The sequence below is a fragment of the Gadus morhua genome, chromosome 16, assembly GCF_902167405.1.
Source record: "Gadus morhua chromosome 16, gadMor3.0, whole genome shotgun sequence".
Classification (NCBI taxonomy): Eukaryota; Metazoa; Chordata; class Actinopteri; order Gadiformes; family Gadidae; genus Gadus; species Gadus morhua.
The window spans coordinates 9827721-9970563 of NC_044063.1; the positions used below are offsets into that span (position 1 = coordinate 9827721).

A 142843-nucleotide genomic window follows, 5' to 3' on the forward strand; every position below is an offset into this window, starting at 1 on the left:
GAACCACAGTTACCGCATATCATATGTTATATCATATACGTTTTCTTTGCCGAAATTTATTTGAGGACTCAGTATTTCTGAAGTTGTGGAAGAAAACCCCTTATTCCATGTGTGAATTAGGCCATATTATTTGGCAATAAACTGAGCCATTTGCAGTTTGAAATTCATGTGCATCTGTCTCATCGGAGACTGCAGGCGCGCTGTCAAAATATCAACTCGTCCGATTCAAATGCGCTCATGGCTCTTAAAGGGGATGGAAGCTGGCACTCTCATTGGTTTGTTGGACGTTACGCCCAAACCACACCTACGGGTAACTAGGCTGCTTCAGACCAACCCTTTTGACACTTGCGCCGCGACGCAGTGGTCATTTATCCGCCTGTAAAATAGCGATAGCGCCGTAGAACCGCCCACAAAGCTACTTGCGCTTTACGCTTCCCACTTGCGTTTCAGACCGTTAAAATAGGGCCCATAGTGTTACCCATGCAGGGACAATTTTTTTACTATTTCAAGTGGATGAAACCTACTTTATTGATTCCCCCTTAATCTCCCTCTCTCACAAACCCATTAACAACGGACCGTCTTTGAATATAAGGAATGCCGGAAATACCCAGAAACTCGAATACCCAGTCTTAACCTCATTGATTGCAAATGTACACTTTTTGTAGATGCTTTTTTGTGCGCGCAATACGTCCCCACCAATTTACACCTATAGTAAGTAATTTAAAGGGGACATATTATACCACCAGGCATGAGTGTGATTAGCCATTACAAGCTGTTTAGTGTTAGTTGTCAGTTTTGACAATCGTTTCAAAGTCTTCCAAAACTTTCCAGGAACAGAAAATACTTTCCAGGCGAATATTATGGGTGCCGTTGGCAAAACATTTTACCATGTCCAATAAGGTCAGGATTGGCCGGATACCAGGTTTGAGATAATTTTATAAAAAGGGGTGGGGGGGGGGGGGGGGGGGGCGTGGCCGATTAGGTATGACCTCGATTTTAAGCAAACCTTGTCGTCACACTGGGAAAAAAAGGCCTCCTCATTTCCGGTTTACATGGATCTATTCAATTTGAAAACTCTCAGTTGTTCGGAGTGGTTGAATTTATCGCTTTACTCATTCAATTTCAATTTCAAATCGTACTACTATAAAAATGACTGCTAAACAAAGTCTGCAATCCTTGGTCTCTGAAAGTAGGAGCGCACTGAATTTTTGGTAGTCGTTTCATATTAATACCCCAAAAACTTTAGGAGCAGATAATTACACAAAATTGGGAGGTCGAAAAATAAAAATGTAGGCACATGATAACAATAGAGTGGCTTTCTTTGGAAACACACTAATGATATTTGATGGCAATAATATTTTATCTTTTTATTAGTAGGCTAACCTAAGTTTTTTTAAGATTTTTAATCAAGTTCTTTTGTCTTTAACCCGTAGATCAAAGTGATGGCAGCATTGAATTCATAGAATAAAAAACCCACCAGATGTGTTCCACATGTTTGGAGAGCTTTCCCTCTCGCATCAGCCTGCTTCGTCATCATACAAGTCAAATAGATCATTATGCATGTGTATGTTACTATAACCAGCGGTATTCCTTGAATTACACCAATGAAAATCAAGCCAAAGTAGATATTGACCGTTGCGTCATCACAAAGTAGTTTGTTCATAGATGGATTGTTGCAGAAGATATCCCAATTTTTTTTCATTTTTAACTTTTTAACTATTTAAAGTGGATGAATCTTATTCTATTGAATACCTCTCACTCTTCCTCTCTCACAAACCCATTGACAACGGACCGTCTTTGAATATAAGTAGGGATGTCCGATATTGGCTTTTTTGCCGATATCCGATATGCGATATTGTCCAACTCTAAATTTTCGATTCCGATATCAGCCGATACCGATGTCGATATTTGGGTTATTTTTCCTCAAACCTAATTTAGGTAACATTACATATCTCCTGTTGTGGAATTAACACAACATGCTTAATGTTATTGTGATGCCCCACTGGATGCATTATTGAATGCAACAAGGCTTTCTAAATGTTAACATTGTCTGTGCAAAATAAGAAAAATACTTCAACTTAATTTAAGGGAAAAGTGCCATGTTTATTTTTATTTTTTTAATGGTCTCAGACAAGAGTTTGGATTACACTCTCCCTGAGATAATCTTGACAATGCCCACAACAAATAGGGCAAACTTGACACAAATGATAAAACATTGTACCTGAACAACTATGTGCAACACAGCAGTATGTTTCTTTAACTAAAACTCAATAACCTAATTGAATAAATGCACAAATATGAGTCAATTACAATGTGCACTGTACTGCACAATTTTGAAAACATTTATATGAGCTATAAAAAAAGAAAAAAAAAAAAAAAAAAATCGGTTTTAAGGCAAAAAAAATCCGATACCGATATTGACAGATATTACATTTTTATGCTAATATCGGGCTGATAATATCGGTGGGCCGATAATATCGGACATCTCTAAATATAAGGAATGCCGGTAATACCCAGAAACTCGAATACCCGGTCTTAATCTCATTGATTGCAAATGTACACGTTTTGTAGATGCTTTTTTGTGCTTGCAATATACACCAATTAACACATATAGAAAGTCATTTAAAGGGGACACATTATACCACCAGGCGTGAATGTTATCAGCCATTACAAGCCGTTATGAAAATGTGCAGCTTCTGACATCACAGGTGGGCGTGTCCACCTAGATGCATAACGATAGACCGATCTATCCAGCACACAGGTTGACACGCCCACCTTTGATGTCAGAGGCTGCACAAATTCAAAATGGCTTGTAATTGCTAATTACACTCACACCTGGTGGTATAATATGTCACTTTTAACCTGTATTATATACAGTCTAAGTGTGTTACACCAACACTGGAGCTCGACTGGCGGGATACACTTTGTAAAGAGGAATGTCTAAGTGCTGGCTTGAGACCAATGGGGGAGTCGGGGAGAACACAGGGTTGTCCAGTCAGAGTTCCAAGGTTTATAGGCTTTATTTCACAAAAGTGCGAGCAAGACTTAATGGATGCGTGAAGGTAGGTAGGTAGGTAGGTAGGTAGGAGGATAATGTGTGCTGGTAGGTAGATAGGATGATAGTGTGTGTAGCTAAGGGGTGATGGGGTAGTTAATAATACACAGAATAATCACATATGTAAGGGTCCCAAAAAAAAAAGCAGGGTAAATGTAGCCAGCCGGTATATTTAATGATTCCATCGTCAGCTCCAATGTCCAGTTACCAGGGGTATCATTTATTTTCATTATTGTATTTTCCTTGTTGTCAAGGAATTACATTTTCCTGGAGAGAAGTCACAATATCTTATTTAACACTTCAAACAGCTCAATATTCATTGCTAACCTCTTGATATCTTACCTGTTACACTAGATAGTACTTCAGTCATCAACAGTTATTGATATCGTGCATGTTCAGTATATTTATGTTCTGCCCATGCAGTGCTCCAGGACAGATGTTTTATAATCATATAAATAAGGGAGACCCAAGAGAGAAATACAAAACAAACAGACCAGGGTGGGGGGCTGAACTCAAATCAGAGGCTACCAATAGGATAGAGCTACAGCTATGAAGCTGCATTTACAGATGGTCAGACTGGTTCAATTCCAAACACAGAGGTTCTGGGCTCCATCCCTAATGTCCGCAGCCTACCTGTAGACATCCTTCTGTAAAATGGTGAACATCTGCCAGCTCCTTAATGACAAGCATCTAAATTCATTGTTAATGGATTTGGATAAAGGCATCTGCTAAATGGCTCAATAATAAATAGATGGAACTTTTACAGAAATGATCCAAATTTGTAAATGGGTTGACCTGTTAGACAGTGTTAGATTTCAGCTTATTTCTGAACTGTTCGTATAGACTCTGCGTTGTGTATTTTCCGTAATTTTTGAAGTCGAAATCAAAGCAACTTGACAGGTTGGATAAGAGGGTTGAACAAATGGTTTATTCGAGGATGTAATACGGCGCGATACAGACTTAGGTTGAATAATCTATAGTGGACGCGGTTGAGGAGCAGTTTTGAGACGTGTTCCTTGGCTGTCGAACCCTCTTCTCACCGAAACCAAAGGGTTGAGGCGAAGTGTTATATTAAAGAAAACATGAAGAACAAGAGAACAGAAGCACTCTCACCCTTGATATATGGCCCTGGCTATGTCCCAGACAACCAGGTGGGTTCATCCTTGTTGAGACATAACAAATGGCGGAATGTTGGAAATAACACCTTGTATCAGTGTGAGAGGCACTGGCCTGTTCCTAGACTAGAAATGTGAACACAGATAGACACTAAAATACACCAACATTCTACAACAGGGTAGACTTTGACATGATCTGTGTACCTAACCATGGGAGAGTAACCATGTGTTACAGCCAGTATGTCCTATCCCAGTCTTCCTGTCAGGGTCTTACTCTATGTAGTTTGTTGCTGTTGTCCAGATGGATCTCTGTGTTGTTTTTCTTTATATGATTCAGTGGAGTGGGGATGTGTTAAGCACTTTTACTCCAAAGAGATTACGATTATTAATTTTATTTATTGAAGAATTGAATGTTAATAATCAGATCGGTTTAGGACTCTCGCCTCAAGGCTGCTATAGGAAGGCTGTAGACACTTTTATTCTGTACCCAGAAACTTTCGGCTGGCCTTGAGGTCAAATGTATTAACTAGCCTACTACTCTTCCCCCAACTCTTAAAACTCATTTTTACAGATATACTTGCTTTAATATGCTCTATGTTTGAGTCTCAGTTTATTGTTCAGAATTCCAAAAAGTGTTGATACATGATATTTTGAAGTTAAATATTTGTCACAAACTAACCCATTCGTTTTTTTGACTTGTTTTCTTTAGTTAACCTTAATGCATAAAGACAAACCCAAAAATATTGTTCAGGGGAGAAACATGCAGAAATTAAATGTTTGAGTAAAAATGATGAAGGTCAAGTTTATGGGCCATTTAAAGCAGCAGTATTGTGATTGATAGAATAATGTGGCAGATTGTTTTTGTTGGATTGAGCATTATGCACCAATCCAACAAAAACAATTGGTGCCTGGGGTTCTCTTAAGTATACTTGTGATTGATTGAACAATGCTAATTTGCATAGTCATATGTATAAATCTGCAATAAATCAGCAACATTCCATTTTCAAGAGAAATCAAAAAATACCATAAGGTCGGGCATTTTTTGGTAATTTGGGATTGCGGCCAGTTTTTACAATCGTTTCAAGGTCTTCCAAAACTTTCCAGGAACAGAAAATACTTTCCAGGCAAGCAATATGGGTCCCGTAGGCAATAAAATGTACCATGTCAAATCAGAACAGGATTGGCCAGATACCAGGTTTGAGATTTTTTCCTAAAACGGGGAGGGGCGAAGCCGCTTAGGTTTGACTGGGATTTTTAGCAACCATTGTCGTCAAAAAAACTCCCCATTTCCGGTTTACGTGGATCTATTCAATTTGACAACTCTCAGTTGTTCAGCTTTGAAGTGGTTGATTTTAGCGCTTTTGACTCATTCAATTTCAATATCAAATGATACTATTATAAAAATGGCTCATAAAAAGTCTGCAATTCTTGGTCTCTGAAAGTAGGAGCGCACTGACTTTTTCGTAGTGGTTTCATATTAATACCCCAAAAACTGTGAGCAGATAATTGTGCAAAATAAGGTGGAAAAATATAAATATATAGGCACATGATATAGTGTGGCTTTCCTTGCAAACACACTAATGATATTTGATAGCAATAATATTTTATCTTGTTATTTGTAGGCTAACCTTACTCGTTTAAAAAATGTAATCATGCTTTTCTGAAGTTCTTTTGTCTTTAACCCATATATAAGTGGATTGAGTACTGGGGGAAATATAATAATTGATACACCCATAGCTCTTCTCAGGTATGGGGACGCACTCTCAAATCTGTGAGAGATCAAAGTGATTGCAGCATTGAATTCAAAGAATAAAAAAACCACCAGATGTGTTCCACATGTTTGGAGAGCTTTCCCTCTCGCATCAGCCTGCTTCGTCATCATGCATGTCAACAAGATCTGGATGTATGTGTATGTTACTATAACCAGCGGTATACCTTGAGTTACGCAAATTAAAAACAAGCCATAGTAGTTATTGACCTTTGTGTCATCACAGAGTAGCTTGTTCATAGATGGATTGTTGCAGAAAATATCCACAATATGAGTCCTGCAAATTCGGAACCTGGCAACTAAAGAAAACAACAATATGTTAGACAAAATCTCTGCGAACCAAATGGCAATAATGAGTCTCATTATAGTTTTCGGAATCATTATAGAGTTGTACCTAAGGGGCAAGCATATGGCTATGTATCTGTCATAGGCCATTGCTGTTAGAAACAAGAGGTTCCCTGAACCGTAGAAGTGAAGGAGAAAAGCCTGAAAGAAGCACCCAGGGTAGGAAATAGAGCGGTTCTTTGTCAAAATGCTGGTTACAAGCTGTGGTAGAAAAGCAGTGGCTCCAATCATGTCCATTAATGGTAGGTTTAAAAGCAGGAGGAACATGGGCTTATGCAAACTCTTTGTGAAGACAATCGTTGCAAACACCAGTGTATTGCAGAGCAAAATGGTCATATATGTCAGAGTTCCTAAGACAAAAACTGGGTATTCTTGGCCAGGCGGTAGGTCTAACGACTGTAGTGTTAGTTGCATGGCCCAGTTACTTAGCGGATCACTTGTGTTCATCATTAGGTTGCTTTAGTTTCCAAGAACGGGCTCTTTCTAGAAGAAATACAAGAAAAAAAAGTTAATCAGTTATAGCAGTATGAGGAGTAATAATGAAGTGATATAACTAGGGCTGTTAAAATTAGCTAGATAATAACACATGAACGCTATCTTATTTTAATTTGCTTAATAAAAATGTACGCATTTACACACATTCTTTTATTTGATTTTTTTGTGATTTATCAAGGTTTGGCCCACAGAAAGTGAATATTTGTATCAGATTTCTTATTTTCTTTTTAGTTCCACTTACTTTACATTCAATTACACTTGCAGTAGATGACATTTAACAATTCCCAAATCTGTGGTGCTTCTTATTTTAATTTAACTACACTTGTAGTAACTGTTGGTTTACAATTGCACTGAGTAACTGCCGGTTTACATTTCCCAAATCTGTGGTGTTCCGTAAGTTTCATATACAACCTACACTGAGTGAGTCAATAAATCTCCCTCAAAATCACTTGGTCTAGTAGTTGCTTTTTCAGTACATTTGGTATGAATGATAATGTCATTCCATTTTATAATCTCATTCATCTTCAATTGGAATCGATTTAAAATATAATTAAGACAATAAGTGAGTGAATTAAACGTGAGTTAACTCACCAATAGCCTACTATGCGATAAATCGCGATAAAAACTCTTATTCGTTTGACAGCCCTAAATATAACACAACAGGATATCATCTAACTATAAAAGAAGGAGTCTGTCCATCCCCCGATTTCTCGACAACCATTCACCCGATCGATTTCACGCTTGACGGGTGTTTTGCGGAGACCCAAATGAAGTGAAGTGTTGAGTGTGAAGATGTTTGGATGAGCGGTTAACAAGAAAGCTACAAGATTCAATACCAGATGCCAAATAATTGACCTGTTCTCACACTGCAACTTAAATAGTGGTAGTTATTTAACAGGCAAAAGAATAGTAACACCATTAGAAAACGCCTAAAGAATCAGTGTGACACACATTGCTGAATACTCTCTCTCCTTCCAAAAGCATCTTACCTTTACGAGATGCAGCATTGCGGCTGCAGTGCTGATTGGAAGCTGTTTTATTGGCCTTTAACAAAGGAACGCCCATTGATATTGTGACAAAGTGTTGCCTTAGGCCAGTAAATTGTGTCTTGGGGTCAGTTGGGTGGGTTTTAGGGCTAGGTGATTTGGTGTAAGTCCAGTTAATTGGGGCATAGGGCAAGTTCATTGAAGTTTATAGCTGGTTAATTAATACAAAAAAAAATTCATCACAAGGTATATCAATCACAAAATAAAAATAGCTGTGTTTACTTAATGTTTGATTTCATGCACACACACACACACACACACACACACACACACACACACACACACACACACACACACACACACACACACACACACACACACACACATATTTGCACACAAACATTAGACATTAGTCTTCCTTTTAGAAGTATTACTTTTGTCTTACTTGTTTTGATTACGTGATATATTTTTCATGAACAATAAATTACGCTGTAACGCCAGTACATTATCCAAAAATGTTCCAACATTTATCAAACCATACGTTTTATTCATTTATTTTTTTAATAGAACAAACCTCAGCTAACTTTATATTGCATGGCAGTTGGCATGCAGTTATATTAATGGCAACCAAAGTGTACCTGTCGACTGATTTTATCATAACGTTTGACAATGCTCTAAACTCATTTTTTTACTATTTAAAGTGGAAGAATCTTATTTTATTGATTCCCTCTCACTCTCCCTCTCTCACAAACCCATTGATAACGGACAGTCTTTAAATATAAGGAATGCCGGAAATACCCAGAAACTCGAATACCCGGTCTTAATCTCATTGATTGCAAATGTACACGTTTTGTAGATGCTTTTTTGTGCGTGCAATACGTCCCCACCAATTTACACATATAGGAAGTAATTTAAAGGGGACATATTGTACCACCAGGCGTGAGTGTGATTAGCCATTACAAGCCGTTTTGAAAATGTGCTGCTTCTGACATCACAGGTGGGCGTGTCCACCTAGATGCATGACGGATAGATGAGCAAGGTTTGCTACAGTCCACTGGGTAGGCTGGTAGACTGATCTATCTAGCACACATCTAGATGGACACGCCAACCTGTGATGTCAGAAGCTGCACATTTTCAAAACGGCTTGTAATGGCTTATCACACTCACACCTGGTGGTATAATATGTCACCTTTAGCCTGTATTATATACAGTCTGAGTGTGTTACACCAACACTGGAGCTTGACTGCGGGATACACTTTGTGAAGAGGAATGTCTAAGTGCTGGCTTGAGACCAATGGGGCTGACGGTGAGAACACAGGGTTCTCCAGTCAGAGTTCCAAAGTTTATAGGCTTTATTTCCGAAAGGTGCGAGCAAGACTTAATGGATGTGTGTAGGTAGGTAGGTAGGTAGGTAGGACGATAATTTGTGAAGGTAGGTAGGTAGGATTATAGTGTTTGTAGCTAAAGTGTGATGGGTAGGTAGTTAACAATAATCAGAATTATTACAAATGTAAGGGTCACAAAAACAAAATACGGGTAAATGTTGCCAGCCGGTATATTTAATGATTCCATCGTCAGCTCCAATGTCCAGTGACCAGGGGTATCATTTATTTTCATTATTGTATGTTCCTTGTTGTCAAGGAATTACATTTACCTGGAGAGAAGACACAATATCTTAGTTAACACGTCAAAAAGCTCAATATTCATTGCTAAACTCTTGGTATCTTACCTGTTACACTGGATAGTACTTGTGTCATCAACTGTAATTGATACCATACATGACCTGTACATTATGTTCGGCCTATGCAGTGCTCCAGAACAGTTATCTTATAATCATGTGAGAACCAGGGAGACCCAAGAGAGAAATACAAAACAGACAGACCAGGGTGGGGGGCTGAACTCAAGTCAGAGGCTACCAATAGGATAGAGCTACGAAGCTGTATTTACAGATGGTCAGACATGGTTCAATTCCCTACACAGAGGTTCTGGGCTCCATCCCTAATGTCTGCAGCCTACCTGTAGACATCCTTCTGTAAGATGGTGATCCCCTGCCTGCTCCTTAATGACATGTATCTGAATTCATTGTTAATGGATTTGGATAAAGGCATCTGCTAAATGGCTCAATAGTAAATAGATGGATCTTTGACCGAAATTATCCAAACTAGCAAATGGGTTGACCAGTTAGACAGGGTAGACTTTGACATGATCTGTGTGCTAACCGTGGGACTGGAACCATGTGTTACAGCCATGTGTCTCTATCCCAGTCTTCATGTCAGGGTTTTACTCTACGTAGTTTGTTGCTGTTGTCCAGATGGATCTCTGTGTGGTTTTCTTCATATGATTCAGTGGATGTGGGGATGTGTAAAGCGCTTTAATCCAAAGAGATTACGATTATTAATTGTATTCATTGAATAATTGAATGTTAATAATCAGATCGGTTTAGGACTCTCACTCAATGCTGCTTACAGTAAGGCTGTAGACACATTTATTCTGTACCCAGAAACTTTCGACTGGCCATGAGGTCAAATGCATCAACTACTACTCTTCCCCCAACTCTTAAAACTAATTTTTACAGATAAACTTGCTATATTAAATACTTGCTCTATGTTTATGTCACCATTCATTGTTAAAAAAAAGTGTATATCTAAAATATTTTCAAGTTGAATGGTTCTGATTTGTCACAAACTACCCCATTCTTTTTTTTGACTGGCGTTCTTAAGTTAACCTTAATGCATAAAGACAAACCCAAATACATTGTTCAGGGGAGAAACATGCAGAAATTAAATGTTTGAGTAAAGTTGATGAAGGTCAAGTTTATGGGCCATTTTAAGCGGTATTGTGATTGATTGAATAATGTGGCTAATTGTTTTTGTTTGATTGAGCTTTATGCACCACGTTATAGATCCCTGGGAAGCGGACTTGTGATTTATGGAAAAATGATAAACTGAATAATTTTATTTTTTTATAAATCAGCAATAAATCAGCAATAACCGATTTTTAAGATAATCAAAAAAATACCATAAATTTGGGCATTCTTGGTAATTTGAGTTTTGGTCAGTATTTACAATTGTTTCATAGTCTTCCAAAACTTTCCAGGAACAGAAAATACTTTCCAGGCAAGTATTATGGGTCACGTCGTAAATTTTTTTACCATGACAAATACGGCCAGGATTGTCAGTTTACCAGGTTTGAAACAACTCTCAGTTGTTCAGCTTTGAGTGGTTGATTTTAGCGCTTTTTAATCATTCAATTTCAATATCAAATATTACTATTTTAAAGATGACTATTATAAAAAGTCTGCAATTCAGGGTTTCTGAAAGTAGGAGCGCACTGACTTTTTCGCAGTGGTTTCATATTAATACCCCAAAATCTGTAGGAGCAGATAATTACGCAAAATTAGGTAGAAAAAAAATATGTAGGCACATGATAACAATAGTGAGGCTTTCTTTGCAAACACACTAATGATATTTTATCGCAATAGTATTTTATCTTGTCATTTGTAGGCTAACCTCACTCTTTTAAAAATTGTAATCATGCTTTTCTGAAGTTCTTTAGTCTTTAACCCATATATAAGTGGATTTAGTACTGGGGGAAATATAATAATTGATACACCCATAGCTCTTCTCAGGTATGGGGACACACTCTCAAATCTGTGAGAGATCAAAGTGATGGCAGCATTGAATTCAAAGAATAAAAAAACCACCAAATGTGTCCCACATGTTTGGAGAGCTTTCCCTCTTGCATCAGCCTGCTTCGTCATCATACAAGTCAACAAGATCTGAATGTATGTGTATATTATTATAACCAGCGGTATTCCTTGAATTACGCCAATGAAAATCAAGCCAAAGTAGTTATTGACCTTTGTGTCATCACAAAGTAGTTTGTTCATAGATGGATTGTTGCAGAAAATATCCACAATATGAGTCCTGCATATTCTGAACCTGGCAACTAAAGAAAACAATACCATGTTAAATAAAATCTCTGCGAACCAAATGGCAATAATGAGTCTCATTATTGTTTTTGGATTCATGATGGAGTTGTACCTAAGGGGCAAGCATATGGCGACATACCTGTCATAGGCCATCACTGTTAAAAACAAGAGGTTCCCTGCACCGTAGAAGTGAATGAGAAAAGCCTGAAAGAAGCACCCACGGTAGGAAATAGAGCGGTTCTTGGTCAAAATGCTGGTTACAAGCTGTGGTAGAAAAGCAGTGGCACCAATCATGTCCATTATCGGTAGGTTTAACAGCAGCAGGAACATGGGCTTATGCAAACTCTTTGTGAAGACAATCGTTGCAAACACCAGTGTATTGCAGAGCAAAATGGTAATATATGTCAGAGTTCCTAAGACAAAAACTGGGTATTCTTGGCCAGGCGGTAGGTCTAATGACTGTAGTGTTAGTTGCATAGCCCAGTTACTCAGCGGATCACTTGCGTTCATCGTTAGGTTGCTTTAGTTTCCAAAGAACGGGCTCTTCCTAGAAGAAATACAAGAAAAAAAGGTTAATCAGTCATAGCAGTATGAGGAGTAATAATAAAGTAATGTATCTAGGGCTGTCAAAATTAGCTAGATAATAACCCATGAACGCTTTCTTAATACGCATTAACAAACATTCTTTTTTTTCTTTTGTTTGTGATTTATCAAGGTTTTAGAAAGTGAATATTAATTTCAGAATTCTTTTTTGTTTTTAGTTCCACTTACTTTACATTAAATTACATTTGCAGTAGGTGACATTTAACAATTCCCAAATCTGTGGTGCTACTTATTTTAATTTAACTACATTTATAGCCACTGTTGGTTTACAATTGTTCTAAGTAACTGCCTGTTGACATTTCCCAAATCTGTGGTGTTCCGTAAGTTTCATATTCAACCTACACTGAGTGAGTCAATAAAACTCCCTCAAGATCACTTGGTCTAGTATTCGCTTATTCAGTACATTTGGTATGAATGATAATGTCATTCCATTTTACAATCTCACTTAACTTCAATTGGAAGTGATTTAAAATATAATTTGAAAAATACGATTATTCATGAGTTAACTCAGCAATTCTATGCGATAAATCGCAAAAAAAAAATCTTAATCGTTTGACAGCCCTAAATATAACACAGCATGATATCATCTAACTATAACAGAAGGAGTCCGTCCATCCCCCGATTTCTTGACAACCATTGACCCGATCGATTTTACACTTGACGGGTGTTTTGCTGAGGCCCCAATGAACTGAAGGGGTGGGTGTGAAGATGTTTGGATGAGCGGTAAACAAGAAATCTGCAAGATGCAATACCAGAAGCCAAGCAATCGACCTGTTCCGAACACTGCAACTTAAATAGTGGTAGTTATTTAACAGGCAAAAGTACAGTGACACCATTAAAAAACTCCCCAAGACTCAGTGTGACACACATTGCTGAATACTTGCTCTCCTTCCACAAGCATCTTACCTTTACTGAGATGCAGCATTGCGGCTGCAGGGCTGATTTGAAGCTATTTTATTGGCCTTTAACAAAAGGAACGCCCATTGATATTGTGTTCAAGTGTTGCCTTAGGGCCAGTAAATTGTGTCTTGGGGCCAGTTGGATGGGTTTTAGGGCTAGATAATTTGGTGTAAGGTCCAGTTGTGTGGGGCTTAGGGCAAGTTCATTGAGGTTTATAGCTGGTTAATTAACACAAAATGTGTTTTATCATTCAACACAAGGTATATTAATCACAAAATAAAAATAGTTGTGTTTACTCAATGTTTGATTTCATTGCACAAACACACACATACTTAAACGCACCAACTAGAAATTAGTCTTCCTTTAAGAAGTATTACTTTTATGTTGCTTGTTTTGATTATGCGATACATTTTTCCTGAAACACAAAGTACGCAGTGCCAATACATTATCCAAAATGTTGCCAATATTTATCAAACCATAAGTTTTATTCATTTATTTTTTTAATAGAACAAACCTCAGCTTATATTGTAAGGTCAATCTACCTTGCTGGGACATGCTCCTATGAAAAGTTTCTCATGCCAGACCCAAGCTACTGAAATGTTTTTCACACATAGACTTTTTATGCATGGTAGTAGGCATGCAGGTATATTAATGGCAACCAAAGTGTACCTGTCGATTGATTTTATCATAACGTTTGATGACGCTATAAACTCATAGTGTTACCCGTACAGGGACACATTTTTTACTATTTAAAGTGGATGAATCTTATTTTATTGAATACCTCTCACTCTTCCTCTCTCACAAACCCATTGACAACGGACCGTCTTTGAATATAAGGAATGCCGGTAATACCCAGAAACTCGAATACCCGGTCATAATCAAATTGATTGCAAATGTACACGTTTCGTAGATGCTTTTTTGTGCTTGCAATACGTCCCCACCAATTAACACATATGGAAAGTCATTTAGAGGGGATACATTATACCACCAGGCGTGAGTGTCATTAGCAATTACAAGCCGTTTTGAAAATGTGCAGCTTCTGACATCACAGGTGGGCGTGTCCACCTAGATGCATGACAGTAGACTGATCTATCCAGCACACATCGAGGTGGAAATGCCCACCTTTGATGTCAGAGGCTGCACATCAAAGGTGTGCTGCCTCTGACATCAAGCTAGATGTCAGAGGCTGCACTTGTATTGGCTTGTAATGGCTAATTACACTCACACCTGGTGGTTTAATTTGTCACCTTTAACCTGGATTATATACAGTCTAAGTGTGTTACACCAACACTGGAGCTCGCCTGGCGGGATACACTTTGTAAAGAGGAGTGTCTAAGTGCTGGCTTAAGACGAATTGGGAGTCGGGGAGAACGCAGCGTTGTCCAGTCAGAGTTCCAAGGTTTATAGGCTTTATTTCCCAAAAGTGCGAGCAAGACTTAATGGATGCGTGTAGGTAGGTAGATAGGATGATAGTGTGTGTAGCTAAGGTGTGATGGGTAGGTGGTTAATAATAAGCAGAATAATCACATATGTAAGGGTCCCAAAAACAAAAGCAGGGTAAATGTAGCCAGCCGGTATATTTAATGATTCCATCGTCAGCTCCAGTGTCCAGTTACCAGGGCTATCATTTATTTTCATCATTGTATTTTCCTTGTTGTCAAGGAATTACATTTTCCTGGAGAGAAGTCACAATATCTTATTTAACACTTCAAACAGCTCAATATTCATTGCTAACCTCTTGATATCTTACCTGTTACACTAGATAGTACTTCGGTCATCAACAGTTATTGATATCGTGCATGTTCAGTGTATTTATGTTCTGCCCATGCAGTGCTCCAGGACAGATATTTTATGATCATATAAACAAGGGAGACCCAAGAGAGAAATACAAAACAAACAGACCAGGGTGGGGGGCTGAACTCAAGTCAGAGGCTACCAATAGGATAGAGCTACAGCTATGAAGCTGCATTTACAGTTGGTCAGACTGGTTCAATTCCCAACACAGAGGTTCTGGGCTCCATCCCTAATGTCCGCAGCCTACCTGTAGACATCCTTCTGTAAAATGGTGAACATCTGCCTGCTCCTTAATGACAAGCATCTAAATTCATTGTTAATGGATTTGGATAAAGGCATCTGCTAAATGGCTCAATAGTAAACAGATGGAACTTTTACAGAAATGATCCAAATTAGTAAATGGGTTGACCTGTCCATCTGAGACGCCACGTCAGTGATGACGCTCACGCTTACGCATGTTCGTGAGCGTCATCACAGACGAGGCGTCTCCTTATCACCAGGACCATGAACAGGCCTTCATAGCGACCCTTGTCATCACACTGGTAAAAAAAAGGCCTCCACATTTCCGGTTTACATGGATCTATTTAATTTGACAACTCTCAGTTGTTGAGCTTTGGAGTGGTTGATTTTAGCGCTATTGACTTATTCAATTTTAAAATCAAATAATACCATAATATAAAATACATAAAGATCGCCATTAAAAAAAGTCTGCAATCCTTGGTCTCTGAAAGTAGGAGCGCACTGACTTATTGCGAGTGGTTTCATAGTAATACCCCAAAAACTTTAGGAGCAGATATGTACGCAAAATTGGGAGGTTAAAAAAGAAAAATATAGGCACATGATAACAAAAGTGTGGCTTTCTTTGCAAACACACTATTATCTATCTTATCTTATCAATTGTAGGCTAACCTCACTTTTTTAAACATTTTATCATGCTTTTCCTGAAGTTCTTTTTGTCTTTAACCCGTATATAAGTGTGATTCAGTACTGGGGGAAATATATAATTGATACACCCACAGCTCTCCTCAGGTATGGGGACACACTCTGAATCTGTGAGAAGATTCAAAGTGATGGCAGCATTGATTCAAAGAATAAAAAAACCACCCAGATGTGTTCCACATGTTTGGAGAGCTTTCCCTCTCGCATCAGCCTGCTTCGTCATCATACAAGTCAACAAGATCTGGATGTATGTGTATGTTACTATAACCAGCGGTATTCCTTGAATTACGCCAGTGAAAAACAAGCCAAAGTAGTTATTGAACTTTGTGTCATCACAGATTAGTTTTTGCATAGCTGGATTGTTGCAGAAAATATCGACAATATGAGTCCTGCAAATTCGGAACCTGGCAACTAAAGAAAATAACACTATGTAAAACAAAATCTCTGCTAACCAAATGGCAATAATGAGTCTCATTAAAGTTTTGGGATTCATGATAGACATGTACCTAAGGGGCAAGCATATGGCGACATACCTGTCATAGGCCATCACTGTTAGAAACAAGAAGTTCCCTGCACCGTAGAAATGAATGACAAAAGCCTGAAATAAGCACCCAGGGTAGGAAATAGAGCGGTTCTTGGTCAAAATGCTGGTTACAAGCTGTGGTAGAAAAGCAGTTGCACCAATCATGTCCATTATCGGTAGGTTTAACAGCAGCAGGAACATGGGCTTATGCAAACTCTTTGTGAAAACAATCGTTGCAAACACCAGTGTATTGCAGAGCAAAATGGTCATATATGTCAGAGTTCCTAAGACAAAAACTGGGTATTCCTGGCCAGGCGGTAGGTCTAATGACTGTAGTGTTAGTTGCATAGCCCAGTTACTCAGCGGTTCACTTGTGTTCATCGTTAGGTTGCTTTTGTTTCCAAAGAACGGGCTCTTTCTAGAAGAAATACAAGAAAAAAAGGTTAATCAGTTATAGCAGTATGAGGACGGGAGTAATAATAAAGTAATATCTAGGGCTGTTAAAATTAGCTAGATAACACACACTCTTAATTGAATTTGATTAATAAAAATTAACGCATTAACACACAATTTTTTTCTTTTCTTTCTTTGTGATTTATCAAGGTTTTGCCCACTGAAAGTGAATATTTGTATCAGAATTTTTTTATTTTTTGGTTCCACTTACTTTACATTAAATTACACTTGCAGTGGATGACATTTAACAATTCCCAAATCTGTGGTGCTTCTTATTTTAATTTAACTACACTGAGTGAGTCAATAAATCTCCCTCAAGATCACTTGGTCTAGTAGTTGCTTATTCAGTAAATTTGGTATGAATAATAATATCATTCCATTTCATAATCTCATTTAACTTCAATTGGAATGGATTTAAATTATAAAAAAAAAATGAAACGCTACAAAAACAATAGGGATCAAACCTGTTGGCTTGGACCCCTAATTAAAAAAATATGATCATTCGTGAGTTAACTCACCAATACTATGTGATAAATCGCGATAACAATTCTAAATCGTTTGACATCCCCAAATATACACAGCATGATATCATCTAACTAAAAAAGAAGGAGTCTGTCCATCCCCCGATTTCTCGACAACCATTGACCCGATCGATTTCACACTTGACGGGTGTTTTGCTGAGGCCCCAATGAACTGAAGGGGTGAGTGTGAAGATGTTTGGATGAGGGGCAAACAAGAAAGCTGCAAGATGCAATATCAGACGCCAAGCAATCGACCTGTTCTGAACACTGCTACTTAAATAGTGGTAGTTATTAAACAGGCAAAAGAACATTGACACCATTAGAAAACTCCTCAAGACTCCTGTGTGACACCACATTGCTGAATACTTGCTCTCCTTCCACATGCATCTTACCTTTACTGAGATGCAGCATTGCGGCTGCAGGGCTGATTGGAAGCTATTTTATTGGCCTTTAACAAAAGGAACGCCCATTGATATTGCGACAAAGTGTTGCCTTAGGGCCAGTAAATTGTGTCTTGGGGCCAGTTGGATGGGTGTTAGGGCTAGGTAATTTGGTGTAAGGTCAAGTTGTGTGGGGCTTAGGGCAAGTTCATTGAGGTTTATATCTGCTTAATTAATACAAAATGTGTTTTATCATTCAACACAAGGTAGATTAATCACAAAATAAAAATAGTTGTGTTTACTTAATGTTTGATTTCATTGCACAAATACCCACATACTTGCACGCACAAACTAGAAATTTGTCTTCCTTTTAGAAGTTTTACTTTTATGTTACTTGTTTTGATTATGTGATACATTTTTCCTGAAAAATAAATTGTCCAGTGCCAATACATTATCCAGAATATTTCCAATATTTATCAAACCATAAGTTTTATTCATTTTTTTTTTTTAATAGAACAAACCTCAGCTTATGTTGTAAGGTCCATCTACCTTACTGGGACATGCTCCTATGAAAAGTTGCTCATGCCAGACCCAAGCTACTGAAATGTTTTTCACAAAAATACTTTTTGTTGAATGGCAGTAGGCATGCAGGTATATTAATGGCAACCAAGTGAACCTGTCGACTGATTTTATCATAACGTTTGGCAACGCTATAAACTCATATATGGACACATTTTTCCTATTTAAAGTAGATGAATCTTATTTTATTGATTACCTCTCACTCTCCCTCTCTCACAAACCCAATGACAACGGACCGTCTTTGAATATAAGGAATGCCGGTAATACCCCAAAACTCGAATACCCGGTCTTAGGCCCCGTTTACACGAGGACGCTTGGTAAAAACGACAAAATATTTTATCGGAAGTGCCTTTCGTTTAGACGGGGACGGCGTTTTTGGGCATTAAACGCATAAATCTGAAACCACCCTCCAGAGTGGAAAAGTTGAAAACGCTCCGCCGTAGCGTTTCCGTCTAAACTGCCAAGACGCAAAACACTGCTCAGATCTGCTCACGTCGCGTACGCGTTTACGTCACATACATGTGCCAGTACAAGGAAATAAACAAACTGTCAGATTATTTCCATGCATCGGCTCTTCAAGCTGCTCCGGCAGCTCTAACAAGCGTACAGGAGTATTTCCACGAAATGTACAGGATATGTACAGATAGTATTACGAACAGAGAAGGACCTTTTGGTTTTTTGTGGCACGGATAAGAGAAGAAGGAAGATTCTACACATGCGCTCAGACATGGCGGTGTTTGTGTGATAGTGTATCACAGCACCACCTAGCCGCCTGGCATGCTTACCCAATTGAATTCCACACACTTTTGCATCAACGTATGCACACAGATTTCCTCCCAAAAACACTTGTCTATAAACGCGGATAAAAAGTGAAGACGCGACGCCACTTTTGCGTCTTCTGTTCAGACCGTCATCGTGTAAACGTAGCCTTCATCTCATTGATTGCAAATGTACACCTTTTGTGGATGCTTTTTTGTGCTTCCAATACGTCCCCACCAATTAACACATATAGAGAGTCATTTAAAGGGGACACATTATACCACCAGGCATGAGCGTTATTAGCCATTACAAGCCGTTTGAAATTGTGCAGCTTCTGACATCACAGGTGGGCGTGTCCACCTAGATGCATGACGGTAGACTGATATAGCCAGCACACATCTAGGTGGACACGCCCACATTTGATGTCAGAGGCTGCACACATACAAAATGGCTTGTAATGGCTAATTACACTTACACCTGGTGGTATAATCTGTCACCTTAAACCTGTATTATATACAGTCTAAGTGTGTTACACCAACACTGGAGCTCGACTGGCGGGATACACTTTGTAAAGAGGAATGTCTAAGTGCTGGCTTGAGACCAATGGGGGTGTCGGGGAGAACACAGGGTTGTCCAGTCAGAGTTCCAAGGTTTATAGGCTTTATTTCCCAAAAGTGTGAGCAGGACTGTATGGATGTGTGTAGGTAGGTAGGTAGGGGGATAATGTGGGGAGGTAGGTAGATAGGATGATAGTGTGTGTAGATAAGGTGGTGATGGTAGGGAGTTAATAATAAACAGAATAATTACATATGCAAGGATCCCAAAACAAAAGCAGGGTAAATGTAGCCAGCCGGTGTATTTAATGATTCCATCGTCAGCTCCAGTGTCCAGTTACCAGGGGTATCATTTATTTTCATTATTGTATTTTCCTTGTTGTCAAGGAATTACATTTTCCTGGAGAGAAGTCACAATATCTTAGTTAACACTTCAAACAGCTCAATATTCATTGCTAACCTCTTGCTATCTTACCTGTTACACTAGATAGTACTTCTGTCATCAACAGTTATTGATACCGTGCATGTTCAGTGTATTTATGTTCTGCCCATGCAGTGCTCCAGGACAGATATTTTATAATCATATAAACAAAGGGAGACCCAAGAGAGAAATACAAAACAAACAGACCAGGGTGTGGGGCTGAACTCAAGTCAGAGGCTACCAATAGGATAGAGCTACAGCTATGAAGCTGCATATACAGATGGTCAGACTGGTTCAATTCCCAACACAGAGGTTCTGGGCTCCATCCCTAATGTCCGCAGCCTACCTGTAGACATCCTTCTGTAAGATGGTGAACACCTGCCTGCTCCTTAATGACATGCATCTAAATTCATTGTTAATGGATTTGGATAAAGGCATCTGCTAAATGGCTCAATAGTAAATCGATGGATCTTTTACAGAAATGATCCAAATTAGTAATTGGGTTGACCTGTCCATCTGTGACGCCACGTCAGTGATGACGCTCACGCTTACGCATGTTCGTGAGAGTCATTACTGACGAGGCGTCTCCCTGCCACCAGGACCATGAACAGGCCTTTATAGCGACCCTTGTCGTCACACTGGTAAAAAAAAAGGCCTCCACATTTCCGGTTTACATGGATCTATTAAATTCGACAACTCTCAGTTGATGAGCTTTGGAGTGGTTGATTTTAGCGCTATTGACTAATAAAATTTTAATATCAAATAATACTATCCTATAAAATACATAAAGATCGCTATTAAAAATAGTCTGCAATCCTTGGTCTCTGAAAGTGGGAGCGCACTGACTTTTTGCTAGTGGTTTCATATTAATTCCCCAAAAACTATAGGAGCAGATATGTACGCAAAATTTGGAGGTCGAAAAAGAAAAATATAGGAACATGATAGCAAAAGTGTGGCTTTCCTTGCAAACACACTATTGATATTTGATGGATATAATAATTTATCTTATAATTTGTGAGCTAACCTCACTTTTTTAAACATTTTAATTATGCTTTTCTGAAGTTCTTTTGTCTTCAACCCATATATAAGTGGATTGAGTACTGGGGGAAATATAATAATTGATACACCCACAGCTCTTCTTAGGTATGGGGACGCATTCTCAAATCTGTGAGAGATCAAAGTGATGGCAGCATTGAATTCAAAGAATAAAAAAACCACCAGATGTGTTCCACATGTTTGGAGAGCTTTCCCTCTCGCATCAGCCTGCTTCGTCATCATACAAGTCAACAAGATCTGAATGTATGTGTATGTTACTATAACCAGCGGCATTCCTTGAATTACGGCAAGGAAAAACAAGCCAAAGTAGTTATTGAACTTTGTGTCATCACAGAGCAGTTTTGTCATTGCTGGATTGTTGCAGAAAATATCCACAATATGAGTCCTGCATATTCTGAACCTGGCAACTAAGGAAAAAAACACCATGTAAAACAAAATATCTGCGAACCAAATGCCAATAATGAGTCTCATTATAGTTTTCGGAATCATGATAGAGTTGTACCTAAGGGGCAAGCATATGGCGACATACCTGTCATAGGCCATCACTGTTAGAAACAAGAGGTTCCCTGTGCCGTAGAAGTGAATGAGAAAAGCCTGAAAGATGCACCCAGGGTAGGAAATAGAGCGGTTCTTTGTCAAAATACTGGTTACAAGCTGTGGTAGAAAAGCAGTGGCTCCAATCATGTCCATTAATGGTAGGTTTAAAAGCAGGAGGAACATGGGCTTATGCAAACTCTTTGTGAAGACAATCGTTGCAAACACCAGTGTATTGCAGAGCAAAATGGTCATATATGTCAGAGTTCCTAAGACAAAAACTGGGTATTCTTGGCCAGGCGGTAGGTCTAACGACTGTAGTGTTAGTTTGCATGGCCCAGTTACTTAGCGGATCACTTGTGTTCATCATTAGGTTGCTTTAGTTTCCAAGAACGGGCTCTTTCTAGAAGAAATACAAGAAAAAAAAGTTAATCAGTTATAGCAGTATGAGGAGTAATAATGAAGTGATATAACTAGGGCTGTTAAAATTAGCTAGATAACACACACTCTTAATTTAATTTGATTAATAAAAATTAACGCATTAACACACAATTTTTTTCTTTTCTTTCTTTGTGATTTATCAAGGTTTTGCCCACTGAAAGTGAATATTTGTATCAGAATTTTTTTTTTTTTTTGGTTCCACTTACTTTACATTCAATTACACTTGCAGGAGATGACATTTAACAATTCCCAAATCTGTGGTGCTTCTTATTTTAATTTAACTACACTGAGTGAGCCAATAAATCTCCCTCAAGATCAGTTGGTCTAGTAGTTGCTTATTTAGTACATTTTGTATTGATGATAATATAATTCCATTTCATAATCTAATTTAACTTCAATTGTAATGGATTTAAAATATAGGCCTAATTAAAAAAATATGATCATTCATGCGTTAACTCAACAATACTATGTGATAAATCGCGATAACAATTCTAAATCGTTTGACATCCCTAAATATAACACAGCATGATATCATCTAACTATAACAGAAGGAGTCTGTCCATCCCCCGATTTCTCGACAACCATTGACCCGATCGATTTCACACTTGACGGGTGTTTTGCTGAGGCCCCAATGAACTGAAGGAGTGAGTGTGAAGATGTTTGGATGAGCGGTAAACAAGAAAGCTGCAAGATGCAATAATAGCCGCGGGAACGTATTCTCAGCAGGGGGTGCTGGAAAAAAAACCTCAGCCTGCACTAGACCCGCAACTCGCTACATTGATAAAAAAGATATATAGCAGCGCAGCTCAATTACACCAGTGCATGCGCGCACAGTCGAAAATCGATCGTTGTGTTCACACCATGGTTCACATCCAGCTGCTCACAGAACAAGTTTAGCGTACCACCGCTTCCCTCACACTTTTTCATCTTAACAGCAGCGAGGATGACTCGCTTTGCCACGGGTCGAAACAGTGCGGGGGGACCACAGCCAGAGCGAACACAGCGGGGCAGAGGAGTGTCAGGAATAGTCTTCGGTGTACACATCAGAACGGCCTATTTGCACTACTGTTTAGTGGCAATGCAGTGTTTTATTCTATGCCTTTTTATTTTCGTATATTATTTCAATGAATACAATTTATTTATTTATAAAAACAAGATCTGGTCTTCAAATCTTTTTTCCAAATATAGGTCGTCTTACAATGGGGTTTGGGTTTATATTCGGACCAATTCGGTACAGCGGGCGCTCACATGACGTTAAGCATTTCCTGGTGCATAATGTGACGCTTCAGAACCTAAAATCCCGTTTCTCCCCGTTGACACACACGACAACACATAACCGGCGTTTTCAGAAATCTCCACTTTGGCCGGAGTTTTTAGAAATGATCGTTTTCTGTGATAAGACAGGCCCTCAGGCAGGGGGTGCTGCAGCACCCCCAGCACCCCTACTTCCCGCGGTACTCTACCAGACGCCATAAAATCGACCTGTTCCGAACACTGCAACTTAAATAGTGGTAGTTATTTAACAGGCAAAAGAACAGTGACACCATTAGAAAACTCCTCAAGACTCTGTGTGACACACATTGCTGAATACTTGCTCTCCTTGACACAGCATCTTACCTTTACTGAGATGCAGCATTGCGGCTGCAGGGCTGATTGGAAGCTATTTTATTGGCCTTTAACAAAAGGAACGCCCATTGATATTGCGACAAAGTGTTGCCTTGGGGCCAGTAAATTGTGTCTTGGGGCCAGTTGGATGGGTTTTAGGGCTAGGTAATTTGGTGTAAGGTCCAGTTGTGTGGGGCTTAGGGCAAGTTCATTGAGGTTTATAGCTGCTTAATTAATACAAAATGTGTTTTATCATTCAACACAAGGTAGATTAATCACAAAATAAAAATTGTTGTGTTTACTTAATGTTTGATTTCATTGCACAAATACCCACAGACTTGCACGTACAAACTAGAAATAGTCTTCCTTTCAGAAGTTTTACTATTATGTTACTTGTTTTGATTATGTGATGCATTTTTCCTGAAAAATAAATTGCGCAGTGCCAATGCATTATCCAAATTGTTTCCAATATTAATCAAACCATAAGTTTTATTCATTAATTTTTTTAATAGAACAAACCTCAGCTTATGTTGTAAGGTCCATCTACCTTACTGGGACATGCTCCTATGAAAAGTTGCTCATGCCAGACCCAAGCTACTGAAAAAATTTTCACACAAAGACTTTTTGTTGCATGGCAGTAGGCATGCAGGTATATTAATGGCAACCAAAGTGAACCTGTCGACTGATTTTATCATAACGTTTGACAACGCTATAAACTCATTTACAGGGACACATTTTTCCTATTTAAAGTAGATGAATCTTATTTTATTGATTACTTCTCACTCTCCTACTCTCACAAACCCATTGTCAACGGACCGTTTTTGAATATAAGGAATGCCGGTAGTACCCAGAAACTCGAATACCCGGTCTTAATCTCATTGATTGCAAATGTACACCTTTTGTGGATGCTTTTTTGTGCTTGCAATACGTCCCCACCAATTAACACATATAGAAAGTAATTTAAAGGGGACACATTATACCACCAGGCGTGAGTGTTATTAGCCATTACAAGCCGTTTTGAAATTGTGCAGCTTCTGACATCACAGGTGGGCGTGTCCACCTAGATGCATGACGGTGGAGTGATCTATCCAGCACACATCTAGGTGGAAATACCCACCTTTGATGTCAGAGGCTGCACATCAAAGGTGTGCAGCCTCTGACATTAAACTAGATGTCAGAGGCTGCACTTGTAATGGCTTGTAATGGCTAATTACACTCACACCTGGTGGTATAATGTGTCACCTTTAGCCTGTATTATATACAGTCTAAGTGTGTTACACCAACACTGGAGCTCGACTGGCGGGATACACTGTAAAGAGGAATGTCTAAGTGCTGGCTTGAGACCAATGGGGGTGTCGGGGACAACACAGGGTTGTCCAGTCAGAGTTCCAAGGTTTATAGGCTTTATTTCCCAAAAGTGCGAGCAGGACTGTATGGATGCGTGTAGGTAGGTAGGTAGGGGGATAATGTGTGGAGGTAGGTAGATAGGATGATAGTGTGTGTAGATAAGGTGTGATGGGTAGGGAGTTAATAATAAACAGAAAAAATACATATGCAAGTGTCCCAAAAACAAAAGCAGGGTAAATGTAGCCAGCCGGTATATTTAATGATTCCATCGTCAGCTCCAATGTCCAGTTACCAGGGGTATCATTTATTTTCATTATTGTATTTTCCTTGTTGTCAAGGAATTACATTTTGCTGGAGAGAAGTAACAATATCCTATTTAACACTTCAAACAGCTCAATATTCATTGCTAACCTCTTGATACCTTACCTGTTACACTAGATAGTACTTCTGTCATCAACAGTTATTGATACCGCGCATGTTCAGTGTATTTATGTTCTGCCCATGCAGTGCTCCAGGGCAGATAATTTATAATCATATAAACAAAGGGAGACCCAAGAGAGAAATACAAAACAAACAGACCAGGGTGGGGGGCTGAACTCAAGTCAGAGGCCACCAATAGGATAGAGCTACAGCTATGAAGCTGCATTTACAGATGGTCAGACTGGTTCAATTCCCAACACAGAGGTTCTGGGCTCCATAATGTCCGCAGCCTACCTGTAGACATCCTTCTGTAAGATGGCGAACTCCTGCCTGCTCCTTAATAACATGTTTCTAAATTCATTGTAAATGGATTTGGATAAAGGCATCTGCTAAATGGCTCAATAGTAAATAGATGGATCTTTGACTGAAATTATCCAAATTAGTAAATGGGTTGACCTGTCCATCTGTGACGCCACGTCAGTGATGACGCTCACGCTTATGCATGTTCGTGAGCGTCATCACTGACGAGGCGTCTCCTTATCACCAGGACTATGAACAGGCCTTCATAGCGACCCTTTTCGTGACACTGGTAAAAAAAGGCCTCCACATTTCCAGGTTAGGTTGATCTATGCAATTTCACAACTCTCAGTTGTTCAGCTTTGGAGTGGTTGATTTTAGCGCTTTTGACTCAATAAATTGTAATCTCAAATAATACTATTATAAAAATGACCATTAAAAAAAGTCCTTGGCCTCTGAAAGTAGGAGCGCACTGTCTATTTGGTAGTGGTTTCATATATTACCCAAAAAACTTTAGGAACAGATAATTACACAGAAAGTTGGAGGTCGAAAAAGACAAATATAGGCACTCGGTAATAATAGTGTGGCTTTCTTTGCAAACACACTAATAATATTTGATTGCAATGATATTTTATCTTGTCATTTGTATGCTAATTGATAACCTCACTTTTTTAAACATTTTAATCATGCTTTCCTGAAGTTCTTTTGTCTTTAACCCATATATAAGTGGATTGAGTACTGGGGGAAATATAATAATTGAAACACCCATAGCTCTTCTCAGGTAGGGGGACACACTCTCAAATCTGTGAGAGATCAAAGTGATGGCAGCATTGAATTCAAAGAATAAAAAAACCACCAGATGTGTTCCACATGTTTGGAGAGCTTTCCCTCTCGCATCAGCCTGCTTCGTCGTCATGCATGTCAACAAGATCTGGATGTATGTGTATATTATTATAACCAGCGGTATACCTTGAGTTACGCCAATTAAAAACAAGGCATAGTAGCTATTGACCTTTGTGTCATCACAGAGTAGCTTGTTCATAGATGGATTGTTGCAGAAAATATCCACAATATGAGTCCTGCAAATTCTGAACCTGGCAACTAAGGAAAAAACCTTAATGTAAAACAAAATCTCTGCGAACCAAATGGCAATAATGAGTCTCATTATAGTTTTCGGAATCATGATAGAGTTGTACCTAAGGGGCAAGCATATGGCGATATACCTGTCATAGGCCATCACTGTTAGAAACAAGAGGTTCCCTGTACCGTAGAAGTGAAGGAGAAAAGCCTGAAAGAAGCACCCAAGGTAGGAAATAGAGCGGTTCTTTGTCAAAATGCTGGTTACAAGCTGTGGTAGAAAAGCAGTGGCTCCAATCATGTCCAGTATTGGTAGGTTTAACAGCAGCAGGAACATGGGCTTATGCAAACTCTTTGTGAAGACAATCGTCGCAAACACCAGTGTATTGCAGAACAAAATAGTCATATAAGTCAGAGTTCCTAAGACAAAAACTGGGTATTCTTGGCCAGGCGGTAGGTCTAATGACTGTAGTGTTAGTTGCATAGCCCAGTTACTCAGCGGATCACTTGTGTTCATCGTTAGATTTCTTTAGTTTCCAAAGAACGGGCTCTTTCTAGAAGAAATACAAGAAAAAAATGTTAATCAGTTATAGCAGTATGAGGAGTAATAATAAGGTAATATCTAGGGCTGTTAAAATTAGCTAGATAACACACTCTTATTTTAATTTGATTAATAAAAATTAATGCATTATCTCAAAAAAAAAATCTTTTCTTTTTTGTGATTGATCAAGGTTTGGCCCACAGAAAGTGAATATTTGTATCAGAATTGTATTTATTTTTTGGTTCCACTTACTTTACATTCAATTACACTTGCAGTAGATGACATTTAACAATTCCCAAATCCGTGGTGCTTCTTATTTTAATTTAACTGCACTGAGTGAGTCAATAAATCTCCCTTAAGATCACTTGGTCCAGTAGTTGCTCATTCAGTACATTTGGTATGAATGATAATGTCATTCCATTTCATAATCTCATTTAACTTCAATTGGAATGGATTTAAAATATAATTAAAAAAATATGATCATTCGTGAGTTAACTCACCAATACTATGTGATAAATCGCGATAACAATTTATTAATCGTTTGACATCCCTAAATATAACACAGCATGATATCATCGAACTATAACCGAAGGAGTCGGTCCATCCCCCGATTTCTCGACAACCATTCACCCAATCGATTTCACACTTGACGGGTGTTTTGCTGAGGCCCCAATGAACTGAAGTGTTGAGTGTGAAGATGTTTGGAGGAGCGGTAAACAAGAAAGCTGCAAGATGCAATACCAGACGCCGAGCAATAGACCTGTTCCGAACAATGCAACTTAAATAGTGGTAGTTATTTAACAGGCAAAAGAACAGTGACACCATTAGAAAACTCCTCAAGACTCTGTGTGACACACATTGCTGAATACTCTCTCTCCTTCCGAAAGCATCTTACCTTTACTGAGATGCAGCACTGCGGATGCAGGGCTCATTGGAAAGCTTTTTTATTGGCCTTTAACAAAGGAACGCCCATTGATATTGTGACAAATTGTTGGCTTAGGCCAGTTAATTATGTCTTGGGGCCAGTTGGATGGGTTTTAGGGCTAGGTGATTTGGTGTAAGGTCCAGTTAATTGGGGCTTAGGGCAAGTTCATTGAAGTTTAGAGCCTGTTAATTAATACAAAATATTTTTCATCATTCAATGCACGGTGTATAAATCACAAAATATAAATAGTTGTGTTTATTTAATGTTCGATTTCATTGCACACACACACACACACACACACACACACACACACACACACACACACACACACACACACACACATACACACACACACACACACACACACACACACACACACACACACACACACACACACACACACACACACGCACACACATACTTGCACACACACATTAGATTAGACATTAGTCTTCCTTTTAGAAGTATTACTTTGGTGTTACTTGTTATGATAATGTGATATATTTTTCATGAAAAATTAATTACGCTGTAACGCCAGTACATTATCCAAAATGTTTCCAATATTTATCAAACCACAAGTTTTATTCATTTATTTTTTTAATGGAACAAACCTCAGCTTATGTTGTAAGGTCAATCTACCTTACTGGGACATGCTCCTTTGAAAAGTTGCTCATGCCAGACCCAAGCTACTGAAATGTTTTTCACACATAGACTTTGTATTGCATGACAGTAGGCATGCAGGTATATTAACGGCAACCAAAGTCTACCTGTCAACTGATTTTATCGTAACGTTTGACAACTCCATAAACTCATAGTGTTACCCATACAGGGACACATTTGTTACTATTTAAAGTGGATGAATCTTATTTTATTGATTCCCTCTCGCTCTTCCTCTCTCACAAACCCATTGACAACCTACCGTCCTTGAATATAAGGAATGCCGGTAATACCCAGAAACTAGAATACCCAGTCTTAATCTCATTGATTGCAAATGTACACGTTTTGTGGATGCTTTTTTGTGCGTGCAATAACTCCCCACCAATTTACACAATATAGAAGGTCATTTAAAGGGGACATATTATATCACCAGGCAAGATTGTGATTAGCCATTACAAGCTGTTTTGAAAATGTGCAGCTTCTGACATCACATGTGGGCGTGTCCACCTAGATGCATGACGGATAGATGAGCAAGGTTTGCTACAGTCCACTGGGTAGGCTGGTAGACTGATCTATCCAGCACACATCTAGGTGGACACGCCAACCAGTGATGTCAAAAGCTGCACATTTTCAAAACGGCTTGTAATGGCTTATCACACTCACACCTGGTGGTATAATTATGTCACCTTCAGCCTGCATTATATACCGTCTGAGTGTGTTACACCAACACTGGAGCTTGACTGGCGGGATACACTTTGTGAAAAGGAATGTCTAAGTGCTGGCTTGAGACCAATGGGGGTGTCGGGGACAACACAGGGTTGTCCAGTCAGAGTTCCAAGGTTTATAGGCTATATTTCCCAAAAGTGCGAGCAAGACTTAATGGATGTGTGTAGGTAGGTAGGTACGACGATAATGTGTGAAGGTAGATAGGTAGGATGATAGTGTGTGTAGCTAACGTGTGATGGGTAGGTAGTTAATAATAAACAGAATAATTACATATGCAAGGGTCCCAAAAACAAAAGCAGGGTAAATGTAGCCAGCCGGTATATTTAATGATTCCATCGTCAGCTCCAATGTCCAGTTACCAGGGGTATCATTTATTTTCATGATTGTATGTTCCTACTTTTCAAGGAATTACATTTTCCTGGAGAGAAGGCACCGTATCTTAGTTAACACGTCAAAAAGCTTGATATTCATTGCTAAACTCTTGGTATCTTACCTGTTACACTGGATAGTACTTATGTCATTAACTTTAATTGATACCATGCATGTTCAGTACATTTATGTTCTGCCCATGCAGTGCTCCAGGAAAGATATTTTATAATCATATAAACATGGGAGACCCAAGAGAGATATACAAAACAGACAGACCAGGGTGGGGGGCTGAACTCAAGTCAGAGGCTACCAATAGGATAGAGCTACAGCTGTGAAGCTGCATTTACAGATGGTCAGACTGGTTAAATTCCCAACACAGATGTGACACAGACTGGGTTTCATCCCTAATGTCCGCAGCCTACCTGTAGAAATCATTCTGTAAGATTGGGAACACCTGCCTGCTCCTTGTAAATGGATTTGGATTAAAGCATCTGCTAAATGGCTCAATTGTAAATAGATGGATCTTCGACAGAAATTATCCAAATTAGTAAATGGGTTGACCTGTTGGACAGGGTAGACTTTGACATAATCTCTGTACTAACCGTGGGACTGGAACCATGTGTATCAGCCATGTGTGTCTATCCCAGTCTTCCTGTCAGGGTCTTACTCTATGTAGTTTGTTGCTGTTGTCCACATGGATCTCTGTGTGGTTTTCTGTATGTGATTCAGTGGAAATGGGGATGTGTACAGCTCTTTTATCCAAAGAGATTAAGATTCTTTGTATTATTTATTGAATAATTGAATGTTAATAATCAGATCGATTTAGGACTCTCGCTCAAGGCTGCTTACAGGAAGGTGCTGATTTATGATATTTTCAGGATAAATGGTTCTGATTTGTCACAAACTACCCCATTCATTTTTTTGACTGGTTCTCTTTAGTGAACCATGAATAAAGACAAACACAAATATATTGTTAAGGGGATAAACATGCAAAAATTAAAAGCACACTAATTTCTGTGTAAAGTTGATGATGGTCAAGTTTATGGGCCATTTTAAGCGGTATTGTGATTGATTGAATAATGTGGCTGATTTATTTTTGGGTGATTGAGCGTTATGCACCACGTTTCAGTTTCCTGGGGTTCTCTGAAGCAGACTTGTGATTGATTGAACAATGCTCATTTGCATAATCACATTTTTGTATACATCAGCAATAAATCAGCAATAACCCATTTTTACGAGAATCCAAAAATACCATAAGGTGGGGCATTTTTGGTAATTCGAGTTTACAGTCAGTTTTGACAATCGTTTCAAAGTCTTCCAAAACTTTCCAGGAACAGAAAATACTTTCCAGGCGAGCATTATGGGTGCCGGGGTGTCGGCAAAACATTTTGCCATGTCAAATAAGGTCAGGATTGGCCGGATACCAGGTTTGAGATTATTTTATAAAAAGGGGTGTGGGGGGGGGGGGGGGGGGGGGGGAGGGGCGTGGTCGCTTAGGTATGACCTCGATTTTAAGCAACCCTTGTCGTCAAACTGGGAAAGAAAGGCCTCCTCATTTCCGGTTTACATGGATCTATTCAATTTGAAAACTCAGTTGTTCGGAGTGGTTGATTTTAGCACTTTTGACTCATTCAATTTCAATTTCAAATCGTACTATTATAAAAATGACTGCTAAACAAAGTCTGCAATCCTTGGTCTCTGAAAGTAGGAGCGCACTGACTTTTTGGTAGTCGTTTCATATTAATAACCCAAAAACTTTAGGAGCAGATAATTACACAAAATTGGGAGGTCGAAAAAGAAAAATTTAGGCACATGATAACAATAGTGTGGCTTTCTTTGGAAACACACTAATGATATTTGATGACAATAATGTTTGATCTTTTTATTAGTAGGCTAACCTACGTTTTTTAAACATTTTAATCATGCTTCTCTGAAGTTCTTTTGTCTTTAACCCGTATATAAGTGGATTGAGTACTGGGGGAAATATAGTAATTGATACACCCACAGCTCTCCTCAGGTATGGGGACACACTCTCAAATCGGTGAGAGATCAAAGTGATGGCAGCATTTAATTCAAAGAATAAAAAAACCACCAGATGTGTTCCACATGTTTGGAGAGCTTTCCCTCTCGCATCAGCCTGTTTCGTCATCATACAAGTCAACAAGATCATTATGTATGTGTATGTTACTATAATCAGCGGTATTCCTTGAATTACGCCAATGAAAATCAAGCCAAAGTAGTTATTGACCGTTGTGTCATCACAAAGTAGTTTGTTCATAGCTGGATTGTTGCAGAAGATATCCACAATATTAGTCCTGCAAATTCTGAACCTGGCAACTAAAGAAAACAAAACTATGAAAAACAAAATATCTGCGAACCAAATGGCAATAATGAGTCTCATTATAGTTTTCGGATTCATGATGGAGTTGTACCTAAGGGGCAAGCATATGGCGATATACCTGTCATAGGCCATCGCTGTTAGAAACAAGAAGTTCCCTGTGCCGTAGAAGTGAATGAGAAAAGCCTGAAAGAAGCACCCAGGGTAGGAAATAGAGCGGTTCTTGGTCAAAATGCTGGTTACAAGCTGTGGTAGAAAAGCAGTGGCTCCAATCATGTCCATTATTGGTAGGTTTAACAGCAGCAGGAACATGGGCTTATGCAAACTCTTTGTGAAGACAATCGTTGTGAACACCAGTGTATTGCAGAGCAAAATGGTCATATATGTCAGAGTTCCTAAGACAAAAACTGGGTATTCTTGGCCAGGCGGTAGGTCTAATGACTGTAGTGTTAGTTGCATAGCCCAGTTACTCAGCGGATCACTTGTGTTCATCGTTAGATTTCTTTAGTTTCCAATGAACGGGCTCTTTCTAGAAAAAATACAAGAAAAAAAGGTTAATCAGTTATAGCAGTATGAGGAGAAATAATAAATTAATAAACTAGGGCTGTTAAAATTAGCTAGATAATAACACATGAACACTATCTTATTTTAATTTGCTTAATAAAAATTAACACATTAACACACATTATTTTGTTTAATTTTTTTGTGATTTATCAAGGTTTGGCCCACAGAAAGTGAATATTTATATCAGATTTATTTTTTTATTTTCAGTTCCACTTACTTTATATTCAATAACACTTGCAGTAGATGACATTGAACAATTCCAAAATCTGTGGTGCTTCTTATTTAAATGTAACTACACTTGTAGTAACTTTTGCTTTACAATTGCACTAAGTAACTGCCTGTTTACATTTCCAAAATCTGTGTTGTTCTGTAAGTTTCATATTCAACCTACACTGAATGAGTCAATAAATCTGCCTCAAGATAACTAGAAGTTGCTTATTCAGTACATTTGGTATAAATTATAATGTCATTCCATTTTATAATCTCATTGAACTTCAATTGGAATGGATTTAAAATATCATATAAAAAATAAGTGAGTGAATTAATCGTGGGTTAACTCACTAATACTATGTGATAAATCGCGATAAAAACTCTCAATCGTTTGACAGCCCTAAATATAACACAACATGATATCATCTAACTATAACAGAAGGAGTCCGTCCATCCCCCGATTTCTCGACAACCATTAACCCGATCGATATCACACTTGACGGGTGTTTTGCTGAGGCCCCAATGAACTGAAGTGTTGAGTGTAAAGATGCTTGGATGAGCGGTAAACAAAAAAGCTGCAAGATGCAATACCAGAAGCCAAGCAATCTACCTGTTTCGAACACTGCAACTTAAATATTGGTAGTTATTAAACAGGCAAAAGAACAGTAACACCATTAGAAAACTCCTCAAGACTCTCTGTGACACAGATTGCTGAATACTCTCTCTCCTTCCAAAAGCATCTTACCTTTGCTGAGATGCAGCATTGCGGCTGCAGGGCTGATTGGAAGCTGTTTTATTGGCTTTAACAAAGGAACGCCCATTAATATTGTGACAAATTGTTGCCTTAGGCCAGTAAATTGTGTCTTGGGGCCAGTTGGATGGGTTTTAGGGCTAGGTGATTTGGTGTAAGGTTGTGTTGTTTTTATTTAATGTTCGATTTCATTGCACACACACACACACACACACACACACACACACACACACACACACACACACACACACACACACACACACACACACACACACACACACACATACTTGCACACACACATTAGATTAGACATTAGTCTTCCTAGAAGTATTACTTTGGTGTTACTTGTTATGATAATGTGATATATTTTTCATGAAAAATTAATTACGCTGTAACGCCAGTACATTATCCAAAATGTTTCCAATATTTATCAAACCACAAGTTTTATTCATTTATTTTTTTAATGGAACAAACCTCAGCTTATGTTGTAAGGTCAATCTACCTCACTGGGACATGCTCCTTTGAAAAGTTGCTCATGCCAGACCCAAGCTACTGAAATGTTTTTCACACATAGACTTTTTATTGCATGGCAGTAGGCATGCAGGTATATTAATGGCAACCAAAGTCTACCTGTCAACTGATTTTATCATAACGTTTGACAACTCCATAAACTCATAGTGTTACCCATACAGGGACACATTTGTTACTATTTAAAGTGGATGAATCTTATTTTATTGATTCCCTCTCGCTATTCCTCTCTCACAAACCCATTGACAAAGTACCGTCTTTGAATATAAGGAATGCCGGAAATACCCAGAAACTAGAATACCCAGTCTTAATCTCATTGATTGCAAATGTACACGTTTTGTGGATGCTTTTTTGTGCTTGCAATACATCCCCACCAATTAACACATATAGAAAGTCATTTAAAGGGGACACATTATACCACCAGGCGTGAGTGTTATTAGCCATTACAAGCCGTTTTGAAATTGTGCAGCTTCTGACATCACATGTGGGCGTGTCCACCTAGATGCATGACGGATAGATGAGCAAGGTTTGCTACAGTCCACTGGGTAGGCTGGTAGACTGATCTATCCAGCACACATCTAGGTGGACACGCCAACCAGTGATGTCAAAAGCTGCAAATTTTCAAAACGGCTTGTAATGGCTTATAACACTCACACCTGGTGGTATAATTATGTCACCTTTAGCCTGTATTATATACAGTCTGAGTGTGTTACACCAACACTGGAGCTTGACTGGCGGGATACACTTCGTGAAAAGGAATGTCTAAGTGCTGGCTTGAGACCAATGGGGGTGTCGGGGACAACACAGGGTTGTCCAGTCAGAGTTCCAAGGTTTATAGGCTATATTTCCCAAAAGTGCGAGCAAGATTTAATGGATGTGTGTAGGTAGGTAGGTACGACGATAATGTGTGAAGGTAGATAGGTAGGATGATAGTGTGTGTAGCTAACGTGTGATGGGTAGGTAGTTAATAATAAACAGAATAATTACATATGCAAGGGTCCCAAAACCAAAGCAGGGTAAATGTAGCCAGCCGGTATATTTAATGATTCCATCGTCAGCTCCAATGTCCAGTGACCAGGGGTATCATTTATTTTTATGATTGTATGTTCCTACTTTTCCAGGAATTACATTTTCCTGGAGAGAAGGCCCCGTATCTTAGTTAACACGTCAAAAAGCTTGATATTCATTGCTAAACTCTTGGTATCTTACCTGTTACATTGGATAGTACTTATTAACTTTAATTGATACCATGCATGTTCAGTACATTTATGTTCTGCCCATGCAGTGCTCCAGGAAAGATATTTTCTAATCATATAAACATGGGAGACCCAAGAGAGAAATACAAAACAGACAGACCAGGTTGGGGGGCTGAACTCAAGTCAGAGGCTACCAATAGGATAGAGCTACAGTTATGAACATGCATTTACAGATGGTCAGACGGGTTAAATTCCCAACACAGATGTGACACAGACTGGGTTTCATCCCTAATGTCCGCAGCCTACCTGGAGACATCATTCTGTAAGATTGGGAACACCTGCCTGCTCCTTAAATAAATGTAAATGGATTTGGATTAAAGCATCTGCTAAATGGCTCAATTGTAAATAGATGGATCTTCGACAGAAATTATCCAAATTAGTAAATGGGTTGACCTGTTGGACAGGGTAGACTTTGACATGATCTCTGTACTAACCGTGGGACTGGAACCATGTGTTTCAGCCATGTGTGTCTATCCCAGTCTTCCTGTCAGGGTCTTACTCTATGTAGTTTGTTGCTGTTGTCCACATGGATCTCTGTGTGGTTTTCCGTATGTGATTCAGTGGCAATGGGGATGTGTACAGCTCTTTTATCCAAAGAGATTAAGATTCTTTGTATTATTTATTGAATAATTGAATGTTAATAATCAGATTGGTTTAGGACTCTCGCTCAAGGCTGTGCACAGGAAGGCTGTAGACTCTTTTATTCTGTACCCAGAAACTTTTGGCTGGCCTTGAGGTCATATGCATTAACTACTACTCTTCCCCCAACTCTTAAATCATATTTTTACAGATATACTTGCTTTATTATATACTTGCTCTATGTTTGATTCTCCATTAATTGTTAAGAATTCCAAAAAGTGCTGATTTATGATATTTTCAGGATAAATGGTTCTGATTTGTCACAAACTACCCCATACATTTTTTTGACTGGTTCTCTTTAGTGAACCATGAATAAAGACTAACCCAAATATATTGTAAAGGGGATAAACATGCAGAAATTAAAAGCACACTCATTTCTGTGTAAAGTTGATGATGGTCAAGTTTATGGGCCATTTGAAGCAGTATTTTGATTGATTGAATAATGTGGCTGATTTATTTTTGGGTGATTGAGCATAATGCACCACGTTACAGGTTCCTGGGGTTCTCTGAAGCAGACTTGTGATTGATTGAACAATGCTCATTTGCATAATCAAATTTTTGTATACATCAGCATTAAATCAGCAATTACCCATTTTTAAGAGAATCCAAAAAAATACCATAAGGTTGTGCATTTTTGGTAATTTGAGTTTACGGTCAGTTTTGACAATCATTTCAAAGTCTTCCAAAACTTTCCAGGAACAGAAAATACTTTCCAGGCGAGCATTATGGGTGCCGTCGGCAAAACAATTTAACATGTCACATAAGGCCAGGAGTTGCCGGATACCAGGTTTGAGATTATTTTATAAAATGGGGCGAGGGGGCGGGGGGGCGGGGGGGCTTGGCTGCTTAGGTTTGACCATGATTTTTAGCAACCCTTGTCGTCACACTGGTAAAAAAAGGCTGCCTCATTTCCAGTTTACGTGGATCTATTCAATTTGACAACTCTCAGTTGTTCAGGTTTGGAGTGGTTGATTTTAGTGCTTTTGACTCATTCAATTTCAATATCAAATAATACTATTATAAAAATGACCATTAAAAAAAGTATGCAAGCCTTGTTCTCTGAAACCAGGAGTGCACTGTCTATTTGGTAGTGGTTTCATATAAATACCCCAAAAACGTTAGGAGCAGATAATTACGCAAAAATTGGGAGGTCGAAAAACAAAAATATAGGCACTCGATAATAATAGTGTGGCTTTCTTTGCAAACACACTAATGATATTTGATTGAAATTATATTTTATCTTGTCATTTGTATGCTAACCTCATTTTTTTAAACATTTGAATAATGCTTTTCTGAAGTTCTTTTGTCTTTAACCCATATATAAGTGGATTGAGTACTGGGGGAAATATAATAATTGATACACCCATAGCTCTTCTCAGGTATGGGGACGCATTCTCAAATCTGTGAGAGATCAAAGTGATGGCAGCATTGAATTCAAAGAATAAAAAAACCACCAGATGTGTTCCACATGTTTGGAGCGCTTTCCCTCTCGCATCAGCCTGCTTCGTCATCATACAAGTCAACAAGACCTGGATGTATGTGTATGTTACTATAACCAGTGGTATACCTTGAATTACGCCAGTGAAAAACAAGCCAAAGTAGTTATTGAACTTTGTGTCATCACAGATTAGTTTTTGCATAGCTGGATTGGTGCAAAAAATATCCACAATATTAGTCCTGCAAATTCTGAACCTGGCAACTAAGGAAAAAAACACTATGTAAAACACAATCTCTGCTAACCAAATGGCAATAATGAGTCTCATTATCGTTTTCGGAATCATGATAGAGTTGTACCTAAGGGGCAAGCATATGGCGATATACCTGTCATAGGCCATCACTGTTAGAAACAAGAGGTTCCCTGTACCGTAGAAGTGAAGGAGAAAAGCCTGAAAGAAGCACCCAGGGTAGGAAATAGAGCGGTTCTTGGTCAAAATGCTGGTTACAAGCTGTGGTAGAAAAGCAGTGGCTCCAATCATGTCCATTAATGGTAGGTTTAACAGCAGGAGGAACATGGGCTTATGTAAACTCTTTGTGAAGACAATCGTTACAAACACCAGTGTATTGCAGAGCAAAATGGTCATATATGTCAGAGTTCCTAAGACAAAAACTGGGTATTTGCAGCCAGGCGGTAGGTCTAGTGACTGTAGTGTTAGTTGCATAGCCCAGTTACTTAGCGGATCACTTCCGTTCATCGTTAGATAGCTTTTGTTTCCAAAGAACGGGCTCTTCCTAGAAGAAATGAAAGAAAAAAAGGTTAATCAGTTATTACAGCATGAGGTGTAATATAAAAGTAATATAACTAAGGCTGTTAAAATCAGCGTGATAATAACGCGTGAACAAAATCTTATTTTAATCCGATATTATTTTTTGTGATTTGAAAAGTTTTTGCCCACAGAATGTCAACATTCATAGAATATTATTTTACTTTTTAATTCCACTTAATATGCATTCAATTACACTTGCAGCAAGTGACTACCTGTTTCATTTAGAGCAAGTGACAGTTTACAATTCCCAAATCTGTTGTGTTCCGTAAATGTCATATTCAACCCACACCAAGTGAGTCAATAAAACTCCCTCAAGATCACTTGGTCTAGTTTTTGCTTATTGAGTACATTTGGTATGAATGATAAAGTCTCATTCCATTTGATGATCTTATTTATCTTCAATTAGAATGGATTTAAAATATAAATTAAAAAAAAGTGTTTAATCGTGAGTTAACTCACCAATAATATATGATTAATCGCGATTACAATTTCTAATCATTTAACACCCCTTAATATAAAACAACATGATATCATCTAACTGTAACAGAAGGAGTCTGTCTTTCCTTTGATTTCTCGAAAACCATTCACCCGATCGATATCACACTTGACGGGTGTTTTGCTGAGGCCCCAATGAACTGAAGGGGTGAGTGTGAAGATGTTTGGATGAGCGGTAAACAAGAAAGCTGCAAGATGCAATGCCAGACGATAAGCAATTGACCTGTTCAGAACACTGCACTAGTAACTTAAATAGTGGTAGATATCGAACAGTTACACCATTTGAAAACTCCCCAAGACTCAGCGAGACACACATTGCTGAATACTCTCTCTCTTTCATCAATCATCTCACCTTTACTGAGATGCAGCATTGCGGCTGTAGGGCTGATTGGAAGCTATTTTATTGGCCTTTAACAAAAGGAACGCCCATAAAATTGTAAATTGTGTCTTGGGGCCAGTTGGATGGGTTTTAGGGCTAGGTAATTTCGGTGTAAGGTCCAGTTAATTGGGGCTTAGGGCAAGTTCAATGTGTTTCATCATTCAGCACAATGTAAGGTATATTAATCACCAAAAAAAATAGTTAATTGCACAAACATACATACTCACACATTAGACATTAGTCTAGTTTTGAAAGTATTACTTTTGTGTAACTTGTTCTGATTATGTGATGAATTTTTCATGAAAAATTACTCTTTAACGGCAGTACATTATCCAAAATGTTTCCAATTTTTATCAAAACACTTTTTTTTTAAGGTGACATTCTCCTTTGAATAGTTGCTCATGCCAGCACCAAGCCACTGGATTGTTTTCACGCATAGACTTTTATTGCCCAGGTATATTAATGGTCGACAAACTGTACCTGCCGATTGATGTTATCATAAAGTTTAACGATGTCATAAACAAAGTTTTACCCATACAGGGACACATTTTTTTTACTATTTAAAGTGGATAAATCTTATTTTATTGATTCCCTCTCCCTATCTCCCACAAACTCCTTGTCTTAATCTCAAAGAGGCCAAATCTACACGTTTTGTAGATGCTTTTTTGTGCGTGCAATAAGTCCTCACCAATATACACATAGAAAGTATTTAAACATACATATGTCACCAGGCGTGAGTCTGATTAGCCATTACAAGCAGTTCTGAAAATGTGCAGCTTCTGACATCGCAGGTGGGCGTGTCATCCTAGATGGATAACTGATTGACGAGCAACGTTTAATACAGTCCACTGGGTATGCTGATCTATCCAGCACAAATCTAGGTGGACACGCCCACCTATGATGTCAGAAGCTGCACACTTTCAAAATGGCTTGTAATGGCTAATCGCACTCACACCTGGTGTTATAATATGTCCCCTTTAACCTGTATTATATACAGTCTGAGTGCGTTACACCAACACTGGAGCTCGACTGGCGGAACACTTTGTGAAGAGGAGGTTTTTAGGAAGGTCCACGTGCTGGCTTGAGACCAATGGGGGGTGTCGGTGAGAACACAGGTTTGTCCAGTCTGAGTTCCAAGGTTTATAAACGTTATAACAGGACTGTATGGATGTGTGTTTGTAGGGAGGATGATAATGTGCGAAGGTAGGTAGGATGATAGTGTGTGTAGCTAAGGTGTGATGGGGAGGTAGTTAGCTAGGATGTCTGTGGTTTCTAGGAAGCAAACATAAATTAGAACAATCCATAATTCCGTTAAAGGTCCCATGATATGTCACCAGGTGTGAGTGTGATTAGCCGTTACAATCCGTTTTGAAAATCGTCCCCTTATGACTTCAAGTGGGCGTGTCCACCTAGATGTGTGATGGATAGATGAGCAACGTTTGCTACAGTCCACTGGGTGGGCTGGTAGGCTTATCTATCCCGCACAAATCTAGGTGGACACGCCCACCTGTGATGTCAGAAACTGCACATTTTCAAAATGGCTTGTAAGGCTAATCACACTCACAGTGCCATGTCATGGGACCTTTAAATAGTAAGTAGTTTAGTTAACAAGCCTTATACGATTGCATAACAAAAGTCATTGACCATTAAAAAACTCACATTGGTCAGTATATGCACATAAGGGGCCCTATTTTAACGGTCTGAAACGCAAGTGAGAAGCGGCAAGCGCAAGTAGCTTTGTGGGCGGTTCTATGGCGATGTTGCTATTTTGCCGGCGCATAAATGACTCTTGCGCCCGGCTCAAATCTAAAAAGGGTTGGTCTGAAGTAGAGTTTAGATTCTCTGCCCGAGCCCGAGCCCGACCCGACCCAACCCGACCCGCGGGCCAGGTCGGGCCGATATTTCCCACCACTATCCTCAGTTTTTGAAAAGACGAGCGCAGTCCACACAATGTGACCTCGGGCCTATTTTTTATCATTGGTTTATTGGCCTAATTTGAGGAGAAATCTATGCCATAAACAGAAATATTATAGGCCTTCATTACACAGATGTTTTCAATGCCGTGGAACGCTCCGTTCACTTGTATGGGTAGAAGTCCGATGACTTGTCAACCCCAGCGTTTTCCGTTGCTAAGCGACGTCACCGTCTTTGCGGACAAATTATTTCTCTGCTGATCAACACTACGAATGCTGGTAACGGATCAATTGTAAAAAGACACACCATGTGAAGTTATTTTTTCGTATTTGGCAAGTAGCCGTGTAATAAGCGGGATAATGTATAGAACGTCGCCGGTCGTTATCGAAAATAAGCCCCTTCAGGGCGAAGCAAGACACCTTCGCTGCGCGTCGGTGTACTGTTCACCCTGTCGGGGCTGACCGGCGTTCTATACATTATCCCTTACATATATATTTAGCAGAGTAGGCCTAGTAACAAATGTGTACAAAGTAACATTTGTATTAAAAGAAATGTCGGGTTGAAATCGGGCTCAGACTCATAATTACAGTTAATGTGTCGGGTCGGGCCGGGCTCGGACAGAACGTGCACGGGCTCGGGCCGGGTCGGGCTTGATTTTCTGGGCCCGATCTAAGCTCTAGTCTGAAGTAGCCTAATTACCCATAGTGTGGTTTGGCCGTAACGTGCAATAAACCAATGAGAGTGCCATCTCCCATCCCCTTTAAGAGCCATGAGCGCATTTGAATCTGAAGAGTATTTTGACAGCGCGTTTGCAGTCTCCGATGAAACAGATGCATGACCACATGAATTTCAAACTACAAATGGCTCAGTTTATGGCCAAATAATATGGCCTAATTCACACATGGAATAGCGTTTTCTTCCACAACTTCAGAAATACTGAGTCCTCAAATTAATTTCGGCAAAGAAAACTTAACACTGCCTTTTATCTCCAAAATTTTAGAGAAAGTCGTTTTCCAGCAACTCACAGCATATTTGTACGGTTTCAATTTATTAGATAAATTCCAATCTGGTTTTAGAGCTATTCACTGCACTGAATCTGCCTTACTGAAAGTTTACAATGACATTCTGCTTTGCACTGACTCTGGTTCCTGCGCCATTTTAGTTTTATTAGATCTTAGTGCCGCATTTGACACTAATGATCATGACATCCTACTGCAGAGGCTGGAACATAGAGTTGGGCTGGAGGGCACTGTTTTAACCTGGTCCACCTCTTACCTGACAGACAGGACTTTTTCAGTTAAGTTGGGACCTTACTCCTCTTCCTCTGCTACCATGAAGTTTGGTGTCCCCCAAGGTTCAATCCTTGGCCCCCTCCTCTTCTCTCTCTACATGCTGCCCTTGAGTGCCAGCTTTGACAAATATGGCATCCAGTACCACTGCTATGCCGACGATACCCAGATCTACCTCCCTGTTGCCCCTCAGACCACATGAACATTAAACAAACTGTATAGCTGCCTCACTGATATTAAATCTTGGATGGCATGCAATTTCCTACAACTCAATGATAGCAAAACTGAAGTCATTATATTTGGTCCCCCTTCATCTGTCACCAGCCTCAGCAGTGCTCTTGGTCCCCTCTCTTATAACGTACACCCTGTGGTTAGAAATCTTGGTATTATGCTAGATAGCTCTCTGAATTTTAATAAACAAATCAATAGTGTGGTCAGAAGTTGTTTTTATCAACTTAGAGTAATATCAAATCTTAAATCACTTTCATCCCGGAGTGATCTTGAAATTGTCATACATGCTTTTATCACCTCAAGACTTGATTACTGCAATATTATATATACAGGTCTTACTCAATCTAACATCCAGAAGTTACAGGTGGTCCAGAATGCAGAAGCCAGAATGCTCACTGGCACTAAAAAGAGAGAGCACATTACACCAGTCCTGGCTCAGCTGCACTGGCTCCCTGTCAAATTTAGAATTGATTTGATGATTTTACTCTTTGTTTTTAAAGCTCTTAATGGCACAGCCCCCACTTATATTGCTGAAATGCTTTCCCCACACTCCACCTCAAGGTCGACCCGGTCATCCACAAAACAGCTCCAATCTGTCCCCCCGTACACGTCTTAAAACGAAAGGTGACCGAGCATTCTCTGTTGCTGGCCCAAACCTATGGAATCCCCTTCCAACCCACATCAAGTCCTCTACCACCCTTGCCAGTTTTAAGTCCAATTTAAAGACATACCTTTTCACTCTTGCTTTTAACAACCCTTAACACCCTTAACCTTGTACTTACTATTTTTATTGCTTTCTTTCTACTTATTTTCTACTTATTTTATGCATTCCTTTTTTTGTCAAGACCTGTGTATCCCCTTTCAACAACTGTCCCGCCCAACCCTGACTTATGCAAATGTTAAGCGCTTTGGGTCAACTCCTGTTGTTTTGTGTGCTATATGTGCTATATTAAAAATAGTGACTTGACTTGACTAACACATATATGATATGCGGTAACTGTGGTTCTATTTAATGATGTACGCAATACATTAACAAACATGGTTTCTTACCAGTATTGTATGCATTATCGTTATCGACTTGTGTTCCTAATATTCATGTGTCCCCCCATTAATATTTATTGACATGGACTGTATTATGCGTTACGTATTTAGTTTGCGTGTGTTTAAACAGATGGATGCACACACACGCGCCCGCATTCATTGATTCTTTTACACACACACACACACGCGCGCGCCCGCATTCATTCATTCTTTTTAACACTAACTCACGGTAAAACAATGTTTCTCATGATCAAATACTCCTCCTAAAAGTTATGGGCTTGTACACGATGTCTGTGTCAAGAAAATATGTGTTTGCTCTACGGTGTTTGCAGATGCATTGATTTAAAAGTACAACTTATTACCGCTGCATCAGCTGTTCTTTCCCAAATAATTTACCAAGAATGTGTGGCTAGGTAGATGAGAGAAGCAAAGTGTATGCTCGAGGTGCACAAGCAAAATTATGCATGCGCCCTTAAAATAGCATCTGAACAATGCGCCACTGACTTTAAACCAGGTATTTCCTGGTTTGTGCCGCAATTGCTTTCTGAAACTGCAAAATAGCACCAAGGAACGTTTGCGCCAGAACACGCCTCCATCTTTTGCCAAAGCACCCCTCGGGGCGCAAGAGCATACCCTAATTTAACGACGCGTGGCGGTGGAGGGAAAAAAACGATCTGCGCCAGTTGCAAACTAGCAATGACACATGCGTCAGTGTAAAAAGTAAATTGCACCGGATGCAAGATAGGGCCCAAGGAGTTCAAAGGTTCACAGCTCTCAAGTTGTTCAGTGTCTTTGAAGAAAGGAAAGGTGTGTGGTCCCAGGTCTGGCTTAAATTGTCTTTGGCAAAAAATTATAACCTGATTGACATGGGCTGATTGGGAAAATGTGGGCAAATAAAGGGACGTGGCTCTGGGTCTGTGAGGTGAGGAAACAGATAATCTTCCAAACAGCCGCCGAAAAGTTTGTATGGCAAATTTGCCAGAGGGCTGGGGAGGTTTGAGATCACTTTACCTACTGCCATAGAGAGCGGGGAAGCTGGGGGTCAACCTTCAGCACAACAGTGTCAAGTTGGATGTCAGGGTGATCAGTGCACCATTTCTGTCTGGGCTGAAGAGAAGGGATGTAATTTCTCAGGAAATGAGCCCAGAAGTGATCAGACAGAATTTGGCTATGACGTCACTGACAACAACTGAGAAGAGTCAAGATACGTCACCGGGGGGAGGGAAGCATCATGCTGCCCCATGAGCAGCAAGTTGGGGGTCACAGGGTCAGGGTCGTCTAGCAGGAAGGCAGGTCCTGGGTTTCACCTGCAGGGTTGAGCTAGATCTGACAGGACTTCACCTTTCTTAGTTCTTCTGCCGGGTTGTTCTGGGAGTCCACATATTGCCACTCCTGGCCCTCTTGTGAGGTCTTGAATTTCAACTACCCTTGTTCCAACAAATACTTTGTAATGGCATGAGTCAAAGAGAAGCCAATAGAGGACAGTGGAGGAGTCACTCCATAGAGTTGCTTTACTGATATCAAGGGTGAGCTCTAGGTGAAGGAGTTTGAGCAGCTGGGCACCAGTTAGGGCCCCATACAGTTCAAGCCGGGGAATGGATAACACGTTTTTTGGAGAGAAACGTTTTCCTGTTAACCCTTTTCTGTGCGGAGGGAGGCAACAGCAACGTATGATTGTTCTGATGCATCACAGAACAGTCCAAGGCCATCCATGGTTGAGGAGGAATTCACAGAGTGAAGTGTGAGGCAGCGGGGCAGAGCAATGGTGGAGAGGTTAGGAACAGCATTGCTTCCAGGAGGTCTTGGTGGAAGTTTGGGTCGCACAAGGTTTGGGTTGACAGGGCTGTGCTCATAGTGTGTAAGGGAAAGTGCCAAATGGCCGAACCTGTCATTCATACACAGTTGGAGCGGATCTGCAGTCCAGGTCACGCCAGAGGGTTTTGTCTTGGGGCAACAGGCGCACTTGGCGGAACATGGACTTCTACACTGATTTGAACTTGTGCTGCCTAAAGTGGAGCAAAACTCCCAGGAGGGAAGGCCCAAGAGTAGGGCCAGGAAGCAGCTGCGGATCGCAGCTAGGAGGCTGCAGCTGCTACTACTACTGCTGCTTGCAGCAAGGAGGCTGCGGCTGCTACTGCTTGCAGCTAGGAGGCTGCTGCTGCTACTGCTGCTTGCAACTAGGAGGTTGCAGATGCTGCTGCTGCGGCTTACAGCCAGGAGGCTGCAGCTGGGGCTTGCAGCCAGGAGGCTGCCATGGTTTGCAGTTTCGGCTGCTTGTAGATTGCCAGACCCTGACTATGGGCAAGAGGATGTGAGGAATTCCAGGGCTGGGCAGGGGGCTGACAATGAGGTAAATCTGAGATTTGAGAGGCCTTGTCCAGCCAGGGCTGGACAAGGGGCTGGACGGAAAGGGCTTGAGATTAGGCTTACTGATGGCCAGGGTTAATAGGACAGGGCTGAGTAGGGAATACTTCCGATCCTCCTCATTTCCTCTACTAGCTGCTGTAGGAGTGCAGTTACAGGGTCAGGGATTGGGTCTACATGAGCGCAAGTGGGGGCGCATCAACTGGGGTTGGGGCTCTTGGAGAAGGAGCAGGTGAGGTCTGAAGTGAGGGGGCCTGACTCCTCCCCACAAATCACGCCTCTGGTGCTTCAAACTCTCCTTCCTCAGATCTAGTATATGGCTCGAAAGACTCCACCTCAGACTCATGCTGGGTTCGGCGGCGCTGCAGGACGAGGTCTTCATAGCAGGCAGGAAGCTGGGTTCGGCGGCGTGGGCGCTCGGTCTCGAGCAGCGACGGCAGGGACTGAATGGGCTCCATTGGTCACCAAGTGTTTCGGCTCGAAGGACCATGAAGAGGAGTTTTTTAGGAATGTCTAAGTGCTGGCTTTAGACCAATGGGGGTGTCGTTGAGAACACAGGGTTTTCCAGTCCGAGTCCCAAGGTTTACAGGCAATAATCTCCAAAGGTGCGAGCAGGACTGTATGGATGTCTGTAGGTAGGTAGGTAGGTAGTTAGGTAGGATGTTGAGGTAGGTAGTTAGCTAGGATGTGTTTGGTTTCTAGGAAGAAAAACATAAAGTACAACAATCAGCTCCACAATTCATTGCCACAATTCCGTTAAATAATAAATAATTTAACAAGCCTTATGCGATTACATAACAAAAGTCACACAAAATAAACTCAAATTGCTCAGTATATGCACACAAGTAGTTTAAGGGCTAAAAGCTCTCGGTGTTCAGCGTCTCTGAACAAAGGAAAGGGGTGTGGTCACAGGTCTAGCTTAAATAGTGTGTGGCAGGGCGGTTAGTGATTAACTGATTGACATGGGCAAATTGGGAAAATGTGGGCAAATTAAGGGGCGTGGCTCTGGGTCAATAAATTAAGCGTGAGATATCTCTGGTTTGATTACATTTTAGCTATTCTTTTGTGTAGGACAGGGTACTTTGTAATTTGCCTTTTGTGTAGAAATATTGAGTGATACTGCGGAAAAAGCCTTCCTTGGAAAGCCCTTCACGACAGCAGATATACACCGCTAGACACACAGGACTCATTCGAGTCTAGGAGAGTACCGTGGATGAATCGTTGTCGAGAAGCCACTTGTAGCCAGTGCATGGTGCGGTGGAGTGGTGGAGTGTGGGTGAACTGGGGTAGGTTGAAGACCAGCCGGGCTGCTGCATTCTGGAGGAGCACTAGAGGACGAATGGAGCATGCAGGCAAACCAGCCAGAAGGGAGTTGCCGAAGTCTAGATGCAAGATGGCAAGAGCCTGGACCAACACCTTGTTGGCCTTCTGTGTGGATGGAGAGCTTGTGGATGGGAGATGCCTTCCTTGGAAGGAAGAGCAGCTCAGTCTTGTCCAGAATGAATTGTAGGTGGGGTGTTGACATCAACAGAGAGTATTTAAGCTGCAAACTGGGTTTCAGAATGTGAAAAAACTGAATTTGTTGTGTGTTATCTCTACAGAGGCGGTATATGTGAGTGAATGACAGAACCCTGCGAAGGGAACCCAAGGGAAGAGGATGGGACCCAGGATAGTACCCTGGGTTATACCTATGATCTTTAGTTCCCCACATCAGATCGCCGTTATTCTGAGTGTGAATATCTTTTGAATACCCAATATCTTCCGAACTTTAAAAAAAAAAAAATCTAATTATTTTGGAAACACTGTAATGTGTACTGTTACGTTATGAAGTTACAAAATCTTTCAGCTTGCTCGAAAAGTTATGTTTAGCATGATTGTTTTGACCATGGAACAGCGCTGGGCTAACCCATGATTGAATTTGCTAAATAACATTATCTACAGCTGTTGAGGAAGTTGACTCATCTAACAGTCAGTAATCAAGGTAACGTTATGTTGCTTGTGGCTATTTCATTAGAATGAAATTTCGTTAACGTCAATAACACGTTAATATATTAACTCATTCGTAAGCATGATTTCTGCCTGAATCCTGTTGATAGATTTTCGACAGAAAAGGTGGTGAAGACGACTTTGTTCCCAAGTTACTTCACAACGTCTTCAATCTACTTTTTGTTATTGTTTTTATTGAGAGACCCCTTGCTGCAGGAATGACATATTATACCTTCATAATGGGATGACGGGTGATAGGTAATGCACTACCCTATACTGGCACATATCATAACAGTAGCGGGTACCAAGGCGGACCACGGACCCCTGTAAACACTCTCTTTGCAATTCCCATGGATTACCACTGGGAAAGGTTCCTATATCCGATAATTACATATTTTCATTATTTTGTATTATAATTACATGATACCTGATTGATACCTTGAAAGCTGTAAGAGAGACTCCTAGAAAATCCGGTGGAAGAATACAGCCCTCTTTCACGGCACAATATTGTGACTCGGAAGTCATGTGAAGGGGCGTAGAAAGGCTTATGTGCGGCACATTTAACTGTGGAAACGCAACTAGCATTCAACTTTCTTTTTTTTTCTTTATAAATAAAAGTGCCTACATTCAGCACTACTTACATTGTGTGAAATGGGGAGGTCCATTCTCGAACAAAGATATCAAAATTGGACAAAGGATATAACAGTTTTTTAATAATGCAGGTTTTTTAATCAGTCTTAATGTGATTCGTGCAAAAGTTGTCTTCATTCTCAGCCTTTAATAAATTAGATAAAACAGAGAATTGTCTTGTGCTGCAATGTTCATAGTGATTATTGAAGGGGTGACTCAAAAACCGACTATAGACACTGGGCATTAAAGATAACGTATAGCTTTGACTTATTTTGAACCTTAAGAAAATTAATTCAAAGAAAAGCTAAAACAAAAGTTAGGCTATAGAAGTCATCCTATTGATTATTTATAAACATAATATTGCACTTTGCATTGCCACGGATTTGTGAAAAAGACTTAAAAAACATAAGGACATTAGGATCTTTCACAGCAAATATTTAAATGAAAACATTATAGGTCAATATGTTGTCAGATAAAAACAATCCTTGTCATTTTCTGGGTAACCTCACTCGTTTAAACATTTTAATCATGCTTTTCTGAAGTTCTTTTGTCTTTAATCCATATATAAGTGGATTGAGTACTGGGGGAAATATAATAATTGATACACCCACAGCTCTCCTCAGGTATGGGGACACACTCTCAAATCTGTGAGAGATCAAAGTGATGGCAGCATTGAATTCAAAGAATAAAAAAACCACCAGATGTGTTCCACATGTTTGGAGAGCTTTCACTCTCGCATCAGCCTGCTTCGTCATCACACAAGTCAACAAGATCTGGATGTATGTGTACATTATTATAACCAGTGGGGCACCTTGGAATATGACAATGAAAGCCAAGCCGAAGTAGTTATTCACCTTTGTGTCCTCACAGAGTAGTTTTGTCATAGACGGATTGTTACAGTAAATATCCACAATTTTAGTCCTGCAAATACTGTACCTTGTGACTAGAGAAAACAACACTGTGAAAAACAGAATGTTCGCAAACCAAATGGAAATGATGAGTCTCATCAAAGTATTTGGAGTCATGATTGAGTTGTACCTAAGGGGCAAGCATATGGCAACATATCTGTCATACGCCATGGCTGTTAGAAAGACTAAGTTCCCTGCACCGTAGAGGTGAATGAGAAAGGCCTGAACGAGGCACCCAGGGTAGGAAATAGAGCGGTTCTTGGTCCAAATGCTGGTTACAAGCTGTGGTAGAAAAGCAGTGGCTCCAATCATGTCCATTATTGGTAGGTTTAACAGCAGCAGGAACATGGGCTTATGCAAACTCTTTGTGAAGACAATCGTTGCAAACACCAGTGTATTGCAGAACAAAATGGTTATATACGTCAGAGTACCTACGACAAACACTGGGTATTCTTGGCCAGGCGGTAGGTCTAGTGACTGTAGTGTTAGTTGTATCGCCCAGTTACCTAGTGGATCACTTGTGTTCATCGTTTGGATTCCAAAGAACGGGCTTTTCCTACAAGAAATACAAGCAAAAAAGGTTCTTAACAAGAAGCAATATCAGTTTAGGATATTATATCAGTATGAGGACTAACAATAAAGTAATATAACACAATATGATATCATCTAACTTAACAGAAGGAGTCTCTGTCTTTCCTTTGATTTCTCGACAACCATTCACCCGATCGATTTCACACATGACGGGTGTGAAGTGTGAAGATGTTTGGATGAGTGGAAAACAATAAAGCTGAAAGATGCAATACCAGACGCTAAGCAATCGACCTGTTCCGAACACTGCACTAGTAACTTAAATAGAGTCTAACAGGCAACAGAACAGTAACATAATTTGAAAACTCCTCAAGACTCAGTGTGGCAATCATTGCTGAACTCTCTCTCTCCTTCCTCAAGCAACTTACCTTTTGCTTAGCAGCCAGGTACTGGGTTGCAGTATTGCGACTGGAGGGCTGATTGGAAGATATTTTATGGGCCATTATCGAAAGTTACGCCCAATGGTATTCCGCCTTAGGGACATTAAATTGCCTTGGGATCAGCTTAATGATTTTTTATGGTTTGTTAATTTGGTGTGAGGGTCAGTTAATGGAGGCTAAGGGCCAGTTCATTCGGGCTCAGGGCAGGTTAATTTGGATGAATTGAAAGATGTAAAGCATATTTATCACAAAATAAAAATCTTTGTTTTTGTTTTTTCCTTAATGTTTGCTTTTATTGCACGCAAACATCCATGAACAGAAGTATTGGGTTACTTTTGTGTTATTTGTGGTTTTGATCGAGGCATGTTATTTTCATACTCACGCTGTAACGCCAGTACATTATTCCAAAATGTCCAATAATTTGCCCAGACAGGTTGCCGTCAATATCCCCTTGACCTCCTAACTTCCGAGTAATGACGAGAAAACAGTAATCCAGTAGAGACCTAATTTATTGATATATTTCATTATCAATCTACCTTACTAAGGCTGGCTCAAAATAACTTTCAGTTGAAACATTTTTATGAAAACGTTATTGGTCAATATGTTGTCAGATAAAAACAATCCTCGTCATTTTCTAGCTAACCTCACTCGTTTTAACATTTGAATCAAGTTTTTCTGAAGTTATTTGTCTTTAACCAAATAACTTGTCTTTAATAAGTGGATTGAGTACTGGGGGAAACATAATAGTTGATACACCCACATTTCTTCTCAGGTATGGGGACGCACATACCCTTTGTCTCACTGGTTTGGTTTGTTTGGATATGGTCACCCTACTTTGGGCTGTGGCTGGTGCCTTTTGATGTTACTCTGTCTCATAGATAACCTCTTTTTAAACACAGTTAGAGTGTATGTTGGCCATTTTTCACCAAAGCACAAGTAAAGTTAAAAGGTTGCACGCAACATTATTACACTCTATTTCCACTCTTTAACCATACCACATTTTTGGTGATTTATTTAACAATGTCCTTTATATATATATATATATATATATATATATATATATATATATATATATATATATATATATATATATATATATATATACATACATATTTGTGTCTCTGTCTGTCTATTTATTTCCCAAATAAGGTACAAATACATCTGATGTGTCAGCTAGGTAGCTTTACAGAGATGGTTTGGTTTGTTTGGATATGGTCACCCTACTTTGGGCTATGGTTGGTGCCTTTTGATGTTATTCTGTCTCATAGATAACCTATTTTTAAACACAGTTAGAGTGTATGTTGGCCATTTTTCACCAAAGCCTCACAAGTAAAGTTAAAAAGTTGCAAGCAATGGCGATTACATTATTACACTCTAATACCACTCTTTAACCATACCACATTTTTGGTGATTTATTTAACAGTGTCCTTTATATATCTATATCTATATATATTTATATCTATATCTATTTATGTATTTATATATATATATATATATATATATATATATATATATATATATATATATATATATATATATATATATATATATACATATATATATATATATATATATATATATATATATATATATATTATATATATATATATATATTCCTTTCCAAGGAAGGCTTTTCCGCAGTATCACTCAATATTTCTACACAAAAGGCAATATGTGTCTCTGTCTGTCTATTTATTTACCAAAGAAGGTACAAATACATCTGATGTGTCAGCTAGGTAGATTTACAGAGATGTTTGTCAGTTAGGTCAGAGACACACAATATGCAAATCAGCCTTAGCACTCTTTATTTAGTGGGGAAGAAATAATGCATCAATAAATTATCCTTCAAAATGTATGATGCGATATTTCTGAAGAGTTTCTGGGAAAGATGACATGATCCATGCAATACAGTACAACCTAGCAACAATTTGTTGTAAACTCCCCTATTACTCACTTACAATACAGCCAATGTATTGCTATTATCAAGGGAAATTCAAAATTCCAGCAGCGGTATTACAGACAAGACACATAAACAAGCAAGAAAAACACAAGCTAAAATGCAACAAGACATTGTATAAATAAATAACTACATTTTAAGAAGAAGAAGCAGCAGCAGATGTTAGCAGCAATTATTATATCTTATTTATGTTAATAAATAAATGGTGTGTAGCAATAAATGAATAAATAGATTATGCAAGCTCGATCAGTCTATCCTATTTCTATTTCCCTTTATCCACTGTACACCTCCTGCTGCCCCCCCCTCCTCCCTCCAAGTGCGGAGTTGTGGAGTGTGATGGCACGATGGACAAAGGAGTTTATTAGTCTGTTGGTGCGGCATCTGGGGAGGAGGAGCCTGTTGCTGAAGGAGCTTCTTTGGTTGCTGATGACAGTGTGCAGAGGGTGGCTGGTGTCATCCAGGATGGCCAGAAGCTTCTTTGTGGTTCTCTCCTCTGCCACTGTCACCAGACAATCCAGCTTGAAGCCGACCACAGAACCGGCCCGCCTGATGAGCTTGTCAAGCCTGGAGGAGTCCCTCTTGGTTGTGCTGCCTCCCCAACACACCACAGCGTAAATATATATATATATATATATATATATATATATATATATATATATATATATATATATATATATATATAGACACTGGGCATTAAAGATAACGTATAGCTTTGACTTATTTTGAACCAGAAAACTAATTCAAAGAAAAGCTAAAACTAAAGTTAGGCTATAGAAGTCATCCTATTGATTATTCATAAACATTATATTGCACTTTGCATTGCCACGGATTTGTGAAAAAGAATTAAAAAACGTAAGGACATTAGGATATTTCACAGCAAATATTTTAAGGAAAACATTATAGGTCAATATGTTGTCAGATAAAAACAATCCTTGTCATTTTCTGGGTAACCTCACTCGTTTAAACATTTTAATCATGCTTTTCAGAAGTTCTTTTGTCTTCAATCCATATATAAGTGGATTGAGTACTGGGGGAAATATAATAATTGATACACCCGAAGCTCTCCTCAGGTATGGGGACACACTCTCAAATCTGTGAGAGATCAAAGTGATGGCAGCATTGAATTCAAAGAATAAAAAAACCACCAGATGTGTTCCACATGTTTGGAGAGCTTTCCCTCTCGCATCAGCCTGCTTCGTCATCACACAAGTCAGCAAGATCTGGATGTATGTGTACATTATTATAACCAGCGGGGCACCTTGAAATATGACAATGGAAGCCAAGCCCAAGTAGTTATTCACCTTTGTGTCCTCACAGAGTAGTTTTGTCATCGATGGATTGTTACAGTAAATATCCACAATTTTAGTCCTGCAAATACTGTACCTTGTGACTAGAGAAAACAACACTGTGAAAAACAGAATGTCCGCAAACCAAATGGAAATGATGAGTCTCATCAAAGTATTTGGAGTCATGATAGAGTTGTACCTAAGGGGAAAGCATATGGCAACATATCTGTCATACGCCATGGCTGTTAGAAAGATTAAGTTCCCTGTACCGTAGAGGTGAATGAGAAAGCCCTGAACGAGGCACCCAGGGTAGGAAATAGAGCGGTTCTTGGTCCAAATGCTGGTTACAAGCTGTGGTAGAAAAGCAGTGGCTCCAATCATGTCCATTATTGGTAGGTTTAACAGCAGCAGGAACATGGGCTTATGCAAACTCTTTGTGAAGACAATCGTTGCAAACACCAGTGTATTGCAGAACAAAATGGTTATATACGTCAGAGTACCTACGACAAACACTGGGTATTCTTGGCCAGGCGGTAGGTCTAGTGACTGTAGTGTTAGTTGTATCGCCCAGTTACCTAGTGGATCACTTGTGTTCATCGTTAGGATGCTTTTGGATTCCAAAGAACGGGCTTTTCCTAGAAGAAATACAAGCAAAAAAGGTTCTTCACAAGAAGCAATATCAGTTTAGGATATTATATCAGTATGAGGACTAACAATAAAGTAATAAAACACAATATGATATCATCTAACTTAACAGAAGGAGTCTCTGTCTTTCCTTTGATTTCTCGACAACCATTCACCCGATCGATTTCACACATGACGGGTGTGAAGTGTGAAGATGTTTGGATGAGTGGAAAACAATAAAGCTGAAAGATGCAATACCAGACGCTAAGCAATCGACCTGTTCCGAACACTGCACTAGTAACTTAAATAGAGTCTAACAGGCAACAGAACAGTAACATAATTTGAAAACTCCTCAAGACTCAGTGTGGCAATCATTGCTGAACTCTCTCTCTCCTTCCTCAAGCAACTTACCTTTTGCTTAGCAGCCAGGTACTGGGTTGCAGTATTGCGACTGGAGGGCTGATTGGAAGATATTTTATGGGCCATTATCGAAAGTTATGCCCAATGGTATTCCGCCTTAGGGACATTAAATTGCCTTGGGATCAGCTTAATGATTTTTTATGGTTAGTTAATTTGGTGTGAGGGTCAGTTAATTGAGGCTAAGGGCCAGTTCATTCGGGCTCAGGGCAGGTTAATTTGGATGAATTGAAAGATGTAAAGCATATTTATCACAAAATAAAAATCTTTGTTTTTGTTTTTTCCTTAATGTTTTTGCTTTTATTGCACACACACATCCATGAACAGAAGTATTGGGTTACTTTTGTGTTATTTGTGGTTTTGATCGAGGCATGTTATTTTCATACTCACGCTGTAACGCCAGTACATTATTCCAAATATGTAAAATAATTTGCCTAGACAGGTTGTCGTCAATATCCCCTTGGTTTACATTTCGAAAGTCACATCAAATCAGTTACAAAATCTGCATATTATCACCTTAAAAATGTAGCAAGACTTAGAGGGCTCATGTCCACCGAAGACTTACAAAAACTTGTAGATGCCTTTATCACTAGTAAGCTTGATTACTGCAATGGTCTCCTTACAGGTCTCACAAAACAAACTCTAAGGAAGCTTCAGCTTGTTCAGAATGCTGCTGCTAGAGTTTTAACAAAGACCAAAAAATTTGAACATATTACACCAATTCTTAAATCGTTACATTGGCTTCCTGTAGGTCAGAGAATTGATTTCAAAATCATGTTGCTAACCTATAAATCCCTACATGGTTTAGGCCCAAAATATTTAAATGATATGCTTCCACTACATAAGCCTTCTAGAACACTAAGATCTTCTGAGACCAATCTGTTAATTATCCCCAGAGTAAACACAAAACATGGGAAAGCAGGATTTAGTTACTATGCAACAAATAGCTGGAATAAACTCCCTGAGGATTTAAGACTTGCCCCAACTCTGAGCACCTTCAAAACAAGATTGAAGACTTTTATGTTTGCTTTAGCTTTCTGCTAAATCTTAAACACTTTACCTTTATTTTACTAAAATGCCTTTTTAACTTTCCCTTTATTTTCTATTTTTACCAGAAAAATACATGACATTTGCTGAGTAATGAAGTTGTGTTTGAATTTGTTTGTTGTTTGTTGTTTGCCTTTGGTTCTGGGCTAGAGTCCTAGAATAATCACTGAATATTTGTTTGTTGTTTGTTGTTTGCCTTTGGTTCTGGGCTAGAGTCCTAGAATATTGTAATAGATTGTCCTTAAGGTCGGGTTGTGGTCCCGACTTGGGTTCCAGAGAGTCTGTTGATCTGATCTTAAATAACTTTCAATTTAATTTTCTCACTTTCTTAAATACATTGCACTTTCAATTTTACTTACTAAAAAGCCTTTTTAACTTTCTATTTTACTCATCTCTTTGCATATGTTTTCTTTTACTTATCTATTATTTTATTTTATTGTATAACAATGTTTATATGTGAAGCACTTTGAGTCTGCCTTGTGTATGAAAAGTGCTATATAAATAAAGTTGCCTTGCCTTGCCTTGCCTTGACCTCCTAACTTCCGAGTAATGACGAGAAAACAGTAATCCAGTAGAGACCTAATTTATTGATATATTTCATTATCAATCTACCTTACTAAGGCTGGCTCAAAATAACTTTCAGTTGAAACATTTTTATGAAAACGTTATTGGTCAATATGTTGTCAGATAAAAACAATCCTCGTCATTTTCTAGCTAACCTCACTCGTTTTAACATTTGAATCAAGTTTTTCTGAAGTTATTTGTCTTTAACCAAATAACTTGTCTTTAATAAGTGGATTGAGTACTGGGGGAAACATAATAGTTGATACACCCACATTTCTTCTCAGGTATGGGGACGCACATACCCTTTGTCTCACTGGTTTGGTTTGTTTGGATATGGTCACCCTACTTTGGGCTGTGGTTGGTGCCTTTTGATGTTACTCTGTCTCATAGATAACCTCTTTTTAAACACAGTTAGAGTGTATGTTGGCCATTTTTCACCAAAGCACAAGTAAAGTTAAAAGGTTGCACGCAACATTATTACACTCTATTACCACTCTTTAACCATACCACATTTTTGGTGATTTATTTAACAGTGTCCTTTATATATATATATATATATATATATATATATATATATATATATATATATACATATTTGTGTCTCTGTCTGTCTATTTATTTCCCAAATAAGGTACAAATACATCTGATGTGTCAGCTAGGTAGCTTTACAGAGATGGTTTTGTTTGTTTGGATATGGTCACCCTACTTTGGGCTATGGTTGGTGCCTTTTGATGTTACTCTGTCTCATAGATGTATGTTGGCCATTTTTCACCAAAGCCTCACAAGTAAAGTTAAAAAGTTGCAAGCAATGGCGATTACATTATTACACTCTAATACCACTCTTTAACCATACCACATTTTTGGTGATTTATTTAACAGTGTCCTTTATATATCTATATATATTTATATCTATATATATCTATATCTATATCTATATATTTATATATATATATATATATATATATATATATATATATATATATATATATATATATATATATATATATACAGTATATATATATATATATATATATTCCTTTCCAAGGAAGGCTTTTCCGCAGTCTCTCTCAATATTTTTACACAAAAGGCAATATGTGTCTCTGTCTGTCTATTTATTTCCCAAAGAAGGTACAAATACATCTGATGTGTCAGCTAGGTAGATTTACAGAGATGTTTGTCAGTTAGGTCAGAGACACACAATATGCAAATCAGCCTTAGCACTCTTTATTTAGTGGGGAAGAAATAATGCATCAATAAATTATCCTTCAAAATGTATGATGGGATATTTCTGAAGAGTTTCTGGGAAAGACGACATGATCCATGCAATACAGTACAACCTAGCAACAATTTGTTGTAAACTCCCCTATTACTCACTTACAATACAGCCAATGTATTGCTATTATCAATCTACTAATAATGTAGTGTTTTGTGAAGTTGGACAATTTCGCTTTAGAATATGCCCAGAAAGTGCCACGATTCTGTGTTTGTGTGAAGTGGTGTGGTGTCATGGCCCATGGGCCTTGTCTGTCTTACCTTGCCTCTAAACAACCTGTCAACAGCAGGAGAGCATATGCCCATCACAATGGTTCATGTTATTTTCCTGTTATAATTACATTTAAACAGCACGTTTTATAAACCTTGCAATTGTTTGTCATATTTTATACAACCTTTGCGACATTTCTCTTTCATCTATTATGTCCACGGGTTGCCGTGAGATTATCAGTGTACATGTGACCATGTCTTATAATTTTCGGAAAGGAAACACTGATATGACTTTGATATGAAGTGGATTACAAACAACGTAAATCTGAATGGAAAGGAGGAGATTAGTCAAGTAGCAGCAGAATGCGTTGATAATGAACATAGGAATGGTTCCTACATCTGACCAATAAAGTGTGTATTCTTCACCTCAACACGTATCAATCCTGCCTCAGCCTGTTCTTTTATTTTTAACCAGTGCCAGTAGTGTGTTCCTAATCTCACTCGTCTTCAGCCCATAGACAATGGGATTCAGAATAGGGTTGACAAGGAATATCAGCATGCCCATTATCTTTTGCAAGTCAGGCGAGACGTTTTTGAATCTGTGGGATAAAATGGTGAAGGTGCCCACGATTTCGAATATGCAGAATATGATGAGTTGGGACATGCAAGTGTTGATGGCCTTGGTCTTGGCCTCGGACCTCCTGGACCCGATGCACGCGACCAGGATCCTGATGTAGGAGAACAGCTGCACGGACACGCTCAGCAGTTGCATGGCGGCCGTGGTGAGCAGGCCGACGATGTTGTTGAGCGCGGTGTTGCCGCACGAGAGCTTCAGCAGCGACGGGTTGTCACAGAACACGTTCATCACGGCCGTCCTGCACTTGGGCAGCCGGGTCTGCAGTACGAACAGGGACAGGATGAGGACGAAGTCCAGGCCCCACACCAGACAGACGATGGACACTACGGTCCGGACCGACATCACTGAGCGGTACCTCAGGGGCCTGCAGATGGCCATGTAGCGGTCGAACGCCATGGCGGCCAGGATGAACAGGACTCCCCCTCCGTACATGTGGAGGAGGAAAGCCTGCAGCACACACAGCTGGTAGTGCACCTTTCTGGTTCCTGTGACAATGTCGGAGAGCACCTTGGGGAGCATGGCCGTTATGCCCACCAGGTCGTTGAGAGGCAAGCTAAACAGGATGAAGTACATGGGAGTGTGCAGCTTCCTCTCGAATATGATCACAGCCAGCAAGGTCAAGTTGCAGAATATGGCAAACAGATAGATCATGACACCAAGGAAGAATATGGGGTACCTTCCTCGTGGTGGAATATAGAACGGGTCCAGACTTACTACATTGATTACACTCATGGATTCATTTTCCATATTGAGCAAAAAAATATGTGCATTGAAAAAAAAAAAACGACAGCTTCAGAGGAGTTAGCGATCACAATTCAGGAAAAATGGTTAAAATAACATTTAGAAATTCAAATCTTCACCGAGTGAAGAGATGTGGCAGAGCGACCGTTAAGACGGACGGGCACTGTGAGGGTTACACTGACTGTCACTGTATTAAGCAATCCGACACTTGTCGTCATCCTCTGACAAGTCCTCCGGGAAAACAGACTGTTTTTGAAAAGAAAGTGTTGTTGAAAAGAAGAAGGCCAGAAAATGGACCATCCTTCAACAACATTAACATGAACCAACACAGGCTGGTTACCTCCACCATGACCTGCAACATGTCCAGTGATGGTCATGGTGACTATGGCAAAAGTACTGGATTGGGATTTGTTAAACTGATTAATTTGCAGGCTAGAGCTGTCAAAAATCTAAAAGTTCCACAAAACTGAATATCTACTGGCACATTACATAATACAGGCCAGTATGGGCCTTCAACCTAGTTGTTAGAGTGTGTGTGGGTGGAGGGGGTGGGGGGGGTGTATTCAGTTGCTGGCTAGTTGCTACTAAATTCTACACACTTTACATTTAATTAACCTTTGTCAATTTCCCTTGATTCAGCATTCAACACCGTTGTTTGGAGACTTCAAAATGTGTTAGTTACTTTCAGGTTACTTTTGTTTTTGATGTGATCCGTTTTTCATTGCTATTTAAATGTATTACTTTTCTTTTTGTCCCTTCACCTGGTATGTACAGTATATTTCCATGTGTGTGAGTGTGTGTGTGTGTGTGTGTGTGTGTGTGTGTGTGTGTGTGTGTGTGTGTGTGTGTGTGTGTGTGTGTGTGTGTGTGTGTGTTTGTGTTTATGTGTGTATGTGTGGTTGTGTGTGTGTGTGTGTGTGTGTGTGTGTGTGTGTGTGTGTGTGTGTGTGTGTGTGTGTGTGTGTGTGTGACATTTAAGAATGTGCCTTCACAATGTGTTAACACCTTTGTAAATACAATCTCTTCCGGTACACGCAAGAAGTACCGCGTCATTGCATCACAAAATGCCAGCCGAATGAGCTCTCTCTTTCCAGCAGAGACTTCTGTAGTTATACTGCATTTATTTTTTCGTCAAGGTTATTTATTACCATTTTTGGTAAAACTGTTTTTATTTGTTTTGCCTGTTTTGCCTGTTCTGCAGAAACAATAAATGCCCATAGAGGTTATATGGGTGTTGCTAACTTGCTTCGCTTTTATTCATACATTCATACAAATTCCTAAATAATTCTAAAATTAAATAAAAATATATTTTGAAATAGGGCAGGAAACATGGAAGAGATATAGAAATCAAAATAGATTACTATAGATTTAAATTTCTAACAATATTTTTTCTTAAAATGAATAGGTTTTCATAAACAGGAAGGTTTTAAACCTTCCTGTCCCTTCACCACAAGGACATTTGGGGTATCCAAAGAGATATATATGATCAAATGATATGATTCATATCTTTTTCTTTTTCTTTTCTTTTTCTATCACACTTTACAATCCTCTGCGACAAATAATCATCTCTGAAAACAAAAACAAACTGTTACTGTGACACCAAAATTCCTTGTGATGAAACTTCTCCCGGGGATTACCCCCTGTGGAGTTGACTGATGACTATCCATCTAAATCCCTGGGAGAATAATATGTTCCGCCGTCTTGTTTGCTACATAGTTATTTTGACACTGTCTTGAGGCCAAGGGATACAATCATCTCAGATCTGGCCTCCTGTCATCATCCGTCCGAAGGGTTGGGATCATTACTTATGAGGGAAAAACACCACAGTTAATAATGAGTCCCTTAGAGGGAGTTTTAAATGATGTGTTATTATCCTCCCATCGTTAATTATTCCCTGGGGCTCCGGAAAGCCCCTTGTTGTTAATAGGTTTAGCACAATGTTGTTCATGAAAAGTGTCACTCAGTCGAAGTCGTGAAAGGGTTGTTGTTGAGGCCACATAATCATATTTTACTTATTTGAAACTTTATAGTTTACATGTTCTGAAGTATATTTAAATAGTTGTCCTTTTGTTCACAACTTAACTAACATTATAAAAAGACACACTTTTCGGCAAAGTCTATAAATGTATGTTTTACACAGAAAATTACTAAAACTGAGTGCAAATATTCTTCTCCATGTAAACAAAATCAATGGGCCAAACTTTAAGTACCGTATTATTCCAAAAATTTGAAAACGCATAAGTATTATCAATAAAAATTAAAAAAATACATCTGATTTTGTATTCCTGTTATATTTATGTAAAATTACAAACTGCTACAACTCAACAATAAGCGCTCCATCAAATCACAGGAATTGCTGATAGGGCCGCTAGATGTCTAGACTGTCCATCAAGGGTCTGAGGAATCTCCACCAGTGGAAATAAAATGAAACAGTACTGTGAAATGTTTGCCTGGTTGGCAATTGTAATTGATAATCCATTAATCGCAATGAATTAATCGCAATAACAATATCGGGCAAAATAATCGTAACTAACAAGATTTTAATTTTTTTTTCTTCCTTTTGCATCCACATTTCTAAGCTTTACATTTAACTTCACCAAAGGAATGACATTTAGGTGAAACTCATTGAATAGTAATTGAAACACCAGTGCAGCTTGGACGACATGGGACTGAAGTGGACACATGTGGGCCTTTTGAACATGTGGACTGTTAAGTTGGCCTTCGGGCTGAGCTAATCGGCCCACTCCAGGGAAATGGACACAGTGGACCTTGGCTTGAATAGGTTTAAATGTCTTAATTGATTTGAGCCCTTGGTTAGTCTTTTGATTTTCCTCTTATGGGAAAATGACCACACCAACCACCCAGGAAGGATTAAGATCACCCAAAGCTCATTCACAGAAAGCATTCTTCCAGTATTCCTGGTCAGTCTGAAATAGGATGTACTACTACTACTGCTAGAAACAGGAGCAGTATTTAAACCATTGCATGTTTTTTTAATGAATATTACATTTCTTATGTAAGTGTAATCATTGGTGATGGTATGTTATTTGGAATTGTTTACAGCTATAACGGAAGATTTGGAATAATCAGAAGGGCACGTGGAATATTGAATCATCTCAAGGTCAATGTGCAACCAGCTTTTAATTTATTCCTTTTATCTGATTTATATAATGTAATTGGTAACACTTTAACTAAGGGTTTATTAATGAATAAACACCAACATTGGTAAATGATTACCAGACCATAAGTAAACTTAGTTAGTTAATGCTTATCAATGCATCCACTTATGTTAATTAATGGTTAATTATTGTACCCTAATTGTAAAATGTTACCATGACACTTTTATACATGGACATATACATATACATGCAAATACTTTCATCTCATCGCCCCATAGAAATGTTGACACCTGCTGATTGATTATCAATAATAAACCTCACTATAGAACTCAGATCAGCCATTCATTTCTTTAAGAACTTGGACTGGCGGTCCTGGAGCTGGTAACCTTTGACAGCTGTTTCCGGTAGCCTGGAGGAGGACCCCTTCATCACGGATAAAAGGGGTCACCAGTCCGGTCGCCCTCAGACTTGGCATGTCCCCTACTGGATCCACGGCTCGCATGTAATCAGAGAACCAAGTACCCCTGTGACTGTGCATGGCTTTAGTTGTTACCAGCGTTGCATATTAGCTAGTCATTTAGCAGAATTGTTTATTGAATGAGATTTTTGTTCACATTTTTATCACAGGGATTTTCGTCATTATTGAGTAGGTAGTGCTAGGTAACTCCCTTTGGTTGGAGTCAGAACCTCCTCCATCTGCATCCAGTATAGTCTGGTGTTTATTTGTTGATGTATGGTAACATATGGATTGGGATCGGTTGTGGTTTATTATATGAGATATGACAAGATATGAAGTATGATGCGTATGTTTTGTGGTTCTGTTCAGAATGTATTCTTATTTATTCACCTTTCCTTATTTTTCTTTCTCTACCTGTGTTTCCAGAATTGTGCGGCCTGCTGTTGGTAGTCTTTCAGTGAGGAAAGCAATTGCATTCATAGGTATTCATTGTTTTTATGTTATATCCTATTGAAAAAATCATGTAGATTGACTAAGTGTAAGATTCTTACATGCATAAATTACTTTCAATGCCAATTTGTGAAGAGGTTCTCATTAGAACAAAGAAAATTAGGCTCTTCCCTGACTTTCTCCGTTGCTATGCATAATAATCTCTCCTCTGACGAAAATCTGTGCATAGGTTTCTTTGTTGCCCTCCAAATCAGCATGGAAATCAACAACTCAATCACAAAGGACATCCTACAGATCCAGGGCTTCAACATCTCCCCCCAGTTCACCTACCCTGTGGCCCTCCTGCTTCTCTTCGTCTACCTACTCATCCTCGTCTCCAACATCGGCGTGGTCACGCTAATCGTCACCGAGAAAAGCCTGCACCAGCCAATGTACATGCTGTTCTGCAACCTGTCCGTGAACGACCTCATAGGCAACACGGTGCTGCTTCCCCGGCTCATGGTGGACATCGTGTCCACCGAGAGACTCATCACGTACAACCAGTGCGTGGCGCAGGCCTTCTGCAGCCACACCTTCGGCTCGGCCTCCCACCTCATCCTGATCATCATGGCGTTCGACCGCTACGTGGCCATCTGCCACCCACTGAGGTACGGCTCCCTCATGACCACCCGCACGGTGGCGTGGCTGTCCACCGCGGCGTGGGCCGTGTCCGTCCTGCTGGTGTCCGTGCTGATCGGCCTGACGGTACGGCTGAGCCGCTGCCGCGCGCTAGTGCAGAATGCCTACTGCGACAACGCCTCGCTGTTCAAGCTGTCGTGCGACGACGTGTCCGTCAACAACATCTACGGGCTGTTCTTCACGGTGGCGCTGTTCAGCTCCTCCATGTTCTGCATAACGCTCACATACTTCCGGATAGCGTTGGCGTGCTGGATGCGCAAGAACAAGGAGCTGAACAGCAAGGCCATGCAGACGTGCGCCAGCCACCTGGTGCTTTACCTCATCATGCTGTGGTCGGGCTTCCTGACCATCATACTGCACCGCTTCCCCGACTACCCGGACCTCAGGAAGATCGCCTACATCCTGTTCCACGTCCTTCCCGCTAATCTCAATCCAGTTATATATGCAATTCAAACGAGGTCGTTGCGTGATAAGATACTGCAAGTGTTTGGCAGAAAGGTCACTCCATCTTTTTAACATGTTTTATAATGGGACGTTCCTTGTGGTTGTTTTTGTGTTGTGTTTCTAATGTTAAAACATTGGAGATGAGGGGCATTTGTGTGTGCTGATATTGTAAATTGATCAAGGACCCCGATTGATGAGGTGCTGAGTCCCAGACACAAGCACCTACCCCCTCACACACATCAACAATTACCAAGCAGATAACCGATCAAAAGTACAGCACAGCCAATTTCAGGTTCATCTCCTCTGTCTGTCAGCTGCTGGGTTCAACCCCAAATGTCTGCAGCTTACCTGTGGGCCATTTTGAGCAAGATGTCTAACCATGTCTAACCATGTCTAACCATATGATCAGATGTCTAACCATATGATCACCTGAATTTGAATAAGTTAGTCACGTTGGAGATAAACGTCTTAATTACTAAATGGTACTATAGTAATAGTAATATTATAAACACAATATAACAGGGCTTGGACCATCAGGCCTAGTTTGTGATTTAGATATGCACTCCCAGATAACTACATATAAATATAGTCTGGAGTCTATATTTTAGATATATTTTCTTGTATTTTATTATATAATAATATTACATTATATAATAATAATAATATATTATTGTCTCATCGCCCTGCGAACTTCAGTGGGGGTTTCAGTCAAGGCCGTAAGTTTGGTCTCAGCTTTGGTAGGAAGACGTAACCCAAAATTACTACGTAGACTGAATCATGCTGAACAATACATACTTTATTAAAATAAAGTTAGGAACTTCTGAAGAGAATAAGGTGGAGGCAGGTCAGAAGTGCGCGTGTGCTCCAGAGGTCCACGTGAATATTTAATCGGTGCTCGTGCCCATCGCGCAAGGTATACGAACCGAGGGGCTTCTCGTCGCAAAATAATGCCCTTGGTTTCAGTCCGTTTGTGCGCCTCCTCAACAAGCAGGTGCGCCTGCAGCCAGAGGGGGCGCCAATATGCCAATTCCCCACACAATGTCATGATACATCATAGAAACCGTTTCGCGATTCTTCGTATTTTAACTGCTCATGGCGTCCCCCACGTGTCATGAAAAATTGGCACCCCGGGCCCCGGTTCGCCCGTGCCTAGAATCGCCCCTGCTTAAAAGCATGTCCAGTGAAATTGCACTGTATGAATATGTGAAAAAAGTCAAATGAAATAGCCGTTTTTATATAGTTATATATTATAGTTATATATTATATTATTGCATATTATTGTAGTGCTACATTCTGTATTGTGTCGTTGAGCATTATCATGATTATAGGGATGAGGTCGTAGGTGGCCCAGTTGTTGTGAAATAAATGCAATGCTGGTACAGGGGTGCACATACCTTATTCTCTACCACCCTCTAGTGGTGATTTCAAGATCTAACTACTGACGACATGATGGATGAATTCCTTTATAGTGGCATTATGGACATGTTTATTTTAAAGTTCATTAAATTATTCTGTACAAAGCATTTCGACCATCAGACGCTATGGGCAATATATTAAGTGCTACACATTGGTAAATAAAGGTATGTGAGGAAGAATGGAAATGTGGGTGTAGATACAGCTAATGTTCAACTTAACATTACATTGGTTTAAAAAAATAAAAATAACTATGATATTGAACATTTGGAATCATATTATCAAATCGTTCAACAGAATCTGCCAGCTGTTACACAACTTTGCCCATGATAAGTAGACTCATAAGAAACACCATGATGAAAAAGATCCACATGAAGCAGCGGTCCAGCACCTTGGCCACTCTCTTCCACTCCCCGGTCCGTTTCTGCGTGGCCCGCTGCTCCCTGTAGCAGTTGGCGATGTACTCGATGTTCTGCAGGAGCTGGGGCTCCAGGCAGGCCGCCTCTCTCTCGCGGTTCTCCCCGTCGCTCACTCCCCCTTTCCTGCTCCTCATCCGGGTGCTAGGGGAGCCCCCACAGTCCATGCTCTGGAAAACGCCATTCTTCCAGCTGGTGTACCGGTTGGTGGGGCTCGTACCCAGCGAGCCTAGCGTGCTCGTCTGATCGGTGTCCTCCTCCCCCTGGACGCTCTCCGCGTCCCGGTCTCCCTCCGTTCCCAGCGAGGGGTTCTCTCTGCATGGGCCGGCTTGCCCGTTCTGGGCCCAGTGCGTGGTCCTCGTCGAACGGGGCGGAGCCGGTTCCTGTTTTTCAGGCTGGGGCGTCATGCAGTTCTCCCCTACTTCGTAGACAAAGAACATCCTGGCCATGTACTGCAGGATGACCTTTTTGGCCCACTTGGGTACCGGCTTGGCGTCAGGGCCGCAGTGGTGGATGTTCATGATGAAGATGGTCAGGGCGGTGGAGGTGGTTACCATTGTCATCGTTGCGATGTAATACTTTCCTGTTCAGGACAAATGTGATATCCAGTTGTTAAAAATCATAAAACAACAAAAGAAATGGTTGTTGATTTTAGATGAGGAATCCTAGGCCTGTAATCCCCTCTTAGGGATGCTGATGTTGACCTGGTGGATAACTACACATCTGGGTATTATTAATGATCAAAGATTTTGTTTTGAACCCCATGTTGCTCACGTGTACAAAATGGTATTTTTCTTTAGAAATATTTCCACTGAAATGAGGACTTCAAACTTAACTGAATCAGCTTTAGCATTTTGCATTTTGCCTGTCAACATGATTTTAGCCGTCAACAGCATACCTGGAAGGCTTTGTCTGGTGGCAAGTAAAACATCAGGCCCACTAAGACAGGCCCACAAATACCAGGCCCACAAAAAGCTTCCAGCGTTTTTAACTGGTACACTCTCCGAGGGCAGAGACACTGGGCGTCACTCCTTACCAATAAGAGGTACACTCTCTGAGGGGGGCATGATCTCTGCCACCAGCAGCTGGAAGACTGTGAGGGCCAGCATCACAGTGACCCCCAGGGAAACCTTCTCCCCGGAGTCGGCAGGCAGGTAGAAGCCCAGCGGGGCCAGGAAGGAGATCATCACGCACGGTATCAGCAGGTTGAAGACATAGAAGGAGGCCCTCCGCTTCAGCATGAGGGTGTAGGTCACGTCGGGGTAGGGGTCGGCGCAGCAGCCATATTGGATGATGTTCCTCTTGCCCGGCATGCCCTCCACCTCCCACTCCACGTTCTCCACCAGGTCGGCCAGGTCTGCGCTTTCCATGGCGTTCTGGATGTCCAGCTGGTTGCCGTTGTAGGTCCAGGAGCCGTAGGTGAAACGGCACTGCTGGGCGTCGAAGGGGAAGAAGGACACGTCCACTCTGCAGGAGGACTTGGTGATGGCCGGCGAGTCCCACATGATCTGACCGTCGTGGCGGATCACGACATTGGTGTCCATGGAACCCGTGAAGTGTTCGTCTGCGCTGTAATAAAGAGAAAACCTTTCTCGAACAAACCAAAGGATTTTTTTTTCACATTCGGCCAAAGGACAGAATGTGGTCGAATGGGTCTCTAGATGAATATCTGCAAAGGCACAGGTTCACCAACTGAGGACCTGAGTCAACCTTCTTTGAAGAGTTGTACTCACGCCCCAGGGTTGCTTCTGCCTTTTATGTGTATCTTACAGTATATTTGCCTTCTTCCCATAATTTACATCAATGTTTGAGCTAATACATCATAAATCTCTAAATTAACCTCAACCTCAACCCCTAAACCGAAACCAACTGAAAGCAATGGCTAAGCTTAGTATAGCTAAGATATTTTTCATTTCCTCTCAATTCGGCAGCTGAATCATCATTCATGACCTATTTTTTAATAATTAATCTTTTTAACATACGAAACTGGTGTATAAAAGGCAGAAGGTGGTCTGAACATTTCCCATGAATAATGGCTTCAAGAAATGTTCAGCTTGTGCCTTTATAATGACAATAAAGAGGTACCACACTACTACAGTGCTAGCAAGCGTTTCCCTTGATCTACCCGATACCAGTCCGACCTACTTGTTATATAGGACTATATCAGGTCTCCATACATAACTACTAGGTATACGGATGGTATCGAGTCCATCATAATCGTCTTTACTCCAGCTGAGATGCGCATCGACCCACACCTGGCGTATCCATAAGTATGCTGTCAGGATTTGGTTGCGTTCATCCTACAAAGGATGGGACAGCATTAACAGAAGCACAGTACTCACACACATCATGCTGTACTACAATCTCAGTTAGCCATAGAGCCGAAGTGACTTAAATGTACATTAAGTTTACTACATGTCTTGGATGATAGCGATGGCATTGGGGTATGAACACCGAACCTCTACGCTGGGCGGCATACACCCTAGCCATGAGACTATCGTTCCTCCCCGATTACACAAAATGACAAGAGAGCCTATCAAATAACAGGCGTGAGTCTATATTTTATACAATATGGAAATGCAATGTAATGTATATGTATATTTCAGTACCATGTCAATGATTTGTGACAGAGTTATCTGCAGGGTCACATTCAGTATGGTGTTGGTGTCTTCAACTGGCCTCAGTGCACTGGTGTAGTTGGCGAACAGGTCAGTCAGGAGCTTCTGCGCATACTTCCCATTGGCCGTCCAACATGCTGAGGCAGTGGGGGAGAGGAGAGAGACATGGCTGAAGGCTTCTCTGGTCCTGGTCCATGTTAATCTTTCCTTTAGTAACCATCCATCATGAAGAGAACCACCTAATCCACTTCATTCTCACTAAAACTGGCAACTATTTGTATTGATAACAACGATGATGATGTAAGGCTTCTAATGATGACACTAATATGGATTGGACCATGATAAAGGAACAACGTGCATTTCCACAGGCAAATGTAAATACAGATTAAATTGCAGGGCTACATTCTGTATTGTGTCGTTGAGGATTATGATGATTATAGGGATGATGATGATGATGATGATGATGATGATGATGATGATGATGATGATGATGATGATGATGATGGTGAGGATGATGAGGATGTGATGACGTCATGGGACTGGGAGTTTTCTCTGTTGTAGCTGAAAGGATGCGGTGGCGGAACGCGGTGATGGAGAGAGCATGTTTAGAGACAGATGGGCAGGGGATTTCCCCGATCTCCCGCTCTAGGAGATAAAGCACATGTGGCCTGATGAGCCGTTGTAGTATCTCGTCTGCTCTCTATATGTCTGTGAGCGGACATGTGTTGCATGGCTCCTCTCTGACCTGACCCTAATCCATCCAGCACATACTGTATCAATAATGCCACGCCTATAGCAACATACACCCCTGACACATCACCTGCAGTAGGATTAACATCAGCTGTACTGTGGTGTGGTTACACCTCTCATATCGGGCACTTATAATGAAAAAATTGGTTCTGTGAAGGCTATACTGTGTGTTTTCAGATTTGTTTTGGATTGATGCACGAATCTGTGAAATTTGACTGTCATTTTTTTTATCTGATATGTGGTTGATAAAGGAATTATTATTTCTACCTATGGCTGGGGAGGCTGGTGTGGATTTTTTTTTGTCTTCTGAGCTACAAACATCAAAGTAATGTTGTGAGTGTTCATTGTGGATTCGGTTAAGCCAGATGTCAATCCTCCATTGCTACAGGCATTTGAGGGGAATAGGAAGAAGACATACATACATGTATACAAAATTACACCTGCAATGCTTCTATCACTGATAATAATAATTATCATTACACTTATCGCAATCCATCTAATACATAGTAATGATAGTAAACTGAGACACTCTTCCGTTTATATTCATCATGAAACATCTTATTCTCTAGACTGATTCACATCAGGTAATTTCGAAAGAAAATCGCCAATTAATGAATATCATTATTTTGTATAACTGCGTTATTATTATTATCATTATTATTATATATAGGCGAAAAATACTAAAAACAATTGGAAAGGAGACTTACTTGGTAAAACACTGACAAACAGAAGCAATTTAAGGGAAGTCTGAATTCTCCATAGTTTCATCTTGTTATGTCGACTTTAAAACCATTTGAACAGGTTAATTTAAAAATAAAAGTGTGATTATAGTATTTCAGTCATGCAGTGTGAATGAAGTCCGCTACTCTGCCAGGTCCAGATTCCTCCCCAGTGAGCGCCTGATAAAATAGGGCAGGCAGGGTAGTGAACAGATGCGCTGACGTGAGAGTGAGCATTGAGCACATACACAACAGGGCAACTCTAATCGTGTATTCAAATAGCCACATAATACCCACACATGGTGGAATTGGATCCTGAGCCACAAAGTACACATAGAAATAGTCTCTGTGTTTCCTTTATAACGGAAACAGATTCAGCACCAAGGACAACGCCCGGTCTCCCCTGTAACATTTGACCATGCCGTTGGAGAATCCAGGCAACGTTGGATGGTGCTTTATTGGTTGTGAAGGAGGAGACATCGTTTTTATTGAAAACATACATTTGAATAGGCTACCCATCCATGTTGATCTCTGTGCTTGGATTGGCTGTATCGTCCTCTTCCGGGTACCGGCACTCTCTCCTCTCAGCTTCCGTCCGAGAGATAGGCGAGGAATGCAGGTGTTATTGTCAGGCATTTATTACATTATTAAAAAAATAATTTAGTTTAACGCATGCTGGGTTTAGACACGCCGTTGTTGACAATTCGAATAGTCGGCCCCAGTGAATGAACCGATCGATGCTTGAGCGTTGACCAAATCAGTCAAAACGGGACATAATCGTTGATATGGCTTAAATGTAGGTATCCCGTTGATCCATTCCCATCCAGAATGCTACAAGTCTCCCCTTTCTTGGGCTATGAGCGACCTCCGGCCATCAGAATCTCATTCAGCACCTGTGTTTTGGGCACTGTGTTTCTACCTTTGGTTGGCCTCACTACGTGCGTCTTAATATCCTCTATATTTCATTTTGAAGACTCGACTGGCACTCATTGTCAGGTAATATCATCCCACAATAAACTTCTCTTTGTTTCACTGATCACACAGGGTAACTGTTACAATGAGGCCTGCCGTAAAGTGCAATGAACGTCCGTTGATCAGTCATGTTGTGTTCTGCTTTTAGGTTCCTAATTATCTGCCATCGATAAGCGCAGCAATAAGCCTGGAACCGGAGGGCAATATCTGGCGTTTCTGCATCGGTCTGCACTCAGCACCTCGCTTCCTGGTGACCTTCACCTACTTTCGATTTTACAAGGGCCATTTCTCTTCCAAATTCCCAGAGAGTTCGCTTGTATTCCTAAATGTGGCCTTCTCAATTTCGGAGAACTTTGGTCTGTTATTACTTACTTATGTGTCATCCAATGAGAAATACCGTGAGTAAACCCATATCTGTCTATTTTTAAAACATATAATCAATGATACATGTTTGTATGTCTTTTCAAGACTGTCCCAATTGCAGTAAGGTACACAATCGCTTTTACTTTACTGATGATATATTGTTGATTGTGTGTGAGATGTGTGCATCTTGCATGTTTTTTTTATTTGTCTTGCTTGATTGTAGAAACAAAAAAGTAAACAAAAAGTAATAAAAAATGTATTCCCTCTATCCCCTCTATCACCGGTTGAACCTTCAGTTGTACACAAGGAGGGCTTTGTGCTCTTTATTATAAGTTCCATCATCTACATGATTATCACCTGCCGCTTATGGAATACCATCAAGAAGTTTTCCCTAAACCCAGAGGTAACGCCCTTTATTTGAAACCCTTCAACATTAATTCAAGTATACAACTTAAATTACATGAAAATATAACTTTTTTAACAGTGCATTTATTTTGTATTTAGAATAGTATTTTTGTATATTTTTTTTAATTAGAATAGTAATAGAGCGTATTTTCTTAACTCAATATAATGTACGCCTATAACCTATTCTAAATGTGGTGTTATTTATTAATTTATTACAGGATAGCAAGTCTTACCTTTGGAAAGTTCGTCTTTTAATCCTCAATATTTCATTCTGCGCCTTCGCCGTGTACTTTTACGTGAAACACAACTTGTATTGTGAACCAGGAAGTAAGTATATTAGTGTACCATTATTCAAAATGTATCGCTGAGAATCTATATAAAAATATTTAAAATTAAATCAAAACAGAGAAATATTATGTTGGTTATGCAAAAATTGATTTAGATGCAGCTAATTAATCTGTGATTCTTATTTTCCCTCTCCCTGCTGTTCATAAGGTTACACGTTCTTTGCTCTGTTTGAGTATCTGGTGGTGCTGACCAACATGGCCTTCCACCTCACAGCTGTATGGGACTTCAAGAACAGGGAGCTCATTCTCATTTCAACCAATGAGGATAAAGTCTTCTGACTGGAGGACCGCAGGTTACAAGTCATGCCAGTTCACCGGTCAATATATACCTTAGATACTCACATCTGTTCAGAAGGAATTAGTGAGATGATGTAGAATCAGCCATTTGTTTATGCATTGGGTCCATTATGTCATAAAATCATCCAGTTCAGTGACAATATTATAATAGAGGAAAGTCCCTTCAATCTTTCACAAGATGACAGAAAAACATCCCAGTTGCTATATGAAATGCCCCTTGTGGATATTCTGTCTGCTCTTGATAACTGATGTGACCTTTTATATAGGCCTAATATTAAAAAAATTAGGTTCACCAAAATAAAGTGATGTTCTTTATAAATATATATACATCGGATTGTTTAAAATATGACATATTATATATATATATATATATAAATAATATGTCATATTTTAAACAATCCGATTTGAAACCACTCTTAGGTTTATAACTACTGGTAAATGATGGTAAATACAACAGTAACTTTTCAAATCATGTTGGATTTCTGACTCTTTTCTGTGTAAGATTATGGATTAGCTCATCCTTGGTTTAAAAAACAATGTTTTGGTTTTGGACTTTTATGTCAGTCAAATTCATCCTCTGCAAAGTTATTAAACCAGTTCTCTATTTTCCCCCAAAAAATGAATGAACAATTATATATATAGCCTTTATATATAAAATGAAAATAAACTTGTTTCAGTGTATTATTTTCTCTCAATTGAGAAATGAAGGATTATACCGTTGTGCATTTAAATCCACTTAACCAATATTTTTTTCAAATGAAGACTGGCCTGAGCCAAATCGACGGCAAACTAAACGATTGTATGATTTATTGAAGCTTCAAAAAAGGAAGAAAAAAACAACTTAATTTCCTCCCCAAGCAAGAAGATATCATTTGTATGTATTTATTTACTTTACTTGTCATATGTATCGTTTGACATAGCTTAATGATGACAATGCCTATCTAAGCAGTTTCTGTGTTATAGTTGAAGGACTGACAATATATCATATCCAAGTCTAAACATGGGGCTGGGAGAAAGTTTAAATAGTTTGGGGTTAGGGTTGGGAGGTCGAGGTCAAAGAGGGTTTAAATAAAACATGAAACTCTCTACTCCTTACCTACCAGACTTACTATTGCCATTGCAATTAATAATACAAAACTGTTTGCTACGACATGGTCGCATAAAGGTCGTTTTGACTTCGTTTTTTTCTGAAGATCATGATTTAATGTGGAATAAAAAGGTTATAGGCCTGTATTTACCATTATTATTACTTAGACCGACTACCGAGGGAATCCCGCAGGTGGCGTAGTTGTAAAGAATGAGGGGAATGCCGAGATTATACAATTTAGCTCCACCCCCATCCTGCGGGGGGAGCGCTGCCAAAACAAGTATAGAGAAGCGAAGAAGAAAACCCTGCATTCTCCCATTGTCGCCTTTTATTAAAAAGAGGGAACACACTCTACCGCCGCCTTGACTGACTGCCTTCAGTATTTAGATATTAATCTAAAGTGGGATTTGTGAGACTTCTGAACTAATAACAGACCACTTGGTATCAAAGTATCTTGTCATGATTAAAACACAATATGTCTGAACAAGTCAGACACAAAAGGTTGATTCCCCGGTGATTTTCAATTTTGAACAGGTTCTCAGAGACAGGAGGGCGGGTGTAACCGTTACGCTCCCTCTCTTTAATACGATCGCTCGGCATTCTGCGGATTTCTCGCCCGCCCGGTAGCCGCTCGGTGGTGGAGGGGGAGAGGAGGAGGAGGAGGAGGTGGAGAGCAGCAGTAGGAGGTGGAGTCCGCTACGCTGTCACTCCAGACCACAGTACATCATCATCCGCAGCAATGTTAACGCGGAGCTGAGCTCACGGATCACTTGGCGCGGGTGTATGACAGGTAATTTAATTTATATTATTACAGAGCACACATTTGGATGACGGAACAGTGCTAGGGACGCCGGCCATCCCGGGGGGAGGACAGCAGCCCGGAGAGGCAACGGTAGCCCCCAACTTACCTCCCTTTGCGTTACTCAGGTTAGCGAACGGTGTCGCTGGCTAGCATCTGATAGAGGAAATGTGGCCAGCCACACGCTAACCCGTTTAAACAGGGAAACATTGCCGTAAGAGGAAGCGGTGCTCCGTGGATGTCATCGTATCGCATCTTTAATATACTATGGGAAGAAAACGATATCGTTGGCTGTCGGTGTGTGTGTGTGTAACGTTGGCTAACCAGGGGTTAGCATGGTAGACGTCGGCGTCTGGCAGGACATGGCAGTGTTGTTTAGGCAGCTGTCACTTTTGTGTGTGTGTGTGTGTGTGTGTGTGTGTGTGTGTGTGTGTGTGTGTGTGTGTGTGTGTGTGTGTGTGTGTGTGTGTGTGTGTGTGTGTGTGTGTGTGTGTGTGGTATGCTTTCATGTAATGTCATACCGTATCACGATTTACTGTGACACGGGGTCGATTTTTAAATGCAGAAAGAATACAACAGTGTTTGTTTGTTTGGTCTTTATATAACCCTTAATTATATTCTGCAACTGGGTAACGTTGTTGCGGAACTGCAGGGTTGAGGGAAGCAGGAAGGACACATCGACATGATGTGATCTGCATGGGTTTATGTCTGGCAGTCAGGCTTGGTATCTTTGCATTGTCAGACAATCAGTGACTGCCATTCAACGACTTGTTCTTCTTTTTCCAGCAAACATCAGTTATGGAGTTCAGAAAACTGGTGACCCTATGGATTATATGCTTGTGTGTCTTTGGGGACTGTTTGCCCGAAAAGAGCAGTGGATCTTCATCGGACCATCACCATGCTGACAATGGAGGCGGTAAGCACCAATAATGACTCAACTATTGAGTAATTTGTTTCGTGTAGCATTCGTTTCTCGGGGGCAACCACCAGACTAAAGAGATTGCATTACTTCTATTACATTGTCGAGGCTCTAAATGTAGCCACACTGAGAATAGTCATGCAGACATTCTCTGTTAAGCCCTGTCCTATAAGAGATGGTGGCACAGAGTCAAGAGGGCGCAGCTAGCTAGTTTAGTTCAATGGTTTGGACTAATGAACAACTGAGTCAGTTGGAGTTGTTACAATTAGCGTTGTTCCCACTGTTCAGTTGGAGCAGTTGCCATTCTTTGTTTTCAGGAAGTGGATTTGTGCTAGGGTGACTTTGCAATGGGCTACAAAGTTATTATTTTTTTCATCGCCAAGCACTGTGCCTATTCCAGGATGCTATTGTGCATAATAAAATACTTGACCGTCCATCAAAGTGAAGTCCAAATGTTTTTGCTACAAACCTTCCCTTTATTTGAGGGAATTTGAGTAGGGTGGGGACAACATCCATGGTCATGGCTGGTTCTCCTAGGCCGGCCATAACATGTATTGTTCTCCAACTATGTGGAGGTAGACATAAAATCTTTGGAAATTAAATGGCAGGCAAATGTTGACATTCTTGCTTGTCAGGTACATGCGTAACAGATTGGGGCATTTGATACCGTATATTCGTTGTACTGTACCAAATGTACTGTTCATGGGTTGGAATAAGAACTATCCAGCTATCCACCAAGGTACCTTAGCACTATTAATAGACTTGTTTTTTGAATGGGGGATTGCAGAAGTAGTGAAAGGCAGCACTGTATTTGACACACTGCATCCGACCCCTGGCAAGAGTCAAAGAATAGCATAATATTTCAATAGATGCAAATAACTAACAGAATAGCAGTGTCAATGGAGATCTCGTGCATAAGTTGATAGAGTGGACAGCCAGTAAGGTTGAGTTTACTATCATCCTTTAATCCTCCTATCTCCTGATATTGAAATGTGAAGGCATGCATCTAAACATGTATTAAGTAATTCATTAAAAGATTTTCGTTGCTGCTTAATATCTAGGTCTTTTTGCTGCATCGGTTAAGCAGAAGGCACATATCTCTCCTCTCATTAAGAAGATAAAGCTGGTATTGAAGAGCTTTGTAGTAGTCTGTGGCCTTACTGCTTGCTGCAGTGCAGCGGAGCCTTTTAACTTCTTAGATAATCCTTTGCACTGGGTCGGGAGTCATTTGTTATTAACATGGTCTGCAGACATGGCCATTGAGTAACATTATATTATCTTGGCTGCGTGATATCTGTGAAGTTTACTAGCCTGTGAAGTTTGTTTTTTACAAATATATAGATTTATTTTTATTTTACTTTATCAGAGAATCTCAATGGTTTGATTTAGAGAAGGAAGGACTCTGTACTGTGGACTGTGACTTTGCCAAAATTCCAGCAGCAAAGTCATCAACTATCACATCATGAAAAGCTCACTCATTACACAGCCCCTTTGACAAACTTGTGGCAGGATGTACATCTCCGCCTGTAACAGTTTGGAGGAACCTGAAACATGCACTTTAATTTCCTTGGGTCCTGAAAGGCAGGAACCTATTTGCTCACATCAATACCCTGAGGAGAAATTGGAGAACACACTGATGTCTGACTGGCCCTGCTGGTGGGATTCATAATCCGGATAATGCCAGCCCTGTGATGGGCCTCTGATAGGGGAAGAGAAAGCAAGTGCTGACTTCCTGAAACTTGGGTAGTCCCTTCTTTATTGTCGCAGCAGTTGACATTATGAGCTAGAGGTGAACAGGAATTTCCGAGCAAACAGAAACTTTGGGTCTCCAAAACATGTAAAGGAACACTGTGCTGCAATGGCCAGACAAGATTTAAAATGACTTGAAATGATCCTACTTACTTGGGTCACATTTCAATCTGTATTCGACAACCTTGTCATCTCCATAACAACAACATGCGTTCTGTGAAGGAATGCTTTATCCAAACAAACAGACTAGATAATTGTGCCCACCATCAAATCAATCTTCCTGTTTCCCTACGTCCTCTTTTTTCAAAAAGAAAGAATCAGTTCAGAATTGACGACAGCCGGGAAAAACCCATTATATACTTTGTTGAAATTTTTCAAAAGTGGGAAAGGTTTGCCATTTAGAAACTCGCATATTTCAGACATTGTAAAGCAACAGTTGAATGCAAGTGAGTAATCTGATGACAAAGGTGTGGTTCTTTAAGCCTAAATGTCTCACATCTTTCTTACGGCCTCTTATCTATTCTGTACACCTCACTATGCATGTTTTAATGTGATATGAATCTATCGTTTTCAATCTTTGATGCTGCTTGCAAGAACATATAATGTCAAAATATCAAATGGTGTAAAACGACACCATGATTCAAGTACTTTCTTGGTTAGAATACACACACCAGGTCTAATTTCTACCTTCCTCTTCTGATAACATGGATCTGAATGTAACCTGATCTTGCTTCAGCAGCAACGATCCTTAAACTGATTGATTTGTGCACTTTATTTCAGCTGCTGTGTCCAATTAGTGTCTGTCAAGTAATTGCTTTCACCCAGGGACGTTCCATTGTGAAATAGCCTCTTCCATCTCAAGCCTAATATCCAAAATAGTGCATTTTCTTTTGGGGATCTTAACTTTAACAAGGTTAAACATTTTTATTACTCCAGAATTGGTAGAGAATATTAACTGACCAATCTTTAAATGGCGAGACATTACCAAATCTTTAAGGACTCATCTTTCATCAGCTGTGTGTGTGTGTTCCGAAAAAAAAAGTTTTATGATTTTGTATCTTCCAACAGAACTGTGCCGCATCGATCCGCTCATTTGCCATGAAGAGAACGCCGCCCTGAGCTTCGAAGCCATCCGGAGCATCCACAAGCAGATGGACGATGACGCAAACGGGAACGTGGATGTGCTGGAGACGGACGGGGTGAGTGGCTAGCAAGGCTCTTCATCATGTGTTCGGGTTGGAGCAACAGCGGCCGTTTACAGATCATAATAAAAATGTAGAAAGTCATTGATATGACTGCAATCGTTGTTCACCTGAGGCCATCACTAAGCACGATGAACAAGGTTTGTAATGTATAGCCATGTGAATGTCCCACAGGAAGTGGACCATTATCCTACACTTGCTTCAGCGCTGTCCTGATTGAGTTATTCCTTTGGTAGTCAACAATTAACTTCCTCTGCATTGTTTAGTGGCCTCTGTCGACTGATCCAGGCCAGTGTGTTACCAACCTCATGGTGTTTCTACCATACAAGTCCCTTCATTTTCTTATGAAACAATTACAGTACATCTACAATATTTTCAGTGGCATCTAATACATCATACAGCTTAGTGTGAACCAAACTTCACAAACTCTAAAACGAAATGAACTTGGATTTAACTTCACAAACTTTATCTTTAACAAAACCAGTCATTACTTTTACAGCATGTGCTATACATCCCATTGTGCTGCCATGTAAACCTTTGCAGGCGGTCTGCTGCTGTCCCTTTCAATTGGAGCTCAGCTCTACTGTGTCACTCCCAGTAGCAGCTGAGAGACCTTGTGCCTGTTCGGGTTCCTTCTAGACCCTTTGGAAGACAGAGGAAGAAGGCCCTTTGCTCTCCAATCTCAACCCTTTGTGCACATTCAATGACCCACTAGACTTCTAGATAACCCTCAAGTGCAATGTTACTCACACACATGTTGCTATTTGGCGGTGATCACTGACATGGAAGGCCCACAATGCCAAGTAGCTCTTAAAGACAATGCTCTCTGCCTGTTGAATAATGTAGGTTGTGATTTCCGTCTAGTTTCCTGTTGCCTTTGGAGTAGCCAGGTTAAATTATGTGTCAGGGGTTCTAACCACTCTTAGAGGCTAATGGGTGTCTATCTAATCATTAACTTAAGAAGAACATTAGGCTTATATTATCCAATAAGGAAAAAACAATTTATTATCGTTAATAATCACGTCAAATGTACACATTTGATGGGTACATTTTCTACAACCTCTGTCCTACCCCATAGTATTGTAGGACAGGGGTTATAAAAAATAACCCCTGGAGAGGGGTTATAAAAAAAATACAAACGGGAATACTTTTCAAATCATTCCGCTATCAGTTCGTCCACTCCTCTAGCCTTTAGAAACAAGATTGCTGGAAAATGAATAACTCCCTTACTACTTGAGTTCACGTGAGTCATCCTATTCAATAAATTTGAGACCGGGGCAAGAGCTTTGTTATCAGCAGCCTTGAGTCACGTCACCACGGCTGTGACGCAATTCAGACCGAGGCATTACTAGACACGCCCGGATGTCCTCATTATACATGGGTAAGCACCAGTCCTAGACGGTTAAGCTATTTATACTGTTTTTATGACCCTCGTTTTCTGACGGGCATGTCCACACAGACCACTTAGACTTCTATTTGTGCAGGATCCACAAGAGGCTCAAACATTATTGTCCCATTTAATGTATAGGGTTAGGGCTCGCTGTATCAACGACCAACAAATGGCCACATTCTATTCAAAAACACCGAGTCCCTGTGTTCAAATCAGAGTGTGTGTGAGACGTATATGTCTAGGTTTACAATCATTTCAGTCATCTTTATTCATCCCTTTTTGGCTGATCGCCGCAAACCAGCTTTCCCCAGGACATGGATAGGAGACAGTGTTGTCATGGCAACCCTGCCATGCTATTCGAGGGATGCAGATAGCCTCAGGCTTGGGAACGAAAGGGATGGCGTCACGTTCGGCGCCAAAGCGTGATCAAAAACTCAACTTCCCTATCGCACCAACCAACGTGAACCGCTTGCCGTCATTGCCGTCATGGATTGTTTATTGTTTAATGGGAAAGAAGGGCCCCATCGGACTATACGTCATCCAGCTCAGGTTGCGTAGCCGTGCGTGTGCGCGTGTCGGCTCATTAGCATATGAGTGTGTGCTCAGGCCACGGAATTGAACTGTACGGTTGGCGTGCTCACACCAGCCAAACGATCTAGTCTTGAGCACGGTACAGGTGTGACACGGACTTGGGCACGGTACAGATGGCCTAGTGTGAGTGCGCCCTCATTCCTCCGCTTCCTGTCCACCCCACCCCTCTCTCCCAACCCCCCTCACAGTTCCTTCGGGAGGACCTCAACTACCATGACCCGAAGGCCAAGCACAACACCTTCCACGGGGACGACCAGTTCATCAGCGTGGAGGACCTGTGGAAGACGTGGAAGGGCTCAGAAGGTACCGTCCCACCGAGACACTGGTGCCGCCATCGGCTCACTGCCTCCCTGCTCTCTGCAGGGCTGCCTCTCACTTTGATGTGCTCAGGCTCAGCCCATGTGTTTGATGTTTTAAAGCCCGCACTGTTTTTCTATTGTGCTTTTAAACACCTCCCAGACGCTAACCAACTCAATGCGGCGCCGCGGGCTTCGGAGAACACCCACCCTGAAGTTCTGCAATGTTTCTCGAAAGGCTGATGTTGTCTATGCTTTGGAGCCCGCTTTTATATAATCGTCCCACTCGCACAACAGCAAAGTGGTGTATCAGCTAGCAACAGCTAAAAAACACGCCGGTGGTAGGCAGGAAACCTATCTGCGTGCGTCTTATCCCCAGCGCTCTCTCGGCTCGGGCAGGGCTTCATTGAACCTGTCAACACAATGCACACACTCCTAGACAACACGACACATCACATACCCCTCCTGTTTCGCTTGCTGCTTATCGAAACTGCTCTGTCAGAGTGGAGTCTGAGTATACTCCGCTGTGTTTCCCCCCCCGACCCTAAATTAATGCCAGCGCTGGTTTTCCCTCCAGTTCCCCTGCAAGACCCCCCCTGTAGTTGTGAAGGCCGTGTTGCTCTGCATTGCAGCAGCTTGTCAGGACTCGGAGGGATTTCCTGATCAAGGCTACGGGCTGGCCGGCTCTTACAGCTTGCAGTGTATAAAACCAGGAGAGCAAACACGGTTGTTGTTCCACCACTGCCTGCGTGCTGCTGACTGCTCCACATAGTGATTCATATTTATGGCATTCAGTGGTAATCTGTTATGTTAGGCTGATACCACGGCTTATGTAGCTGGTGTCCTTATTTGAGTGAGCTTTAAACTCTGCTATGCTTTTAAACTATTGAGTCGGTTCACAGATTGGTTTGTATGTGATGATGTGTGCTGGAGTGCAGTACCGTTTCCATAGCATTGTGTTGAACTGTCCCCAACCCCCTTTTTCTAAAGCCATTATGTATGTTGATGTCTTGCAGTGTACAACTGGACTTTGGATGAAGTGGTGGAATGGTTGATCACATGCGTGGAACTGCCGCAGTATGTGGAAGTATTTCGCAAGATGCAATTTAATGGCAGCGTCATGCCAAGGTAAGTCTTGTAATACAGGTGTTGTTTGTATATATGACATTGTTCAATTTGTGTATAAAATCTGCAAACTCCACTGCTTTTCAATTCAATGTGCTACCGATGGAATAGTCTAGGTTAGTATTGCCCGTCTGTGCAGGTCGTTCATAAAACTACGAAGCCCAGCATTCCATTCAAAAGGAAATGCATAGTAATAAAAACAACTGACTCTTTGCTGCAATTATTTATTTAGCAAATCTGCTGATGAGTTTTAGCAGTAGAATAGCTACACATTTTATAATAACAAATACTTTAAAATGCTTTTGCTACAAATTAATTTAAGGTTATAGAAGAATAAATACTTGTTTTTTTTAAGCATACGCAATCTTGACCCATACTTGCTTGGTACTACGTACGTTTTTATCATGAATATGAGTTGTAAGGCGTTTACAACCACATGAACTGGATGGTATCTAGCACAGGAAGTGTTGAGGTCACTGGTTCCATTTGGCTGAATGGAAGCCTAGAGGGGTGCGCTGTGGTGTGTTGGGCCGGGCTGTTAACCCGGGGCATCACAGGCCTGGCTTCACTCTATAAGCCCCTTTCCACTGCCTCAGAAAGCCCCAGGAACATGAGATATGACATTGGTCATTCAGGTCATGGTGTGAGTCTACTTGGCTGCAGATGTCACGTGGAACAATAATGAATGCAACTTTTACTTGTACTTTGAATATAAGATGGAGGAAATTAGACCTAAAAATATGACTACAAGCCAAAAATAAATTTGGTACTTGAATATAATTGTGAAAAAGTGTGGTCAAGTGCGTCAATTGAAATAAGAAAATCCTCATAGTAAAAAAGGGGTCTGCGTTTTTCAAGTGTCAAAGCATTTAAAATGTCACCTTCTTTTATTGCTTTCCCAGATTAGCGGTGAAGAATGCCACTCTGACCCTGGCTGTTCTGAAGATGCTGGACCGCAGCCATGTGCAGAAGCTGCAGCTCAAATCCCTTGATACCGTCCTCTTTGGAGCCCCTCTCAGTGAGTTTACATGACACACACACACACACACACACACACACACACACACACACACACACACACACACACACACCCCCCCCCCCTAATCCTGGCCCTCTCAGGGCGGACACGAATAAATATTTCAATAACAGTCCAAACTACTTACTAGATACTTGCCTGCATCCTATGGATATGGGAATGGATGATTTAGACGATCGTCTCTTGCTGTTACTGTAATGCCTGGCGAGGGCAGGGTGGAATACGGTTAACTCTGAGCAACTTCTGACAGGTTTCGAAGGTCTTTGGCTGATGGATGGCTGACTGTTAAATGAAAGACCAAATATGACCCTCCCTCTTGTACGGCGCTGCACAAAGGGGTTCTTTGTTGAACAGTTGCTCTGCCAAAACTGGTGCACTGCAAACCATATGAGTTGTACAGGCGGGGGAGAGCGAAAGTTTGATGTTGTCGACTTAATGTACGCTAATTCTATAGAAATTTCAATTGGTAATATGTAGCACGGCGCTAGTTATGTTAGAATAGATAGGATCTATTTAGATTCAGATTTATTTATATACTGTCCTCCCTGAGGACGTTTGTGGTGAACACAATCATGCCATGACACTTGACAAGATATGTATCAAACGATAAGAGACTAAAGAACGACAAACCTGAACCACCTGAACGACTGCGGTTATGGCAGTGAGCTCAAACCGCTTTACAAAGTGTGTGTGTGTGTGTGTGTGTGTGTGTGTGTGTGTGTGTGTGTGTGTGTGTGTGTGTGTGTGTGTGTGTGTGTGTGTGTGTGTGTGTGTGTGTGTGTGTGTGTGTGTGTGTGTGTGTCCTTCTACTAATTGAATGTGTACTATAAACAGTATTGTAACATTGTATTTGGTAGTATGCAAGCAAACCATTTCCTGTGTCATCATGTATAAATATCCTATATTTGCAACAAGCATTTTGAAGTCAGTTTTAACTTGCTGACTGACTCTGGAAAAAATGGCCACCCAAAAAGAAAACACTAACTTAACTAAATAGCTCCTCCAATTTGTACATTGGTTTCATAACAGCCTTTGTGCCAGTAAAACCAAGACCTGTGTGCTTTTCTGATGCAGTACAAAACCTAGTCCACAAGCCTTCTGATCCCGCTCCAATGTGTATGAGCATATGGGGAAAAGGTCACGCACACTGGAATCTATTCAATGGATGGTTCCTTTTGAAGTCAAACACAATAGGAATTGGCCAGGTCATTATTATTTCTCGAATTACACTTTTGAAAATTTCTATCTGAAAAAATAAATACAGCTTGCTCCTCCTAAGCCCAAGGGAACTAATGAATTGAAAGCAAGTCAGAAGAGTCTGAAAGGCCATGTACAGTGGTGGCTCCCAGTAGAGATGTTTACTGGGATAATGGTTGCGATAAAAAAAAAAAGATTTCTGCTGTCGGAAATGGTTGAAATGCGGCCTGCACTGCATCAAAAAACAAATGCTATGTGGTTAAAAAAAAAAAAAGTTCTGCACTTCCACCTGTAGCTCAGGCGCTAGCTCAAGAGGCTCGCGCTCTAAACTCCAGGAAGTGGAGTGGCGGGTTGATTTCTATTCTGGACACACCTCTCTGCGCCTTGTCTCCTCACTGCCGCGGAAGAATGTGAACGGTCAGGTTTCTCCCCTCCTGAGCCCGCCGCTCCACTGCTCCTCTCCCTGGCACCCCCTCATGTGCCGGGGCATGTTTGTGCAAAGCCAATGTAGTGATTCAGAAATAATGGGGGGGATTGTTTTTTCCCCGGATAACGAGGCAAGATAGGGAATTGGGCACGGTTTGTTTGGCTAGCATTGTGTTAAGGTAGCAGGATCCATTTTTTTTTAATCAATCATGACAACAAGGGTGTAAGTACATGAATCACGCATTATAAGCCTAGACATTCAGAAGATCGTGTCTCATCAACGGAAGTGTGTTTAGTGTCCTAGAAATGGCATGGGTCCTTTTGTTTAAGGGTGCTTGCCAGAGCAGCCATTTAAGAGGAAAGTCTGGCTTTGACAGCCCTTCACATGCAGGGAGCTGCCCTTCAGCTGTCTAATGGGCTGACTGGGCATAGCAACAGCATGTTAAGACACTTCTCACAATGGATGTATGCTAATGTCCCCCAGAAGTGGACACTTGTGTAATGGTTAAGAGCAATGCCAAGCTGGGTGCCTTTTGATTTGGTTTTCTTTAACAACTAATTGAGCCGTTCACCACACACAGAGGAACACAAACGCATTGTTTTTGTCTGTGATGGTTAATTAGACGTCAGTTCAGGCTGTCTACAGGGCATTTCCAAGGGACAGCCATGCAGTGTTTATGAGGGAACAAAGTATGTGCATTGCAACTGAAATAAAACGGTAGAGGGCCGGCTAGCATGTAGCTTTCAAAATGCACTTGCTAAAGATGCACTAGGCATTTTTACATGAAAGGGAGAGTGTCTTTCTCCTCTAGATTGTGTTGGAATGTTTAGAGAAAATGTCTCTGAAGTTCTCCTACTGCCATGAATCTGCGGTTGTCTCCCCACTGTGCTCCTTTACAAGATCTAAAGGAGAAGCTGAATCCAGACCCACCATCTTCAGAGCATGGCTCAGTCCAGCCCATGGCTCACTCCTGCTGCTTTCACCAATTTGTACTGTGATTTGCTGTTTGTTGCTGATGTAAATACTATGGAAATGAATACTGATCTAAACAACGGCCCCTGGACCACCGAGCTAGTGACATTCCAGCACACTTGCAGAGACATAATGTTTAGTTTTAACGGTTGGCCTTCAAAGCAACCAACTGTGCTTGGTCACTCCTTGTGTTACTCTTCCTTCAGAGAGTCCTTTCATATACTTTAATATACTGGAGAGAAGTATGAAGTCAAGGTCGGTGCCAAGATGTCTAGTTTGACAGCCACAAATGAAGACGTTTGGCTGCACTCTTGTGCTAAAAGCTTGAATTGAGAGGGATCATAACATTTACTCTTTCCGAGTAAATGGTCTCTCCGGACCATTCGAAGCATCAAGGTTTCGTCTGTACTATTGCTACGGGCCACCTATTCTTCACCACAAACCGTTTAAATGCCCACCGGAAACGTCAGAGTACCCTGTTGTGAGGCCTGCATGCGTAACGCATCCGCACTGTGATAGAGATGCAATTATTTCGACACAGCAACATCCGATTTGTTTAAATGTATAATCAGTTTTCTGTGAATGGAGTATGTTTTTTGAGTGAACTGTATGAGGCTGCGGTGGAGACTGGTTCTAAACGGGTTTGGCTGCTGCCTGGCTGGCTGGGAGCGTGAGGAATTGAGCAACCGTGAGTCCCTTCCTGGTGACATTATGACAGGGGGACACTGGCCCCTCATTCCACAGCTGCTCAGAGGACACGCGGGACGGCAAAGTCGGGCTTGTGTTCTCCACCTTCCCTCCCCGTGTCCCGCTCACTTCCTGTCCGCTGGTCATTAACGGGCTGTTGATCATTAGCAGCCACCGGCCCCTGAAATAGACGCACCGCTGAGCTGGAATCTGGTGGAGCCCCAAACTCGTCAGTGACCTTCCTGGTGTGCGTAGCTTCTGTGACTTAAGTTATGTCCACACTCCGCTGGCTAATTTACGTCCACATTTCTAGCGATCATGCCACATAAGGAAGAAGCTGTGCTCTACGGTGTCATACTAAACTAACACACCCTTTATCCCCCCCCCCCCCCCCCCCCCCCCATCCCAGTGAACAGGCACAACCACCTGAAGGACTTCATGCTGGTGGTTTCCATAGTGATCGGCATGGGCGGCTGCTGGTTTGCCTTCATCCAGAACCGCTACTCCAAGGACCACATGAAGAAGATGATGACGGACCTGGAGGGCCTGCAGAGGGCTGAACAGAGCCTCCACGACCTGCAGCAGAAGTAAGGAGCGCCTGTGGTCGTCCACACACCACGCTCAGTCAGGCTGACGGGGCTGCACCTTTCCTAGTACGTGCAAACACAGGATTGATCGTGGCGCTGAGACCACTGAGGCCGACCACAGAACAGCTTCACTTCCTTTCTGTTGACTTGAACCCTGTGTGATAGATAGATAGATAGATAGATAGATAGATAGATAGATAGATAGATAGATAGATAGATAGATAGATAGATAGATAGATAGATAGATAGATATAGATGCTGCCTGCATCTCATGGAGTACAGCTTTGGTATAATTCTGTTAGCTGCATTATCGCAATTATTTATGCAATGCAGGCTGAGGTTATGTAATACTAGACTAATGGCAGGCAAGCTTATGTAATTTCTTCATGAAAACGTACCACGTTTTCTTGATCCTATTGAGATGGCGTTTCCATGCATCCAAGATGTGGTGATTTTAAAATCTTGTCTTGTCTAGCGGCCCAATTGAACCAGCCGATCTCATCTGACAACAGTGTATTGAAAAACTTGCATACTGATCGATAAATGAGAAAGTGTATTGTTTTATGTGGAGGCAGTTATTATTATAATTGTTCTCTAGAGCAATTTAATCAATTCACTTTAAAGGCACCTTGAAACCTGAAAACAAGGCTTTGGTTGGGGTCTATGCGTTCCAGATAGTCCTTCAGCCCAGGTGCTGGAGGACAGTGCTAGGCTAGCATCACCGATACACATCAAACTTAATGGAATTGGCAGACAAATGTCAGCCTTGGACCAAAGCACTGCATTGGGCTTGGGTCGCCGCAGTGTGTGGCGGGCACTCGGCCCAACGAGACAAACTTTTGCAGCACGTCCCTGAACCCTGACTCGCCTCATTTTAATGAACAGCCCAAACAAACCAGCCTAACGAAGCCATGCCCCAGCGATTTGTCAACACGACGCACAACATCGTTGTTTGTAGTTTATCGCAACCATCCAGGATTCTGTTCCTGGGGGGACACGTATACTGAACCAGATGAACAAATTCACTGTCCTAGAAAGGCACTCTCACTCTACTCAGTGTAATGTTAATGTATGATCTCAATTGACTTCATCTGGGAGTTTGTTTTTTATATTGGGCCCTTGACCAACGTCAATGCAAATCATTGGTCCTACACTAGGTATGAATGGGGAACTTCAGACACTGTTGGGAAGAGAAACACGAAAGTATGTTTTCTTGCCCTCCGACTCACACCAATGCACACACACACAAACCTTTTATTTCTGCCACTTTCTTCTCCAACACACATTGAAACAGAAGGAGTTTTTGTTTTTAAAAGCATAGTTCAATATGACAAAACAACACAGTGTCACAAGAGTGTCACATCAGACACTGCTGCTGGTTAATGCGGTTTTGACGGCCAGACATTCATTTTGCGCAATAGTATATAGTGATTATTATCAGCATCTTCGGCCAAAGTGTGGATTCACACACACACACACACATACTCTAATCACACGAACACACACACATGCTGTCATTCATCAAAACTCGGGTGTATTATGTTGCCACAATAGCTTTTTAATTCACTGCGATGATTTATGTTTTTTATTCATCCTAATGGATCCTTTTGCTTCAGTCTCTGGCACATGGTCATATTGAGTTTCAACCAGATTTTGTGGTGTTCATTTCAGTTTTATCAATAACAACAACAGACGCGAGGTTGCTTCGGACATTTGTATTCTTGCTGATGAACAACACTCATCATCCAATGATCCTTCCTTTCTCTCATATTGCGTTGAAAGGCCTGCTTTGTGGTCTGTGGACCATGTGGTCCTCACAACCCCCTCCTGATGTGCTTCTGAATGGCTCTTGATGCCCTAACCGGGACATGCACTCTCTTCTATCCAACCTGCAGATGGTCATTGTGGTGTGTCACATGACCTTTATCTGACCATTGTTTGACTAATTATACATGAATCATCGTATTTTGAAATGGCGGATGGATTAACGCATCCAGTGTATACTATACATGGGCCATTTTCCCGTGTCAGTGATGGATCAGGTCCACACATTTAAGAATACAAGGCCGGACTTTGAAGCCTGAAGTTTGGGTTGGTCCAAAAATGTTGTAAATGACACCACACTTGACATTATGTATACCATTGAGTGGAACAGTAGCTGGCATTTCTCTCTCAGGCGACTGTGTCTGTTTGTGCAAGTGTGTGTGTGTGTGTGTGTGTGTGTGTGTGTGTGTGTGTGTGTGTGTGTGTGTGTGTGTGTGTGTGTGTGTGTGTGCGCGTGCGGGGGGTACTCCGTCCTATTGGTCTGTTTACAATGTGTTTGAGACAGGGCTTGTCCTCTGTCTGTGGCCAGGTCTTTCTTCCTGATCTATGCCGCCAGCTGTTCTCTTTCCAGGCCTTCAAGTCGATTGTGTGTCCGTATCGGGTGGCCTGGCCCAGGGGGTGGGAGGAGGAGGAGGGGGGGGGCCTGAGGGAAACTGTAGTTCCCTTTGGTGCCTTTTCTTTCCAGCACTACCGAGTGTTGCCGTGACTCACCCAGCATGTCACCTTCCGGTGCTAATTCACCCTGCAGCTATGACCTGCCGCCAGAGAGAGTGAGAGGTCCGGAGGGAGGAAGCCAGCCAGAGACAGTGCGACGGCTGCAGAGAGTGAGACTGCTGCAGAGGGGAATACATCTGAAGGGAGTGAGACCGCCAGAGAGAGTGAGACGGCCAGAGAGAGTTAAAACGGCCAGCGAGAGTGAGACGGCCAGAGAGAGTTAAAACGGCCAGAGAGTGATACAACAGGGGACATTGAGACCGTCAGAGAGAGTGAGAGAGCCAGAGAGAGGGAGACGGCATGCACCATCTTAACTGTCCGTTGCATACATGTGCTTCTTTACATGTATTGGCAGTCGTGTGTTCAGGGAACGCGGTGGATGAATGACAGCCAGTGATGCTGTGGGTCATAAACTGTGCAGAAGGACATTGAGTAACGTGAAACCTGCCATTCAGTGCTGTTCTTTTCGCCGAGCTCGCCGTTGTGGCCCTTTGAGAGCTTTTCAAGTCTTTAGCTGGAGAATGGCAGAGGTCAGAGTTGGGAGCGTTTGCAGGACTGTCCTCATGCCACATTTTCCATAGCAAGCCGCTTGGATCATCTTACAGCAGGCCTGTGCGCACTGCCCTGCTCACTATAGTCCTGTTGTCAGCATAACGGGAACCAGAGCCCATCTCCCCGGTGACTAAGACACAACACTGCTCTACTTTGTCTCTATTTTGCTGAGCTCTGCTTCTGAAAACATTTACTTTAATTTGCACAGACTAGTGGTTTTCACCCTTAGACAAGATCTGTAGACATTGATATATTTTATGTAACTATTTCAGGTGGTTAAGAAGTACTTGACTCCGTTATGTATGTTTGTTTCCTTGGGTTATCTAGATTACCTTGGGGGAAAGATGGCCCTGACTACTTAACAATCATTAGCCTAAGGCAAAGCGAATAGTGGGGCTATTCCCCACTATTCACAGGGCCTGAGGTATATTTTAGTGTAAACTGCATTTGAACACAATGAACAAGATACCACTTTTTGCCGGGATTTATTTATTTTTGTTAGCAGTTTATTAGTTTTTATTAACGTCTCGTGTCTCCATCTCAATCTTGGGATATTAAGATCTCACTCTTAAGATGGCGCAATATTGCGCCTTAAGAGGTTCAAGTGTAGCATGTACTAACACCAGATATTTTTGATAGAGGCTGTGAGATACTGCCTGGTTTAAATATGTTCCTATAGTACCCCAGATACTGTCTGGTTTAAATATGTTCCCATAATACCCCAGATACTGCCTGGTTAAAATATGTTACTACAGGACCAACGGATACTGCCTGGTTTGAAATTCAAAACAGGCAGTATCTGGTGGTCCTGAAGTAACATATTTTTACTTTGAATATGTTACTATAGTACCCCAGATACTGGCTGCTCTAAATATGTTACTATAGTGCCCGAGATACTGGCTGGTTTAAATATGTTACTATAGTGCCCGAGATACTGGCTGGTTTAAATATGTTACTATAGTGCCCGAGATACTGGCTGGTTTAAATATGCTACTACCGGACCACCTGATACTGAGTAGTTCAGGACTCAGGTTCACCTGATATTGAGTGGTTCAGGACTCAGGTTCACCTGATACTGAGTGGTTCAGGACTCAGGTTCAGCTGATACTGAGTGGTTCAGGACTCGGGTTCACCTGATACTGAGTGGTTCAGGACTCGGGTTCACCTGATACTGAGTGGTTCAGGACTCGGGTTCACCTGATACTGATTGGTTCAGGACTCGGGTTCACCTGATACTGAGTGGTTCAGGACTCAGGTTCACCTGATACTGAGTGGTTCAGGACTCAGGTTCACCTGATACTGAGTGGTTCAGGACTCAGGTTCACCTGATACTGAGTGGTTCAGGACTCTGGTTCACCTGATACTGAGTGGTTCAGGACTCGGGTTCACCTGATACTGAGTGGTTCAGGACTCTGGTTCACCTGATACTGAGTGGTTCAGGACTCGGGTTCACCTGATACTGAGTGGTACAGGACTCAGGTTCACCTGAGTTGGCTGAGAGCTGTGTCTTCATGTCCTCCTTCCTGGGTTCAGGCCGCTTCCTGGAACTGGTCCAGTGCTCTTTGCCTTCTACACGTTAGCTATTGTTTCCTGCGGTGCCTTTCTAATGCATGACTCTTTGATTCCATGTTGCTGTCTTGCGTGTCCCAGCTGGTTATAGAGCAGGACAACTCGGAACTTGTTTGCGTTTTAAATTGCCTTCTATTACTGTAAATCACTATTTTTTTATGTGGAAGCTTACTTTATGCAAAGTTATCGGTTCCGCTTCCTCAGTTTTAACAAAGTATTAATTGTAGCAATTCATGACGTTTTTTGGCACCTGGACAAGTAGAACCAGCGCTGAGAGATTTATGTGAGAAATAACCAGGAAACTGATTCACCAACCCCTATGATCCAGAGTGGTTTATCCTCATCCAAAACCTATTCAACAAAACCTTTTTGATTTTAATCACGCCTTATTCAACAGCTTTTTATTCATTAACCACGTAATGTTTTTTAGAGGGAGAGAGAGAAAGTGAGAGCGGGAGAGTTTCGATTTTGTACAGGACTCTGGGAGTTACTGATCGGTTACCAGCTTATTTAGTTTTAACAGTATTAATCGTGGCAATTCATGACGTGTTTTTTTTTTTTTGTACCTTGACAAGTAGAACAATCGCAGAGAGATTTATGTTAGAAATATCTAGGAAACGGATTCACCAACCCCTATGATCCATAGAGAGAGATAGAGAGTAACAGAGAGAGCGGGAGAGTTTCGATTTTATACAAGACTGTGGGAGTTACCGACCGGACCGATGTCTGTCCCCCCCCCCCCCAGGCTGCAGATCGCCCAGGAGGAGCACCGCACGGTGGAGGTGGAGAAGGTGAACCTGGAGCAGAAGCTGAGGGACGAGATCAACTCGGCCAAGCAGGAGGCCCAGCGGCTCAAGGGGCTCAGGGAGGGCACCGAGAACGAGCTGAGCCGCCAGAAGTACGCAGAGGAGGAGCTGGACCAGGTACTAGGGCTGCTCGAGTATGGAACAAAAGATCATAATCACGGTTATTTTGGTTAAAATCACGAGTATTCAAACGATTATTTTTGAGTTTGAAAACATGACGTATTTATTCAGCCCAAAATGTCTCTCCCATAAACACTTTGGCTGCCTCTGAATACTCATACTTGACTGCTATATAGTAGCCATTTTGTTGTACGTCACAAATATAGCGCTCCCGAATGCTCAGTACGCATGTGCAGCAGGCAAAAAGTTTCCGAATGCGTACTACCGCCACAGTATACAACGGTAGGTCACTTCGCTATCCCACAATTTAGCCGGAGTCTGGTAACCGAAGAAGAAGAAAAAATAATCTAGATGGCTGACCCGGCACCACCAGCAGCGACTCCAGCTAGGGTCAATTATCACAGGCGACTTTAATTTTGCCGGCATCTGATGTGTAGCACACAGAGGGGAAATACGTAATCTCCAAACATCCGGTGGCGTTTCGGTGGTGTTCGGAAGTGTTCGGAGGAGTTCTACGCAAAGCTGTAGAACGTACTACATTAATGGTCAAGTAGTAGACACTGAAGAGAAATAGTATATACTTAGTTACAAAGGGTGCATCCGAATCCTAAGAATTTAGAAATTTCGCCTTAAAAAAATACACAAAATGGTTAAATAGAAAATCTTCAAATTTAATTTAATGTACAGATATGTATCCAGCTCATATACACTTTCTATAAAACATTTGATTAAAGATAAAATAATAATAATCGAAAACTCGATTATATTAGTTTTGTGATTGTTTGACGCTAAAACCGAAATCAAGACCAAAATTTGATCAATCGCCCAGCACTACCAGGTACCGCTTCTGGTCGGCCCTGCCGCCGTGCTGTTACGCCCTGGTTCCTTATCATGATAGCGGGGGATAGTGACAGGAAGAGACGTCTGCTTTCTCTAAACGGAAAGCTACATCGTGTGTTTGTCGAGGTGTGGGGAGGAGGTGTCGTCTAGTGAAGAGACCACGGGGCTAACCATCTCGTCTTGAAGCAAGTATATTCTGTGTCTCTCTCTGCTGGGCTGTGCGGCATATGTCTCTCCGGCCTGGGTCATTCGTACAGCAGGTTTAGGCTTTTTCTCAGATGGGACGTTGCATAACACGCCCACTCAACTCTTTGTCTATTAGGGAACTGGCAGGGAAAGGAAGTGAGGGTGCTGCCCACATTGGCAGCCTGGCAACATGTGTTGCATGGAGCTCGGTTTTCACGGACTACCACAATGAACCCGACATCACCTACAGCGCCGCTTCCACCTGGTACACAGTTAAAGGGGAACCGTCTATTTTATAATGTAGTAGCTCTTGCTATTCACGATCGGTTATTTTAGTAAAAAGTGAGCCTGACCTTTCCCCTTTAAGGAAGGTTTGAGGTTTTTTTCCCCACATACTATTTTGAAGACAGGATACAGTCATTGTTCACGCCTTCTTGAAAGGCCTCTGGAAACTGGCCGGTCGTTTCGAGTTTATAGCGATGTTGGACACATGTATTATTGTGATCTATCTGTCCGGCACGACCTAACAGTGACCAATGCACTATGCTCTCTGCTCGTCAGTTTTAGAGGAATGTGAATGAACTCCAACCCGGCGAACCACTCCGGCTAGAGTGTGCGCATGAATGACCAATTCAACAGTATTTAGAGGAAATGGAGGAATTTTAATGTGGTCTCAATTGGAACAGCCTATTTTGGGGTGTGCGTTGTCCTTAGATGACATATCAACTCATACTTGAGTATTTGTTTGTACTGTTGCACTGTTTGTGCTAGCAATGCCCTTATTGAAGCGTCCATCTTTCCTACAATTAGAAGCCATGCCTAATTAAAGATCAACATTGTTTTTGACGTTTTTAATGCCTAATTAAAGATCAACATTTTTGACCTTTTTATTATCGTTGTGGTAACATTAAAATACGCTACGTTCTAGGGGTACCGTAGACGTCATTGAATCAATATATGGAGCTGTTGGTTTTAACGATTGAAAATAATTGACCTGAAGCAGACACTTGTTAGATTATCTCGTTAACCTCTTGTTGTCGAAACACTAATTTATGGCAAGTGACACCTGTGTCCCTATGTACCTTCTTAGCGGGGATTCTAGATGAACTGAAATATGTATACATTTTTCACTCCCTGCTGAGGGCTACTATATAGAAGCAGCTATGTATGTCATGAATCTTTTTTTCTAAAGGAAGATATTCTTGGCTCTCAACTGTTTTGAGTGCAGTTGGGCGTGATTGTGTGTGCTGCAGGCAATCAACTGTTCAATGTTTGCACTGCACCTGATTTAAAAACTAATTTGAGGATGTCATTAAGGTGAAAAGGAGCAATGCAGCTTTCATTTTCACTGCAGGGGAGCTAGCCAGAGAAGTATTGTGACGGTATAGCCTGCGGTACTGTTTTACCTGAGAGTTTCACTGCAGCATTGAGATTTAAATTGACATTCTTCAACAGTTTCCCTCCTCATGTCACTCGGGAGAGTTTGGAACAGGTCATTCACAAGTTTAGTTGGACAGACTTGCCGTTGCATGATGACTGCCTTGTTGACATTGGGACAATAATCGTATCACAATTTCATTAGTACCCAGGGTGGTTGCTGATCAGAGAGTAGCACAAAAACCTGTTGAATCAAAGTGTATTAACTAGAGCTGTCAAGCGATTAAAATATTTAATCGTGATTAATCGCATTAATGTCATAGTTAACTCTAATTAATCGCGAAATATTTTTCTGTGCTAAATATCCCTTGATTTTTTTGTCCCATAATTCTTCTCATTTTAATTCTCTTATCAACATGGTGAAGTGCATCGGCTTGCCTTGTGCAAATGATTTTTTATTGATAACAACATTGGCATATACACTGATCAAAACAGGACGATACAAAAAAAGAGCCTATAGTGCAATTAAACGACTGCTTTGAACAAATGTCATTTGAACATAGCAGTCAGGCTACTGCTTCTTTTTGAGCCAAAGAAAAAAAAATTTTTTTTTTTTATTTTTTTTAATAAAATAATTGCGTTAATCGCGCGCTAAAAAATTTAACGCCGTTAAATTTGGTTTGCGTTAACGCCGTTAATAACGCGTTTAACTGACAGCTCTAGTATTAACATATGGTTAGCATCCGATCAAGCGGACCGTCAACATCGTTAGCACACTGTTAACACACTGTCAAGTCCCTCAACGGTGTTGAGCTTGTTGAGAGAGGGTGGTCCGGGTGTTGGGACTCCATAAGCGGAGGGTAGTGTGTTCGATCCCCCTTGTGTGCAGCCACGGTAGGCACCATGAGCAGATGCCTCACTCCGACCCACGACCTGCTTCCTGACGACGCGTGTTTAAAACATGGAGGCCACTGGAAGCCCCTTTGGGTATAAGAGGCTACAAATGAGCTAAAGGCTGAACCTTCCCTCGGGTGTGTGTGCGTAGGTCCGCATGGCTCTGAAGAAGGCGGAGAAGGAGCTGGAGTCCAGGATGAGCTGGTCGCCCCCAGAGTCCCTGCAGAAGTGGCTGCAGCTCACCCATGAGGTGGAGGTGCAGTACTACAACATCAAGAAGCAGAACGCAGAGAAACAGCTGCTGCTCGCCAAAGAAGGAGTAAGTCCACCGAGTGACAGAGAGAGAGAGAGGTCTCTGGTTTTAGCTGTGCTGCATTTTTTACGAATTTTTGGGAATGTCGCCTTCTGTAGGCTGAGAAGATCAAGAAGAAGAGGAACACTCTGTTTGGGACGTTCCATGTGGCCCACAGCTCCTCTCTGGATGACGTGGACCACAAGATCCTGTCAGCAAAGTAAGCCTCCACCTGGAACTTTAACTGATAAAATACTTAGACAACTTCTTTAAGTTGTATATACAACTTAAAGAAGATGATATGAGAAAATCTGGTATTGTAATCGCTTGAGCCGCTGTCACATTTATTTGTACTGATTGCATACCTGTTACATCGTGTTGAACATCATTTGCTCTTCCTCTTACTCTACAATAGTACAGGCTAGTCAGGGGGGCAAACACCCAGTACCGGAAGGGTTTCTGTTTGTCAAATTCGGTGCTAATGCTACCGGTCACTCCTTGCATCAAAGGGAAGTTTTGTGTGGTGGGGTTGGTTTAGTTTTATGGAAGGCTGTATCAGTTAAATGGCAATCTTTTATGTGTCTATGACAGGGAAGCCCTGGTAGCGGACACTACACGATAAAACACATGACGTATGAGTTTAAATGAATTCAGCATAGTAGTTAGTGTTTGCGGCATGCCCTAGTTTCGACAGAGAATACAATTTGTTTCTGCTGGGCCACAAGGCTGTTTCAATGTACAATGAAAGAATACATTGTTTAATCTGTTTACAGTTATAGTTTACAGTTTTAACTTTAAACTGTCAATAAAATGGAGGTGCTCTCATGGCTGCAAGTTCCCACCACCAGTTTCTGTTCTGCAGCAACTTATCGATATAAGATATCCACACTTCCTTTGTGGTTTCACCGCAGCCTTCCTCCACTCACACATGACCCACTTACCAAGGCTGATGCCCCTGTTCTCTCTCCTCCTCCTCCTCCTCCTCCTCCTCCTCCTCCTCCTCCTCCTCCTCCTCCTCCTCTTCCTCCTCCTCCTCATTCTCTCTCCTCCTTCTCCTCATTCTCTCCTCCTTCTCCTCATTCTCTCTCCTCCTCCTCCTCTTTGTCTCTCCTCCTCCTCATTCTCTCTCCTCCTCCTCCTCCTCCTCCTCCTCCTCCTCCTCCTCATTCTCATTCTCTCCTCCTTCGACTCATTCTCTCTCCTTCTCCTCATTCTCTCTCCTCCTCCTCCTCCTCCTCCTCCTCCTCATTCTCTCTCCTCCTCCTCATTCTCTCTCCTCCTCCTCCTCATTCTCTCCTCCTCCTCCTCATTCTCTCCTCCGCCTCCTCATTCTCTCCTCCGCCTCCTCATTCTCTCTCCTCTTCCTCCTCATTCTCTCCTCCTCCTCATTCTCTCTCCTCATTCTCTCTCCTCATTCTCTCTCCTCCTCCTCCTCCTCATTCTCTCTCCTCATTCTCTCTCCTCATTCTCTCTCCTCATTCTCTCTCCTCCTCCTCCTCCTCCTCCTCATTCTCTCTCCTCATTCTCTCTCCTCCTCCTCCTCATTCTCTCTCCTCATTCTCTCTCCTCCTTCTCCTCCTCCTCCTCCTCCTCCTCCTCCTCATTCTCTCTCCTCCTTCTCCCCCCCTCCCCCTCCCTGGTCTTAGGCAGGCGCTGGGCGAGGTGACGGCTGCCCTGCGGGAGAGGCTCCACCGCTGGCAGCAGATAGAGATCCTCACCGGGTTCACCATCGTCAGCAACCCGGGCCTGCCCACGCTGGCCTCGGCGCTCAACCTGGACGCCAGCTTCCAGGGCGGCCGGGCCACGCCCCAGCACTTCCTCATGTCGGAGGACATGGACGACATGGACGAGGACATCCTGCCCCCCGGGACCCTGCAATGTAAGGGTTCCTCCAGCGAGTCACTGGGGCTCAGCCGGAGACTCACCAAAAACACCAAGCACCTCCAGGGGAAATCCAAAAACCTGCCGTCTTGAGGATTCCCACCCGGGGGTTTTGTGTTTTTGTTGTGGTCCACTATGTGCTGGTACTCCTCCCCTTCCCCGTTGCTAAAGGGGCTGCTCTGTGGGGATGGGGGGGGGGGGAGATCATGTTTGTTCAGTGTGTAATGTGTGAACTGTAATTTCTCGAAATTGTGTCACACTTTTTTTTACACATCTCCAGTGGAGTGTTTACTTGTTGTTACGTTCGGGATAAAGGAAACCCTGTGTGTTCGGCTCTTCAGTCGAGGTGATGCGATACAAAGTCCTGTGCTCACGATGATGCTGTCTTATGCTTGTCGTTTTTGCAAATGAAATTCTGAAATATACATGCTTTAAATGAGATCCCGTTGTGCTCGCGTGTTTGAAGTGTTTGTGTGTCTGAGCAATTGCTATCGGCAAAAAGTGCACCCCATAACGACTACACCCCCACAACACACTCCAGTTCTATAGATGTATGAACCAAAATGCAGAACACACACTGATCGTCTAATCAGCCCGTAATGAGTTCCTAAGGAAAGCTTACTTACTAAACGTAACCCTGATAGTTGGTAGTATCCACACAACACACGCGGTGTGACGGGAGCGCTGCCGGTCAGGGCTTGACCCCGGTTCAGGAGGACTTGACTTACAGCAGCACGGCTCAGCCCCCCACCCCCCCCCCACCACAGTAGTGAGTACCATCACGTCTCTTTAAAGAACCACACCTCGATGAAGCTTATCACCTTCTCTGCCCCGCCTCTCCTCCTCCCCCTCTGCCCGCACCACCTCTCAGGCCCCTGGGTTCCACCTGCCGTCGTGGGCCCCCGCTGTAGACCCCACCGGGCTGCCACCAGAGCACTGGGCTGGCCGCCTGCGGCCCCCCGGGGTCAGGCGGGCAGCTCCTGTGAAACGATTCTGGGCTGCAAAGTCCCTGGCACCGCCACAAATCGCTCCCCCGCTTCTCTTCCGACACAAATGTCTCCTTCTCTCTGCTTGAGACCACCACCACTACCACCACCACCACCTAAAATATATTGTTGAACTGGACCCCACCCTGTATCGACTCCGCTGAGCGGGAAACGCTCGCTATGAGGCGATAATCTGATCTGACCTCCCCCTCACCACAACCATCACCTCGGCTACCTGCTTGCACAAACCAAGAACAAAGAGTAACCAGATATCTAAAGGAACGTCGTGGGCAGAGCTCGCTCTGGTCTCAAATAAAAGATGGCCCGAGCTCTGCTTCCTGATTGGCTGAAATGGGGGGCAGGTTTTCAACCAATTGGCAAGCGACAATAGAAGGAGCAGTGTTTGGTCTGATGGAAGTGTCTGATTACTCTTTCAGTCCCCCCCCCCTGGGCACTTCAATGTGTTGGCCCTTTCCTTTCCGTTTTCTTGGCGTTAATTCTGTAATAACACTTTTCTTTTCGATTATCTAATCCCACAATGACTTTTTTTTTTTTTGTACATTCCCTGCATTAAGTGGAACCCAATAAGGGGTATATCATTTGTTTAATTCAAAGTTCCATCTTTTTGATTACCCTGCAATGTTCATCGTAGGAATAATGGGTGAAACGCAGGTGATGGGATTTCAGTCAAATTAAGCACAAATCCAGTTCTAATATCCCACACACACACAATGTAAAGCGCTATGGGGGTCTTGAAAAGAACTCAAATAAACATAATGATATTGTAATTATTATAAAACATACAATCATCCTAAAAAAGAAACAATTAATTCCTTCGTTATTTATTGGACATTATCTTTGCCACGCTCCCTTACCGACTGAAACCTCTGCCTGGTTTTCCTCATCCCCACCTGCGGTGATTCTCCTCGTTTGTGTGTGTGTCGCCAAGCGGTGTGTAACCCCTGTTGTTGTTGTTGTTGTTGTTGTCCCACAGCTCCCAGCATGATGGCCCTCCGCCAGCGCCACATGGACCCCCACCTGGCCATGGGCTCCCAGAGGTTGGTAGAGTCCCCCCAGCAGGCCGAGGGCCCCCACCACCCGTCCCGGGGGCCAAGGGCCACCTTCAGGCAGTCCCGCAGCCAGTCCTTCGGGCAGTTCGAGGCGCTGGCGCTGCCGCCGCTGTCCTCGGCCGTGTCTCATCCCACCATCGTCTGCTCCTCCGCCTACAGCCCTCCGCCCTTCTCCCCCCTCTCCTTCTCCTCCTCCTGCCTGCCCAGCTCCGTGGGGGGGCCCCTCTCACACCCCTCCTCCCATCTGTCTCACGCCTCTTTCAGGCCGCTGGACGCCATCCCAGACTTCCCCTCGCAGGACGGCTCTAACGGTGGCTCCGGGTACCCCTCTGCACACGCGTCACCGCGTCCGTCGCATGTGCGTGGGTGCTGCTCCCCCCCCCCTCTCCCCCTCCCCCCCCCCCCCCCCCTTCCTCTTTCATTCTGTTTGTTTGCTTCACGCTGGTGATGTCATCGCTCTGTCTCAGCGGGTTCTGATCGTTTTACGGGGTCTGTTCTTCACTGGGTCTGCACTCCCTCTCCAGGGCTATCTATCTGCTAAAGGCTTTATCTTCTGTCCCCCTAGCTTTGCAGCCTACCTGCTCCCGTTGTTCATTCTGTGGCTCCCCCATCACTCATCGTTGTTTTTATTATTAATCTAGTCCATTGACTCCCATTTTAAAAGTGCCTCCCCAACCGCCTGCCAGTCTAACAGCGAGTGTGGAGTTACCGTGTAGCGGCTGTCCCCAGGGCGTTAAATGCTTGGCAGGAGACCCAGCGGCCTCGGAGTAGACGTAGCGTGGGCTTGGCATGGGGGTTGATCACCACTTAATCGCCTTTTTGCTAATGTCTATTTCCAAATGTGACCGAACGTCTCGTTTCCCTTCCTTCCTCCCTTCCAGGGATCTAAACCGCTCTGACTCGGACTCCTCCCTGTCCCTGTCCCAAGTGGGCGACCGCCTGGCCATCTACGGCTCCAAGGCCCACCTGGTGAAGCCCACCTCCCTCCTCATGCACGGCCTGGCCCCCCACGCCGAGGGCCTGTCCGCCCTGCACGCCCACACGCCCAACGGCGGCAACCGCGCCTACGAGGCGCTGAGCGGCGGCGGCGGCGGCGGGCCCCACGACGCCCCCCCCGTCTCCGGGAGCCCCATCCTGATGAAGAGGCTGTACGGCATGGAGAAGTCGTCCAGCCTGGGCGAGATCCACAGCATGTCGGTGTCGGAGTCGTCGCGCTCCTTCAGCCCCAACTCCACGGAGCCCGACACCCCGTCCCCCACCGGAGAGCAGGCGGCGGCCAGGGGCGGCAGCCGCATCCCCCAGCTCTCCAACAAGAAGAGCCCCCTGGAGGACGACAGCGGCAGCACGGGCGAAGACACGGATTCCGTCGCCAGCCGCAAGAAACACACCTTCAAGATCTTCAAGAAGCAGAAGAAATAATAACGATGATGTTGTTGACGTCGAGGGCCAAGGGAGAACTGAGAGAATGTTTTGAAGTCGTTTTGGGACCGTTCGTTGTCGTCCTGTTTTCTGTTGGGTTTTTACCGTTCTTAGTTTTTTTCTCAACGGTCCAAAAGGATGGGGGGCACGATATGTGGCCGTTTGCGTCTTTTTCCGTTGGGTTCTGATTTTTTAAGGAACTGTGGGAGCAGCCGACAGCAGTGTGAGGTTTTCCTCCGTCGCCTCCGTGTATCCCAGGGCAGGGCTGTGTATATCGGAATGTAAAGTACTATTTATTCAGCAGGAAGCGGTGCCAGTCAATCCAAGGGAATCAAATGTCCTGATGTTTAGTCTTTATTCTTTTCCTTATTCTTGTGCTCCGTTCGATATGGGTTTGCATGTCTTGACCTTTGACCTTTGTTTGGCTTATGCTTGGAAGCTTTCGGTGTTCGCTTGGTTCTTGCGTCCCCCCCCCGTCCCCCCAGTCAGCTAAGTCCTCACTCTATAGCCTTTATTTGTCCTTATTTTTGTCTTTACGACTGACTGTTTAGCCTTCACGAATATGCTAGGCTTCAATTTGTTTCTGTGGTTTCTGTGTGGATACTTATTTTTCAACGGAGGTTACCAGCTTTATATCAATTCACATTCTCACCAGAGGAGGAAAACAACACATTTCGAGTTATGTATGAAGTTTACTACTGCTATGATGAACTGAGGAGGTCGGAGGTTTTGTAACTGCCAGTAGTCACTCTGACTCATTTGATAAAGTGTACATGTGGACTACAACCTTAAATAAGGATGTGTCATCCAGGTAGCACTCCCAACCATTATTGGCCCTGTGTGTTTTTATTAAGTGATACCATTTACAGACGTGAAATAAGAGCATTTTAACCAAATATATGAATACGTTGTTCCTGTGTGGATTAGAAAATTGAAAGTGAGAAACCATTCCCCTGAATACGACCTTTGGTTCACTGAGAGGTAAACTTTTTTTATTTCAGTCTGGCTCTTGCTTTTATATCCGAAGGCCAGCGGAGTGCAGTTCAAGCTTCACAGTCAAGGATTTAAGTTAATGATCATCTACTGGGGGGTTTGCCAGGTAGGCCTAATAAGGCCACGTTTGGACCGGGAGGCCTTGTTCTCAGTATTGGGATCGGGTTTTAAATACACTTAGTCGTAATAAATGCCATGTTACTATACAGCCTACAAGCTGAAGTCCATAAAAAATTAGGCAACGATTCATTCAATACAGGATTTATTTGGTGGGGGTTATAACTCTTCCAGTGTGGGTACTGTGCCACAGGCTTTGTGTATGTGTGTGGGCAGTTGGCAGACTGTTCTGCTCCCCCCGTTTATCTGTCAGGGCCATTTAGGCAGGCATGGAGGTTTGTCCTGAGAGCAGCGATGATCAGCGTTAATCAGTGAGGAGCCGGGGCCACTAAAGGGCTGAAAACAAACACGAGGGCCTCCCCTCCTGAGCACACTGACGTCACTTCATTTATCGCATACGTTCAACGTATACTCCACGGAAGTGTGCAAAATGAATGAGCTTCTCATGATGATTTCCCCTCCACGCTTGTAGCAAGTATTATTGCCAAGCTAAATACCAATTGTTTTAATTGTGTTTTAGTGGTAGGTTCAACGTGACAAAAACGATATTATTTCCATACATGTACAAACGCGACCTCTAGAGGTTGTTCCGGGGACATGCAAGCTGGCTTAAAAAAATAAGCCAATAATTTTGAAGTGCCAAACTGCTATTATTGAAATATTGATGTTAAATAATATATTTCCATGTATAGCTTGATATGCTTTATTTCACAGGGAACAAAAGAAAGCTTCATACATGTGAGCTTAAGGGCGGCTTTTTGCTTCTCTTTTAAAAGGGGAGAGCACTGTCATGGGTCAGTTAAAGGGTATTAATGTAGTTCGTCAGATGTGTCGCTTTCAATAAAAATGTTTACCTACATGAGAATCAGCAAAAAAAAACAGCAGAACTTTGTAATACGAGACAGACGAGACCACAGCAGGATATTTGGGCCAGTATTTCTCCGGCAGTTTGATACCATAACAGCACTATGCATCGTTACAATGAGTAGTGACCTGTAGTGGGAGACGAGACCAATGGGGGAAGGTCTGTTGACTCGGATTCTCCCATCCACACAACCCACAAGTGCTGCAAATCACACCGTTGAGTCCTCCATGGCTGGCTCGTTTTCTCAAATCGGATGGTATGGACGGAAAGAACTGTTTAAGAATTTTAGCTTAACCAACAGCTGAGAACAACACATTTCCTAATGGTGAAAAACAACAACTTTATAAACGTCATTTGTACCTCTTTTTGCACGACGAAGCTATAAGTGTCCCGTGAGTGTGTGTCGATCTGTGTGCGCCCCGTCTAATAATAATAATAATCTCGATGCACTATAAACGGTGATGCATGTCCACATGTTGTCCAAACCTGGGTTGGGTTCGAGGAGTGATTGGGTCCCTACACCCCTCTCTCTCTCTCTCTCTCTCTCTCTCTCTCTCTCTCTCTCTCTCTCTCTCTCTCTCTCTCTCTCTCTCTCTCTCTCTCTCTCTCTCTCTCTCTCTCTCTCTCTCTCTCTCTCTCTCTCTCTCTCTCTCTCTCTCTCTCTCTCTCTCTCTCTCTCTCTCTCTCTCTCTCTCTCTCTCTCTCTCTCTCTCTCTCTCTCTCTCTCTCTCTCTCTCTCTCTCTCTCTCTCTCTCTCTCTCTCTCTCTCTCTCTCTCTCTCTCTCTTTGTTCCTCTCCTTTTGAGCTTATTTATGAACACATATATTTGTACAGAGAAAAAACAATAATTTTGCATCTTCTGTAATGTTTCACGACTTTTATGGCACTCCTGCATGATAGCAATAAACTATTTTGAATGAAACACGAGATGGTTTTGTTAATGGTCTTCACATGCTACACTGAACATATATGAGCACATATTATACTTTATGTTTATAGTTTATATATGGAAATCAGTCCATTGTCCACATATATTGAAGGAAAATAAGGTCTTGTTTCACATGATTGGGGAAGATATTCATCTGCACACACAATTGATGCAGAATTGGAATGAGCAGCTATCACTATGGCACGCACAACTCTCGTGGTCCTTCCTGCTGTCATCAGGCCAATTGCGCATCCCCCCAAACTTGACGCATCTGTGGCTTGAAAGCACAAAATAAAAACTACAATTTGGAGCGGCACACTGAGGCGTCCACCATCTTAGGAGCACCTGCTGGGATCATTCGTTTGATCAGTTTCTCCATGACTGCTGTGATCATCCTGTTGATCAGTGTCTTGATTCCTCACACCTGTCCAGGAGATGGAGTGTCTCCACTCACTAGCAGGGATCTGAACACATTTTTGGCTGTACTTTATTCGACTAATAAGCTCTTTGAGCACATAGACAAAATCATGACCCTTTATTTTAACTGCTGTAAAAAAAGCAATGTTATAAATTGTTATTATTTTTGTTCATTTCTACATGACTAATCAGATGGCCAGTGTGAGGGTCAGAGTTAGTTTAAAAGCTTGAATGAAGCTCAAAAGACTGATCCTTGATCTGTGCGTGTTTTTGAGAACAGAAAGCTCATCCCGTCTCTGAAGTTGGTTGTGCCTTCTAAAGCTTATGTGTGCTCAAACTGGAGGAGCAGGGTGGAGCGATGCATGGTTCAATATTGACCCAAGCACTTGCTCCAATTAGGCGAGGCAGGATGAATTCCGGATCTGGAGCTTCTGTTGTTCTCCAGTGTTTCTCTTTTCTGTGAAGTAATGTTCCAGCACACGTAGACTGAACAGTTTTATCCTATTAAGTGTTTTTAAGCTGATTGTTTATTTGTTTGAGTTTATTGTATTTGTTATGTTGTGCCTGGAACCATAGTCTACACTTTAATAATAGTTTTGAGGTAAAGGAAAACAAGCAATTTGGATTACCATGGGCTACCCAACGTTGTACCAATGTGTGCACTTTCTCATCAGTCTCCAGGTAGGTAACCTTCCATCAATGCTTACAATTCAAACCACGCGGGGGTAATCGTTCCATGATTTGTTGGTGTGTCTTCTGCTCCTCACGTTGTCCTCCTGGTGAAACAGTTTGCTTGGGGGGTGGACAATGTGGCCCTCCTCAACCCCCCTCAAGAGCCTGTAAACGGTCAGCGGTTGAGGGTGCGCTACTCTTGTGACGGCCATGCGCTGGTACGTGTGGACTGTTTGGTGACCTTCGACGATGGCCTGAACGCCACGTACCGGTTGGGCCGCTGGCACTGCGACCCCGGCCAACCCAGGGTCCGAGCTGTGAAGCTGGGCTTCCCGGACTGGCTGGTGTACCGAGGGGACGGGATAGTCCCAGGGACCCACTGGGTTCAGAGCAGCATCCTGGTGGCGTCACTCCGGCGGCCCGGCCAATCAGAGGGTGAGGATGGGGCGGTCTTGGTGCAGGATCTGGCCGAGTTGCAGGCCGTACCCCCTCTCAGTAGGCCCCTGAAAAAGCACGACATCTGTCCCTCTTGGGGCTCACAGATGATTCAGCTGGCTTGGAACCCTGTACACTCCCAGTGCACAGAGGAGAAAGGTAAGACAAGTGAACACACACGCATGATCTTCAATACAATTCAACAAACCGTTTGGGCAATTTAAGTTTAGTTTGTGAGTTTGTTTCTAAGATTGCATTTTAAGCCAATTCATTTTTTTAGTCCTGGACAATATGTGCTCAACAGAACATTAGCCGTTGTTCTGAGAAGGTGTTTGGTGTGTTTAGCAGCGAGTCCTTTAACATACGTCTTTCGCTCGCAGAGACGGTGAACCTCCTCTCTTCCATATATGCCTCAAGTGGGGAGAACTTTGGGCTGACCAAGTCCCTGGGCGTCTACAGGAGTGAGGTGCTAGAGAATAATCGCCTCAACGGCGTCTCCTATCCATGGTGAGAAGCAAAAACTATCCCGTCTACCACTACTGAATCATGACTGAATCTGTGTCAACTAACCAGGGCTCATTGGTTGTTGTGTGTTGGCAGGTGTATGTTTTCCGTTTGGCTGTTTGTGATGAGCCACTGTGACCAACGAATGTGTAGCGTCTTCCATCACATAGACTCTGACAACAACTACGTCACCCCCGTTATATTCCTCACACGGAAAGGTAAAGGCAATGGTGTCGTGGTGGTCAGGTCCGAGTGTGTCTGGGTGCCATCCAAAAATGTCCACACTCTGCAGCCTGCCAGTAGGCATCCTAACCACCTACCTTCTTAATGACGCGTATCAGAATTCACTGTTCACTTCCTTTTGGATAAAAGTGTCTGCTTTAAGGATAAAATTGGTACCAAGAGTTTTACTCTTTTTGAAGTATTGGCATCTTCTGTTGTTTTCAGGCAAGGTAACAGCTGAAAAGAATTGCATGTTATTTCACCAACTCACACTAGCTCGAGTGACGTGATTATCTCCCTTCTGATGTCTGCAGGTCAGCTCCACTTCCAGATGAACGGAGAAGCGGGGGAATCTTCGGCGTTCCTCAGTCTGTTCACTGTTCCTCTACGCCAGTGGTGTCACCTGAGGGTGGTACTGCGTGGCCGTGCTGTGGGTTCCCTCTCCCCGTCATGGGTTTCTCTGGTGATGGTGGATGATTTTAAGATGTTAACTCTTTGTCCTTCCTTTTGATCCTCCAGGCCTCCATCAACATGGCGTGTACGGACGGACATTCCAAAAGTGTTTATTCTACAGAATACACGTACGATAATTTAATATTTTTGTCTCTGTATGAACTATTCTAAAACAACTTTAGCCCCAATGTGGAATATAATGAGCTTTATATAAATATAATCTATTTGTGGTTGAACACCAGGAGGGTAAGGATATAGTGGGGAAGATGTTCAATGGCTCAAAGGTTCTTTGTCTTAACATTATCACAGTCCATCCCCTACCTTCTCCTTCACATGTGCTTTTGACTAAATAGTAGTCAACAGCAGGGTTGTTCTTAAAAATAGTAACATTGTGTAGCGTCTTATCCTAGCTATCCGTGTTGTATTCAGGAAATGGGTTAACTTAGCGATTGTTAGTACTCTGCACTTATTTCTATTGTGGCAACCCGCTCCTTGAATGAGCCGGGTTACCGGTACAAACGACGCGTTTAGTGAGGGTTAAAGCCATTGCAGGCATTTATTAACAATCAACTTTAGTCAACCAAGGAGCTTGCAGTCTAGGGCCTCCGTGGGCCTCTAGCCTCTCGCTGACACGAGCACTTCCCTCTTCCTCCCGTGCTGTCCAAGTGTCAGCCCTTTTATATCTCCTCTGCCACCGGCCAGGTGTCCACCAATCACCCGTATTGGGGAGGCGAAAGGGCTGCTCTCGGTCGCCGTCTGGTGGGCGACGGCGGTACACCCCGTCCAGGACCAACCCTCGGGCTGGTCCGGGCCGAGGCTTACGGGGCGGGATGCCACACTATGTACCGAAAGATCTATATTGTTGTTTCTCTTTCTTCTGACTACCGGTAATTTACTTATTGTAAGAGTCTTATGTTGTCTTGGTCTTCTGTAGTTTCAAGCATTCTGTAGTGCTGGATGACACAGAGGGGTATTTTGTGATTGGAGGAGGAAAATTCATGAGAGGTGTTGATGGTTATTATGGTCCTGTGGTGTACCACCGAAACAGAATACCTTCAACCAGCAAGGTATGGTATTTACACAGCTATGTCAATATTGTGTGTGGAATTTTTGCTACACCATTCATGATGTGTTTCGTCATTTGCAGGATGAAGTCGATATTCCTTATCTTCTCAACCATTTAAACCTGACCAGGTGGTTGAACACCTGTCAAAATCTTCAGAATGACATGAGGGACACAATCAATGGGTACTCTCTGATGGCCAAACAAGAAGCAGAAGCTGGTAGTGTATTGCAAATAACGGCCATAAGATGGAGCCAACGTAACTTAAAATGTGTACTCTCCAAATGACAATATCAACTTCTACTCATGGTGTGTTTCAGAGAGAAATTCTGGCGATTTTTACGATGAAGGTGCAAAAAATATGCGATTATTAAAGACACACTGTGAACCATGGGAAGCTGGTACACTCAAGAGACGTCAAGCTGCAAACGTAGCTAAACTACTGTCTTTAAAACATGGTATGGATTGACAAAGTTGAAAAATTATTTCCCTTCTATGACAGATGTACAATATAATTAATTCACTCTACACGTTCACGCAGGAGGAAGGTCAGAGGTCAGTCTGGCATCGGTGGGCAAAGCACTTTATTCTTTAGCACTTTCAAAACTAGAGAAATCTGGTGAGGTTGAAGCGGTCAGCAGAGTTTTACCGCTGCTGCTCCAGTCCGGCTGTCTGGGAGAAAACCGCTCCCTCCACATGGCGGCCGTCCTCTACAACGCGGGGCTCGGAGTCCGCAGGCAGCCCACCAAGGTGTGTTGGGGGTCGGGGTTGGTGAGATATCAAATAGGATTGTAAAATCGAGAGTTAGCATATGTTGATCTTATCCATGTTGAAAAATTGATTTCATATTTACAATATTTAAAACGTTATCTATTAAAACATTTTTTACAAAATGTATTAATCTCCATCATCTGATTATGATCATGTTCCCCTTCGCCGAGCTCTATCCCCCCCGCCTATCCTACTGAGTGTTCCCCCTAAGCCCTGTGTGTGCTCCCTGCAGGCCTGGCTCCTGGCCCTGCTGGGGGCCCAGAAGGACTCCCGGCTGAGCCTGATGCACCTGGGACGGGCCCACCACCAGGGAGACCGGGGGCTCCCAGCGGACCAGGACCTGGCCTACGCCTACTACGGCAACATCGCCAAGCAGACGTCTTTGGACCGGCTGAAGACGTCTCCCGAACAGGTAACCTCACCTTGGGGTCCCTTTAGGTCCTTTTGTGGGGGGCCACCATCCCTCGTGGCCCTTATTGAACACACCACTTGGTACAACCTCAGACCAGATGTGTTCCAGTGATAGTGGTACTGCATTAAGTTCAGTAGAAAAAAAAGATTCTTGTATATTTGGGTTTATATCTTCATTGTTGAATGCACTTACCCCTGTCGCTTGGGACGAGAGGGTCTCTTTAATAAGTGTTGTGTGTTTGTGTTCCCAGGCGTTCGTGGAGGCCATCTACCTGACCAACGAGGAGGCGCTGCGGCAGCAGACCAGTGAGGACCACCACCTCTTCCAGTGGCTCAAACTACAGGCGCACAAGGGAGCCGCCAGTGCTGAGGTGTGTGTGTGTGTGTGACGTGTGTGTGTGTGTGTGTGTGTGTGTGTGTGTGTGTGTGTGTGTGTCGGTCACATTAGGAGTGATGACATGCTGCTGATGCATTTCAAGTGGTTAGGGTGTTTGAATCCCAGTCTAAAAGGTTTCTTGGTTTGATCCCTTATGTCCACAATATACCAAGGGATCCTGGAACAATGCATGCAATATAATGAGGTTGATAACTGTCCTTTTTGGGAACACTATAAAGTTCTATCTTGACTAGGTGTAACATTTTGTAACCTTTAGCCAGTCAGTTTGTGGCACTTCAGTTGCAATGGGACGAAGTAGTCGGGGCACAGAAAGAAAAATGGATGCAGGTCGTCCCAAACTCGCGTTGTCCCTGGCAACCGTTACCATGGCAGCCCCGTGACAATCGCTCTGCCCCCCCCCCCTCTCCCTGCCTCGCAGCAAACGATGGGGCGCATGCTGTTCTGGGGCCAGCAGGGGCTGTCTGCAGACACGGCGAAGGCGGTGAGGCACTACGAGAGGGGGGCCGTCCGCCTGCAGGACCCCGCCTCCATGTACGACTACGCCATCGTCCTGATGCAGGTCAGACGCCTGCGCACTGCCGTCATACAAAGGACATACCCGGGCATATGTTGCTTTTGCAGTTCTGTACAGTGCTGAATATAAACTATGCTCTCTTTAGCTAAGTGGAAGTGTATTAATTGGTGTCCATGGGTAGTATTGACTGACTAAGAGCAGAGTTATTACTATAATTACGGTGACTTTAATAGATGGAGCTGGGGCTCCAGGTTGCAGACCCTAGAGTTATTATTCTGTGTTCAACAGGGCATTGGGGTTAAGAAGGATGTCCCGAGAGCTGTGGCCTTCCTGAAGAGAGCCAAACGGCAGGTTGGATGAAGCCTTTGTACCGTTTAAAACCGACCTCTCCTATTGGGCCTGGTCTTTCTAACGTTGTGGAAAATCCCTCCCTGAAAACTCACACGCTTGGGGCGCCGCGGTGCGGTGGCTCACCGGGTAGAGTGCGTACTATTAAGGCTTAATCCTTAACGCAGCGCCCCGGGTTTGATTCCTGCCCGTGGTCCTTTGCTGCAGGTCCATTGTCCTCCCCCTCTCTCTCCCATACCTTCCCGACCTATCTCACTCTATCTCACGATCATAAAAAAGAATGCAAAAATATCTTTTAAAAAAAAAAACTCACACAATTCAATGTATCCCGAATCCTCTCCCACTTTGACAGGGTTTCGTACCCGCGACCAACGCCCTGGCCTGGTACTACGAGCAGTTTGAGCGGGACTACAAGCGGGCGGTGGAGCTGTGGGAAGAGGCCGACCTCCTGGGGAGTCCGGACGCCGCCATGAACCTTGGGGTCATGTATTCCCAGGGCCACTACCCTGGGAAACCCGCCAACAAGGTCAGGCGCACACGCACGCACATGCATGCACACACATAGCTTCTTTTTTTTTTTTCGTTTTTCTTTAGCTTTTTTCTTTTTCTCACGTCTTCTAGATCCTAATCAAAACATAATCCTAACCCAATCAATATTTGACCGTAATATTAATGTCCCTGTGAATGTACACCCATCGCGCCACACTAAGGCCTTAGCAATAGTGAGACCCTGCACCGACACCTTTTTAGTTTTTTAACATATACTTTTTAAAATATCTATAGGTTAGCAATCTGCTCTACATAACAGGCGACCGCGAAGTTTGGATCAACTTTCCTCCATTTGTGTGTCACATGCAGTTCATGGCCTATAAGTACTACCTGAAGTCTGCCCAGAGAGGTCATTTGAATGGAGCGATCCATCTGTCTGAGATGTGGACCAGCGGGATACCCGGCCGACTGCAGCGACGCCCCGCTGATGCCGTATTGTTAGCTGCTGGTCTTTCTCTTGTCCTTTAACACATCAGCATGCTAATAATATTATATAGCATGTTAAAATGGTATTCAATTAAAGTATGCTAACGTGTCAAGTTGATATTACATTATAACATGCTATAGCATATTTATATGCCATTACATTATAGTATGCTCTACTAGTTGTATATATTCTATTACATTAAAGTAGGCTATCATGCTATTACGTGATAGCAAGCTAACATGTGAGCATGAATCAACGCTTATGTTGCTGTCTGCAGGTGGTCCAAATGGGTGTCTGAGCACAATGGATACCTGGGCATTGTTCTAAGGAAGGCCTTGAAGTTCCATCTTAACAACGAGAGGTGCATGTCTTTATCGTGAAAGCCTCAACTTGATTTTATTCTAGTTGATATTTTACTGATTATAATTTGCCAGAAAGAATCACTCAATGAATGACAGGTTTCCTTGTTTCCTGATAGTCTGATGTCGTTGTTGTACTACCTGATGGCTGCTGAGTCGGGATATGCTCCCGCCCAGTTCAACACTGCCCATATATGTGAACAAAACAGCGTGAGTTAATACAAATTTAAAGTTGTATTACATTCTTAAATTCTTTATTACATTCTAAGATACCTATAGTTATGCTCGGTAAGTCGTTCCACTATTATGTTGCGTCTTAATACCTGTTTTTGCCCTGGGTTGTTTACCTCAGCATCCTAAACCACGTTGAAACTGTATTAAAAAAGGACCTGACCTAATTGTGAACTATTTTCTTCAATACGGGAACAGGAAGGATTTCTGGATCCTGTTTTTGCCGCCCATTGCGTGCTGAGATACTACAACCTGACGGTCCACTCTCAGAATCCTGACACCAAAGGTAAACAAATAAACCGACAGCACCTGTATTCACCTGTGTATGGTTTTTGACCAACCCATCACCCTGTGGGATCTGTTTCCTCAGCCCTTATTAAACTGGGGGACCTGTTTTACGAGGGAGGCGTCGCAGGACACAAAGACATGGACTCCGCTGCCCAGAAGTACAAACGTGCTGCACTCATGGCGGATCCACAGGTATTTCCATTTACCTGAGGCCTCACTGGTCTTTTAGGATACGCCTTTATCATTTCCAATGGACGCTCAGACCACTGGAAGTGGGGCAAAACTATGTTCCCATGAACTACACTAAACATGTTACCAGGGAAACCAGAAAGTAGGGTTAGTGAACGACCGTCCATACATTTCCATACATTTTCCTCTTCTCCAGGGGTGGTACAGCCTGGGTCTCCTCGTTGAGCAGGACTACAGGCTGCCTTTATCAGTGCTGATCGACCTGGGTCTCCCTGACCTCTACCTGGCAGATAAACACACACTGCAGGCCGCCATGTACACCAGGTGTGTGTGTGCTGCTACAATTGTATTTTCTTCTATTTTGCAATGCATTCCAAGGCCGGGAAAATCCTCGGCCAACTTCTCATCTTGAACCCGTGTTACAGGTGCAGGGACTCTGAGTCCACAGAGGCCTACTTGCCATGCAGTCTGGCTCTCGTCAACGTCTATCTGCAGTCCTTCCAGAGGGACTACAGCGCTTCACTCACGGTGAGTCTTATCCATACAAACCTGTTTTATCTGTTCACCCCTGTTCTTCAGCAGCCACTGAGTAATTAGCTTCTGAATGTCTTATCAGTAGAAAATAAATGAAGAACTATGACGAGTCTGCTTTGGCAAACCATGTGAACTTAAGTGCTTAATGTAGCACTATGCTGGTTATTTATGGCATTGTTAACCATAGCCAAACCCTAGTCACACTATACCTAAGAAACCGTTTGAATCCTCAGGTGAGGCTCCAATTTTTTAAACGCAAATAAAGAACATTGACTATAATAAATGTTGAACACGTATGTATAGAACGTAACGTAGATAATTAAGGATGGACACAGCTGTGTAGAGTTATTGGTTTACTACTATGTTGTTTCTTCTTCCCTAGTTGTCCAGTCTAGTCGTGGTGGTGATTACAGCGCCCCCTATCGTCTTGTTGCTGCTGGCGTACCTCCGGGGGAGTGGCCTGTCCCGACACTAAACCCTGCACCATCCGGCTATCCCCATGAACTAAAGAATTAATGAAGCGGCACGCAACTCTTTGCCTCTTATCAGAATGGTTAACTTTTTTAAAAACTCGTCCTCTTTTATATATGTTTTAAATGTCTTTGTTAATAAACCATTTCTTTAATGTTTTTTTCCTTTTTATACTTCGGCCTTGTATATATTTCAGACAGGATGACAAAATATTTGTCATTTTACATAAATTACCCGTAGCTTTAATCCATAGTGTGAATACAGAGCCAGTCTGACGAAGCATCTTGTAATATCTATAAACAGATGGCTGCATATGAACACAGGCTCTGTACTAGGCAACGGACCAAGATTTTGTTATGGTAGCGTTCTGGTTTCCGTTTGTGGTTTGAGTAGTGTTTACGTCTGAGCGGGATTTGGTTGTGGAGAGCATTAATCTCGGAACGCATCCACTATCATCTGAAAGATTTAGCTTTTTATTAGCTTTTGTAAACATGGCCATTGTTCATAGTTTAAAACAAATGTTGAATAGAATAGTTGATTGAATCATTTAGGATTTACAAGTGTGACTGAAGAGTTGTGTAACCATCTTAATCTGTGTGTGAGCCATCCAATTTTTAAATGTGTTAAAGAATCTCTAAATGCGTACTGAGATTTGTGACTGTTTACATCAATTTCAAGAATCTGTTTGCATAATCCAAATTGTAAATGTCTTGAACAGATCTGTAAATGTGTATACGCCTAGTAGACAATCTGTGAATGCGGCCATAGATCAGTTTGGCTACACTAGTTGATTTCTAGACTTACAAACATTTCCAATAAAAATACCTCAATTCTGGTCTTTCAATCATTAATTATGCTTTTTCAGCCTTCTTTTTGGGATGGTTTAACCTGCTCAATACACCATATGTATGGCAATATATTCTAAGGTTTCAAAGTATTTATAGTATATAGTATTTACTTATTGAACAGTGGGAAATATATCACTTCATTAGCCCTCTTTCGGAACATTTATTATATTTAATTAATAAAAAAGTCCCATCACTGACCAGCAGGGCTCCCTGACTGGCTTCCCGCTGATCTGGCACCAGCCGGGCCAATCAGAGAGAGCCGCCATGGGTCCGTCAAATATAGTCCATGAGCACGTGTGGCGTGGTGGACACTGAACCCTCTGGCTTGTCTTGGGAGACCAACAGCACCTGGTCCAGGTGAGACAGGACGGACTCCGTCACCTGGAGGACGGACACACAATACACACATGTATCGTACAAGATGCATTATTCAGAAATACGTTGGTCCAAACCTCGTTCACTCGTTTTGTAGTTATTTTTTTACTTTAACTTACCAAGGTGCTCTAAAAAAAAGTCCAGAGTTGTTTTCACCTATTCACACATTTGTTACACATCGTTTTTTATAGCCTGTCTTTGATAGGCTACCAGCTTTTTACTGGGCAAATTAAGTGTTGACACTTCTCAACAACTTTATGGTAGGCCTGTATCCACATTGGGGACATTTTGGAAAGTGAGACGTATCAATCGTATTAATTGCTTTTTTAGTTAGGCTGCTGTTAAGGACAGGGTACTTTGTGATTCACCTATTGCGTAGAATATCGACCAAACGATGGCGAAGAGAGGAGAGCAGTATCATTAGGCCTAGCTGTGTCTTCCTGCTCTGTCTGGAGACGGGTGGGTGTCACTGGTCACACTGCTGGTCAGTCGGGACTACTACAGGTGGGGAGGCTTCAGTTCTCTGCGTAGATCACTGTCATGAGGAGGGTGAAAATCCGTTTCTTGTCCAATTTATTTCTCACTTAAAAATCGAACAAAGCTTTATTTCAAACTGCTTAAGCTGCTATAAAAGTTCATCACAATAACGATTAACGATAGACAAAAATCGCCTCTTAAAAATGCATAGACAATAGATTAATTATATTTTCACGTCATCGACCTTACATCAGATTGCAAAACGGCAAACTGGGTTATTCGTATAAATGGGATGCATGTTTTTTTTGCATTTTATCTAGCCATGTTTGGAAAGCTGTCTCGTATTTTAAGCTAGACCTGGCATAACAAAGTTTACAATTACTTTGCTTACTTTCCCTATCAATCTTATTAACATTCAACGGCTCTCTGCTATGTCACACCAGCCTATTCAAGTAGATTTGAGAGAATGTTATTATCTTTTCTTCAGTTAACCTCCATATTTCTTAATAGGCCTATCTAATATCTTGTCTTACTCGACAGCAAAGGCAATACTTTGTTTACCATTTTCCTACAGTCAAATTGGAGTGTGTTTTATTAACCCCCCTGGGAAACTAGTTGTTTTTTGTCAAATAATTCCTACATTAACAAACCTTCTTAAGGGGCTAAGTTTTCATAAGTAACATTACACAGCAGCATGGCTTATAGCCAGACAGTAAGGATACATTTTATACAACATGAATGGGAAGACACATTTGAATCGGGGGACAGAGGGAACGAATTAGTTTACGTGCTCGATGACAAATATGTAGCACGCATGCACCACACACGACAGTCTCCATTACCCAGACAATCGTTCTCCTGCCCTCTCTTCCTGTCTTCAACACTCTCTCACTTCTTCTCTCTCTCTCTCTCTCTGCCTCTCTCTTCACAGACATGGAGAGTCGGAGGGTGTCATAGCAGTGGGGAGTGGGCAGAAGAGACAACTTAACTTAGAGCTCGCTCAGGCAGAGAGGCAGAGGGAGACATAGACTGACACACACACACACAGAGACAGACTGACAGTACTGACGGTGAGAGAGAGAGACGGACAGACGGAAACGGAGCGAGACAGCGGTAGAGGAAGAGGAGCAGGACCTCAGCTTGTGGGTTATCGGCTACAGTGTAAGAAGGACGCCCCGCTGAGCTGCAGGACTGACTGATAGAGGTAGGTCTGTGCTAACTGTGTGTGTCTTTGCACGCATGTCTTTGTGCGTGGAGGGTAACAGTCAATCAACCCAGGTGTATGTTTCCTTTTGTGTTTATTTCTGTTGTCGTCTTAGCAGACTGTATCATCATCAATAGTTCAATCCTGATTTAATATTACTGTTGCATTTACTGAGTGGTAATCTGTGTGGCAAAGATTTTCATGTAAATAAATGTCTGTTCAGTCACTATCTATCGCTTAGGTAACACAATGGTGTTTGAGACTATGGCCCGCTGATGAAACCCCTTGCGTATGCAGTATTATGAATGTTACGAAATGGGTGTCATCGTTCTGTGTCTCTGTTTGGATCTCTGGGTGAAATTACAACCAGAGAGCGAAATGGAAATCAATCAGATTATCACTTTAATATATCATTTAAATGTGTGTTGATTTAAATCAAATTCTAATAGAATCAAGGCCTTCTCCAATCAGAAATGCAAATTATTTATTGATAATACTCGGAGAGGGATAGAGATTCTATATCAGCTCAGGCTGTTCCTTCTATTATCGGTCAACATAATTAGAGTGAAAACCCAAGTCGTGGTCGCCTTATTTTCCCTAATCTTGACTCTTGCTGCTCTGTTTGAGGGGAGATACCAACCTTGTGCAGGCTGACAGATTACAGGTCAAGGGCTCCTGTCTTGTGGTCTCTGGGGCCTGTGTTGCTGTGTTGTTTCCCACTGCTGGCTGAGTCAATGCTAATGAGCTAGCGGGCAGATTGATGAGATGAGCGTAGTCTCTGTGCAGACAGGAAGGCCAACCACTGACATCCTGCTAACTAATGAAGCCACCTGTCTTCGCCTAGCCCTGCTCGTTTATACCCACACGAAGCCTTGCGCTATCGACGATTTTTAGCTAACACCATGGGCGATGCTGTTGGGAGATGAACTTTACAAATCTATACAGTACCTCTTACATTCTGCTTACTTTCACACAGATGGAGATGCTAGTTTCTTTAGGTTTTCAATAGATTAAATTCCATTTATGCATTTAGCAATTGCATCGCTTGTAAAAATCAATTAGTTTATTGCCTATTGTGTCCTTAAACCTTAAAACCTATAATTCATATGTCACTTAAATCCAACAACGTCTAAAGGTTTCAGGGTAAATCAAAATATATAGTGGCCTTGTGTATATCCACATATGCACTTACCCTAACCCCATGGGGGAGAATGTGTAACACAGTTTAAGACTTGCTTGTGCGTTTTGTATTTATTTGCTGTGGATCCCTGGGAAAGTTTAGCTGCAAGTCAGTCTCATCAAATTTATGCCCTCACTGATTCCTGTGGGTTTCATGTCCTTTTTTACCTGCTGTAAAACCAATGCTTGTTCTCGTAAAATGTTCCTGAATGTTTCTCTTGCAATTCACGATGCCTGCTTATTTCAGATTATATCAGGGCTATCTTTCCTCTCATTGAGTATACCCACTAAAAGTGTGTGTTTCAGACGTGCGATTAATGATGTCTAGTAAAAACTATTTACACAGCTGCTGTCTTTATAAATTCAGGCTAATATTTAATGTGGAATCCTTTGTAGAAATTAATGTTTGGCCATATTCTTCATGTGTTCAAGGCCTGGCTTCTAAAATAGAGGGAACAAATCTCTGTTCTATTATTCAAAATGATGGTCAATGGTCCTATTCACCAAAGAATCCCAACGTAATGAAATCTGCCAGTGCAAAACAGAAGTGTGGTGCTTTACTGTTCCATTTCCAGCGAATGTATGAGGGATATATTAAACTAGGATCTTTTATAGAAAGGCGTTTAAGTATGGTTCCCTTTTTTTCGTCAGCCTCCAAGGGTTCAGAGAGCACATTGAACCAGAGCAATATGGAGGTCAGAGTTCACCGAACACGAGCAGCAACGTTTTACTCCATTTGTCAACTATTTGCAGTTCTCTGCGGACCTTTACTTCATGTCCAGGGTCAAGGTAAGACTAAAACTTTTTCCATTTGTCCCTTTTATTTTCGTCGGAATGTTGATATGGAGGATACTGACCGACTAAGTGGACACTTCTTTTCCCTGTAGCTGCCTGCTTTTCTTATCGTTATGGTCAGGATGCGTTTTGCGGTTGCTAACCGAAAATGTCAAGTTTAGGTGACAGTGTTTTCCAGGTGAAAATGGAAAAGCACTACAACGTAATCCCTTCTTTCCTGTAGTTACCTGCATTCCTTTGTAGTTATCAAAGAGTTTTCTTGTTGAAATATTATGGTTTGAAGAATTGTATTGTTTTTCCAATTTTCCAATTCATCCATTCGCTTTACAATGTGTAAACCATGCTTTGTTTGCACTGGTATGCTACATGGACTGGTTCTTGTGGTCTGGGACCAGATTGAATCCACACATCCCAGAACGACAAGGCCACCTCGTCCTCTGGTGTCAGAACGCTCGTCTGGTGTCCACACCTCCCTGTGGCCAGAATTATTTATAGCATGGCAGGATCTGTCTCACTAACAATTATACACACACACACACACACACACACACACACACACACACACACACACACACACACACACACACACACACACACACACACACACACACACACACACACACACACACACACACACACACACACACACACTATTACGTCTACACAATACTACGTACACAAATGTCAAGTTTGAGGCGTCAGGGGTCAGCGCAAGGTTAATGTGGGAAAATGGAGAGTTATGAGTGTTTTAACATCCAGCCCTCCTCGGAGGTAGTCTAATGGATCCCCCTGCGCATGGGCAATGGATGGGGAGCTGTTTGGAGAGGGAGAGTGATGGAGCATCACACAGAGAGAGAGCGGGATGGGCTCGGCAGGACAGCCACTCTGATCGATCAGTATTGGGTATTATTGAGTCGTATTTGGCGTAATGCATTCATTGTTCAACTTTTTCATTAAGTCGTGGATATAGCAAACAGTGCTAGTGGATATGACAAACCGGGAGTACAAGTTCTTATGAATACATGGACGTTGATATTTAAGGGCAGAATAATTGACGTCATGGTTAATTGCTGACCCACTCCTCCGACTCATTAAAATCCTGGCAATTAAGATTCCTGAAGGGAAACTCTCTTCATTATTACACACTAGTATATACTGTATATATGGCTCCCCCAACAAAACTCTTTGTGTTCAATATGGGACTCTTATACATCCCTAGCACTATCTCCGAGCTTTAGGATGATCCCTCCAGAGGAGGAAGAGGACTCTTTGTTTAACTGCCTCCTGGTGAGGAAGAGAATCATTGCCTTGATGACAGCCGTCTGGCAGGCAGAGGCTCCACTATAAAGTGTGAGGCATTGGCCGCCAGAGATTGTCAAGAGAATTACAAATGGCCATAAAACTGGTACACATAGTAGGGACAGAGCGGAAATGATCCTTGTTTATTTGTTTTATTTTTTCAATGCATACAGATCTCTGGCATCTGCATCCGTATCTTTCTTACTGTTTGCAATTATTTGATGCCCATGTGGTGGTATAGGGCTGTCCATAAGGTGATGAAGTGTCGCGTTTATAACCGTTTCCTGTTGTAGGACCTCCAGTGGTCTGGGATCTGCTTAAACACTCTTAAACTGAACTTTCAGCCATCAGCAGTCAGATCCGTGTAAGTCTGAATGGTATTGCTTTGAGGTAAGTAACAGAAGAATATAAAAACATGTTTCCCATGGTATGAGCATATGGTAATCGGTGTCACTAATTTACTTGTGGCGACAATATATCTGGGGAAATAACCACACAATTCTGCTCTGTGGATGTTTTTTAATATAAGAGGATTGTTTTTCACCTTATCCTGCTTTATCCACCAGTCGTCGGTATTTACCAATCCATCCATCACCTTCAATCTTGGACCTACTCTCAGTCAGTCATTCCAGTGTTAAATTAAATGACAAACTGAATGCAGAGGGAGGCATGCATGGCTCCATTCAAAGCCGGCTGGCCTTGCTGGAGCGACAGACACACAAGCGTGCAGAAGCCTGGGCTGATGGGGCTTCTTTTACGACCACCATCTGGTTATTAGCATGGCTGCCTGCCCTGTTGCTCCCACACCTTCTGCCAGGGATGTGCTGCTCATGTCAAGGTGAATGTTGTGTTGCGCTGGGAGACAAACAGCCAAGTAAACTCAGGCCACGTCCACGCTACGCTGGATGGATATGTGAGGGGGGAAACGCAGCTTTTCGTGTTGAAGCCGTTCTGTTGGTACAGCGTTTTTTCGTCCATCAACACTGAAACCAGGCAGAAATGTTGTTGTTTGGAATGTGTGGACCACTTTTGCCTGGCAGCTGACCTGACAATTATGTGTAATCGCTTTCAGAAATATACTTTTTGTTTGTCCATACATCGCACACGCGCTTTCAGAACCTTCCACTTGGCAGATGTTTCCAAGGAGATACATTGTCTGTGGTGGAAAGTGTGGGTATGGCCTTGTTCCATAAGCGGATCGTCAGACTGTCTAGATATAAGCGTACATTTCTACACGGAAGCTGGAGAATAGTGGGAGAGTGGTGTGATTGTACTCCCTGATCCCAGAGGTGGTTTGGTTTGATATGAATGGCTCGGCCGCTGGGGTTCTGTTGTGTTGTGAAACACATTGAGGCCAACTACACTACTGTCCCAGGCTGCGCTTCTGTATTGTTGGCCAACAAAAGAAAATGTCTGGCCCAGCGCACTCGGTCATCTGCTCAATTTCTAAAATCCATCATGGAGATTGTCTGATGGGCCATTACAAACCACACTCGCCTGTCTCCTATTCATGCTGGATTGGAATTTGAGAGAGTGGAAAAACCAGGTCATTGCATTTCATAAAAAAAAGTGAAAAACACAAGACAGCCGTTCTTTAGATGTTCAGAATGGTGCTTCGGAGATATTGATGTTTGCCATTTTTTCAAAGAGTTTGCTGCATACATATATGCATTCCCCCTCTCGTCAAAAGAAGAGACCACGTTCACTCATAAATAACAATGCGCTGAAAGGATTTGTTTGAAATATATACAGGATAGAGTTCATGGGTTTCATAAACGTAGGAGATTAAAGTGATGCTATTGATTTTTTTTAATCTCTTATTAAGGAAATGGCTGAATGGGGATCTGTGATATCGAGGAATTTCGACATGGCCTGCAATGGATAAAAGGGTTTAACTAGATAAAAAGGTCCAGTCATAATATATATATAAATATATCAATGAAAATATAGGATGGTATTCAATCTGAGAAAGGTATTCCTTAATCTAAAAGAAAATCGATAAAATGTTTTGGGTTTCTTTTTATGCTTTTTCCACCCACTGAAGCTAATTTAGGATATAATAAAATGTGCTTTATTGTCCACAAGCTGGTGTTCTGTCTATTCTATCTTAAAAAAAAAAAGAAAATATAAATATTTAATAGTTTGCCTCAATACCTAGCGGCAGCATCTCTGCAGGCAAGCTTTGTAGTCCAGCTCAATACCAGTAAACGCTGCCTGAGGCGATGAATGACTGGTGCAGAACACTCGGTTAGTGATTCTGGATTGGTCAAGAAAAAGTGGTATTAGTGCCAACATAATTGGATTACAATTGCATTTCCTTTATAACCGATGGATTATGATGTATGTCCCTAAGCAGGAAATGAGTTTCTATGGATGAACCACTTCATCCAAAAGAAGACCTATTTCCTTAATAATGAGGGAAGGAAAATGTGACGTAGAAAGGGTTTCACTTTAACAGTGGGGTATGGGATTAGTAAAGTAATTTTAGAATTGTAATGTTAACGATTTTCTTCTGTTTTACAGACTCACAATTCAGTTACACTCATAATACTTGATATTAATGCTTATTATCTATAAAGGTGAATGTGTTGTCTTTTGAGAACCCCAACAGGACTCTGCCAGTAGGTGGCACTATTGTTTAAACTGTGGGGATGCAAATGCTTTGATGGGCAGTTGGGCGCAGAAGAAATTCACTTTCAGGAGAAGAGAATCTAGATCTACCCTTTATGGTTAGTCTGAACGAAATCATAAATAAGCAAGAATAAGAAAATGTAATATAAATGATCCGCCTATTGTGTAATCTGCTCCCTAAATCATCACTCTTCATTCTGACCTATGTCCCATTCTACTCCCCGTGTAATTTATATAATGTTCAGTTCTGCGTAAGCAACTTTGTTCTGTCCGGATGGTGCTTCATACACACCCTTCAGAAACAGCATTTTGTTTACATCTGCTGGCAGCTTGATGTGCGGGGCGGCCGTGTTTCCCGCCTCTCTCCTGCAGGGCGGCTGTGTAGTCATGTATGATTCATTAGACTAAACATGGCCACCGTACTCAAATGGAACACGACACAGCAGGGTGCGCGAACTCCATTAGGACTCAAATTAATTCCTCGAGAACTTTCTTTGTCGCGCGTTTTACGGAAGCATTTCGGGAGTTAATTTACGACGCCTGGCTGCGCGTGCTCAGTCAGGCTGACCCGTGTTGCTACTCAGCCAATCGACGGTGAACAAAAAACACCTGGAAAGAGGTTTGGTTTGATTGTTCATTTAAATAACCCTCAGTGGCTTTGTTTCCTGAAAAACTTGTGGACCTGCTTTGTTCTTTGATTTACCCATACGTAAGGTGTTGAAATATGACTTTAGCCATAAAGGCGTTGACAGTTGTATGGGGCCAGTACAGAAATAGGGGCAGAGATATCCCAGTGGACTTTGACCAATCACATCGCCCAACCCTTAACCCACCCCCCTGCATAATGGAAAGACCGCTAGTCCCCACAAGTAAGGCGTCTGTTTATTTGAAATTGCCTTCGTGGTAGTAATTCTTCCTTTCCTTTATCTAAATGTGAAAAAGAGGTGTATGTAGCAGCGCTTTATCAGGTTGTGTAAAAGTGTTCACAGAGTGTGTAGAACCGACAAGTAATTACATTTCCAATTTGAAATGTCTCGCCGTTAAGTTCCCGCTCTTATCCAGAGTGACTAGGCACAAGAGGAGAATATTCTTTGGGTTTTTTAACATCATAAGAAACAATGACTAAGCAAGTCATAGTGTGAGCTGAATGAGAGCCAGGGTCCTCTCTCTATTCTTAATTTCCTAAACCATTTAGACACTGGAAGGCCACTCCACTATTGTGTACCTTCGTCCTTGTTTCCTCATGTGGAGAATGGATCCATACATTTGTCATGTTAATCCAGACTTCATCCAGCATGCAGCACCAAAGGCCCAGTCTCTCAAGTGAACTAAATGAATCGTCAATCATCCTGGTTACTTCAGCCTTCTCGGACAACCATCTCCAGCAAGGGGGTTGTAAAAGATAAGTAGGTTGCAAGTGAAAGCTAGCTTGCCTTTGTTTTACAACAAAATAAACGCATAGCTTTAATTGGACATGGAAGTAATCTAACCTGCCCTCTTGCTAGTTTTACAATTAAACGGCAGACAGTATGACCCTGGGGCTTGAACCTAGGGTGGTGTTATTTTCTGGCCTTTCATGTCCGCTGAGAGAGTACCTCCGATCACTGTGGTTCAGCGATCTGCATCTTGGTTACCATGGTGCTTATTCCCATGATACAATGGAGATTTAGGGATCAGATGAATGATGATTTGAAACACTTTAAGGATTAACACACCTCACTGTGCTCTCACTAGGCAGTTTGTTGACAATTTGGGAGACATGGAGGAGATCTGAAACCAGAGAAGATCTGTACATTCTTGGCCATTTCGTTTTGGCCATGCTAGATATGTGACGACAACGCCACAACAACATGACTGCAATCCGACAACAACAGGGCTACAATCAATCATAACAACAACGTGACTACAGTGCTACAACTTGCACATTACCACAACATGCCTACGGGGCTACAACTACAGTACGACCACAGAGCCCCAGTTTACAGACCGCACTAGACCATTTATAACGCATGCAAGGCCAGCACTGCGCCTCTGGTTTATGGGAGGTTGTTTGTGTTGACACATGTCGATGATTAAGGGCCTATCAAAGCCTCTCGGTTGCCACGGCGCCAGATGTCGCGGGAGCGCCGGGAGGCGTCTGCTCGGAGGAGGGTGGCGGTGTGTTTCGGCGTAGGGGGCGTGGCCACGGGACAGGAGAACCCCCCCCGGCCGAGCGCCATGGGAGGAACCCTTCGCCGCTAGCACACGCATCGGCGCTTCACCGAGCCGTCGCGGTGGGCCGAGATGAAAGTGGCCCCGAGCACCGCGTGTGCAGGGGCCGTGCATCATCGTCGTCGGCCGTCTGTCTGAGCGCCCGCCGCTCTCCCTGCCCGCCTGTCAGTGATCCCAGAGTTCCAGAAGATCTCCTTCAGTGTACAACGTGGGGGGGAGAAAAATAACAGTTTTCCTCCAGACGTGGCACTTCCGCAACGCGCCACCCTGTGTTTCGGTTGAACAGTTTGACAGTTATCTCCGAGCGGGAGGGAGTGGATTTAGCGATGGCGACGCCGCCCGCCGCCGACTTCAAAGGAAGTGTGTGTGTGTGTACGTACGACTACGTTATGTAAATATCATCCTGTCACCATCATGAATATGTATTGCGTCGTGTTGATGTGAACACAAATGCGCACGCAAACACACACACACGCCCAAGCACACAAATCACTCACTAATGGACTATGCTAACACAAGGGGGCCCAGGTGGAGAATGTTCCCGCGGCCCATCCGCGGAACGTCACGGAACCAACACGGTATTAGTGAACGCGCGGAGGAAAGTCATCATAGCGTACGGTCCAATGCCACAACCTTTCGCAGGCTTTAATTTACGATGCTGTCAGACTGTGGAAAGTTGAAAGTGTAATTAAACGGTTTGGAACTACTAATACACACCCGTTTTACTGCTCCGCGGCCCGCCGCAACTGAGCTGTGTTACCCGCTGCGTGTATAAATTACCTCGCGGGGGGGACCCTGCACAAACGGCCTTGGTCTCCCCTCCCACCCAGCCTCTGGTGTCGGAAGGCGTGGGGCGGGTGGGTAGGGGGGTGCTTGTGGATTAATCTTCACGGCACGCTATTGAACGCGGCCCTCCTGCTCGGGAGCAGTCGATAAATTGTGCTTGTCACAGCGGCCCTCCACCTGGTTGGTCGCCGTGGCCTTGGATTGCCTCACAATGCTCGGTGCGAACGCCGCCACACTGGGATGGAAGGGGGGGGGGGGGGGGGAATAGAGGCACAACAACGACGACCAACACCACGGAGAGGAAAACAGCACCACGGTGGATTGAGGAGTAGTGTTTGGGAACTGCTTCGTAGGGAAGGGGAGAGGTCCAGGGAGGAGGGTGGTAATGATGATGGAGAGAGACGTACAGAGGCGGGAAGAGGGATGCAAATGGGGGACCAGCGCTGCATTGGAAGGTCGCCTGAGAGCTTGGATGTAGATGAGGAGGTATGACATAACACATAACTGATGTGAGCTGCGAGGGGATGTATTATTTCAAAGGTGAGAAGAACGCACATTGGTAGCCTTCACTATTATGTATTTATTTTTTAAAGCGTTTTAAACCGCCAATCACAAATACTAAATGTCAGTAGTTCTGGAGTGTGAAGCCACTCTGCTAAGCGAATGGTATGTCATAGTAATAAGAACAAGCTACCATCTATGAATTAGGACTTGGTTACATTAAGATTATGGTGTCTGCTCGGGGGGCTTCCCATCCACTAATGAGTTTTCTTTTTACATTTCTGATGATTCAGCCATTGTTCTTATTAGAACAAAGCTAAATAATAACGAGTGAGCTTGAGGTGATGAGGGCCAGTCCAAGGTCAACGTTGGTTAATGCTAATGCTCAGATTGACTGTACGCCCTTATATCCCAGCATCTCCCAGTATCAGTGTTAAGGCCCAGCTGTATCAGTGGAGCCTGTCCTGACCTGCTGTGGGGGGCCAAGTCCTGACCTGCTGTGGGGGGCCAAGTCCTCACTTTTCAGCGCTTTAACACAAACCTCAAACAGCTGATTCTACACGACTCCCCCTGCTGACTTTAACATCAAGTCTCTGCTATTGCTAACTTCTTACGTGAGTGCGCTGATTAATAATTTGATCCTTTAGATTTTTAAACAGTAGCCTCATGCTGTTGTTATTGAGTCTTTCTGAGAATATGCATGAATTTTATTTTATGGAAAGAATCACACCCCTCCCAAAACGTACCAACCCCCTCGGCCCCTTGGTCCTGGTCCCAGGCCTGGGTTCTCTCAGACCGCCGTGTGCTCCAGTCGCACCATGACGTTTGTCCAACGAGACTCCCAACGGCCTGGAAAGTGTACCTAACCCAGGCTCAGGGATAAATAGCCTCAAGCCACCATGCACAGAGTGGTGCTAGCCGCGTAGCTCGATGCTAGCCACGTAGCTCAGCACTAGCCACACAGCTCGATGCTAGCCACGTAGCTCAACGCTAGCCACACAGCTTGATACTAGCCACGTAGCTCGATACATGCCACGTAGCTCGATGCCAGCTGCCTAAATAAGCACCCACCATGAATATTTCTCGTTTGGACACAAACATGACAAAATCAATGGGCTCTCTTTAGGTCTCTGGCCCCAGCCATAGATCCTCAGAGCTTCTTTCCCTCTGATTCATTCAGCCGGCCTCCCGGCAGCCGTAGCATGCAATTATTTTTTGTCGTCGTCCGAATCAATATTGCATTCACTTCATTGAACTCTGTGAAGACTATTGAGTTCATGAAAATCTGGGAGTTCACCTCCATTTTCCTTCCTTTTCTGCACTTAACACACAGCATTTGTGTAACAGTGGTATAATTCCCTTCCTTCGCAAAGAATGATGTGCTTTTAAAGTTCAATGTAATACATGTTAAGGTTAAGATGTATTGATCGGCTTGATGGCTAAAGAAAAAACACTTCTGTACATCTTCTGCCAAGAAAATAGAGCCGCAATGTTGATATCGTTTATATTAAATCATAATTACATTTATAAATACACACAATACTATTAGTGATTTCCAGACAATGAAATCCGAACACTGACTCCATGCAAATCCAACGTTCTACCAATAGGGGGCGCTTGCACTCCTGTCTAGAACCAGGAACCCACTAGTTTAACTCTCTTTATGCACCTCCCTCCCTCCCTCCCTCCCTCCCTCCCTGCCTCCCTCCCTCTCCATCGTTCGCACTGCTTTAATAGCCTTTGTCTACATCTTCCTCTCCTTCCACTGTATCTTGTCTATTTCTGTGGCTTGCGCATCTCCTCCATGTTAATTGGTGTAAACAACTCTTCTGAGGTCCCAGGACTCCGGCACACCACCACCCCCTCCACTCAGTCATCCATAATGTTTCTCCTGAACGAGACCTCAGACACCAGCGTAATGAATCTCGCCGCCTTTGCCTGCGCCGTCTTCTCCTTCCAGCTCCATCTCGCTGTTTCCTCTTGGTCTCACTCCTGTCTCAACGTCCTGCCACACCCCAGCCCTACGCAGCCTCCACTCTCCTACTCCCACCTCCACCATCCTCCACCCTCCTCCACCCTCTTCCCGCACAGCTCTGCTATGTTGTCCCACCAGCCCCTCTCCAACGCCCCCCCCCCCCCCCCCCCCCCCCCCCCCCAGAGGTGAAGAGCAGACTCCTATAATTACCTAAGCGTCTGTGAAATGAATCATTGGGCGGCTGATTGAGTTGCATGATGGGTAACATCCATCCTGAATGCCATGCCTCCTCCCCCCACTAGCTCACAACCCAACTCACAAAGACACACACACACAAAGACACACGCGGACACATATTTGAAGCCAGGCACTGGAATGTGCACATGCTAGCCGCCATTGCTGAGGGGGAGAGGGACAGGGTGTGGCATTGTATCACAGCTACAGCAGCCATCACCCCAAGAGCTTACTGGAAGATGTATTCCTCATGGCTGCTCGAGCAACCTCTTCTACTCCTTTTTCTCTACTCCTGGCTGTCCAGTATCTTTAGTGACTCTTTTAGCATTGGGAAGGACCTCACGTTTTGTCGCCAAAATGTTGATACAAGATTGTGATTTTTGTTGTGAATCATACTTTCGCGTGGTTTAACCGATGGGCATTACGTTGAGGTCCGGGTTCTACAGGTCCATCAATGTCCATCATGTATTTAATATGAAAGTGGCTGACCAGAACAGATCATAGTTGATGCAAATCAACCCTAAGTACATGCACTATAGCGCCCTCTGTAGGACGGTACCTTCAATACGTTTCCACTATGATTATGGACATTTACTTAATAAAATAAAATCAAAACTCACATAAATCGTGTTTTTCCCCCCACCCCTAATTGATCGTCGTATTGTTTTGTCATAAATCACACGGAATTCGAATCTTTGTTTCCTTTTATACGTTATTTTAATTGGATCTAAATAATTAAATACAGTATAATCATGTCCGTGTTATGAATACGTTGTTGTTGCACAGTGCAATTACAATACTATGCAGGATGTATGACTTTCACACATGAACACACCCGGACGGTCGATCACCTCACCTGATGGCCCTCCGGTCCTGCCTCAGAATCCGTCACACACACAGCGGCTGACCTTCGTAGGTTCGCTACAGGGCAAAACATTCAGTCATCTCCACAGCCAGGCGCCGCTGCTCCACGTCACATCAAGTACGACCCCAAACCCCTTCACCCCCCGGGCTTCGCGTGTGAGGATTCTGTCAGTGGACTCTCGGATCAACGGGAACTCTCCAGAAGGTGTTGAAAAGATGTTTGGGTGGTGATGGGGATAGAGGGGGGGGCGGTAACGGCTCGCAGCTGCCGGTGGATCTTTCCGAGGTTCTGGTGGACGGAGGGAAAGTGTTTTGGAGTGGGGTCTTTGGATGTGGAGTGCTCCATCTGTGAACAGAAGAGGCTCACAGAGAAGCTGTGCTGTGGCCACCTGCCTGCACTTCTGCTGCTTCGGCTGCATAGGAGCTGGAGGATGTGGGAGAGAGAGGTAGAAGAAGAAACGGCCGCTCCTGCTGCTCCTGAGACATATTATGCCGATCCGTAATCGCAAAGTATACGACAACACAAAGCCGGAGAACTCGGATAAAGTGGGTATGAATACGTATCCCTCGTTTTATGTGCTCTACAAAGAGATCTGACCAATTATGGGTCGTCCGTGTGTGGCAGGGCTGTCCTGTCGCCAGCTGATTTCAAGCTCCTTAACATCACGTTCAAGTCATCTGAGGACTTCAATGCAAAGCAGTTCTGATACTTGCTCGGACACAGCTCTGCAGTTCCTCCACTGGAGGACTGTTGACTCTGAGGTGGGGGGCCGGCTCCAGAAGGTTGGCGGGGGGGCTGGAGTGTGTTCTGCCAGGACTCACAGTGTACTGGGGCTTTGAAGCTCCGTCCTCACAGAGAGAGCGGAGGCCTCGGGAACAAACAAAGTGCGACAACAGCTCTTCTCCCAGGCTGGCTTCACACTGCGGGCTTTGAACCCGCCGAGGGGACGGGAGCCGTAACAATGTCAAAAGGACGGAAATGGATTCAGGCTCCATGGGCTTGATTGTTTAATTAGCCTTTACTTTATGCCATGCCAAGTCAAACAGAACAAAAAGGGGTAATGGGGGTTGGGATTAAAATAGCGCTGGTTGGTATTGCCTTAATATTCACTGTCGCTGATTGTTGTGGTCCCGTGAGATTCTGGTGCGTTGCAGATAGTGTTGTCATTGTCACTTCCTCCGCTGCCATCCAATTAAGACTTTGGCAATAAATGATATGTTACGTTATTCATTTAGCAACGCAGTTTTGTGAGCCAGGACCAGTGTTACCTTGTTTTTTGCTAAGAGCCATTGGAGTTAGTAGTTGCTAGTTGTTAGTGGACTTCACCACGCATACATTAAGACCACACATACATTAAGACCACGCTGCCTGCATCCCGACGCTACGATCCTTCCCCAGCTGATGAAACCTGCCCTTGCTATTGGAAATCTCTGATATGCACGGATGGAAAGCTCCTCCATCATTGGACTGGGTTAAACCCCTGGCCGGGCATGTTTGATTGGACCTCATGCTTTTGCATGATCTGTACGGTCAGTGGAGTCCGGGCTCCGACAAGGTGGTCCCCATTGAGGCCCCTGGGGGACCACAAAATCGTAACGTGGCAGTTCCCCTTTGATAGCGGAACCTACTGTAATAAGATATCAAATCAAATGCGTGAGGCTGGGGCAGGACCGTGATGGATGGTACCAATTAAAAGATGTGAAGAGTGAAATCGCTGGTGCCACGTGTGTGTTGAAGGGTATTTAATGGTACCATGGCTTCCACCCCTCCACTGAGCGCGACACTCTGGAAAAGACACTGGGTTCTCTTCCCTACCATCCACCCACCCACCCCACACACACACCCTCCACCTCCCATACCCCCCCCCCCCCCTCACCCTACAGGCTTGTCTCAATTTAATTCACTTGCACCCCTGATTTACTACAGATTGGAGAGCAATTCCCACCTGTCTGCTGAAATTGACAGCGTAGTGCGGTGTGACATCTGTTTGTGGCAGCCGAGAACCCTGGGTAATGCAGTACATCTGTACGGAGGGGGACCCGGAGAACTGCCCCGGCTGTCCTGCCGTCGGAGGGGGATTAGGGCGGCTGATGCACCTGACTGTTGACCGCGCCACCGTCACCATGCAACGCTGAAATGTAATTTTACACAACCTGAGAACATAAAAAATTCCCCTAACAATATAATTTACTTGCCTACTTTGTTCCAAAGCAATTTCACTCTTAAACCTGCCGTTGGTTTCACTGTGATAGAGATTTGAAAAAGGTGAAACATAAGCATTGATTAGTATTTTGCTTTCACTTAATCTTTTCTTATTTTTGTAGATTAGACGCGTTAATATTGCAGGCACATTATCCATGACACAAGACTATTGTGGGCAAAGCCATCACACCTTTTTGTCTTCTTACGATATCCAGAAAAAAATTCCAGGCCTTCCGCCATAAACAATATCTCCATCTGCAAGCACCATATTACTTTTGTTTTTACCAATCCGGGACTCAAACAAACAAAATATATTGCGCCGCTCCTTCATCCCATGTTTAATGCATTACTGTTTGCGAGGTAATGATTATGTGTCCAGATAAGGTGCATGGCTTCTGACACTCAGTGTAATATCCCCGCTGTCACAGTCATAGTGTTTGAGCCGTGGAGCGACGCCTGAGCCTGGGACAAAACACCCGGCAGGGGGAGAGGCTGCTCCGAGCGGTTGGCACTTAGCTTGTGGGAAGCTGCTTGGTTGGTGGCGCGATATTAAATTTGCAATAGGAAAAAAAGAGTGGAGGGAAGAATAACAACAACAACAGGAAACTTCAATAGTAATATCATACTACAGGCTATTCCTCCGTCAGGGTGGTATTTATGACTTCTGTGACAGGAGGAACGGTGCCCTCAATAAGAAAAGAGTGGCCTTGTGGAGCTGGTGCTTCGTGGGCCGTGGGCTATTCCATCCTTATGAAGCCCACAGCCGCCTCGGCTAAGGGGGGTCAGTAGCACGGCGCTACAAATTGCTTTTTCCTGCTCCTTTTTATCTTCCTGCGGTGCTGACGCAGGCGTCCTCAAAGTTGAGTCTCCCACTAGTTTCCCTTTTATCCCAGCAGGATTTACATATGGTCGGGCAGAGGGAAACCGCTGAACTAAAACCTGGCGGGAAACTAGAAAGAGAGTCACTTTGGTTGTGTGTGATGTTGCAGTATGCTCGTGTGGATCCACATCCCCAAGCGTCGTTAAAACGTTTCGCAGGACAAAAGGACCCCAGCGCCAAGCCACACTAGAAAAGGCTCAACCTTGCGTGGGCAAGGGCACTGAATGTATCTATAGTGCCTTCGAAGTCTGCAGAATATCCACCCTGACCTGTTCGGATGTTCACCGTGCACGTGCGATCGTTTGAGAGTTAGATGTCCAGCTTTCGGCTTGTTTATATCTCAGTGTAGAAATCGACAGGACATTTGTAAATGACGAGCAGGAAAGTACGTAATAGTTAGGGTCCTTTCAGAACCTTTCTTCTCAAGTTCCACACCTTCGACTGGAGCGAGGCCCCTTCCCATTGGCCGACCGACGCCCCTCCCCCTCCTGCATCCAGCCCCACTCCATGACAACTCTAATTATATATATATATCAGAAATTGATATTTGAAATGCCAAGTCGTTGGCTCTATTAAAGGGGTGTCAGCAGCAATAATAAATGTCCTTAAGGTAGCGGGAAAATGAGTTAAATAACAAGTTTAATCTTATTCATCTCATTAGGAGCCTTTGGAATCCTATTACATTCCCGTGAGTGCCGTGCACCTCTTTTGTCTCGGGGGGGGGGGGGGAATAGCAAGTGGGCGACCATATTTTTCCTATTCATGATATGATAACATTCATTTCCACTGGCAAGCCCTGACAGAACCGGGCTCTGAGGTGCGCGTTAATACAAAATGATCACATTTTCACTCCTAATCAATACTGGTCACTGACAGAGAGCCCCCTATTTTTCATCCTGCCAGGCAAGGGCAGGGGTGGAGATTGATATGTGGCTCTCCATGTCTGAGAGGATTCTCTCTCTCTCTCTCTCTCTCTCGCTCTCCCTCCCTATCTCTCTCTTTCCCTCTCTCCCTCTCTCAGTCTCCGACTCAGGTGATGGAAATAGTGTTTTTAACAAGTGGCCCGGGAAGCTATTGATTATAGCGCCATTTGTCGCCTGGTCGTTTTGCGTGCCCTGAGAGCATCTCCAGCCCTCTCTGGCCATCGGCCCATTGCGCCCAGTGAGAAGGGAACTATTGTGTCGTGACCAGCACTTTGTCTGCCACCCCTGTGTATGTTTTCTTGGCAGGTTGTCATCTCTTTCCAGCGAGACCGGAGCCACACTCGAGGGATTTATGCGCACTGTTCCTTTAAATATGTAGAACACTTCGGAAGGTGCATGACACTAATGTAGAGCTTCAAAGGTTTTGCCTAGCTTGTTAAAACTGTTAATTCCGTCCAATCAGCAGTCATGGATTTAAGAGCAAACTGCTGTCACACAAAGGATCACTCTCAGCTGGACGCCCTGTCTGCAGAGCTTTTGAATCCCGAAGGAAAAATGTGTTTATTCAAACAGATTCCAAAGTACTAAGTTTTTTTATTTTTATTTTTTATTTTATTTTATTTTTTATTTATTTCTTATTGCTTATGTTTATTTATTTATTTATTTATTTATTTATTTTTTCCACAATGTCTTGCTTTTTAAAAAATGTATGATGACTATATGCTCTGTAAGGTGACCTTGGGTGTCTTGAAAGGCGCCTCTAAATTAAATGTATTATTAAGTAGTGTCAGCTCTTTAAAGGTTTTTCAGGGGGGGACTTCTAAAGCCATTGTTTCTAAGAAAAGTAATTTGGCATCTTTTCATCCCACGAATGATGGAAGCAAAGACAAAAGAAAAAATAGATTCACTGAGATAACAAGAGTGCGAAAGCACTCCACAATGCCTAACACAACACATTTCACTGGAATGTCCATTGTGATTTGTTTTGGAAAAATGAATGTCAATTTGCCCGACACATAAAAACGATTACAATACAAACACATACTCATGCATGTTTTGCAGCATCAGATCAAACCTTCTTTTCCCACTGGGTTTGCTCCAGCCATTCAGTAAATAGAGGGAAAACCACAAACGATAGACACAAACAAACGCAAACAAACAAACACTCTTCAGAGGCATCAACTCAGTTCTAAGCCCGGGCTAACTGGCTGCACTTCAGCGCGCTACAGTGGATTTATGCCAACGCTTTCCCCTACAGGTCATTAGCGTGGCAGCAGATTACATGTAAACTAATCATAAGCCACAAGCACTATACCGCTAGCCTGACCCCTGGAGCTTGTAGCCGTGTAAACCACAGTTCACGTCAGTCCAGTGTTGAAACCAAGCCCGAATTTAGTCGGAATAAACATCCCATACTTAGGGAATGTCAAGAGTGAATCATTCATGACATGTAAATAAACTAGATTAGGTTAGCGGGCAGAATTACATCCTGCTGCCTCTCTGTAATGGGGAGAAAAGACTCTTTCCATGGTGTGTGTATTTGTTCAGTCCCCCCCCCCCTTTCTCTCTTTATGATATGAAATGCAGCATTTCACAGGGCATAACATGATTTGTGTTTTCATTTTCTATATGATGATAGTGTAAAGTGCGGTCGGCCCAAAAAAAGGCACGGTATTGAAGGGGTTTCTTCAGCGCTTCGCTGCAGTCCTTCTACCAAGTTTTGGAGGTCAATATGTACATTCACGATGTAATTGTGGAGGCAGCAAACTAATTCCTGTCTGTCAAGGTCCGGGCCTCAATCACCCACCCTGCCTCGGGGCCGAGATGAGTGGCACCTTAATAAACGACTGATGTAAGCACGTTTCTGTGTATGTAGAGCTTCACTGGGGGCCGGGAGAGTTTCTTGTGTGGAGACTGGGAGGTTTCTACATCACTGTGGGAGGGAAACGGATAGTTAGGGATGATGAGTCGGTCAAGGTTGGTTCTGTGTGGCGCACTGTCACGGTTCTGGATGCGAGTGTGTGTCAAACATGAGCCACACAAGTCTGAAGACCCGCAGAATGGTAAATGGATGCACTTATTCAGCACCTTTCTAACCAATGGCCACTCAAATTGCTTTACAATATTGCATTGTATTCACTCATTCATGCACACATTCACACACCGACTGAAGTGTCAACCATGCAAGGCAACAGCCAGCTCGTCAGGAGCAGTTAGGGTGAGGTGTCTTGCTCAGGCAGACTCAGCTATGAGGAGCCGGTGATCGAACTAGCAACCTTCCTGTTACCAGCCAAACCTCTCTCTCCTGAGCCACTTATATTAAAAAAAATATTTTGGATATTGATGAATACCATGCAATTTGCTTGCTTCTTTCATCCAACGCATCTCAGTGAGCCAATGCATACGCTTTTCTTCGCATGGTCAGCTCCATTGAGCATGGCATAAGCAAACCCTGGCATGGTTTCTGCCTTGCTCAACCGACTGAGCTGTTATTATTTGATCAAGATATTATGGTTTTGCCTTGTAGGCTAGAGAACTGCCTTTCGACAGTGCAGTGTTGACCTGATTGGGCAGTGTATCAATGATTGGGTGCATGCAACAATAATGCATGTTCTCTGCTGTTAACAAATGCTACTGCATGCCAAATGAATGGCAGTCTTGTGCTCTAGACTGCCATGTTTGTAGTAGACATATTGACCATAGAGATTTCCTGTGCAAGCGAGGACGACACTGTGGATTTAGTCAACAGATATTACTACAACAATGAATTATTTTGAATTTGATCGTTTCCTTGGAGATATCAGCCAGAAAATGTCAGAGAGGTATGCCGTCCTTGAAACCTGCCCATTACTACATAAAATATGAGTATTTTTTCGGTAAAAAAAAAGAAGAAGGTATACAAGTTGCACTATTTCTTATCCATTTGAAACGGAATAAGCAGCGGTGCTGCAGGCTTTCAACACGTGGATGAGCACGACTGTAGTCAAACAAAGGTCGTTATTGTTTTGCCAGCACTTAGTAACCTAACCATTCCTCAGCCGAGCAGCTGATAGAAAGCAATAGAGAATTTAGCGCAGATTAGCTGCTGGCACCCCTCTATTGGCCAGATGGCGGTCTCACCTGGGTAAACAGATTTGCCGAGTCTGATTGTGTTATCCTGGGGTGAGGCCCCCCGGGACACAGCTGGCTGGGAGGGAGCGCTGGGCTGGGTCCGAGCGGCCGAGCCTAACCTGCATCAACGTGTGGGGGGGAGGGCAGCGTTTGTCATAATCTGCACACCCATATCAACAGCCCTGAGTGTGACTAAGTGTTTCATTAGTGTTCTGAGTCACGTTTTGGGGGCTTAACCCGAGCCGACATGAACACCAAGTTAAGAGGATGAGGAAGCGGGTTAGTCTAAAGTCCTTGAGTTTCAGTTTAAACAAAATGGATCCACAAAGTGTTTGTCATATAGGACGAGGGTATTTTATGTTTGCGTTATCGTAATTGGTAATACAGGAGGGAAATGTGATCATTTGTATTAAAGCATTTGTCCGTGTAGGACTGTAGTATTTGTGTGTCTGTACTTGGCCAGTATTCTGCCATTTATTTGAACTATTTGCGGCTGTCACAGTAGAGTATTGTCTTCCTCAGAGTTGTGTGTAAAATGTAGCGAGCCAGTTTTGACATATTGTTTTCAATTTGCCTGTGCAACGCTCCGCTGGTTGCGTGTGGCAGGGGGGTTGTGGAAAGACAGGCATATTGGCAGGAAGTGGGCACATGAGATGTAGTAATACAATATCTGCTGAGTGCAGTCTGTCTTTTTATTTGACAAAGTATGTATTGAGGGCAACAGGGGAACAATACAGGCTTCACTGTGTCCTCAAAATGATTTGTATTGATTAAGGTTTTTTTGAATCAAACTGTCAAATAGTTTACCCAACTAGAAACTAATACTCCTGCTAGGTATGAAGTTAAAAATAAACAATGCAGCCATAAATGAGGATGAAACTGACCTCTGGTTCTCTGCTTTATTGCCTGCTTGATTATGCAGAAAATATAATCCTAAATACTTTGCAACAAACATTATTAACTATGTTTGAGGATATGAGTAAAATAAAATTCCCAGAGAAATTGATCCGATTTCTAACATCTCCCTGCAGTACACCATTAACCACTCAAAAATGTAATTGAGATTATGAAATTCTGAGCAAACCGAGAGTTAAGAAATATGGGAGGGAATTGAACTGTGTGTTATCTCAATGCAGCAGTTATGAAGGACATATATTAGGCATCCTTTACTGGTCTACCAGTCCTGACACACCCGGACACTCACACCAGTGACTCGTCCGAGTGTGACGCTTTCCCAGTGACCTTCAAAATCACCTTAATGTTTGTTTAAATTCTGGAAGATGCCTCTGCTTTGTACGTCGTTACTAGCTCATTACCAGGTGATGCTTTAACCACAAAGGGGGCGACTGTCGACACTGGCATCTGATTAGAGCCTATTAATCCTTGCCTCGACACTTAAGACAACTAACAAAGTAGCCTGTAGTAGCTGTCTTGTCTTGTGTCTGTCAACAACTTCACAAACTGGTTGATTACAGCCTTCTAATTCTGGTAATGAGCCTTTGGACGAGTCATGCAGTAGCCTACAGTAACTGTCTCGTCATGTGTCTGTCAGCAACTTGCCCTGCTGGTTTCGTTTTATTATGCGTAATGCACTTCTGGCTTGTCAATCATTTGGATGTATTTGCTGTAAGGCATCCTTGGAAAGGTTGTGGTCTCTAATGTGATTTGTCCCTGCATTACATTGAATTATCTTTAGAGAGCAAGGCTTTGTAGTGAAGTCATACTCTATTTGGCCGCACAATTTGACAACTTACAAAAATTGTCACTTAAGATTAACCATTAGCGTCAACTACAGTAAAATGCAGAACTGAAAAACAGTTGGGATTTGTTTATGATTTCCATAATTAATAATATGAATAATAAAAATAACAGTACAGTTCCCTAGGTGGTCAATCGTAGTGTTCTGCATGGCTGATATTGACTGTTATCCTCACTAAGCTGATGGTAAAGTCATCATCCCAGCTTAAACCCTGTCGACACTGAATCTGTCCAGAAGACTAGCGATCCTTGACAGAGAGTTCCGACACCGTAACCTTAGTGACGGACACATCTTTCTATTCTCTTGTCCACTTGTCCCAGGTGTTATGGGATCATCCGGACACGGCTTAGGCCCAGCTCTTGTTTTGATTTCGTTGTGTTTACACAAAGACGCACACAGACAGATGGACTCTGAGAAGTCGGGATGAGACTTTCATTACACCTATGTGTTAATGTCATGGATCCTTTAAGCAAACACTGTGTGGGAACCCACTGTTGGCAAGAGGTGGAGATCTTTTATTGAAGTATTTGAAAGCACTCGCGCCATACAAAAGCAGTAGATACGATAGTCAGACTTTAATTGTTTAGTCCTGTGATAGCATTTATTTCATGGAAATAACTTGAATGCCATCTCTAGTGTTTCTGAAAGAGAAAGGGAAAATGTCTTTATCGAATACCGCACATTTAGATTTCACCTTGCACCTTTAACAATGGAAATGGTTCACATGAACCACCTGGGAGGCAGTGAACTGATAAAAGTTGGTATCTGTATTTTGTCAAATCTAATTTCCAAATTTGACAGTTGAGGTCAGATTTTTCACACTAACGACACATTTTGCTCTTTAAGGGAAAATAGTTATGTTCCTCCTCTATAGATCCATCATAAACAAACTTACAAGGCTTAGCAACAGATCAATAGCTGGGAAATCAATAACAAGACGGCCAAACTGCTCGTCTGTGGCGGTATTTTCATTCTTGGTGGACTGAGAGGAGAAAAAAAAAGAGAGATTAGAAATCAATTTTCGCTTTTTTTTATTTTATTACCACTAAATTACATTCCTAGTAGCGCCACTGTCTCGTGTTCCCTGCTGTCATTCACTGCACGCCGCCTGCTCTCCAGTGCAGTACTGTGGTGCGGATCCGGCCATGGAAATGTTCATCTCCGGTACACCTTAAATCTTCCCCACCACTAGAGGGAAGTAAAATAAGGTTCCTACAGGGACCACCATGCATGTCCGGTTGATATGTAGGTAGGTTCTTTAACGACAGTTAGTACCTCGCCTAACTGACCAGGTTAACGTTTGTATATGGGATTAACTATCTAGCAGACGCAACCTGAACATTGTATGTTTTGAAGAATACATGTACTTGGATAACACTGCATGCATTAGGGTTTGAACCCATAACCTTCTTGCTGGGAGTCAAACACTCTTACCACTAGACTATCCAGCCCCTGAGGGTATGCGTGTGTATCTTTATCTGGGTCATCTGCTATCCCCATGTTGCTAAGCCTTAACATGGTTTCGTGTCATGAGCTAACATGTTTAGGGCGATCGTTTTTTTTGCATTTCAACAGTGGACCACTCAGAATGGAACATCCCTTCTTCACCGTACCTTTCCCCCAACACTCATCCAGCAAACACGCTCACCCACCTAAAACCCTCCTCCCCCCACCCCTTGTTATTGACCTTCCTTTCCCCCTATATCACGATCACATTATCTGCTAATTGATGGTTGGTAATGAGATATTTCTCCAGGGCACCGAATGATGCCGTACATGGCTCTTATACAGGCTTCCTACTCTCTGTAGAAACTAGAAACGTTCAGAGAGTTGTACTTTGTGAACAACTGGGTCTAGGTTATCCACTGAGCTCCCCCTAGTCTACTTTTAATTTCTACTCAGCAGTTTCCACAGCACATCAGAAAGTTTTCAAAATGCGATCTTGCGTCCCAAATTATGTTTCCCTGTACATGCCCACGTTATATGATCTATGGCCACAGAGAGTTGTAGCACTGCCGGTGTAACACAATGCCTTACTAAAGGAGTGTCGGTGCTTATTCTGCTTAATTGGAGAGTCAGCAGGACATGAGTGCAGAATCAGCTGGGAGCTGTCAGGCATGGGGCTAAAAAGCTTTAAGAACAAAATCAGCTCCCTCCATACATATTTTTTTGCCACAGTTGCACAAACTCATTACCAAACCCAAATGCTTTGCAGACACGCTTAAACAGCTTGGGTTTATTGTCGCAAGCCGAACAGAGTGAAGAGGTGATGTATGGCCAAAAAGTGACTGGAAAGTAATACAGTGTGAATTAGCATACTATTTATTTTCCGGTTTTCAAGCTCACATGTGATTATTTAAGTCAGGTGATGACCCAAGATATATCTGCTTCTATTACCAGGCTAATGTTTATTTATCTAGCAAAACAATCCTCATCTGACCCTTCATCCAAAGTGAGTTACAATGAAAGACTACACTACAGACCTTAATGCCCTGTTTACACCTACCCGATAGTGGGCCCCGATGGTGCCCGATGGCTAAATCAGCAGCTATCGTTATAACATCGACAAATAGCGTGGTTGCATCGGGAAACACCGTTACTCTTCCGGGGAACGTCGTTAGACAACGGGAAGAAACGGGAAGAAATGCTCAATGATCGGGCAACATCGGCAAAGAACGAACATGTTTGTTAATTTTGGTTCTATCGGGGTAGAATCGGTTACCAGGTGTTGCTATGGGCTAATCGGCTATAATCGGGAATAGAACGGGAGTATAACGTAAGACATCGCAAATCGTTCGGGAATTTTCCTGGGCACATCGGCTATATTCGTTAATCTTCCGCGCTTTATCGTGTTTTATCGTCATTATATCGGCAACCTCAATACACGAAAGACCCTCGAGAACCCTAGACAAATAACGATTGTGAGTGACCAGATTGTGTTAAGGAAGACCCTCAATCTGCCACTTGGGTATAAATAGGGGGTGATGGATGGATGTCCTACTTTTATAATTACAGGGTACTTCGCCCATTTAGAACCGGCGTTCTATTATTATAAAATCGCTATTGTAATATAAATAAATATATAAATAAATATCAGTCTAAACCAGTCTCCCCTTTGCCTTCTCCCGAAATGACGCCAAATGACGCCAAACGCGTCATTTGACGTGTTTGGCGTCATTCGAAATGACGCCAAACGCACTTCGGGTGTCTTCCCTGGCATAAATCGTTATGTTATCGTTATAACATCGGGTATGTGTAAATGCTACCCCGATAAATTGACCCGATCATACATTTTTAGCCCGATGTCACCCGAATCAGCCCGACTTCCACATCGGTGGTCCATCGGCCATTAGCGGCCATTAGCGGGATGGTGTAAACGGGGCATAAGGAGCAGGTAGGGGTGTGGCATCTTGTTCAAGCACGCCTACAGGTAGGCAGCAGAAACTAGGAATTGAACCCGGAACCTGTTGTTTGCCAGTCGAACATCTTAGCAACTACTGTCCTGCCCTCTATCTGGGAAGACCTATTGGCAATCGATTAGATTGTCAGCCAATGCTTACAGGTTCACTGGCCTCTGGCTTCATTAACTACTACTAATGAGTGTTTCCTCATTAGGGTTAGGGAGATGGTTGCATACAAAGTGACATACAAAGACTATAGATGAAGTCATTAAGGATTGGTCTGGGGGCTAGACATCTTTCCCAGGGATCCAGTGGAAGCTGAGGAGACCAAACTCGTTAGTTCAACCCCCTAGCTGCCCCTCACAACACTACTCCACACTATCATGTGTCGGTCACCCTAGTTGGAAGTGAAGTTAATGGAATACCCCTTAGTGCGTGAAATGTCACATGCACACTTTGAATGGCAACCACTTTCCCATCTGCTTGTCCAGGACGATAATTACAGTCATGTTCCCCATGTGCTGATGTGTTGTAGCATGCCGTGTCAATAATGGCACCTTTTGTGTGACACCAGGCATCAGAGGCACACGCATACATGCATGCACACACACGCACACAAGCACATGTACAAGTACGTACGCACGCACGCACACACACAAACGTAAATACACATACACACACGTACACACGTAAATGTACACACATGTAAACACACACAAATGTACACACACACACACATGTACACATCCGCACATGCACGCACACATCACAGCTGGATACACCAACATCCCAGGCAGCCCATTCACAGGGTCCCTCCTGTGCCCCGTGCTGTTTGACATGGAGGCTCTGCCGGTACCAGATGAGTTCTGACTGACAGGCTGGTTGCAGGCTGATCAACCCCCCCGGGACCACCTGTCATCCCGCGTTTCTTCCTCAGCCTCTGAATCTCTCTCTCTCTCTCTCTCTCTCTCTCTCTCTCTCTCTCTCTCTCTCTCTCTCTCTCTCTCTCTCTCTCTCTCTCTCTCTCTCTCTCTCTCTCTCTCTCTCTCTCTCTCTCTCTCTCTCTCTCTCTCTCTCTCTCTCTCTCTCTCTCTCTCTCTCTCTCTCTCTCTGTGTGTGTCCTGACGTTCATCCTGTGACATGTCCTCCCCCCCCAAACTCCAACTCCGAGCAGTCTTGGGTTAAACACTCAGCATTGTGGCTGGGGTCTGTCTTAGGTCTCTGGTCTGTTGTCGTCTCTGGTCGGTCCTGGTCTCTGGTCGGTCTTGGGTCTCTGGTCCTGCTGGGTCTCTGATCTGGCTGGTTCCTCTCTCTCCTTGTCTCCATCCCCTCATCTGAAGGCCTTCTGGGTCTTCTCACTC

At 42.5% G+C, this 142843-nt stretch overlaps 14 protein-coding genes, 1 long non-coding RNA gene and 1 pseudogene across 17 annotated transcripts; 5 read left to right on the top strand and 11 right to left on the bottom strand.

Annotated features, from left to right (window-relative positions):
- Positions 1 to 5782: 5782 nt before the first annotated feature.
- LOC115528867 (olfactory receptor 1509-like) lies at positions 5783 to 6762 on the bottom strand. The gene has a single exon (XM_030337245.1). It carries the CDS (start codon positions 6731 to 6733, stop codon positions 5783 to 5785), a length of 951 nt encoding a protein of 316 aa, XP_030193105.1. The 5' UTR covers positions 6734 to 6762.
- Positions 6763 to 11257: 4495 nt separating this feature from the next.
- LOC115561099 (olfactory receptor 1509-like) lies at positions 11258 to 12205 on the bottom strand. The gene has a single exon (XM_030380898.1). The coding sequence runs from the start codon at positions 12203 to 12205 to the stop codon at positions 11258 to 11260; it is 948 nt and encodes a 315-aa protein (XP_030236758.1).
- Positions 12206 to 15973: 3768 nt separating this feature from the next.
- Positions 15974 to 16835, bottom strand: LOC115561100 (olfactory receptor 1509-like; annotated as a pseudogene).
- Positions 16836 to 21126: 4291 nt separating this feature from the next.
- Positions 21127 to 23788, bottom strand: LOC115561102 (olfactory receptor 1509-like). The gene is made up of 2 exons (XM_030380899.1): positions 23770 to 23788; positions 21127 to 22055 (listed from the first exon to the last, which is right to left on the bottom strand). Exons 1-2 carry the CDS (start codon positions 23786 to 23788, stop codon positions 21127 to 21129), a joined length of 948 nt encoding a protein of 315 aa, XP_030236759.1.
- A 2664-nt stretch (positions 23789 to 26452) lies between these two features.
- On the bottom strand, positions 26453 to 27415 carry LOC115561103 (olfactory receptor 1509-like). The gene has a single exon (XM_030380900.1). The coding sequence runs from the start codon at positions 27413 to 27415 to the stop codon at positions 26453 to 26455; it is 963 nt and encodes a 320-aa protein (XP_030236760.1).
- A 4586-nt stretch (positions 27416 to 32001) lies between these two features.
- On the bottom strand, positions 32002 to 32946 carry LOC115561104 (olfactory receptor 1509-like). Its single transcript, XM_030380901.1, has one exon. It carries the CDS (start codon positions 32944 to 32946, stop codon positions 32002 to 32004), a length of 945 nt encoding a protein of 314 aa, XP_030236761.1.
- Positions 32947 to 37646: 4700 nt separating this feature from the next.
- LOC115561105 (olfactory receptor 1509-like) lies at positions 37647 to 38594 on the bottom strand. Its single transcript, XM_030380903.1, has one exon. The coding sequence runs from the start codon at positions 38592 to 38594 to the stop codon at positions 37647 to 37649; it is 948 nt and encodes a 315-aa protein (XP_030236763.1).
- A 10889-nt stretch (positions 38595 to 49483) lies between these two features.
- Positions 49484 to 50454, bottom strand: LOC115561750 (olfactory receptor 52H1-like). The gene has a single exon (XM_030381968.1). The coding sequence runs from the start codon at positions 50429 to 50431 to the stop codon at positions 49484 to 49486; it is 948 nt and encodes a 315-aa protein (XP_030237828.1). The 5' UTR covers positions 50432 to 50454.
- A 3149-nt stretch (positions 50455 to 53603) lies between these two features.
- On the bottom strand, positions 53604 to 55194 carry LOC115561781 (olfactory receptor 52H1-like). The gene is made up of 2 exons (XM_030382015.1): positions 55150 to 55194; positions 53604 to 54749 (listed from the first exon to the last, which is right to left on the bottom strand). Exon 2 carries the CDS (start codon positions 54709 to 54711, stop codon positions 53764 to 53766), a length of 948 nt encoding a protein of 315 aa, XP_030237875.1. The 5' UTR covers positions 54712 to 54749; positions 55150 to 55194; the 3' UTR covers positions 53604 to 53763.
- Positions 55195 to 57990: 2796 nt separating this feature from the next.
- On the bottom strand, positions 57991 to 59772 carry LOC115561643 (olfactory receptor 3A3-like). The gene has a single exon (XM_030381794.1). It carries the CDS (start codon positions 59630 to 59632, stop codon positions 58697 to 58699), a length of 936 nt encoding a protein of 311 aa, XP_030237654.1. The 5' UTR covers positions 59633 to 59772; the 3' UTR covers positions 57991 to 58696.
- A 4118-nt stretch (positions 59773 to 63890) lies between these two features.
- LOC115528890 (olfactory receptor 52N5-like) lies at positions 63891 to 65056 on the top strand. The gene has a single exon (XM_030337279.1). It carries the CDS (start codon positions 63908 to 63910, stop codon positions 64844 to 64846), a length of 939 nt encoding a protein of 312 aa, XP_030193139.1. The 5' UTR covers positions 63891 to 63907; the 3' UTR covers positions 64847 to 65056.
- Positions 65057 to 66141: 1085 nt separating this feature from the next.
- chrna10a (cholinergic receptor, nicotinic, alpha 10a) lies at positions 66142 to 70913 on the bottom strand. Its single transcript, XM_030337278.1, has 5 exons — positions 70679 to 70913; positions 69213 to 69358; positions 68749 to 68903; positions 67640 to 68172; positions 66142 to 67186 (listed from the first exon to the last, which is right to left on the bottom strand). Exons 1-5 carry the CDS (start codon positions 70737 to 70739, stop codon positions 66498 to 66500), a joined length of 1584 nt encoding a protein of 527 aa, XP_030193138.1. The 5' UTR covers positions 70740 to 70913; the 3' UTR covers positions 66142 to 66497.
- A 378-nt stretch (positions 70914 to 71291) lies between these two features.
- Positions 71292 to 74110, top strand: LOC115528891 (post-GPI attachment to proteins factor 2-like). Its single transcript, XM_030337280.1, has 5 exons — positions 71292 to 71686; positions 71811 to 72060; positions 72322 to 72428; positions 72649 to 72757; positions 72926 to 74110. Exons 1-5 carry the CDS (start codon positions 71519 to 71521, stop codon positions 73054 to 73056), a joined length of 765 nt encoding a protein of 254 aa, XP_030193140.1. The 5' UTR covers positions 71292 to 71518; the 3' UTR covers positions 73057 to 74110.
- Positions 74111 to 74488: 378 nt separating this feature from the next.
- Positions 74489 to 103321, top strand: stim1a (stromal interaction molecule 1a). Of its 3 annotated transcripts, none has more exons than XM_030380832.1 (13): positions 74489 to 74951; positions 75747 to 75876; positions 78697 to 78827; positions 81000 to 81114; positions 82124 to 82235; positions 83135 to 83250; positions 86961 to 87138; positions 92543 to 92720; positions 96172 to 96339; positions 96432 to 96532; positions 97959 to 98191; positions 100174 to 100570; positions 101131 to 103321. In XM_030380832.1, exons 2-13 carry the CDS (start codon positions 75759 to 75761, stop codon positions 101666 to 101668), a joined length of 2385 nt encoding a protein of 794 aa, XP_030236692.1. In that variant the 5' UTR covers positions 74489 to 74951; positions 75747 to 75758; the 3' UTR covers positions 101669 to 103321. The 3 variants fall into 3 exon arrangements, with proteins under 3 accessions (XP_030236692.1, XP_030236693.1, XP_030236694.1); XM_030380833.1 differs by having other exon boundaries at positions 74492 to 74951; positions 100174 to 100237; positions 101131 to 101668; XM_030380834.1 differs by having other exon boundaries at positions 74493 to 74951; positions 100174 to 100607; positions 101131 to 101505.
- A 1619-nt stretch (positions 103322 to 104940) lies between these two features.
- si:dkey-24p1.6 (protein sel-1 homolog 3) lies at positions 104941 to 114661 on the top strand. The gene is made up of 23 exons (XM_030337287.1): positions 104941 to 105669; positions 105777 to 106254; positions 106476 to 106602; positions 106696 to 106817; positions 107136 to 107251; positions 107341 to 107402; positions 108209 to 108341; positions 108422 to 108557; positions 108658 to 108795; positions 108879 to 109087; positions 109341 to 109520; positions 109771 to 109890; positions 110335 to 110475; positions 110719 to 110781; positions 111131 to 111304; positions 111637 to 111764; positions 112032 to 112115; positions 112233 to 112323; positions 112543 to 112630; positions 112715 to 112824; positions 113018 to 113145; positions 113247 to 113349; positions 113738 to 114661. The coding sequence occupies exons 1-23, from the start codon at positions 105619 to 105621 to the stop codon at positions 113828 to 113830; spliced, it is 3075 nt and encodes a 1024-aa protein (XP_030193147.1). The 5' UTR covers positions 104941 to 105618; the 3' UTR covers positions 113831 to 114661.
- Positions 114662 to 114877: 216 nt separating this feature from the next.
- Positions 114878 to 118698, top strand: LOC115560786 (uncharacterized). The gene is made up of 3 exons (XR_003979843.1): positions 114878 to 115031; positions 116458 to 116730; positions 118561 to 118698. It is a non-coding gene; the product is annotated as an uncharacterized LOC115560786 (long non-coding RNA).
- The last annotated feature ends 24145 nt before the right edge of the window (positions 118699 to 142843 follow it).

Bases quoted from the DNA above. Each gene is read 5' to 3' on its own strand.
- LOC115528867 (XM_030337245.1), bottom strand. From the start codon at position 6,733: ATGATGAACACAAGTGATCCGCTAAGTAACTGGGCCATGCAACTAACA.
- LOC115561104 (XM_030380901.1), bottom strand. From the start codon at position 32,946: ATGAACACAAGTGATCCGCTGAGTAACTGGGCTATGCAACTAACACTA.
- LOC115561105 (XM_030380903.1), bottom strand. From the start codon at position 38,594: ATGAACGGAAGTGATCCGCTAAGTAACTGGGCTATGCAACTAACACTA.
- LOC115561099 (XM_030380898.1), bottom strand. From the start codon at position 12,205: ATGAACGCAAGTGATCCGCTGAGTAACTGGGCTATGCAACTAACACTA.
- si:dkey-24p1.6 (XM_030337287.1), top strand. From the start codon at position 105,619: ATGGGCTACCCAACGTTGTACCAATGTGTGCACTTTCTCATCAGTCTC. The intron at 106,603-106,695 runs GTGAGAAGCAAA...GTGTGTTGGCAG, and splicing joins AACGGCGTCTCCTATCCATG to GTGTATGTTTTCCGTTTGGC. The intron at 113,350-113,737 runs GTGAGTCTTATC...CTTCTTCCCTAG, and splicing joins ACTACAGCGCTTCACTCACG to TTGTCCAGTCTAGTCGTGGT.
- LOC115561103 (XM_030380900.1), bottom strand. From the start codon at position 27,415: ATGAACACAAGTGATCCGCTGAGTAACTGGGCTATGCAACTAACACTA.
- LOC115561643 (XM_030381794.1), bottom strand. From the start codon at position 59,632: ATGGAAAATGAATCCATGAGTGTAATCAATGTAGTAAGTCTGGACCCG.
- LOC115561781 (XM_030382015.1), bottom strand. From the start codon at position 54,711: ATGAACACAAGTGATCCACTAGGTAACTGGGCGATACAACTAACACTA.
- LOC115528891 (XM_030337280.1), top strand. From the start codon at position 71,519: ATGCTACAAGTCTCCCCTTTCTTGGGCTATGAGCGACCTCCGGCCATC. The intron at 71,687-71,810 runs GTAATATCATCC...TTCTGCTTTTAG, and splicing joins CGACTGGCACTCATTGTCAG to GTTCCTAATTATCTGCCATC. The intron at 72,061-72,321 runs GTGAGTAAACCC...TTGAACCTTCAG, and splicing joins GTCATCCAATGAGAAATACC to TTGTACACAAGGAGGGCTTT.
- chrna10a (XM_030337278.1), bottom strand. From the start codon at position 70,739: ATGAAACTATGGAGAATTCAGACTTCCCTTAAATTGCTTCTGTTTGTC. The intron at 69,359-70,678 runs GTAAGTCTCCTT...CCACTGCCTCAG, and splicing joins GTTTGTCAGTGTTTTACCAA to CATGTTGGACGGCCAATGGG. The intron at 68,904-69,212 runs GTACTGAAATAT...CATCCTTTGTAG, and splicing joins TGTCACAAATCATTGACATG to GATGAACGCAACCAAATCCT.
- stim1a (XM_030380832.1), top strand. From the start codon at position 75,759: ATGGAGTTCAGAAAACTGGTGACCCTATGGATTATATGCTTGTGTGTC. The intron at 81,115-82,123 runs GTACCGTCCCAC...GATGTCTTGCAG, and splicing joins GACGTGGAAGGGCTCAGAAG to TGTACAACTGGACTTTGGAT. The intron at 96,533-97,958 runs GTAAGCCTCCAC...CCCTGGTCTTAG, and splicing joins CACAAGATCCTGTCAGCAAA to GCAGGCGCTGGGCGAGGTGA.
- LOC115561750 (XM_030381968.1), bottom strand. From the start codon at position 50,431: ATGAACACAAGTGATCCACTAGGTAACTGGGCGATACAACTAACACTA.
- LOC115528890 (XM_030337279.1), top strand. From the start codon at position 63,908: ATGGAAATCAACAACTCAATCACAAAGGACATCCTACAGATCCAGGGC.